Raw genomic sequence first — 144,179 nt, forward strand, 5'->3', positions numbered from 1 at the left:
CCCAAATTTTAGATAGTTTTTAACATTCCCTAAGGCAGCTCCTGTTACATGTAGTCCAATTTTTATCCTTGAAGTTGGAAATTCCTATCTTTTCAATGAAGATGATTTTTGCTTGTTTTATGTTGGCTCAGATATTTGGTTTCTCTCTTGATTCTTCCACTGCAATATGGGTAGCAGAAGTAATTTTCCAACCTGGGAAACAATGGCAGCTTTTTAAGACTAAGTAATGTCTTTCATACTCTCTCTTCATTACTTTTTATTCACCTTCAGACAGCTGTGAATACTTCCATGACTTAATTATTATGTGGCCATCAATATTCTGAAGTTTCTCTCTAATTTCTCCTTGGTAAAATTAGAACAATTTATACAAGTTTAAATTGATGTACTTCCACTAGAATTTTTGGCCTGTGGTTAGTATGTTGCTGTGTATTTTAAAATATTTTAAGAGTTGCAGCCACAACAGAATCTCCTAGATTAGCTAGTCTAAAGGATAATTGCTTGACATGATGCTTATTAGCAGAATTGCACAGATGGTCAAGCCTGAGTTTCATTAATTGCTCAAGTTAAGCCTGAATTTGTTCATAATTAACGATAGATACAGTAGTAAAAATTTTTCTCAGCTCAGAAGTTGAATAAACATGACCCTCTAGAAAGGAAGCCAAAACTGAGATGATGAATATTTATTGCTGGATTACTGGACATAAATTCAATACTAAATGGGTAAATAGTTTAATGAAAACTAGACCCTTGTGGGTCACATGCCACAAACAGCCTGAGCTGGAAAGTGGATCAAGGGCTAAAGTTAGGGTTCAGTAAAAGAGAACCCAGAGATGTGGTTGGGAATGGGGTTGGAAATGGACATCCAAAGGAAGGTCAGGGGAGCTGAGAGATTCGTGCTTAGAGAACATTTGCATTGTGGGTCAGAGGTGGGGTCTTAGTCCAGACTTAAGATGGGAAGTAAGATTCAGGTTTAGATTTGGATTGAATGAAAGAGAGAGCCTGGAGGTGTGGTTGGAGTGGTGCTTAAAGTAGTAGAAAATAAATATCATCTGAATGAAAGAGATTAATGGAAGATAAAGAGGTCTCAGGACCTTTTGTTTAAATGGAGGAATGGGCAGTATTTGAACAAGACAACAACAGAGATATTGGACAGAAACTATTTTAGAAAAGGTTCTATTAAATGTCAATGCTGTTAAAACATATAACCAAATCATATTGTGTTTTGACTGTTTATATACTGTGAAAATGATAGAGTACTTGCCTCATAAAAAGAATAAGAAAATTTGTTATGGTGAGTTTGTAGAAAAGAAGAAATATATACACTTTCTTTTATGAGATGGTAGGAGTAGTAAATCTGCTATAGGCAATACTTTTCCATCATATATATTTGGTCTCCTTTTCTGTTCTAACTTCCTATATTCTGATCACCTTTCAAGGGGCTGCCAGTTCAACAAAAATAACAAATTTTGTTACTATAAATTATGCTGCACCTGAAAGCACCAATTTCTCATACAGAAGTTTTTCAGATTGAATGCTTTATAATGAAAGAAAGGCTGGGAGGGAAGGAGTGAAAGGATTTTTGAAAAGCTGTTAGAACCATTACCTCAGCACAGGGTTCCCTTCTTTCGTGGAAGAGAATAAAACCATTTTGCCGGAAGAGATTTCCCCTTAACTCAGCACCTGAAAATTTTCAAGCTGACACTTCTCAGCCTTTAAAAAAACACTGCTTAGAGACAGTTACAATTATCTTCCAAACAGTTCTCAGCTATCCCAATAAGCCAGGGTGTGAAAATGGACAATGGAATTCCCTAAAAGCCTTTATTGATTTAGAGTACCACAGTCAAATACCAGCATTTCCTTTGCAGGTTTGGTAGGTGTAGCATAGACACAACTCTCCTTTGCACATGCAAGGGCTTTTCTTAAGCTTTTTGTGTTTTTCCATTCTTGGCTGATGCCAAGGCAGAGTAGCAGCTATGAGATGTTGTGATGGCCTGTTTGGCAGCTTCCTTACAGACCAATAGGGCAGCTTAGCTTAGGAGTCCTTGGAGGGAGATGAAGGCAATGAGTCCTCGGGTGGTCCTTGGGGCTGTAGCCTTGTACTGAGTAGAGCAGGAGCTGTTTCATTGTACTGTGCACTACAGGGACTTAGGTACCTGTTTCCCTGTGTAAGGAGTGAGTGAATGAACTAATTAATCATTAATTTCATGCCTCTCAAGCGTGAAGTTGTCTGACACTCACAAAGCCAAGGAATTGACTCTGCTCTCCTTTACACCTTGTTTAACCTAATAAAACAGGAATGCTTTTTTTCTTTTAACATAGGAGAGAGCTCAGAATGGGTCTTAATAACTTTCAGATCACCTTAAAGTGAAAGCAATCTTCCCCCAGAATTTACTCAGAAGACATTACAGAGAAACAAGAAAGCTCTGTGTTCTGCTTCAGATCCTGAAGCATGTTGATCCCCCAAACTGCCGTCATGATGTGATTTTAGTACTTATTTGCTCAAGTAAGGTGTCCATTCTGTCAGCCAGAGGAAATTTGATGTTTGGTTGCCACAATCAAGTAAGAAACAGCATTTTTGTTTGGAATATACATGAGTGGTGACTCAGAACTGTAATTTGACTTATGTTGTAGGAGTCTGCAGGTGGCCTAACCAAGATTTTCTACTTACTGTTTTTGGGGTTTGGTCACATGTGATTATTTCTGAGGCTCTGCCCAGCATGCAAGGGTCAGTTCTGCAGCTGGTGGCTGTTACAGCCTGCAAAAGCAGGTGAGTGAGGGCTGGTGGTGACATATCATGTGGGGTCTCACTTGGTCAGGGACTCCTGTCTGCTGCTCTGGTTTGTTGGATGTGTAGCCTGAGCACGTTTCAGCCAGGAAGAATTCATAAGCCAAATGCTGCCTAGACACTAAACTCATGCAAAGGAGGAGAACAGGGGCCAATACTGGGTTTATCACAGATTCACAGAATCATAGAATGGTTAGGGTTGCAAGGGATCTTAAAGTTCATCTGTTCCAACATCCCCCCTATGGGCAGGGATGCCATTCACTAGATCAGATTGCTCAGAGTCCATCCAGCCTGACCTTGAACACTTCCAGGGATGAGGAAGCCTCTCTGGGCAACCTGTGCCAGTGTCTCACCATCCTCTAAGTAAGGAATTCCTTCTTAACATCTAAACTAAACCTGTCCTTTTTCAGTTTAAAACCAGTGCCCATTGCTCATTAGCTGACCATTAAAAAAAACAAAAACCCTCTCCTTCCTTATTACAGAAAGGTTGCAGGTCTCCCTGAAGCCTTCTCTTTTCCAGGCTGAACAACCCCAGCTCTCTCAGCCTGTCTTTGGATGGAGAGTTTTTCCATCCCTCTGATGATCTTCACTGACTTTTTCTGGACCCATTCCAGCAGGTTTGGGTGATGTGTAACTAGATTAAAGCTTTCAAAAGCAAAGAGCAAAAAAATCTTGTCTCAGGTTTTCTCACTGTTTCATGGAAGAGAGTATGATGATGTACTGTAAAGCATGATTGAGTCACTCCTTGGTGAAGCCTGGATTCCTGGCTGGTACTACCTTGTTCCAGGCACCTTTCCAGTATTCCCCCTGAAGATGGGAAAGATGTTCATGAAAAGGGTGCAGAGAGTGCACGGGCTCCCCTTGTGCACTGGCCATGCTCCAGTCTGGTTGCAGTCCTTGAGATTTATGAGGATTTAGGTAGGCTTCATGTCCTTTGCTCTCAGTGTCTCAGATGGAAATGAGATTTCATACTCACAACTTCCTGGTTTCATTTCCGCATCAAATATTTGTTTGTTGTTTGTTTCTTTAGTCCCCTCCCTTGAAAATCTGCTTGTGTTTTGTACATTTATTCTTCCTAGCAGGTGCTTGAAAGACTGGTTGAGTAAATGACAAGACATAACTGAGCTTTTCTCTGACTGTCACAGTCCTCAGGACGTGCAAGGTCAGGCCTTTGCTGTACAAGAAGCCGACTTAACAAGGTACTAATTTACTTCAAGGAAAGAGATTACTGATCACAGTAGATTTCTACAGCAGTTGAATATGTAATTAAGAATGAATAATTTATTAAAAGTATTCAGCCTTACTATCTGATCACAGTAAGTCTGTGAGTATTTCAGAATGTACTTCTGTTTGTCATTAGATAACTTCTGCTATCTCCTTGTCTTAGATATCTTTTTCTGACCTGTTTCCTGAACTAAAATTTGGCCATATCATTCTAAGAGTGAACAGGTGTGCTCTCCTGGTTTAGGGCAAACTCTTCTTTTGCATGTATAGACTAAAAGTAAAATTTATAAAGCTTTTTGAAGCATAATTTTAAATATTTTTTCATTGTTGCTTAGCATTAGCCCATGAAAAGGGAAAGCAAATACCCAAAATGAGCCCTTTAAAAAGACCAACAGATAATAAACAGAGCACTTGTATTATGCTTTCTGGCCAGGATTTCTGAAAAATTGTATTTTATATGCGTGTGGTTTTCTTATTTTTATATTTTTAAATCTAAAAATCGGTGTAGGAATAGCCAACGAGAACTGTCAAACTTTCTGCTGTGGTTTAACATGCAGACAGTCAAATCCCACACAGCTGCTTGCTCACTTGTCTCCCCAGTGGAATGGGGGAGAGAACTGGGGGAAAAAAGTCCTGGGGTGAGATAAAGGAAGTTTAATAGCACAGAAAGACTTCTATTGCTCCTCTTTCTACTGATAAAATAAAGAAAGCACTTTGGTCAGTGGTAAGGTGTGTTTTTGGGGAGGAGAGATTAACTACTAGAACACAAACTACTATAAGACAATTTTTCTCATTTTTATGTATCTTTCTTTTACCTGGAAAATGTAGGACACTTTAAAATATAGAAAAAAACCCTATGATTGTTTTTCTCTGTGAGTTTCTTCTTTCTGTTATATCTTTCCCCATGATGTCATTTTTCTTGCAAACCTTCTATCAAGGATTCTTCTGCCCTACTCTACTCCTATAATTCTTTTAAGTGCATGAGCACCGTTCCTCTACTTCCTAAGGAAACAGCAGCAGTAACCTCCTTCAGCAGTAACCTCCATTTTCACCACTACTTTCTGCTTGCTGAATCTGTCCTTATCCAGATCTCAAACCCCTCGAGCTCTAGCTCAGGCCAGCCCAAACATTTGCTACCCAGAGGTGTCCTTGCCCTGCGTGCCCCAGATGTGGCTGTGCTTTCATCCCACTGTGTGGCAATTTCTAGTCACCACTCCCAATTGATAACACCAGGTTTTCATAATCTGCATAATTCATAATATAAATATAAATTTCATAATCTGTGCACAGCACATGTGAAATCCCTCACTGATGTGGATTCTAGCTTTAAAGCTTAGGGATACAATCAAAAGCTCTGAAAATGTCTCTTCTTTCCTCTTACATTGTCACTGGGTTCAGGAAACCACGCCTGCTGTATCCTGCAATATCCTGGGAGATGCCAAGCCCCCTGTTCTGTGGTTGCTCCCTTTTGTTGACAGCTGATCTGCTACCAAGACTCTGGAGAAGTGGGGGTTGAAAACATCGTGTCTCTTTCCTTTGCCACCTGTAGTCTACTAATTTGCTACAAGGCAGGGTTCCCTGTCACCACATCTGTGGTGGGGGCCTCTGGGTCTGTAGAGAGGATTGAAATGAAGGCACCATGTGGTGAAACTGCATGTGCCTCAGCCATAGCATGTAACAAATTGACCTAATTGGAAAGTTGCAAACTTTTTTTTCCAGCAGAACCTCCTTTCCTAATTTTCCATGCGAGGGAAAGGGTTTCCATTCCCTAACCAGCAGTAGGGAAGCTACTCCTTTGACTTTTCCATTTTAAATATATAGCTTCTGGGGCAAAAATCTGGCTGTGAATCAGTACTTGATGGGAGGATCACAAAGAGAGCCTTCTGATTCTGTCCTCTCCCTGCTGAAGCCTGACACAGCAGGAGAGACTTGCTGGGTGCTGTGTGCTGAGAGTGGAGCCACATTTCTGTGATTCTCCAGCCTTTTTTCACCACGCTTTTTCTTTTCTTTTTGCTATTTAATTTATGAATAGATGTTATTTATTATGAATAGATATATGAGTATTAATGTTACTTATAGTACAACATGTTCACAGCAAATTGAGGAAAACTTCTTGGCAGGGGTGGGGTGGAACAATGATTTGGTGACTAATATCTGGTTTTTAGCTTGTTTTTTAGAGAAAGACTAATATAATGTCTGTAAGAGTGTGTACAAGTGAGAAAGGGATGAAACACAGCAGAGTTTAAATGCTGTCACATTTTACTGCTAAGTTACCATTTTTTCTCTGACAAAAGCTGATAAAATACAAGTTCTATTTAGGCATGGGATTTATAGTTACTTTAACATATGCCCTGAAAAAATGTGTATCTACGGGGGATAGTAGTTCATGGAGAAAACAAGTTGGTGCTGAGAAGTTCAATTACTCTCCTGAAATATCAATAATGTAGCTGGAAGAAAGAAAAAACTACAGGCCATGTCCTATATTGGATGTATTCTCAAAACGTCTATAAAGGCTTGCTGCCAGCAGCAAGAAAGTAATAACTATAAATGTTGCTCAGTAGGAAGACTTGGTGATAGAGCCCCTCTGCTTGAAATTTTACCGAAGCCCTGTCAACACAGAATAACTTTCATGTTTTTGCATTTTTATTATCATTTGTATTATTCTTGGCAGATGCATGTGTTCGCAGGTGAACTCAGGGTCTCCCTCCTGGAAAGGCTCTCTATCTTTTCAAGTCATTCAGGGTAAGTCTGCAGTTTCTTGACTCTGAGATCTGCTGAAATACATTTTGAACATACTGTTCTAGATGGTCACTGTAGCACTTTCTAAGTCCCACTCTATTCTCATACAGAAAGCTTATGCAGCAGAGTGAGCAATGTAATTTTATTCCTTAAAGAGTTACCAAAATCTTCCTACAATTCCTTTTATTTGACAGCTGTGGTTGAATTTAATAATAACAATAACAACAGCAACAATGATGACAATGACAATGATGATGACGATGACGATGACAATGATGATGATGACGATGTTGATGATGATGATGATGATGATGATGAAACAACCCCCAACATTTCTAGGCTGCTTGAGGCAAAGTGTTATGTGTTTTTTTCCTCTTCTTGAGGTACTGGCACCCATGCCTGGTCTCAGCAGCACAAGATCTTATGTACCTGAAAACAACAGAGAACATTGTGTGGTAGCACTGTCACATGTGGGAGCTGACAGAACTTTGCCATTGCACAGGATAGCCCTTTATCAAAAGAGCTCCTGAGGGATCTTCTGAGCTTACTTCTGATGGAGAGAGATTGCTGACCTGAGGTGGTGAAACAAATAGACTGAAGACAGATTCAGGCAAATGAATTGATGTTTTTGTTTTCTAAGGAGCTTGAAATGAACAATAGACTCTTCCTCCCTTCTTTAATTTTTATAACCATTCTCAGCTGAAGGTTTTAAAATGTTTTTACAGTTGTTTTACATATTTCAAAATAACATTTATTAGCCTAATACCTCTAATTATGCATGATGGATGAGTCATATGTAGAGTGTGCTCCCACATTTCTTCATTTGAATTCATATACATACTTACCTAATTTGGCAGCAGTGGCATGGCTACATGTTAAATGAAATGATCCTGCTAAGATTAACTCTCGGAGACAGACCTATAGTGCAACAAGGACTTTAGGATTTGGATCGTTCTAGGTTTTCCCAATTTTTTCATTGCAGGGATCATTACTTAACTCAAGCTCAGAAAAAAAACGTGTGAAGGTGGATTGGTGTGAATCTGTCTTTTGGTTCAGACAGTGAAATTTGGTGTTCCGATTGAATAAATTTGTTCAGTAAAGAGCAGTTCAGTTACTTCGGGGATGAGCACTTTTAGGGAGAAGAGGAAAGAGCTTTAGAGTGGGCTTATGTTAGTATTTAATTTTGGAGAAGCAGAGTGTTTTTGAAGCAAATGTCCCAACTTCTGCCTTGCTGTGCTGCAGTTTATACCTGGGAGAAATTCCAGGACATGGATTCCTGGTTTCCACTGGCATAGAGATGGTCTCTGCTTGCTCAGGTTTGCTCAGTCCAGATGAACCCTCCTACAAACACCAGTAGTGTGGCTATCAGGCCCCCAGTACCACCAGTTTGCTACCCTCACACTGCAAGGCAAAGCAGACAGAGCTTCACTGGTGTGAAGGTGGTGTGACCCTTCATTTGGGTGATGGAACACATGAAAAATATGACAGAGCCTCTTACTATAGTTTATGGTTGTTGTCAAACATCTACAAAGTGGAGATGCTCCCTGTCCACAGAGTTTGTTTTTTTGTGTGGCAACTCTGTGTGATGGAGAATATGTTAAAACACCCAAATAATCCCTGAGGGGAAAAAAAAATAAAAAATCTGATTTTCAGTCTGGAAAGTAATGTATTGAAAGTCATTCATTCAAAGGCAGGTTTAACTCCTGTGGCACCTGTGGCTGGGAAGGTGCTGGAGGCCTGCATTTTGGTCTTCTGCACCTTGACTATGGACTTCTTGCTCCCCAGATGCTTTAAGTAAGTGATATACTTTCTGGCAAAGGAGAAGGTGCAGCTGCTTGAGCTGTATTTTTTTATTATGAATCCTTATTGCATTTTTGTGCTGTAATAAATACACTCACTCACACACACACACACACACACACACAAAGCCCTCTTTGACTGTATTAGAGTAGGAACTAGAAGAAGATCTGTTAAAGTTCTAATCATTTCCCCAAACCGGGAACAACAACAGCTTCCAGCAATGTCTGATATGTTATCTTTAAAGATGAAGGACCTGTATGGAGTTCCTTACATTTTCTATGAATAAGAGGAATATATATTCAGTAACCTTATTATTATTTTTTTTAATCTCTGGGAATACCTGGTTTCCTGGTTAGGTATTTGAAACATCTTACCTGATGTGTTTACTAAAATGTAAGCAGTCAGAATTTGGCAAAAAGAAATTTCAAAGCCAGAAAATGCACTTGAGACATATATTTATGCAAGAAAAATTAAACTTTGGACAATGGTCTGGTTAGGTTGTGTAGAGGGTTGCTTTAAGCAGTCACACAGGTTATCAGCTGAAATAACTTGCTTTATAAATGTTCTTTCATTCAAAGGTCAAATAAAATTGTGCTGGAAGCCTAGTGTGTGCTTTAAATGGCTAGTTACTCAAAATGGCCTTTTGGGGATGATATTAGAGTCTCAAATATAAGTTCAGTTGTATTTTGTCCCATACTTATTCTTAGAGTAAAAAAGCCATGATCAAAATCCAGATGGTGTTTTTTTAATGGTGCTGTCATGCTGAGCTCTTCCTGTTTTTTACAGTCTTTCAAGAAGATGGATACTTCTCCTCAGTAAAAATGCAGAGATGTGAGGCTGTGTCCCTATGTGTGATGCCTCACTATTACAAACAACCTTATTATATAACAGCTTTCAGAAACGGTTCAAGCTCTTTTTTCCGAAAAAAGGAAAGTTGTCATTTTCTATCCCACTGGAGGGCTTTGATCTGTGCTTTGACACTCTTGTATTTTGCTGGGTATTCAGCTTAAATTAATTCCTTATTAATTTTATAATCATTTATTAATCACTATGAACACCATCCTAGAGGCTGTATTCCCTTGGAGTATATATCCAAGAGGTGTTTGGAAAGAGGCATATTCTCACTCAGCCTTCATTTTGCCTAGTAGACAAGACAGATTCTTGTAGTTCCTTAGCCGAGTAACCTCCTTCTTGCTCATATAAAATTAAGAGCTTCACCAGACCTTTCTTACCTGCCTGGAGGTGGATGGACTATGTTAGATGAGGTATTCTCTGTACTCTGTACAATGTCATTAAAGTCTAGAGAATTCACCAATACTGATACATCATAGAAATGTCTTTGACTTTGTCCTGAAAGATAAACTGCTTTAGTTTCTTGCAGGCACTTGATCAGGAGATTAACAACCTTGGGTTCCTCTTTTCAGATATTTTGAATTAATGAGAACTGACTAAAATAACTCCAGCTGCTAAGTTAAAGCATGTTTCATGCTATTGTTATATTAATGCATGAGACATACTAAAATGTGCTGGATTTGAAATCTCCTGAATGTTTTCTTTTCACTCGTGTTTTCAGCCTATTCCAGTGGGTGGCACAAGAAGCACAAAAACCAGGTGAGTTTCCATCCCAGCATGTCCCATAGGATTGCTATTTAACTGTTGTAGTTCTTAGTTAAAAATAACAAAGGAGATGCAAGAGGGTAAGGAAGTGCATTCCTCAGTCTGAATGTTTGGTATCAGACATTGTGAATGTTTAATTCTTCAATATTGTTTTATATTCATCAGTGTCTACAAACACAGGCTTGAGGGGGTGAATCTGAGAGCTTCCCTTCCTGAGAGCACTATGGCTGAGAGCTGATGTGCTGGGCATCGTGTGGGAGCTGCAGATCTAACCTGGATTGTACCCACTGAGTGCCTTCGTGTTCCCAGTGCTGTGGGCTCTGCATTGCAGCATGTTCAGAACTCTGCATGTATGAGCAGTAGTTGGCTCTTTCAGTGACATTGAAATGATCTTTGTTATGCTCAGTTCCAATTTCACAGCTGGGATTGAAAAAAGAAAATGACAGATCTGAAATAAATACTGCAGCTAAGATACTGCCCTGGAGAACATCCTACTGTAATGTTTTGTGGGAGGATAACTGGGGTGTTACAGGAAAGCCTATGATGGTCATGCAGGTGCTCCATTCATGACACATCCATATGGTTGCTGTCTCAATGAGCGAAATTGAAAGGAACAACTTACATTTGCTTTGCAGAAGTACAGGCAAAACCAAACCTTGCTGTGACAAAAGTATGGATTTTGAGGAGCAAAATCACTGGGGATTTGAAGACATTGTGTATGGTTGGGATCATCAGTTGGTATTTCAGGTCAGTGGCAAGAGAAGTTGAAAATATCACGACAGATTTCAGAAGGCCTTTAGGAATCAGCTGGGTCTGAGAGGGCTGCACGTGGGAGAAGTCCCCGTAGTACTCTTGCTGACTGATGGACTCTGATCCTCCTCTACAGCAGGAAGACTGTGGATGCAGAAGAAATGCAAAGCAGAAGTTGTCTCTATGGACCATTTGCCTGATGAGATGTCCAGCAATCTGCTGGCCATTGAAAGCCTGCTTTGTCTACTGTTAGATGGGACCCTGGATGCATGAAAGAGTCAGAGGAGAAAGAAGTGAGAGCAAAACACAAGAGTCACTGGTTAGAAGAAGGTCTAGTAACAAATTTTCCAGTGTAGCATTTTTCCAAATGACCAAAGATAGCACATCTTAGGGGAATATGTGTTCCATCAGAAATTCTCATTTTGTTCATGGCTACTTCTAGTAGAAGCCTGTTGGATTTTGGCAAGTGGTGCTAGGAAATGCCTGAGTCCCTGGGCCACTGGTGCTTAGTGCCCTAGTGAAGCTGAGAACTGGGAACTCTTAACGTGCCTTGAGGGTTCTCTGGTCTTCTGTGCTTCACTGAGGAGGCTTCTGGGAGCCGGAAGATGCATCATTTCTGAGATCTGAAATGCTGGTTTGAGGGAGATATGTGTAAGACTCAGGTGGGCTAGGCAGAGGCCTGAATGTTTCACACCTGAAGTGCGCTGGCTCTAGACTGAGCTGTGCAGGTCTTGCAGGCTCTAGAGAACTTGACATTAAGGTACAGTAGTGTGTGGCTCTGGTGGTGCTTGCTCTTCACACTGTGCAGGGCTCCAATGCTGACTGATACAGGTTTCTCATGGATTTGGGAAACTGATGAATTCCTGAAATTGGGAAGGAAACAAAAGAAAACAGTGAAGAGGAAAAAACAATGGTGAAGAAGTGGAAGTTGAAAGCTTCTAGAAATAGAGGATTTAAGACTAGAGAAGATTAAACCACTGGCCTTTTCTGTGTCAAAGTCTTAACACAAGTGAGATAGCAAGGAGGTGGTTTTATTTCTGGCTGTCACTTATTTTGAAGAACAGGACAATTAATACTGTCTAGCTAAATGATGGAGAAGAATTATTCATCCGCATTATGGGAGTATCAATAAAACTTAACATGAAAAAATAAACACATTAAAATAAGAATAAAGGAAAAAGGGGGAAATATAGACTTTGAATCTGCAATCTTATACTGGTCACAAGCATGCAATTCTTGTAGACTGAAGCACTGATAGGGATCAGAATCTGACTGGGAGCTGAGCCAAGGGAAGGCCAGAGACAGACTCAGGGTTTAATCTTGCAATGCAATGACAATTTGCCAGCAGAGCAAGCCAGCTCTCCTGCAGTAGTTTTGTGAGCTGTGCTCTCGTGATGGCCAGGCTGGTACAGCATCCACAGGCAGCTCTAAGCCCCAGCAGAAGCAGAGGGCAGGTGCAGTTCAAGGTGGGTGCCCATTAGAAGTAGCAGCCGTGTCTCATCATCGCAGGTCCTTGTTACTCTGGCAAGAGATGTATAATTATTGGGAGCTCCCTGCTCTCTGCAAGGCAGTGCAGCAGCCAGGATACACCCACACTCTGTTCCTGGGTCTTGGGGACATTTGCTGGTCAGGGGAATATTTTAGTTGAAGGAAGGTGATGTGGTTTTACTCACTTCTCTGTGTTTCCCTGGCTGTGTCCAAATCTCTCCTACTTGCTTCCAGCCCCACTCTTTCTCTTGGCCTCAATTCTCCAGGTAGAGGCCGAATTTTCCCTGAGAGTGGGGAAATCCACCATTTTTTTTTGTTTTGATTCATCTTTCCCAAGGCAGTCAGCATGTGAAGCTGCAAATTCATTCATGTTCTTTTCCCTGGTGGGAGCAGGGTGCCAGGAAAGGAGAGGGGTGATGCTGATGGCAGGGAGACACAGTTGGTGTAATGGGAGAGGTGCCTCTTCTGTCTCCTGCATTCCCCGTGGGTAGCAGCTCCTTTTCCCTGAATGGTTAGGACTCAGCTTCCTCTGCTTCTCTCTTCCTGGGGGAAGAACTGCCCCAGCAGTTGGTGGAAAGCAAGGGGTTTGAGTCCTGCTCCCTCTGAGGGTCTGGATGTGTTCAGGAGACACTAAGAAGCTGGCAGGAGAGACCAAAAACCTGGAAGAAGTGCCCACATGAAGGAGGTGGTCAGGGCTGATTCAGCATGTGGTCCTTCCTACAAAACCATCATTTTACGTCTGAGTTGCCTTTCCACAGGAAAAAGCCCCAGAGTGGAAAGCCACAGCCTCTCTGGGAAACCCCAGAAGCAGGGGGCTGAGCGTTCAGGGGATGCAAGTCTGCAGGAAGACGAGCATCTTTTCCCTGTTTTCCTTTGGTTCAGTGCCTGGGATGACACGTCCTTGTGCAGGCTCAGAGCTCGGAGCGCTCCTGTGAGCAGAGCCTCACTCTCTGTGCCAGGGCCACTGCCGGGTGCCCGTGTTGGTGCTGCTTTGATGGCTGCGCTTCAAAGGCAGAAGGCAAGCAGAGGTGAAGTTGCTTTAGGCTGTGCTTTGCCTGTCTCAACTTTGGATTCTGATTCTGAGCCACTCAGTTGCTTTTATTCCCACTGCAGCAGGAGAGAATTGCAGAGATAAAAGTCCTCTGGATGGCCCAGAGATGTGAAGGGGTGTCACTTGGTGGTTTGTAAAAGCTGGCTGAGCAAAGCAGGTCGAATAGCTATGCAATATCCTCAGGGAACGAGGTGTGCTTTTCCCCTTGCTGTTCAGTAAATGACCCAGCTTGTGGAGGTTCTTAATATCACATTGCAACTGTTTTTTTACACAAGTAGGTGGAAGGAATCAGCATCTGGGTGGCAGTGATCCATAAGAAAAGGCAGGATGACCCAAAGCAAGACTGATATTTGTTTGCATTTTTAAATAGATGTAGAGGTTAATTCTCCCATTACATTTTTTGCTTTGTCACTCAGTATGTGCTGCTGCTGAGGATAAGAAGGAAACCATGACACTCCAGCTATTTCTTATTTTTTATGAACACTAACCACTTCGAGACCTTTCATACATATTTTTGTAGATGCAAGTTGTCTATTAAGCTAGACCAGAAGCATACTAAAATAAAATTTACAACTGCAGACAGAACAAGAGAATAAGGTTCAACATACCCTGCTTGGTAGATACTGTATTCATGATAACCAGACAGGGACCTCAGAAGGTTACCCAGTCAGCATTTTAAGTTTAGGGTATCTCATTAAAAGACATAACCTTCATGGGTTCAGTAAAATGTACATGAGTTCAGTACAAAATGTACTTTTTCCCAAAGCTTCTCTTCTGAAGCCTTCCATAACTCCTTTATTGCTTGCACTATCTGTTTCTGAGTGTTATGCTGCCAGGAAGCATTGGCTCAGTAGCAAACTTGCATGTGTGAGTCAAAACAAGGCTGGTGGGAAATATATTTTAGGGCAGAATTGTCTGAAATAGACCACAGGTGGGCTGTCATTGGGCATTAGTGTACCAGAGGAGCTATGCTCCTCTGAACAGCCAGGAGAGGCTTATCTGGGCTTCACAGGTAGGCTGTGACAAACCTGACCAGCCTTGCTCGAGGTGAGAGCCAGAGATTCCTGGGTAATCTGCTCCACACCATGTTCTCACAAATGTGGATGAAGCTGAAATGAAATTACCTCCACATGGGACAGGAGGGACTGATACATTGTCCCATGAATGTACAGTTGAGATGACATCCAAAATGGGAAAAAGTTTGCAAAAATGTGTGCAAGTTGGAATAAATAGAAAGATATAAATACAGAAAAGTGAGCTACAGTATGTCCTCTAGCAGTGTTTGCTGGATGGGACATACTTTGTTACAGGCTGTGCCATAATTCATCTCAAGGGTGAACAAAATAACTGGAGTGGGTCTTCAGGTGCATAACAGGAATTAAAAATGTTTGAATTTATTGACAGATTGCATAAAATCACTGTTACTTTAATACACTACTACATGTATTTCATTAGCAGCAAACCAGTGGTAAGTAATGATTCTCAGGTGTTATACAGGAGAAATACCCAATGTCCTTCTACTGAAATAGTTCTGGTAAAATTGGTTAAAGACAGATTGAACATTCTTCCTTCTTCTCCTTCAAATGGTTTCCTCTGAAGTCTGAATTAATTCTTTGCCACAGTTTTGCAGAAAAAAGTGTGATGAATGAACCCTGCACTGAGTGAGCAGAGAAGCGGCTTCAGTTCTAGTTAAATTAGTTCAAAATGGACCTAGTCCCAAAATTCTTCATTTCTGGATAAATCCCCATCCCCATTCTCAGAGTTTCTTGCTTCTCAGGATCTCATTTATCCTTCCATCTCTGACAAGCAAACCATTAAATAGAAATCTTTGCCATGACATCTATTTTTAAAGTAAGCAGAATAGCACTGAAGAGAATAGAAAGCAAAACTGAACAGCATTTCTTATTGTCTTTTGATTGAGCTCCTCCAGCTGTGAATAAGCAAATGTCATCAGCATTGGCTTCCCTTCATGTGTGCCTGAAAGGTGAGATGCAGCAGGTTTGTTTGCAAGGCTGGTTGCAGCCCTGGGCTGGACAGCCCCAGGTCACCTGAGCTCCCACAGGCCCCTTGCAGCAGCTGCTCTCACTTGGTCACGTCTGGCATGCCCTGAGTGCAGGGCTGGCTGGAGTGGCTGCCTCAGAGGTGAGACTGCAGGAAGGGCCACCCCAGCTCAGCAGCAGCCCATGTGTGGTGGCTCCTTCCCTCCATCCGTGATGTGGTTTCCTTTGACATGCTGGAAGCTGAAGTGTGCCCCTTCCCAGATCGTGTGCTTTGTGAGTTGGCTTGTGCACAGCTTAGCCCCCTTTGGTGACCTGTGACAGATGAAACAAGGAGCCATCACTTCTCTCAGCTGTTTCTCAACTCAGACACCCTTTGCAGACACACAAGAGACCCCCAGCTCTGCTAGAAACACCTGTACACTGTTTTTCAGGCACAAGCTTTCCAGGGACGGATTGTGTCTCTGCCTGGCACGGTCTTACAGAGTTTTCCTTTTCTCTGCAGCATTGATGGTGTGCACTTTCAAACCTCGGAAATGCACACTATCCTGTGCACTCCCCTGGAAGAGGCCGGGGAGAGCTGCAATAAGAACATCAGCAGACAGCTGCCTGTGCTGCATCCCCCACACTTCCTCATCCCCCCTCTTATTCTTATTTTCCTTTTTCCAGGCAGCATTATTTTAAGTGTGGTTGGTTAATCTTTGGTGTCTCAATACCTCAATGTCCTCATTGTTAGAGATCTGCTTCAGAAAGTTTTATCCCTGTTATGACTTCCCTTGCTTTTATCTGTTCCCCGGAGAACTGAGCTCTAGGAGATGACAAGGTGAGTACTAATAGGAATCAGAATAACTGGGACAGAAGTGTAGCTAAGAGGAACGGAAGAGATGAGTCTCCAATAATGTTTCATTCTCAGCTCACTGCCAATGCCCAGTGTTTGGCCAGGGTAGGGGTAAAACACACAGATGATTAACAAACCACCTTGCATTCAGAAAAGGTTCTGTGGCTTGATGTGAAACACATATAAGAAATCAACCTCAATTAACCATCTGTTAACATATTGGTTCCCCAAACTGGCTCAAGTGACAGTTGCATGGATTAAAGGAAGTACAGTGTTGTTGAAAGGATACCAGAAGGAGGTATGTTAATAGCATTTAAACATTGCTTGTCTGTTTTTGAAAGTGGAACAGTGATTTTTTCCTTTTAAAGCTCTTCTATCCAGTGACAGATAAAGGTTGTCTATAGGAATCTGTTAAAATCAAGTCTTAACCTTCTCTATTTTCCATGTCTGTTGGTAGCAGTGGGGGTAACAGTGACAGAGGAGATGTGAATAATTGATTTTACTCTGTCTCCCAGAGACAGTAATTTCCAGCAGCCAGCAGGTGAGTATGTACTTGCTGATTCAAACTGGGTCCAGCTCAGAGTATGTGACAGCAATATCTGGAGGGCTCATACTGCACTCTCTCTTAATTACAAACATTCACATGAGGCATTTCTCTTCCAAGACTCACCTGAATCCTGCGTGGCTCTGCAGGTTCAGCTTTATTCTACAGTGAAATTTTTCCTTCATTCTGGTTTCACAAAAAGTTTGTGTAAATCCCTGCCTCTCCAGATGGCACATACTCTACAGCTACTAGTTTACTACACATCACATATTACAATTATTCATATCCTGTTCAGTACAAAGCTCCCTTTGTTCCAGAGGTCTCAAACCAAGAGACTTGGTACCTGTGAATAATGGGATTCAGAAGATCTTGAAGTGCCAGAATTGCTAAATTGCTGGTTGAAAAGTAGACTGCTCCTTGCACTTCAGAGACTGGACATTCCAGTCCATATAATGAAGGATATTGTATAAATCTGAAGGTTAGGAAAAAATAATAAGAAAAATGAACACTTCATCCCTATCCCTGTATATGCCCTCAAGTCTTCATAGCATCTGATGATTGTTTGAATGCTCAGTTTAGACAGAAAATGCCATGTTTACTTTTGTTTTTTAAAGAAATTACTTTTAACTTGCTGATGTGTTAGCAGTTCTGATGCATCAGATGCTCCATGTGGCAAAACATTTAAGCAAGAACTATTTTCTCTTAAAAAAGGTTTCTTCTCTCCCCTCTGCCTAGTGTTTGGCTGGTAATCCAAGTGGGATGGGGAGAATTACAGACTGCTATTCTCCAGTTTGTGAATTTATGGCAGTGTCACTGGTTTGAAGTGAGTGGTTTCTGGCAATAACATCTGTGTGGAGAAATATTTGTCCCATGGCTCAGGTAAGTACCTCCACAGAGGGGTTTATCTCCAGGGCAGAGAGACTGTTGTAACCAGCTTCTGGTGGTGGTTTGGGCAGAGGGAGCAGGCAGGTACTGAGTGAAAGCACATAGAATGGAACTGGTGGTGTGGAGCAGGTGGAGTGAGTGCTGGGGAAGATGGTTGTTTTGGAGCCTAATTTATTAAGAAGGTGGCTGAAGGCCCAGAGCTAAGGTGCTGCTGGAGCAGTAAGGACCCAAATTCTCTCTGTTGTAGAGTAACTTGGCTAATAGGGCAGTGACCCAGCCAGGCAGTAACCTAGTTCAGTTCTGAACCAAGTTCAGTTCCTTCTCTGCTTGAGGGGGTTTGAAGTAGCATCTTCAGCCTCATGTCAGAAGTCATAACTATTTAGTGGCTGGAATAATAGGACATATAGTTCTAAATGTCTCTGCTCAAAGGAATAATAGAACTATTGCCCGTTGACACTGCCTTCCTGTAAATAATGCTCTGGGGATCCCAGCTTCTTTTTTCTAATTTTTTAGAGGCTAAAGTGCAATGTAAACAACATTACTTTTGAGAAATTAAATTTAGTGTCCAACTGAGCTGTGACTGCTCCCCAGGAGCCACAGAGTCCTGTTTGTTTGGTTTTATTTTGAAACCTTCTTTGAAAACAAACTTAAGTTTCTTGAAGATAAATACTCCCATGTGCTGGTAATTAATCATTGAATTGGTAATAGAAAAAGAAAGGTCCCAGTCCCTACTTTCTCCCCATTGCCTCTGGTCCCTAAGTGTGTAATCAAAGTTGTGCACTGATTATGATTGCCTAGGCTTTCTCTGCTCCCAGTAATGCAGCCTCTTTTGTGCAGAACTTGGTTTTCAGTGGTAAACACTGTGCTGCTCATCAGATCTGGTGTTAAACTACTTTAATTGCAAGTAAAGAATTTTGCTGGCTGATTCTATCCTCTTCTGATTTTCCATGTCCTTTGATCTTCTGGATCACTGATCACATCCCTTTCCTTTCTTGGCTAAATCTATCTTGCTCATAGATCTGACAAAATATTTGGTTGCCAGATGCATTCCTGATTAGAGCTGGCCAGGAATTTCCTGACAAAGCGTGCCTTTGTTGAAAAAGGCCAATTTATAAAATCTAAATGCCCTATAGATGTGTCTCTTCTTTGACGCATTTTCGGTGAATAATAGGAAGATTTGCGCTTTTGGGATTTGCTCCAGATTGAATTGCCATGAGTTTTAAAATCCAGAAAATCCAGAAAAACCAGTTTTAAAATCCTGAAAGGGGCTCTGGGGTCTGCTATACTACTTATTCTGTGGCAGTGCCCTCCCTGGGTGGCTCAGATAATGTGACAGCAGATTTTTGAGTCCTGCAGAGCCAGAGCTCACTGGTGTGATATTCAGCTTTTAAGTTCCATATCAAAATGTTTCAGAGTCCTGAAAACACTGACATTTTTTGTCAGCATTGAAAAAGTCACATTCCAATTAGAATCTCATGCCTTGGTAGGAGATGGAAGAATACCTACATTCAGTGCAGGTGTACTCCTAGGAGCTTTACCCAGTTCTGCAAAATCTGGAAATACAACTTTTAAAAACTAAATTACCCTGGTTGAAGAGGAAAATAAATCAAGGTATATTTTTGCTATTGAAAACAAGATCTTGGCTTGAGCTGCAGAGCCTTAGAGACTGAAAGCCTTTGTTTATCAAAAAGTCAGGCAAAACATAGGAAGCTTATTCAGACAGTGGTAATGCACAGCATGAGTGGTGGCCATTGGCTCTGTCCAGGAGGGTCTGAAAAGGACAGCAAGTTCAACCTCAACATCCATTAAATCTTTAACCTTTCTTGCTATTCTTAATGGAAACTGGTGGAAGAGGAACTGGGAATATTTTAATAGATTTGAAGTGCTCCCTTCATGAATTATTTTTCTGTGAGGAGATGAAATGCCTCACTGTATGGACACATTATGTTCTCATGGTCTGCCTTATTTAGAGAAACAGTCATAACAAGCACAGTCACAAAGCTTTATATGGCTTCTTTATTATTTTGCTCTTGTTATTGTGCCTCTGCGGGGTCTACACAGAAGAAAATCAGTAGATCAGCAGAATGCTGCTGCTATTGTAGAGCCTTTGTGTAGGTCGGTGTGGCAGTAAAAATATGAACAATATTTCACTGAATCCCATCCCTCATTATTTTGGGGCCATTTCCTCAGCAGGCTGTCACACAATACTAAGGACAAGTTGGGTTCACGACTACTTGAATGATGCAGAGAATAAAAGAATATATACCTCTTTGTGGAAAGAAAGCCTGCCTGGGCCCAAATAGAAGGAAATCACCACAAATGCATCTTGTATCTACTTGTCTAAACAGACCTATTCATTTCTGTACAATACACTTTCCAGTCCTCTGGTTGTCTTTCAACCCATTTTTAAAAATCAGTCCCTCATAATAAGCCCACCAGGGATAGATTTTGTTGACTCACTCTTTAAAGCTACCTTATAAATATGCAATAACTATATTTGTGAGACTTCAGAGCTCCACATTCCCAGCTTAAAAGCTCAGTCAGTTTTCAGTTGTATCTCCATCTAATGCCTGATAGTATCACAGAAGGACACAAAAAAATTTCCCATAATCTGATTACACTGGAAAAGTCCATTATTTGATTCCTTCCCCAGAAGGATCACCATAGATTCCTGTTTCAGTACAGATTGCCACTTGTCTCAGGAATAGCAGAGGAGCTGTGAGTGCCTGGCATCCCCCAGTCCTGGAGGAGGTAATCTAAATATAGAGGCCATTTTAGGAGCCCACAGACTTAATGGATCAAAAGAAGGATACTTGGCATTGCAAAGGGTTGCAAGGTGGCCCTAGGCCCAGTCAAAGGGGTATCACAGAGGTTCAAGCAATTGTTCCTGGAAAAGCAGGCAACAGACCCCAAAATGCCAATGCCTTTCCTTAATGCTCCTTATCACTTAGCATCCTACAGGAAATCCACACATTGGTGATTTAAAGCCCTTAGTGTGGCAGGGAAGCTGCAATACTGGGATCATATCTCTGTCATGACTGGGCTCCTAATGGCATTTTTAATTTTAATCTTGAAAATGCTGCCCCTGGAAACAGCGACTTAATCAGGCACTGAAAACAGATTGATTCCGCAATGACTTTTTTTCCCTCTAAATTGCCTTTGAACATCAGAAGGTTTTTTTTTGTATCTTATTTTTGGGATGTTTCAGTGTGAATATTAACTAGATACAACTGTTGCTTAGTTGCACCATCCATATTTTGTACAAATTAACTTTCTGTCACCTCCACTTAGGCCAGTAAGTGCTTAACTTTTTTCCTACTATAAGGATTATGAAATCAGGATCATTAATAAATTTACTTTAAGAAAATAAAGCATCTTTATCTAAATGTGTCTTTGTTATTTCCACAGCAGGCACAACAAATGCTACCATACAATTAAACAAAACCAAAAAACGGGTTTCAAATAACCTGTCCTACAGCTGCCCTACAAAGCCACCCCAGGAGCTGGAGACCTATAGATGGGATGGCAATAGGATCAGGCTGGGTTTTGCTACCCACACCCCTTGGTTTCAGGGCTTTCTTCAGAGACTGAAATAGAGAAGCCTGGGCTCTTGGCAGCCCCATGCACGGGACACAGGCACACGGCTGTGGCTGAGCTGACACATCTCTTGTGAGTTCCTTGCCTCTGCTGCTTCCTGCCCGTGCCTGCTCCCCATCCACTGTGGCTGGGCTCCAGCCTGCTCAGGTCACACGCTCCAGGAGCTAAATTCATCCTTGACAGCCTTTATAAAGGTGCAAGCTGCCACTCCTCTGGGGGAATTTGGAATGGCAGAATGTTGTATAAGACCCAGAAAATACAATCTATACCTAGAGGTGGGAGTGCACCATTCCTGTAAGGCAGGTTTATAAAACAGCATGAAAATGCTGTTTTTGAGCTTTTTTTGCTTTGTTGTTCTGAGAGGAGCTCGTGGGAGGAGGGTATATTTCAATGGTAGTTAATTAAAGACTGCTTTGTTTGTAATTCCATGTGGAATTGTCCACGACTACAAGTTTGAAGAAAAACAATGCACAGCATTTTGCCTTTGGTGCTGATGCTGGTTTAAATGTTATGTAGTTCTGTCATATCCAGTAACAGGAGAAAGGAGGCACCCAGGTGAATGTTGCTACAGCTGTTTGAAAATTAACTGCTTCCTGTTGAAGGGTGATGAAAGCAAATTTCCAGGGCAGAAACTTAGCAAAAGTAAAAAGCTGAAAAATGATAACATTTTTTATTTCTGTAGCATCACTAACAAGAAAAATCTTCAAGCCAGGAAATAAATAAATGCAACACTCAGCTATTCCTTTCATTTTTGGCAAACCATCAAAACCTGATTATTTTCTATTTAGAAAAAAGTTTTTATTTCCTGATGTATTTTAAATGAATTTTTTTTTAAAGTCTCTTTTGTGAAAAAGCTATTTTCTGTAGAACACCATTTCAGCTGCAGTTTCAACAAGCTCTTGTTGCTTCTGAACTCAGGCTTCCTGTGTAGTAACACATTGCACTCTTGGCACACTCCTCTAACTAACAGCCTATAGCATATTTGGTGTCATCTGTTCCTGTTTCCTTGGCTGAGACATGGGCATCATGCCACATATCTTTGTATCCTTGGATCGCTGACATTTTTATTGTTTTTAAAATAATCCCCAACTGCAACTTGAACATACCTCACAAAATTTCTGTTTTTATTAAATGCTACTCTGTGTTTAATGTAGTAATGTGATAAAAATGGTGTGAGTATTGCTGAGCTGATTGGCATCTGCTGCAAGGTGCTGAGCATTTTCTTTTTCACTGAAGGTCACAGAATGAGGGTGCTAAATACTTGGCTTCTTGGACAAATGCTACATATGACTGTGAACATTTGTTTACATAATCCTGGTTTAAAAAAAGTAAAAATAATTATTATTCTTTGATGTAGAAACAGAGGTACCTAAGTGCAAGCCAAATTTGCTATGACAGAGGAGCCGGGGTAGAATTTTTCATGCTTTCTTTTGGGAAAGATAAGCAGGAAATCAATATTCTTAAATAAAACCAGATATGGCTGGTGTAATTATTTGTTATAGGGGTGTTTTAGAATTACTATGCCTTCCCTGTGTTATTTTGTGCCAGTGACATTTGTACTGCCCTGGGCCTGGGGATAGTGTTTGAAGATAAATCTAAAAAAACAAACCTAGATGTCACAAGTCATGGGATTCATCGAATAAAACCCAACTTTTGAGACTACACATCTGTAGTAGTCTACACATCACCTCTCTTTGCAGGGCAGAAATGAAAAATAAGAACTGCTGTGATGTAGCTCAAATGTACGGTTCATGTGGTTGGAAGAGTCTTGTCCTGGAAGAGGAAAGGTAAGAGGGTCAGAGAGGGGACACAGATGAGATTGTTGACTCCCAGTAACTAAAGAGATATTTTATATCATGTGATGTCATGTTCAACATGTACAGCTGAAGGAGGAGGAAGAAGGAGGGAGTGGGGAGGGACATTCCGGGTGATGGTGTTTGTCTTCAGAAGCCACTCCTATGAGTGATGGAGCCCTATTTTCTTGAAGATATCTGAATATTTGCCTGCTCATGGGAAGTAGGGAGTGAAAACCTTGTTTTGCTTTACTTGCACATGTGTCTTTTGCTTATTTTAAATGTCTTTATTTTGACCCATGAATTTTCTCGCTTTTACTCTTGTGGTTCTCTCCCCCGTCCCACTGTGGAAGAGTGGTCAAGGAGATGTGTGGTTCTTAGTTGTCATCTGGGATTAAACCATGAGTAGGTTCTGCTTTTCTTACTCAAATGTGATTGCCAAGACTAGAAAGCACCACCTTGGCTGTTTAGCACACATCTCATTTCAATCTGTAATATACAAATGACCACATCTCATTATGAAGATAAACTGTTCTGATAATTACCTCTTGGTGCCAGCAAGTCAGATCTTACCTCATTTGTCTGACCTTGCCTCTAGTCAACATATTTGTTACCCTCTATCAGGTCTGTTCTTTTTTTGACCCTTCAGGCCTAGCTCTACTCTGTTTTATCTTTCATAATGTATATTTTGGGACATTCAGGCTTATAACACAAGATTTTCTCTCAAGCCTTTTGTTTTTTTTTTCATGTCTTCTTTGAATGTGTGAATATACCACCATGGATAACTCAATCATACTATTCCCAACTGGCCAACTCCCTATACAGCAGGAAAATCCTTGCTCTAGTGCTTGATTTACCTCTTTTTTTGATGCAGGGCCTGAAGCAACCCTTCACACTACTCAGTCTGGCAGCTCCCATGTACCATCCCTGAGTTCCTATCCAGTAGGTGGGATCTGCCAATGCACTTTGTCTTATTTCAAGAGTTTTTTCCAATGTATTGAGCCACTTTGACATGCAATTGAAAACCTTGTGTAAGGACATCTTCCTCGTTATTTTATCCTCCACTAATCTCTGTAATGTGCAGATATTATTGACAATAATTGTAAATCCTAGTTTGGAGTTATATTCAACACTTCACCTTAGAAGATGATAGGGGTAACAATTAATCTGTGATATATGGGCTCACTAATGCCATCTTTTTAAAGGCAGCCATAAAATTTCAAAAGCCCTTGTAGCTCTTTTAAAGTTGGCAAAAGTGTAAGTGACAAACATTTTTCTTTATATTTCTCTGAATAGGCGTTTGGAATACTTTCATCTGTTCTATTAAATGGTTATGACTGGAATAAAATTATTTTGATTTATTGAATTAACATCCAAATTATGTGTAAATAAGTATGGTTTCTAAGCAATTGTGTGGACAGCCCCAAGGGAGTAATAATGAAATGTTGAAGCAGGAAAATTTCAGAATAAGAAATTGTTCTTCATGTCTAACTTTCCTAAAAGCTTTCTCTTTAATTATATTTATTCTGTTACAGATTTATCTACTTAGTTTTCATTTATTCTTCTGTACTAGTTTCTCCTGTCAGGTGATGAATTCTTTCTCCTTTTTCCCTCATCACATTACTGGTCACAGGTATGTCATTACATGATTAAGCTTTTCTTGGAATAGTGCAGGGTAGAAAGTGTGATCAGAAAAGATTTGACTGTTCAGCCTAGTCTAACACTATTCAAGGCGTGAAATGTCTAAATGTTTTGATGAGAAACAAAAGAAGGTTAAATCTTGTGAGATTGTTGGTACTTTTAATTTTAAGTCATTAAAAAATAAAAATTACTCATTCTGAGTCTCTATAATATTGAGTTGGGGTGCAACACTTCAGGTTGCTTCTGAGAAAATCCCTAAAGTTAATTGGAATATTTTTCCATGTTTTTTTTTTTTGTAGATTAAATTATTTATTAAAAAGAAAGGAAATAAATTTTATTCAAAGACTTTGAAAGGTCTTCTTTAGACTTGAGATGGATAATTGACTACATGCAAAGATGAAACAGGTATGGAACTAGGGAAAAAGTAAAAATGAAAAAGAAAATTGCATTCACATTAGAAAAATGATGTCCTTTTAGGTCAGAAAGAAGTCTCAGCTCTGCTAGCTGGGCTCCAGTGTGTCTCATCTGTGGCTCAACCTGATATTTACTGTGCAGGGACAAAGCTTCATCCTCATCACAGCAGATGAACTGGGTAATTCCGACATGGGGAGTAGATATCTCCTTGACTATGCTGTAAAGTGACTTCTGGGGACAGCTGTGCTTAATATTGAAAAAAACTCAACTTGAGCAAGCACAGGGGAGAGCCTGGCTTACATACACTCTTCCACAAAGAGCTGCCTTTGTTTCTGAGTGGCTCTGTCCAGACTTTGACATCTCCCTAGGGAGAAAGCTGACATGTTTCTAACTGCACAGTTCTCTCTGGAACAGGAAAGATCCAAGGATATTCTGCAGATTTTTATTTCAATTGTGCCCCTTTAGATCACATTATGAACTCTGTGCATGATACTGCTGCATAATTCTGTAAACCTAGAGATTGAATTTTTAAATGGAATTGAAATATTTGATGAAAATTTTGTTGAAATTGTTGCTACATTGTATCAAGATATACTTTGCTTTCGTTTTATATGTTTGCTTTCTGGAAACATAAGCAGTAAGCTGAAGTATTCTGATAATGAATCCCACTGTTTCCTCTATGCTTTTTAAATGCTTCATTATGAAAAAGCAGATGCTTTCTACCTTTCTATCCAAAAAGTCTTGAAGATCAGAATTTTCAGGGTGCCAAATGTGAGTATTTTGAATTTGAATTTCAATATATAAAAATTGGAAAATATGTCCCAAAAAGAAAGAGGAAAGAGATACAGGGACATATTCCCTGACTCTGAACAAGAACAAGAGAAGAAAAGTGAGCTATCAGTAGAAATATATTTTATTGTTGCCTGTAATCTGTGTTTTCCATTCACACCAATTTCTGAGCAGACTGGGGCCTATTTTCCATTTGCTGTATGTGAGTAACTCCCATTGTTGAAAATAGAAGTTACTTGTTGTATCAAAGAGAAAAATGTGGTTCGAATGTGATTGTAACTGTTTTTTCCCCTAATTTTCTGTACTGTGTGTTATTATTTTGTGGAGTGCCATTTTTTTTTTTCTGTGGAGTTTCTCATATTCTGAATAAGGTCACCTTGCAGTAATTTCAAGAAGATAGGCATCTTTTGCTGCAGTGTGCTATAATTTTGGGGCTCTCTGCAGACAAACTTGCAGATCAGGATAGTTTTTTCCCCTTCACTTTGGTCAGTTTTACTTTGTTAAAGCCATGCTAATGGTCCAAATGATCTCTGCTCAGCTTCTGAGATTTAGTAAAAACAGGGAGCTCACAGCAGTCCTTCTGGTTCATATAATCAATTTGAGGTTCATAGTTTTTTTTACTGTAAAGAGCTTATCACATCACTAGGAGAAACTAGAATGAATTTCTCAGCTGGAGATTAGGGTAGGTGGGGAGCATCAGGGCAATGCTGCTAAAGATTAAAATATTTGTTTTTTCACTAAACAAATTAATTTTTTCCAAACAGCTGTGGAGATGAAGAATGATCAAATCCTGTGACCTTTATTGACAAAGGGAATGTTGCCCTTAAATTAATGTGAATGTTGGGCCTAATTGAGTAGCTTCAACTTGAAGGAGCTGAGTTGTGCCAAGCACTCATTACCATGCAGAAGAGCAACACAGATGCTGTACTATTGCTTCAGACTTTCCTAGCAGAGTCATATTTGTACTCTGGTTGTACAGAGAGTGGAGTTGCTATTGAACAGACGAAGTATCATTAGTGTCCTTGTGATCTAAGTTTTCTTATTGTTTTGTTTGTTTGTTTGTTTGTTTTTTGGCAGTGTGTTTTATATTTTGCAGATTTAGGTCTTGTAGGAGAACCAGGTGTCTTCAGCCTGAAGGATACCAGGATGGAATTTTTCTGTGTTGCTTTACCTCTCCCTTTAACACTGAGGTTCACATCTGAGCTTTCCATTGATTCCCTTTGATGGCGATTTGTGAGAAATGCATGCTTTTACATCTTCATTCTAAAAGCTCACCTGAAAGAGATCAAATGAACACATCCTCCCTAGAAGAAGTATGTTGCCTTGCAATTTCAGTGGTAGCCATATTTGCATGTGAAAATCCCCAGTATCGAAAAAATCTCTCTCAAAGGACAAAGAAAATCAATTGGCATGAAATGATCTGATGATCAAAGATCTCAGATAGCCTTTTTGTTCTCTTTATTTTTTTTTCTTGAAGTTGATGTGTCTGTGGTTTAAATCTCTGTTGGCTGATTCCTTGGCTGCTTCCTTCTGGACTATAACTGTGTACTGCAAATAAATCTGTCACCTGAACAGAGATCAGTGATCTTTTTTTATCCTGCTAACAAGTGGCCTTCCTGAACATCATTGTAGGAGAAAAGGATGAAGCATTTGAGCAACCAACTATAAGAATCACTTTCTCTAGTGTCTAGTCAGCTTTCCACTCATTGTTGAATGACTGATTGCAACCAGTCTAAGTGCTGAAATTTTGCTTTGCTGAATTCAGGTTTTAGGTAAACCACTCTGAAATATACTGAAAAATTGAGAGTCTTAATGTTCCTACCCAACCAAGATGAAGGAGAAGCTGTTGAATGTCAGAGAATGAGCCTGTGCAGCCTAAGGACGAGTGGTGAGTCACATTCTGTACTGCTGTGGTGCTATAAGAACTGCTGTTGAATACCAGGCCTTGCCAGCTGTGAAATTACTATTTCTGCCTGATAATGTTTTTTTTTTTTCTCAAACCGGATCTAGATAAAAGGCAATAATTGAACTTTTGAAACAATTTGGACTTTTTCCTTTGGTCTTCAACCAACACATTAGGGAAAGTTTTAGAATTGATGTAATCTCAACTATCACACAATTTTCATTTCCCCCCACTTCATTGCCTAATTTGGCTGAATTGATTGAAAATTAAAGTAATACAGTCACTATTATTTTGTTAAACTGGGATATAATACTCAAAAAAAATGCCTGCACATTGAAGTAATTTATATGGTAATAGTAACTCTTGTTTCCAAGACAATTGGAAAAGGGATTTTGGTGTTTGATTACAGACTTAGTCTAGCATCCCTGGAAACTGAAAAACTCAAGTTTTTGCTAACATGGTAGAGGAAGGAAAACTTCTTCCTTTAACAGTGAATGCATATCTGCATCTAGTTCAGGTATCATCTGGATTTTGAGGTCTGTTTGCTGAAAGCACAAAAGGGACATTGGCTATCATGGAATGCTGATTTCTCTTGGTTAGACTTGTCTAAGAACTTAACTGAGCAAGGTACTTAGGCCTGTGTGTAATGTGAAGCTTCTGAGCAGTATCTGTGAGTTTAACAAGTCTTTTCCAACAGTGGCCAAGCACTTTGGCTGAGGTGGGATCCAAGGGCATAAATTTTTGTAGGTTTCTATGCAGATATCTTTCTTATAGGTACATTTGTCCAGCTGTTTCCGACTGTCAGAAATCCACAATAAATTGGAGCTGTAAGAATATGCTTCCTATTTCTAATTGTCAGAATCATTAGGTTCCCTTGTATTCTCTTCTAGAGGGAATAATTATTCTCACCAACATTGTGGGGTTTTTTTATATAGGCAACTAGGATGTTCATCTTATGTGAAGTGGAATGAAATTTCAAAGAATAATTTAAAATAGTGATAGTGCCGGTGTGTCCTTAATAAAAAACAGATTGTGATAACTAAACTCCAAAATAATACTATTGGTTGGAACCATTTGTCCTGTACTTAAGAGAATGGATAACATTAATGTTAATATTTAAATATCTGTGTTTTCATCATGTTAGCTTTGCATGACTTCCTCAGTGATTCATAAACTCTGACTTATCTATGGATTGAGGCATATCTGCCTTATGAAAAGTTCACAAAATGCCTTTATACAGAATATCATATAGTTTTTGCAGGAAGTCAAACAGCCTATTTGCAAATCTCTTTGCAAATAGTCTCTATCAAGTCTATTTGCAGGAAGTTAAACAGCCCGGCTTTAGCAAACAGGACTGAAATCACCAGATTCACTATGATAAAGATGACCAAAACCCCAAGCCAAATCTAACAGACAGATGGGTTACTTGAAGATTACAAAGTGACAACTTAGTGAGGCTTTTGGAAGACTATTTCAGAGAGAAAGAACGTGGGTGAGACATTTCTTTAATCAGTATTTATCTAAAATGTTTTTTCTCATTCTGCTGGGACAAAAACTTATCAGGCAGCTTCTTGGCTGATATTTTTGGGCAGGAAACGTCTTCAGAAATGGTTTTCCTGCCCCCATCCAGAACGCCAGGCAGGGTGGGACGGAGGGAAAGGCTTCAGCACCACGGGCAGCGCCCGCGCCCGGGCAGGGGACGGGAGGGCGGGAGCGGCGGGAGAGGGCACGGAGGGAGAGGGCACGGAGGGAGCGGGCAGGAGGGAGCGGGCACGGAGGGAGAGGGCACGGAGGGAGAGGGCACGGAGGGAGAGGGCACGGAGGGAGCGGGCAGGAGGAAGAGGGCACGGAGGGAGAGGGCACGGAGGGAGAGGGCACGGAGGGAGCGGCGGGAGCGGGCACGGCGGGACTGCAGCCGCTCGTCGTTGGTCCGCCCAAGGGAGGCAAGCTGGCTGTGCTGACCAGGAAGGGTCTTTTTGTGCCTGGGCAGAGGTGGATGTGACGAGCCTTGGAGAAGGCACGGAACAGCAGAGCGTGGTGGAAAGCTGGCACTGCCTGATAGAGCCTGTGCTGTGGGCAAGAGACTCCCGGGATATGGCGAGACCAGAGGAGATGGAGCGAAGAGGCATCCAGCTGTGAGAGTGCAGCAGCAAGGCTTGAGGTATCTGACATCAGAATCTGGATTCAAACCTGATAAAGGGTCTTCTTCATCTCTCTCTTCTGCAGATCCCATTCCATGAGAAAAATTCACAGTAGAAAGACCCTATTACTTGAATTTCAAGAGATCTGTGCAGTGCAGCTAATAACAGAGCTTGCTATCACTGAGTGACTGCCTTCAGATTTCTGCAGAGATGGCTTTGCATTTCGCTTTTAAAATAAGTGTGGGAAATCACACACGCAGAGTCTGTGGAAAGAGCAGTAACTTAGCAAGGACTGGCAGTGAGGAGTTACCACAGGCTACAATAAATCTTTCTGAACCAGCTTAATTTCTCCTACTGTTCTTGTACATTATCATTCCTGAGGCTCTCTGCCCAAAGAATAGATATCATAGAGTTGTTGTGACAATGAATCAATTGTACTAAGGAAGTAGTTGTCTGTAGGACTTGTGAACATCAAATAAAGTATAGCAATGGAGGCAAAGGACTGCAAGAAGAGGTGGGACACTTCGAATGTGCAGCTTGTAATGTGCTGTTATGGAGAAATGGATTTTCAGTTTCTGTCGAACAATTCCTTTACAGTGATGGGGAAATTGTTAAACCATGTTTTTCCACATTTGGCTACTACTTGCACAATCTGTATTTTATCATCCTAAGTTTGAAGTGATTGTGATTCCTGATTTGCAGAGGTTTTGGCACAAACAGCACCTCCTGACCTCACTGGAACCTGTCCATAAAAAGATGATTCTTGAAACATATTAGATGATGAATAACTGTAGAGATTACAGAAGATCAGCTCATGTGAAACTCATAGAATTCCCATTTACAACTTCCGATTTCAATTTTAAAACTCCTTGTGCTTAAATCTCTGCCACTTCATCTTCTTGAAGTGTAGAGAAATGTAAATTTGTTCATATTTTCAAAGTTCTTATACTCAGTTGAAGAACATGAGATATACACCCACAGACATTATAGCTGTCACTACTCTTTGCAAACTTAAATGCTGTGGAATGTAAAGAAAGAGTGAAAGTCCAGGATAGAGCAATTAAGAAAGCAGAAAATGGCATTAATGTTATCTTACCTTTTGGCCTGTTGCAATACAGCCAATGCCAGCAGTGACTGCAAGTCATTACTTTTTGACAGCTGCTTCATGTGCTTTGGAAAATGACTGTGTAATTGTTCTCAGCCTCCTTTCTTGTGGACAGGTGTCCATTCCATGATTAGCACTAATTGGCAATGTTGTTGGCAGTCACAGAAGGGAAACTAATGAAAGAATGAGCGTGGAGGGGGAATAAATTTCCCAGCCGCCAAAGCAATATGCCCGTCTATATTCCCACCTGTTCTGGGAACAGAATGTCAGCTCTGTGCATCCCCTCTCCCCAGACATATTGTTTAGGAGAAGCCAAGTTGTTTTAAGGGAGAGAAACACTGGATAGTTCAAAAGGCATTTGAAGCTGAAAGTGGAAGAAAGACCTGCTTTAGGAATTTTTAAACTTGTGCTTGATCATGTTTGTTTGATTTTAACTTGTTTAGAAAGTAAGTTTTCAGGAAGGGGGAAAATGTGGAGAAAGAGCTTTAAAAATATAACATCCCAAGGAAAACTCAGTGGTTCCTTTTCACAAAAGAATAACATCTAATAAGGATATCATCACATCTGTCTCTGGAATGCTGTCATCATAGTCTTCATGACATGGTGATGTCCATCTCACAAACAACTCGCTTCCATCCACTGTCTGGATATGACTTTATATTGACATATCTGTTGTAATTGTAGAGGACTGTTGGTAGATATAATATTAAAGTTTGCTTCACGTCTGCCACATGAATGCTCAGACATCCGTACCATGATTGGGGAAGACCATATCTAGTAGATGCTATACAATTTTTACTCACTTAAATCAGCAATTCTCTGGTTGTCTCACTACGTGACCTAGTATCTGAATTTTTGGTGAAAGTAGATGTATGTATGGTCTCACTAGTAGGAAAGGGTCATGGTGACCAGGACATACTGACTTACTCAAGAAGTTACATCACTCTGAAAAAAAATCTGGATCCTGTTATCATCTTCTATCCTAGTTGTTATTCCTTCCCTAGACACTTTGAAATTCTTACCTGTTCTCTTGAGTTGCTAAGTCAAGACTGTTTCAGACCTACCAGTTCTGCAAAGCCTGAAAGGAATCACCTTTGCCATAAATGTTTATAATGATGTCTTTTCCTGAAGTAGAGGCTGGTAGGAGCAAGTTGATAGCATTAGATACAGTGCCAAATATACCATAAGCATGTCCAACTGTGTGCATGATTTTGCAGTACAAATGCAGTACAAAACGCAGTACACAACCCCCAAACCTCCTGGGGATCAGATAGGGGCAGTTAACACTGAGGAATAGTAGTGTACAGTTCTTAGCTCCCACATCAGGTCTAACTGAAGCATGTATCTTAAAAAGGGCATGGGAAAAGTAACAATAAAGAAAGATGAGGATTGTGCATGAGGAAAAATAGAATTCCTAGAAATTAAAGGTGGGTGGATGAAGGAGAGCTGAGTTGGTATGGGAAAGCCCAATATTGTTGTGCTATCATGCAGGAAAAAGAGAGAGGGGGTCTGCATTGATTCTTGTATATCATTGCCTTCTCCTCAATGACTTATCAGCATGGAGTCAACTGCATCTTGTATAATGGATGCACTTTCTGTGGGATCAATACCAGCTCATCTCACAGCCAGCAGCATTGAACATCTTTTCTGTCCCAGCCTGCAGCATTTATTCTCTCTTGTTGCTTATCCCATGTTATGTGTTCTGATGACATGGCAATTGGTTTTGTTGGGTAATGGTTAAAAAAAGCCTTGTGCCCACACAGACATGGCAGCACAGATGAACAATGGCAATGTGAAACGTTTTTAATACCTTTCTTACCCCTTCCCCAGCTTCCTTGGGACAGTGACCTGTCCTCTGCTCTGAAAGTGACACCCATCACAATACCTCAGAGGAAAGAGTCTGTGGATCACCTCTTGGATAGCCTTTGGGAATATGAAACTTATTATGAGACTCCAAGAAGCATATTTTGGGACTGCACAAGATTTCTATGGGATGTTTTGGAGAGGAATTAAAAGTGGGGAAAGGAATGTATCTAGCTGATTTAGAGAGGAAAAGAATTTGTGAAAAGGGAGGGGTAAAAGGCTGGTTCCATGTAAAAAGGTTGCTGCTGGCTCCTGGTCTTTTCACCAAATCCCACTGAGAGAATTTAGATATTTTCCCAAACATGATATTTTCTTCTGAGAATGAGGAAAATAACTCGTGGGAGGTAAAAGTTCTAAAACAAAGGAAACAAGGAGAAATAGGAAATATCATATTTGGGCTGGTCTTCCCTGTGGTATATTAATTCTTATTTTCTAGAGAAATTAAGTCTTTTTATACTTCTATTTCTCTTTAATCATTAAAGGAATGACAGAAAACAAAAATGTAAATGATGTACTGAGGTTAGCTTTTCTGGAAAATAGTTCTACTTCCCTTGCTAAAGTGCCTATAGGTATTACTCTTAGGATAATTGTAGCATTTTAGCATGTTGGCAGATCCTTTATAATAATTTTTGTTCCCATTAAGCAACAATAGCTGAAAGGAAGCCTTGACTCAGGACACCTGTTGGCAGCCTCACAGTTGCTACTGAATAAGAATTGCAGCTGTAGTTGTCACTGCAGACAGGATGTCACTGAAGAGAGAGATGGCATTTTAAGGACTGCTGTGTGTTTGTAAAAGCTTGGCCCAGTCTGAGAGCTGTGCTTCATCCTCCTTGCACAGCTCTTATTTTATTTCTTGCAGTGACAGGAAGCAGGTGAATTACAGGACTAAGAGAACAAAACCCACATAAATGGGACCAGGGATCTCAATTTCATTTTCATGATAAAAAATAAAGGGTTAGGATTGGTGATTTTCAAACCTGAGACACTTATTTTCTGTTTTTATTTAAATTTATTTTAAATGCAGGCATTTTAATAATTTTAGGATAAATGACAATATACCTAATAGTGAAGGTATTTACTTGGTGACTGTGGTAGTAATAACATTTTTAGAAAAAGGAAAAAAATATTTAAGTAAATCCCCACTGTATGGTGTTCATATGTTGCTGTGAGTGCTACTTCTTTGCCTATTTTTTTCTGTCCTAGAGGGGCAAAACTTTAAATTGAATCGCTATAGGGTCACACCCCTCACATAATTTTTAAATATACACTGTGAATGAGATTATGTTTTAGTAATGGCAAAAGCTGGTTAAAATGTTATGAATTCACATGAAATATCAGAGAAGCTTTGAAATGGGGGTCAAAGCAGCAGCCAGAAGGAAATAATACTCTCCCCAAATGCTACATCATGTCATGCTCAAAACTGTGTTACTGTAATTATAGGGCAATGCTAATTGTTTTTTTTTTAATATGAAATTGTATCAATAAACATTCTGTGCTTCTTAAGTACAATCTCTCTTGTAGCATTCCTCACACAGTATGACTGAAAGTCAAGATGTTACCTTCTTTTGCAGTGGACTCAGCTTTATGAATGTCTTCTAACTGAACAATTTTTTCTTAGAATGTTATGGCTCTGATAAGAGAACTTCTGTACCAGAACCTGAAGGGTAAAACTGAGCATCCCTGAATGCAGGAAGAGAAATAATATTATTGAACCTGATTTCTTAAAAACAAAATTAAAGGTAGCTAGTGGAAAGTCAGGGTAAAGTTGAGGAAGAATATACAGCTGCCCTGACCACTCTGCTCATCTTCAGGCTGGCACTATGGGTTACACAGATGCCCTCAACTCTAACTTACATTTTTTTGTATCAAGCATTATTGGTCTGGCACAGGGGCAATACACTTTCAGGTGACATACAGTTTAAATCTTACAACTTCTGTACTCTACTTTTTAACTCTGTTCAGCTTGATGCATTGATTGCCAAAAGCTTTTGCTTTTGAATAATTCAAGAAAGTCAGCTGTCAGTAGGTATATAATTTGGAGAATTGCCTTTGTACTTTTAAAAATCCTCGAGTGTGTGCCAGAAACTGACTGAAGCTCAATTTTAAGTTATGTACTAGAGCTCAACTTGTACTGAGTTGTATTTATATGAATAGACTCTATGGGTTTAGACTTCTCCTGTCAGTTTTTTACATAGACTCCAATAGGATACTGAAGAACAGTTTCATGTAGAGCTGTTGAACTCAGGGCTCATAGATCTGATGATTTCCATCAAGTTTTTCAATATGTCATGATACCTGAATGTCAATGATGCATTGCTGTAAAGCTGTGAGTATTGCCTGTCTAATTTTTTGTTATTGCAAGGCACTAGAGCCACTTGAATTCAATCATGGAATGAAAAGGTAAGAACTCTCTAAAAAAAGGAGAGAGAGAGAAATATTAAAAAACTCGCTTGGGAAACGTGGGCATCCTGGATTGCACACATCTGAAATATGGATGCAGAAATTAAAACAAAATAAATAAAATATAAGCTATTACATATAATTAATTTGTATAAACTAAAACATATGGCTCACAAGCACATGACAAGATTAAGCTGAAACCTAATACATGTAAAATGAATGCATATAAAAATAAGTCTGATGAACTCAAGGCACTTAACACACTGAGTAACTCTTGAACAACACTATGAGCCTTATGGTCTCCTTGTTACTGAGGTGCTGCATTTTTGTAGTATGACAGTGCTGCTTGGTAATCAAACCTCTGCTGTGTTCTGAAATCTGCAGGGATGTGATATTTAAACCTGCAGAGTCCACATTTGCCAAAAAGCTGGAAAAGGATTTTCATGCCTGCCAGAAATACATTTCAAATAGGACACATAGAATCTACATATACATCTATATAAAAACATAAATATAGATTTATTTGGATCTGGATTATATTTTTTCCTTGGAAATGGGATACATAATTTTAAATCTTTTAAAATGTGTGGATTAATATGTCTGTAATCATTACATGTATGATTAAACAGCAATTTCTCTTTACCAATGCATTGCAGTGTATTCAAAGCAGTAAAATACAATGCCTTTAGCAAGATGCCATTCCTCTCTTCTGCAATCCACCATGTGGAGGAAGAAATTAAGAGACACGAGGTGAGCAACAGTGCCAGTGCCACCAGGATGATTATGTTTCCTTTTATCTGAATCCATACAGCTCTCTTGGCTTGCTAGTCTGCAGTTAGGGGAGAGGAAGAACGAGATGCTCAAGAGTTAAATGAGTGTCGTGGTATCAGCTTTGAAGTATTGGCCTGAATTTTACTCCCTCAGTCATATGTCTCTTCCTAATCCTGTCAGAAAGAGAACTCTGTGCTTGTGACTTTTATCCCATTGTGGGGTCAGTTCTCATATGATCCTTAAGTTATTTTCCAGTTCTCTGGTCCAGTGTCCTGATTTGTTCCAGCACCAGGATGGTAGCTGAGTTTTTATGTAGGGCAATTACTTTTGAAAAAAAAAAAAAGAAAAATTTCCTTGAGTTTCTGTTAACATATGTTCTGCTGTGTACAGTCTCACTGAGGTAGATATCATAATTGTGGATGAGGTGGGAAAGTTAATTGTAAAGCTTTAGGCTTTTTTTTTTTTTTAGCTGTTAATTTTGTTAATTTTCTGCCCTTTGAACCATGAGAATTGCCCTAGATTTTTTTCTGTGAATGTTCAATTATTATGCCACTCACCTCATTCCAAGCTACTATTTTTCCATTTCCACTTTTATTTCCTACTGCTCCATTCCTGCTTCTCTTTCCTTTATTGCTCCACTCTGATTTCCTTCATAAAAATCTTGTTTTCTATTTCTCCCTTACACCTCTTCATGTTTTTATCTGTGCCACTTCTTCAGCTTCTCTCCCCCTTAATATTGTTACCTAGTCTAGAGTACAACCTTGCCCAATTGTGTAGTCTTCCTGCAAACCAGCCATGTAGCCATTGCTGAAGAAGTAATGCATAACCCATAATAATTGGCAGACTAAAAAGTTTTGAAACAATATTTTTTTCCCTGATGGTGGGCTGAGTTGTTGACTTGAGCTAAAATATCTTTTATTTAACTTTAAAACAATTGTCTTACCCAATCACAATAATTTTTCTTCAGTTTTGAACACCAACCTCTGGGCTAGGTCTAAGACTATGTTTTATATGGTCCTGTGCAGGGAGGTAAATCATAGCAAACACCTTTGGGCTTCTCTAGTTCCAACCCATTATTTTGTAGTGTAATGGAAGCAGAAGGTGTTTACTAAAACATAATTAAGACTGTGCAAGCCTCTCAGAACATTTTCTACTTGTCACATGAAAAAGGGAGATTTTCTAGACTCAGTACTTGTTTTGCCTGACAGTGGCCCAGGAAAGCTGCGACCCTTGTGCCTGACCAGCCTGTCAGTGTCCTCTAAGGGGGACCCTCCTCTGGGTAGTACTGCTGGGTCAGAGGCTGGTCTGACTCACTTTTCCAGGAGGACACATCAACAGCATAAGGGACAGCCCTCAGCAGGTTTTCCATATTTTTCAAGTATGTTCCCTGCTGCCAGTGACTGCCTGTAAAGGACTCACACTCACAGTTTACAGACTCTTTATTAATAGAAAACTGTGGTAGGTGAAGGTTTGATAGTATCTGTCAGTGGTAGTATCTGACTTCAAAAGTGTATTCAAAGCAATGCACAGACAAATTCAATACCCAATAAAAGCATTCAGCCACAGAGTGTGGCTCTTACCCAACAGGCATCCCTATGAGGGGAGGAGACAGGTTCAGCTCATTGATGGATCCCAGCAATTACATTGGAGTATTGCCTTACTTCTTCCCAGTCTCTACCGAGTTTTATACTATTTCTGCATGTTTAGGTAGAGCTTGAGTCACTCCAGTCATGCATAGCTTGGTTACTGATTGGTGTAATTCACTTTGCTGTTAAAGGAGCAGTCAATAAAACATAGAGCACGTGCACATTGAGGGGTGGTTGTACCTTGAGGGGGTACCTTTGGGATGTAGCTGTGTGCTAATATTACAATTAGGTTATAATGAACCAAGTTCATCTGAGGAGAGTGATTTCACCACAGCTGCTGCCTTGGCAGCAATACATCTCCTCCTCTCTCCCCTGGCTGACAGGTGTTGTGGGGTTTATCAGATACAAAGCACCTCTGAATTCTCCTCCCTATGAGGAATTCCAGCTGAGCCTGGCTGTGGTGTCTCCACTCTGCTCCATGCTCCATTCCATCCCTCTTAGCAGGTGCTATGGTCGCAGGTTGTGTGCACATGGAATCACCGTGGGATAGGTTTCCAGTCTGCCAACCACATTCCATCCGGGGGCAGCAGCTGTATTTTACCCTATAATTTCTGTACTTTTATAACTTTTGTTACAATGTGAATATAACCTCTCAGTTTCCTATAATTTTACCCCCAGCCATCTTTCCACTTTAATTAGTAAGGCTTTCTTAAAAAACAGCTGAATCTGGGAGCCCTGAGCTTCACAGTCCTTTCATACAGGGCTTGTACCAGGCAGACCTTATAAAAAGGCTTGACTAGGATGCAGCTTTGATATTTCAGTATGCCATAATATGTAACTTTCAGAGCTTCTATTATTACTTAACTTGTGAGAGTATTTACTGAGTCTTTATTAGAAATAGGTTTCCAGGTTTCTCTGCTTTTATCTTGCCACCTACAGTATTTAGTGAAGTCTAACTTGGAAGGAATTTTTTTGTTTTATTCTCTAAGTGATCCAGTCCTAACAATGAGTCCATGATGATCAATTTAATTTAATTTATGTTTTGTCATAAACTGTTACCTTCTTGACTTGTCTGTGTAATATGCAGCCTCACTCAAAAGAGCTGTTGGATACATTTTCAATTGCTTTATGTGAGTCATTGTTCTAGAGGGAGCTTTTATTATGGATTGAATACCAAGGATGATACATTTACATGTATAAGAACAGATACATGCTCTATTAGATTTATACCTGTTTCCAAGGTTTGCATATATTCACGAATACACATTTGCATTAGTATGCATACAGACACTCAGGGTCTTGGAGACAGAAGCATAAGAAGGAAACATTGGGATGCTGCCAAGAGGAACTACAGTATCTTTGGTCTGATTATTATTCATTATTTATTCCTGTTGCTGCATATGACAAGGTTGTTCATACACAGTTGTCCCTATCCTTGCATAGTCACTTAGGCTGCTTGTCTTTGTTCTGTGCTAAAGCTGCAACTTCAAGAACAACAGGATGTGAGAGAGGAGGAGGAAAGGTTGACTCTGGACATGCTGAAATGTCAAAAAAGTCCATATAAAATAAAAAGCTGAATACCTACCAGCAGAAGTAACTATGTTTAACCTCCTGCAAGTACATGAGCAACTAATCAGCAAATAACAAAGAACATGGTACAGGGAGAGCAGTTTATAAACAGGTGAGAGTGGACTATAATAATTAGAGAAGTAGACCAGATCTAATTAGAGACCTTCCCACTAGAGCAGTAGAATTTAGGATTAAGGTGTGTGTGTTTGCTTGTCTGTTTCTGGCAACTACTTTATGTTGTTGGGGGCAGGCAGGACAAGCTGCTCAAGCATAAGGTTTTTGTGCATCTCACCCCACCTTGCCATCTGCAGCATGTGTGGACATCTCTGCATCAGTCACACTGAGCTCTAGATGCATAGCCAAGGCATTTTGAGTTTAGTTTATCTGCTGGTTTTGGGTATCTGATTTAGGATGAATGGTGCTGTGGTCGTGCTCTCTCCTCTCCACTCCCCGCAGTGAGGACCCTGCTCCTGGGGACACCTGCAGCACATACTGAAGATATCTGTGTTTGATTAAATGACTCAAATGACTTTTAACTGAACCTTGGGAGCTGGCCGCGTTTCCTTTTGCCCTCAGTAAGCATGAGGCTAGCTGTACTGCCAGCACTATAGTGAAAGATTTGGATAAGGGTAATTTATCTTGCATTTGCAGTAGGATATGCCTGCAAATGTGGCTGGTCACTAGTGTTCCACTGAGAGAAACTGTCATGTGTGATGCAGTTATCCTGACAGGAAAAGTGCTTCTATTACTACTTTTTTCTGCTTTGTGAGTGAATATCAGCCAATGTGACAAAGCAGCTTAGATTTTTCGCTGGTATAAACTAAGCCACTGACAGGAGTTGGCCTTGTAGTTGTATCTGTGTGCAGGCTCAGATCTGGGACCCGTGGAAGCATCAATGCAGGAATCTGCTGGGCTGGTCCCAGAGGAATAAAGTAACATCAGAGATGAGATGGGTGAGGGATGAGGGGTGGAGTCCTTCAGAGAGCGAGTCACAACACACTGCGTAAACTTGCTCCCCAGCATTAACTCCACAGGAAATTTTGGATGTCTAAAGTTTGATCCTGGCAACCATGTACAACTGAGAGCAAATATAACTGATAAACACACTGAACTAAATGAAATTGTCATTATTTGATTTAAATTATAAAGTGAAAATAAAAATTAATTTCAAGTTGGTTTCTGATTGTTATATTTTGCTATGCTGAACTCTGCCAAAACATTTTTTTTCATTTTCAAGTTTATCTTTTTCTCCTGATTTGCTTGGCAAACTGTAACATTAAAACGGAACAAGGACAAACTTAATTTAAAAAACAAGCAGTGTTTCACATCTGCTATCAGAGACAATAGCCAGCTTTTGATGTGTGATTCTGATAGCATCAAAATGAGAAAGCCTGGCAGTGATGCCCTGTTTGGTAATTTTAGAAGGAGGTTTTGGAGCTTACTTTGGGCTTTCTGAACTATTTGAATTATTTACTGGCACCCACAGGCGAGTAGCATTTTACAGTGTGTTAAAACCAAGCTTTGATATCTGAAAATAGTCCTTTGGTAGAGCGCTTGTTCTTCCTTGATTCTCACATAAGCTGCATATTTATCATAGCTGAGTGATAAATGGTAAGATTCTGCTGTTTTATATGCAATGAAATGACAAGGTCAGTTTTAATTAAGCTGAGATCAAGCCCAGTCTGTATTGCATACTTCTGATTAGGTTACTTCAAATTAACATAAGTTTTTGGAGACTTCACTGAAGTCAGTGGTGTTAAACACCAGCTGTGCTGGCAGATAAGCGTGGGATATAAGAAGGAGATAGAATTCACATTGAAATTAGCACTTGGCACAATATAATTCTCTGATTGCAAACTATGCAAAGTTGCCTGCGCTAATTGGTTGATTTTATTTGAAGCAGATGTTGTTAGCTTTCCCACTAATGATCTGGAGAGAAATTTTTTTTGAAAGACATGCCATGTTAGGTTCTCTGCAGTATAATAAGCTAATTACAACTTTAAGTACTTGCAGTAATTAGCACAATGTGTATAAAGTGGTCCTGATCTTTTCACCCTGCTGTATTATTGTTAGGACATGTAAAAAACAAAAAAAGTGAGCTAGCTGGATTTAGTTCCCCCAATCTAGCTTTTTGTTTTCACAGACCTTTATATTAAAGAGATAATGAGCTAGACTTTTATCCTCACTTTTAAGCACACCAAAAAGTTTTAAACCTTTCTCCTGTTTAACTCTCTTCTCTAAATCAAATCTGTTTAGTTTTATCTATGTCAATTGAGGTAAAGTCTTCCAGCATCTTAAAAATCCCATTAGTAAACAGCTCTGTACAGTAACAGAGTATTTGTTCTCTATTAACTTATTTAATCACTTGCCCATGGATTACCGAGATCTAAAGTATATCTGATCTATAGAAAGAAAACAAACAAACCCACCCTGGAAACTTTCTCCTTTCAGGAGCAATTGTGGTCCTTGTGGTTTGTACTGTCAGTGATTATAAACTACTGCCAGTTTGCAAAATAGATACAAGAAGACCCAGCTAGTGATCCTGCCTGCAGAAAGAAGGAAAACCAAAATGAGTTATATGAAAATGGTGAATCAGATATTATCCTCGTAATCCCTTCTGAAATTCAGTGTGAACGTTGCAGATGGTGGGTACACTCTAGAAATGGCTGTTCTGAGAAAACAGCTTAATAAACACTGCAGTTTAGCTAGTGGTCTCCTGACGTGGTTTGGTGAATCTTGCTCTTCAGAAACCTCCACCACCTATTTACACTGAAGGTGCTTTCACTTCCTAGGAGAAGTGAACTGGAAGGACTGGAAGCCAGATAGAACCATTTGCACAAATATGGTCACATTTCCCAGTTCCCTGTTTTTGTGGGCTGAGGGATGACACACTCAACTGTCAACGTTATGTCATTTCAGGAATGCCTCTGTGGCCCCAGCCACTCGTGTCACACACATATGCTGCCAGAGACTGGTGCCATATGGCATCTCCTTGCCACCACCTGAGAGAAGGGTCAGGGGACTGTCTCCCTGTGTTTGTTTTCTGGGAAAATGATTTACTGCCTGGAACTTCAGGGGCAGACATTTGCAGGCAGCAGGAGCCTCCAACAGGTGTTTTGTGGGGCTGTGGACAGAAGCCTGCTTGGGTGGGCTGAGCTGTGCTGTTTGCAGCCCTTGCATGGTCCTGAACAGCTGCTTGCACAGACTGGCACAGCAACAAAGAGGGGACAAAGTCAAATCCCACAAAGTCTTGGGGCAGGCATGTACAGGGATGTCCATGACGCTTGAGGGGGTAGAGCAGGAGGGAGCTTTTGACACTGGGCAGTTGGGCTGGACCCTTGCTGTCTGAAAGATCCTCTCTGACAAAGTGCTTCAGGCCCAAATGTTTATTCTTTAGGTCCTTTTAACTGCGAGTCCTATCTGTGAACAGTGTTTCCTCTTGGTGTGGAACAGAAGAGTTTCAACCCATCATGTTTTCTCCTTTTTTTCCTTTTCCTTTTCTATACTGGTTCTCAAAAGAAATATGTCCTTTGCAGTTAGGGCATGGGTTGAGCATCCTTGTGCACCTCTCTGCAAAGTGCATCTAAAGATGGTATTCAAAAACAAATCTTGTATTTAGCATGGCATATTTCACTGAGATATTCCTGGGTTAGAAAAATGACACAAAGTTTAAAATACTAATTTTATAATAAATAAACTGGTAAGCCTACGTCTTGAGAATGTGAGTGAAAAAAGGAAATATTTGTCATTATGGCAGTGGTGAGCTTTAAGGAAAACCCTTGAGTTAGCACTAAATCATCACTCAAAATAAACCACAACTTGATTTCTGTAACTCCTTCAGACCAAATTAATAACTTTTATTGCCTTGGGCAAATCTTCTAGCTGTGGGTTTAAGCTAAAGCAAACATGTTACTTTCCTTCAGTCTGAAGAATTGACAAGTAAAGATTCCTTGTTATTTTAATCTCATGATTCAATCTCCTGCTGCATTAATTTGGTGATTTGACTAATTGGTGGTTTAACCTATTATTAATGTTCCTCCATTAATTTCCTGATGCAATTTTAATGACATCTTGATGTCACTATTGAATTAAAGTCTGTTTAGTCTAAGAACAAAAGAAAGTAAAGCAGTAGTTTTAGATGTTGTTATCTATTTGCTGAATTTGAATGTTTCTCTTCATTTTAATAAAAGTCTGCATGTTTTTAGTATAGCAGATTGGGCTTTAATCCTGAATAAAGCAATTCATTTTCCCAAGAATTTCTGTGGTTTTAACTAAAATAAACAGAGTCCATTACACTGTTCCTAGGTCCTACTCCAAGGACTGCATGCAATGCATGTAAAAGTCTCCATGTGAAAAAGCAATATCTGGGTCAAGTGGTGGTGACCATGAATATTCCCTCTGGACTATAGAGAAGTAATGAAGCAGAAACAGTTCTTGGCTATGCTACAGCTCATCCTAAGCTCTCCACACAAGTCTCTTCTTGTGGTTGTACCTCACTGCCTGCTCTTGATTAAATGAGGATCTCACTTTATTCCCTTCACTTTTTACATGTTTCATCTGTTTGTAATGTAAATGTATCAGAGCAGAGACACTTTTTCACCTGTATTTATGATCTCTACAATTTTGGTTGGGACCTTGAAGGGCTCTATGGAGCACATCAGTAATGGCAGCTGTGTAATTAAACCTAGGTAATACCGGATATGGTGGAACCATAGTTATTTATAAGCAGAAACTAACAGAAAGAGTGACTCTACTGCTTCTGCAGCCTTGCAACTGCTTTTCTGAATCATGCCTGCATCTCACCCAATCTGATGCAGAGAAGAAAAAGATGTGTTGACAGAGATTGTAAGAAATGCCATGAGGTGAACAGTCATCTTGTTTTCTAATTTATTTAGTGGTGTAGTGTGCAGCTTGCAGCGGGATGAGCTGTGCAGCTTGGCCAGCAACAGATGTGGTGACAATGTGTGTCTGGCACGCAGCACACACTGGAAACATCTCTACATCCCTGTCCCTCTTTGGCTGAAGAGACTCTAAGGTCAAGGCACTGTTACCTAGCAACTAATGAGAGCTGATTAATCCATTTGTGGGCGTCACAGGCTGCAGTGATGTATGGGAGCCTGTGCTTCTACTATTCGTGTAGTGGCAGGAAAAGCAAGTACCAATAACATCAGTCACGACATCAGTAATGCTGGCAATGACACCATCAGATGTGTAAATAATAACAGCCAAAACTGACTGTCCATTTTCAATGCTAGCATCAGATTTTGAATTTCTAACTTTCATTATTGCTTCTTTGAAGACTTGGTAGAAATGGGATTTATATGTGAAGGAAATTAGATTGTAGATATGGGGAAATTTGGTTTTTCCAGAAAAACAAATTGTTGACTTTCCAGTGGGCTCCCTGTGAAAGCAAAGCTTCCCCCATCTTCAATGTATGATTAAGCACAAATGCTTAATCAAACTAAAAGAAAGTGAAACTTTTCTGAAACCAATTCTTTTGCATTTTAAGGGCCCCTAAAGAGTTAAATAAAAATAGAACATTTTATAATGCATCTGCTTTCTGTCTGCACCACATGCTCCAGAAGGGCAGTGCTTCACCTTGTCAATGTCTAATGAACTGTGCAGTTCCATATGATTTATCATTGCTGGTGTTCCACCAGGAATGATCAATAATATATTCTATATAATTTCTTTTTTACTTCCAAATGCACCCAGCAGGGTAGATAAGCTTTCATTAAATTGTTGGAAAAAAGTAGAAACATTTTCCATATTTTTACAAAGAAAACTTTAGCAGACTTGGTTTGTGTTTTAAAGCCTTAAAGTCAAAAGCAAAACTATCTTTCTCATACAGTTTGCTTATTTTTAAATAAAAAATCTCTTGAAAAATATTAAGACCTTATATGTGAGAAAGAGACTTAAAAGTGAATAGTTTTAACTGAAGAGATAAAACTTTAAAGAATGCATTTTTCACAGTTCAGTTTAGACAAGAAAGCCAGAAAAGCAAACTCCCAGAGGCTCCAAGACCAGCAAATAAGCAGCAAAGTTTGGCTGACACTCAGCTGAAGTAAAATGCTAGTTTTTTTTATGCCCTTCATCTTCCCACTCCCTCAAATGCCTGTGACACCTTCCATTTTCAGGCATTAGTTTTACATTCTTTCACCAGCTTAATGGTGTAATGGAGGGCAAAATTATCTCCCCTTAAATGACCAAATTGTTTTGCAGACAGAAGTGAAGGAAGAAGGCCAATTCTCTTGCTGTAACCAGACCGATCTGAGGTATAAAACATATTTTGCCTCTCCCTATCATGATTGCTTACCCTTCTCAATCTTGTTTATTCTGAGAGAATTGTGCTGGAGAAATTTCTTTCTGATTAGTGATTAGACACAAAAGGAAATGTGGACTGTCTTACCCACTCATTCAATTTCCTTTGTGCTAGGCTGTTACCAACACTTAGGCTTTCTAACCAAACATTCCTGAGAAGCTATTTCTTGTGTGCTGTATTCAAACTCCCTAAATAACACAGGGATCACAAGCCTGCCCCTTGACCAAGGGTGCTTTGAAGCTGGAAATGTGTGTTCTGATTTGCCTTTCTAAATCTTTGTGAACTGTGTGGGAAATGGCTGATGCTGGCTGAGGAACATTTGATGATGCCTGCAGCACAGACCTTGCAAAGGAGCAAGGACCTCAGCCCACAAAGTCAGACATGACAGTCAGAGAATGGGGGCACACCAGGCTGTCTTCTGCAAGTGTATTTAAACCCTAACTTATCTCTGGAGCTTCAGAGGGGCAGCTGAATGGTCAAAAGTATGGGAATATACAGCTGGTTTTTCAAGCAAGCGAAGATGCCTTTTACATATTGTTTAAACACCCTTACCCTGCTCTCCTACCTCTCCATCACTGTCTCCATAACTCCCCACCACACAGATAGCAAACATGGCAGAATGGCCTTTAAAGTCTTTACAAGAAGGAAGAAGCACTTCCACTGTAAGTCTCACTAGATTTAATACGTGTTTGTTTTAATTTTTTATTTTTAAGTGTAGAAAAGAAGGGGAAAGGAGCTTCAGTTTTGTTCCTGATTTATCAAATGGCTTGTGTTGGAAGGGACTCTAAAGACCATCTAGTTCCAACATATAAGGGGACATTCATCTGAGAGGCAATTGTGTATATACAAAAATGTTTGCAGAAGGCACATAAAAGGTGTTTAAAAACCCAGCTCTAAAAGAAAACATGTTGGAGGGAGCAGGGAATGGATGACAAAAGAGACATGACAAGCCTGGACTGTGTTTTGCAATTAAATTTTTTTCTTCACAGGCTATTTATCTGCCCTTACTCACTTCTTTCCTAAGTCCAGGCCTGCCTCTCTTTGTGGTCCTCAGAGTTTAATCATCTCACCCAAGCTGCCCAGTTGTCCACCATGAACTGATGCTCCTCTCCAGCTTCAGAAGTGGGAAAGGGGTGAAGCAGTCCCACACTGTGAACATTCAGGAGCTGCTTGCAAAGAATTTGGCTTCCAATTTATGAAGATCCATGACCACATCAGCCTGTTTAAAGGTAGTTTAAACATACCTACAAAGACAAAGAAAAGTGTATTAAGAACTTCTTTTGGTGCTTTGGGAGCTGCAGGGCAGCAAATGGAGATCTGTGGACAGCACCTGGCTCTTCATGTTTCCAGCCTGGGAAGAGGTAAAAAGGTCAGGGCTGTGGAGGAGGAGAATGGGGAGTGATGTTGCTCCACAGTTAACACAGGGAATATATTTCTGTTAAAAGCAAAACTAGAACTCCAGATTTTCATCCTAATTTAATCATATAAAAAATTCTATAGTGTCAGCATCTGAGGCCCTGAGTTCTAGAAAAAGCAAAAGAATCAGAATTCAAAGGTTTTTGTAGCTCTTACTAACATGGTTTATGTGAACGAAATAGCTCCTAAAGCCTCAGATATCCGTAGAAGTAACTCGACAAAGTTTCTTCTACAACCTCTTTTCAGGACATACATCAATTTCATAGGTGGCTTGAGAGGGTTTAAAATTGAACTGAAGGATAGCAGCACTTTAGTTGTCCAACACGTGACTTGTACTAAGAGCCCTCTCTTGCCAAGCAAACTGGATTCTGTCTGTGCCTGTCTGGGGTATGTATTTGCTCTCTGAGGCTGCTTGGTCCTCCAGTTACACATTTAACAGCTTTCTTAAGTGTTCTCCAGCTATTTTTCCTCTGCTGTCAATATCTGCAAAGAATAATGCTCAGAATAGTTTACACAAGTGCAGAGCAGGCCCATTTCCTACTTAGAGGAGTGCACTGGTAAATGTCACTTTATTCTTCAAATGGCTTGGAGCTGGTCCTTAGCTTTACATTGCTGGAAGCAAAGTTTCAGGGCCATTTCACCAGGACTCTGAAGTGTCTACACTGAGCTGTTACAAGAGGTACACTTAGCAAAGGAAAGACTTGCATCTTTCTTGGGGAATAAGAAATACCCTGTCTTAACAGGCAGGAGAAGTCTTCACCATGGACTAGAAAGGGATCACCAAAGCCTGTCTCACCTCTGGTAAAGACAGAGTTTAAATTATGAGCATACAGTGCATTACTCCTTGTTTTGCCAGCAGAAACTTTGTGTTTGGAGAGCCATCAGCTTCTCCTGAGTCATCTCAGACCACCACAGCATGCACCTCCAGCTCCCCTCTAACACTCCCACATGCTGGGTACTTACCAAAACTTGGTAGGGACAACAGAGTCATATATTGCTTGGGATGATCCCTCTCACCACATGACAGGTGTGGTCTCTCTGTTGTGTTATTCTCCTTTCTTGTTTTCTCCTCTTTTGCTTTGTGTTTGTGCTATACATCTTCCTCAAAACCTGGATCTGTAAAACAAAAATAACAGCTTTGTTTTACTGTCAGGGTGTCTGGTAGGTTTTTAACCATAGTCTGTTTTTATTGAAAAACAAGTCAGTCAGTGGTATGAGTTCATCCAAATTTGTCTTCCTTCTCAGTGCTGCAATCTGTTTTTCTTTATACAATATTGATAATTTTTTAGAAAAGGGAGCCAAAATCAATTAAAACCAAACAATTTTTGACACTTTCGGCTTTCTGCAGTGGTATTGGTTAATCTCATGTTCATAAATACTCTAACATACAGGTCAAAAAGATGACATTAAAATTTAATGCACTTGAGAAAAATAAATTAAAAAGGTCTGCTGGAGAGGTTTTGCCATAGTTCTCTTCCTTCAGTCTGTCAGAGGATGCATAAACCTGTGACCTTTTTTGTACAAAATTACAATATATCTCCTCTATCTAAAGCTGGATAATTACAAGGTTACATAGTCCCTTGGCAGGCTGAAGAAAAGGTTACTCTCATTTTCTTCCAAAGGCTTTAGAGTAATGCTGTGTGCTGGAAAGGTGTACAGTCATTTAATCCAGTGTGAATGGAGAGGAGGGATGGTGTCTCTTGCCACTGCTGCTTAGTTACTAACAGAATGACAACCCTGAATTTATGTTTTAGTTAGCACTGTCATTCTCCTTACACACACAGCATCCTGTGTGCTGGTTTGTTCACAGGGATTAGCTGGAGCCAGTGCTCAGTGATTCCTACCAACATCTCTCGGGTGCACCCAGCAGTTTCTTCAAGATTAACATTATAATGTTTTTAATGGACTGCCTAAAACTGGTTGGGAAGATAAACTTCTGAAAGAGAAACTGTACAGTGCAGTCATGCTGGATGTCTGCCAGATGGCAGAAAAATGAATCAAAGTCTGAGTAATCAGTGGGATTGAGCCTGGGAATTTCCTTTGATCTGTATCTGGGAGGTGTACCCACTCCTTTTGCCTTCAGCATCAAAGCTGAAACCTGATGATGACTATACAAGGGATAACTTTACCCAGCGCAGTCACAGTCACTTCAAAGGGTGCCAGTCAGACTTGAGGAGACTCAAGCTGAGTCTGGTGCTTTGCTCCAGACCTGATCCTGACCAAAACAATAAGGTAAAAACTGGGCAGTGAGTTGGTCATGTTTGTCTCCAAGGAGAAATCTATCAGAGAACTGTGAGCAGACTCCAGTGTGCTGCTGAACAGCTGGCAAAGGCACAGGTATAGCAACTGTGGGCTTTGGGATGGGAAATGAATAGGAAGTGATGGATGTAGCAACAGCTGTAGATAGAAAAATGTGTATACATATTAAACGGTGCTGCAAATTACAAAAGCAGAAAGTTAAGGTTTAAAGGCCTTTACATTCATCAGCACACCCACAACCAGTTTAACTGATCCCTCTGTTCCAACAGAGCCAGCCACCATATATGATGGATCCCCCATTGTGATGTATGATGTCACCAAACTTTGCTGCCATCAAGAAGGTCTCTCTCTGTCCCAAGCCTGGAATCTCTGCTCCTCTTCTTTATCTTGCTCCTGCATGAAGACTGGTGAGCTCACAAAAGTAGTTTCGTGAAAGCCAAGAAATACCCCAAAGAGTCTGCAACTCCAGCTCACAGCAGACTAGAATATGATGGAGCACGTGTGACAGTCCTGTGAGGGCTGAATTCAGACCTGGGCAGACCTGGCTGCCCTTTACTCCGAGTTTGTGACAAAACTGCTGGTCTGTATGGATCAGCATGCCAGGCAGCATTCTGTGCTGTGCTGTGGTCTTGAGGTCTTGAAATACTGCTTAACACTTAATGCAATTAGCAAGAATAATAATTAGGAATGCTTGGAAAGCATTCAGAAAAAAAACAAAAAGCAAAAAATAATTAGAAAGAAAAAAAGAAATGAAAGCATTATTTCCCTGGAAATTTTCTTGGTATTTTGTTCTCATGACCCATCACCCTGTCCTGTAGTGAAGTCAAGGTACTGGTGCCCTGCAGTAAGGGGGATGCCCACTGGATGTCATGATTGCTCCACAAAAGTGCAAACACAATGTAATTTATCTAGCAGTCAAAATGTTATTCCTGAGAGGAAGTAATTTCAGGACATACGTTTTGTGTAGTTATTCTCTTTCTCTGTTTCAGCCTCTCATTTATACACACACATAAATCCTTGGATTTCTTGAACTGTGCAGAGGCAGTAAGCCATAGCTAAACCCCTGTATCTGATAGGTTTATATGCAAATCGTGTGGAAACAAAAACTGACTGAAAGTTATTCAAATAAATTACATAGGAAAAGACTCTTGTCACTGATTTCAGAAAAAGTCAGTCACCCACATAACTTTGAAAATCATGGCCTTATTGCCATGATTAATGAGAGAGAGGTAGAGTCTGTAATTGCAATCAAATAGATTCAATCACTTAATTCAGTGATTAATGAGATCAACAAATTGTATGTGGGTCATCTCAGCTTTAGACTCCTGCACTGCCTGTAAGTTCTTTACAGAGGGAAAGTAAATAAGAAATGAAACGAACCAAAAAATGTCCTGTTCCCTTGCCAAAAACTCTTCTCCAACACCTGAATTCATAGTACATGGAAAATATGACTGCAAATGCCTACATTCTGCAAATGTCAGTAGTGGCTAGCTCTTGTTTTAATTTACTATTTAAATATATTAAACACGAAAGGAATCTTGTTAAATGTCATAATCATAATGACAATTCAAATGAAATTAACTAGAAGAGTCAATTAGATTCAGAGGCCAAGCAGGAAGTAAAATGAGTCATGGGGAAAGGAGGATCCCCCAGACTCCTGCACAGCATGGATTAGTCTTAAATGTCATGTGGAAATGAATACAGTGCTAATGTTCTCATATTCAAGGGCAGATTATTTGCTCAGTCTCCAGAAGGCAAGCTTTTATTTTTTCTTGAAGGGTTAGGCAAACCTGTGGACTAAGTAAACCCAGAAACTGTGCAGCAGTATGGTGCTACCTGAATTGTAAGCACACAAAGATGTGTGGATGAACAAAGATTAATTTGTGGAAATGAGGCTGACCGATATGCAGAAATCATGATTCATGGAATCATGAAATCTTTTCATTTTGAAAAGACTTGTAGGGTCATCAAGTCCAACAGTTAACCCAGCACTGCCAAATCTACCACTAAACCATATCCCCAAGTGCCACATCCACATGTTTTTGAACACTTCCAGGGATAGTGATTCCATCAGTTCCCTGGGCAGCCTGTTTCAATGCTTGACAACCATTTTGGTGAAGAAATTTTTCCTAATTCCCTGTCTAAATCTCCTCTGGTGCAGCTTAAGGCTGGTTCCCCTTGTCCTATTGCTTGTTACTTGGGAGCAGGGATTGCCCCTTATCTGACTGCAACCTCCTTTCAGGCTGTTGTAGAGAGTGGTAAGGTCCCCCCTGAGCCTCCTTTTCTCCTGGCTAAACATCCCCAGCTCCCTCAGCTGCTGTTCATAAGACTCAGTCTCCAGACCCTTCACCAGTTCCATTGCTCTCCCCTGGACATGCTCCAGCACCTCAATGTCTTCCTTGTAGGGTGGGGCTGAAAACTGGACGCAGGATTGGAGGTACAGCCTCATAGGGGTACCTATGAGTATAGAGTATAGATGATCATGTCCCTCCTGGCCACACTGTTTCTGAAAGAGTCCTCTTATTTTCAGTATCAAAATAGTTGATACCCACATGTGACCAGAAGACATAAATGAAGTGAAAAGAAATGCATTTGTGAACAGGATAGATAAATTGTTATGTAGCAGAGACAATTTAGTCCTCTTCCTCTCTGTCTGGCCTTATTTTTCTGAAACATTGATGGAGGCAGTTCCATGGTGCTCCTCTGTGCATAGATTTACCATGCCTACCAACACTGCCATCTCCAGTAACAGTACTTGGAGAGTTCAACAACAGATATTTTCCTTACTGGTCCATCTCATGTAGTAGTACATGTTGCAATTTTTATGGATTGTCCAGGTACTTATTTTTTGATCAAAGATATTTCTCAAGATCAGCTTTCTGGTTTGTATTCTACTGTCACATATATTTAGCAAAGAACAATTTCAGATTATGTGTGTCTTTTCTGTCACTCAGTCAACTAATATCTTGTGAATATTTGTAGTAGGAGGAGGTCAGAGCAAAGGTATGAGATGAACTCATAGTTTGCAGATAACTTCAGAACTACTTCAAGGCTGTCAAAATATAATTTAAGGATTATGTTAGTTAAAATAAGGAAAGGCCTTACAGTTTCGAAGGTATGCATCATACAAATGTTATTCCTCTCTTATCCTCCTGTCCCATTAATTTGCAATTCATGTTGCATCTTCTCTGATCTTTGTCCCTTTTTTCTTCCACTTCAACATGAAAGATTTTGAAAGACTAAATGAGAATAGCAGGTTCATCAAGTGAAAGTGACTCTTAAATGCTTTCATTTTTGGTGGATGATTTATATTTTACAACACAGCTCCAGAGGGCACTAAAACCAGGAGCAATTGCTGTGCAGTTTAATGATTTGACTATGTTGCCCTTGCTTTGAACACAGCAGATGAGTTTCTTTGTCACAGCAAGCAGAAAAAAGGAGCTCAGCTGGGATTGCCCAGGCATGAAGCAAAGACCTGCTGTCCTTCAAGATGCTGCTGATGGTCTGTAGTGTCTGTGCCTCTCAACAGCTCTGTCCCCTCATGGGTCTGCCCCATTTGATTTGGGATGGAGTGGTTGGGAAAGCTGTGGGTGAACAGTGGTTTTGTGCTATGCTGCAGTGATGTTTTCTGCTTGCTTTCATTCTCTTCCTCCTATTCCTTACTGTCTTTTTTGCCTTTCTGACTACGGAAAATTGAGCTGACATTTCAGGAAATTATCCAGAGTTATTCTGAGACCTCTTTCATGAATTGTTAATGTAGAGCCCATCATTGCATATGTATAGTTAGGATCGTTATTTTGCCATGTGCATTACTTTGCATTTATTGACATTGAATCTCTTCTGCCATTTATTGCTCCATCATGAGAGATTTCTGCAGTATTTGAGGTCAGTCTTATGTTTGATTTTTCTGAATGCTTTTTTAGCAGCTGAATATTTGCCACCTCACTGAAAGAGATTAATTGCATTAATAGTGACAGACTTCTAAAGTTCATTTATGAATAAAGGGTGAACAGAGCTGGCTGTAGCCCTGAAACTTAATCCCTGTGGGAGAACATCTCTCCAATCTAAGAACTGACCAGCCACAAATTTTTGACTGCTCAGCTTTTAAAGTAACAATTATTAATTAGTAGACTCTCTCTCTCTTCTTCCATGACAGCTTAATATCTTTAAGAGTGATAAGTGTCCAAACTTTTCAAAAGCTTTTGGGAAATTCAGGTGAGTGATATAACCATGTTACTCCTCTCCACATGCTCATTGATTTCTTAATAGAGCCTCTCTAGCTTTTTGAAATACTTCTTTCCCATAAAAAGCCATGTTGTATCTGACTTCTGTCCAATATATCTATGTGCTATTTATGACAAAACTACCACTATTCAGTTCACTGTGCCATTCAGGCTCAGTGCACAGCAGCTGTCACCATCAGCACAGCTCTTAGAAATCACAGTCCCATGCTGTGCCTTTTCTTTCTCCTCTACCTTTAGAAGATAACCTTCTAAACCAGAGATTAAATACCAAGCTTCATATTTTAGCAGTGTTGTACCTCTACTCCACCCTGGAGACCATCTGATCCTCTCTATTTCTTATGATTCTTTCAATTTCTTTATCACACTGTGGGTTGGATTGTTCCCTGGTCTCATCCTCATGAGGAAAGGCTTTGGTGTCAGTGAGTCCCATAGCTCCTACAAGAGGGACACCCTGGGCAAGAATTAATTAGGCTTTTTTACTTCAAATTCATCTTCTCTGCATGCTTCTTTTAGATATAAGTAGGACTTTTCAGCCTGGCTTCTTTACTGCCAGATTTCCAGGTGAAGTTATTTGAAAAAGCTAGTATTTTTTATTTTTTTACTTATTAAAAAAGAAAAATCTGTCTTCCTAGTAATTAGATACATATAAGGTTTTACAGATAACTTTTTCACATTCAAGCTGATTTCAAATTTTTCTCATTTAGGCCTTTTTATTTAAGGTTGCTTTTTACCTCTAATGGCAGAATTTTACTCTGCCATTAAACACTCTTGCATTTTACTGTAGTCAGATGGTAATCTTTTATCTTTTCTCATTGCAGTGCATTTTGAGTCTCTAATGGGCAACCTGTAAAGAATTCCTACCTATGTTTTGTGCCTCTGCCAGTCCACTGAACTACCTGCTGTGTAGCTTTCTCATTCTTCCCTCTTTGAAAGGAAACACTCCTAGGAGGTTGAATGAAATACTCCTAGGAGATTTCTGTACTTTGAGTATCTTTTATGTACCTTGCAGTTAACTACCCTAGGGTGTTTGTTTGATTGATGTCATGGGACAGCTACTGTGCCTTGGGTTAAAATATTGACAAGAGACAATTGCCTTGTCTGACCACTTGGTTCAAGAAGTCAGGATTCATGCTGCTTAATAATCTGTCTGCAGCATCTTCCCCATATATGAATTTTCCTATGTCATAAGACTCAACAATTTTTGACAGACTCAACATTTTTTACTACTCTTCTAGGGGGGGATTGACCCTGGCCAGCAGAATAATACCTACCCAACATGTCTCTTAATCTCCTGTCTCATGGGATTGGGATGGGGGAAAGGGGAAACACAAGGAAGGTCAGAAGACTCATGGGTCAAGATAATGACAGTTTTACTGGGAGAGGAAAAGCCAAATGCACAAGCAAAGCAAAAGGAGGAATTCATTCAGTATTTTCCATAGGCACACAGATATCCAGTCTTTCTGAGAAGAGCAGGTCCTCAGCATATGCAATAGTTTGTTTAGTGAGATAAACAATGTAACAACAAATGCCTCCTCTTTGTCCTTTCTTTCTGGAGCTTTTATTGCTGGGAATGCAGCCATATGGTGGGAAATACTTCTTTAGTCATTTCATGCCAGCTGTCCTGCCTGTGCCCTCTCTCAGCCTCTTGCCCACTCCCAGCCTACTCACTTTGGGGAGGAGAAGAGAGCCCTGACACTGTGCAAGCACTGTTTCAGCAGCATCCCAAACACTGGTGTGTTATCAGGACTGCTTTAGCTACAAATTCAAAGCACAGCATCATACTGACTGCTGTGAACAAAGTTAAATCCATCCCAGCCAGACCCAGTTCAGTCTCTGCCCCTCACTGCAGATCATTTCCATCATACCTAGGAGCCGTGCTGTGTTGGCACCTGCCCATGTGGGTTAATCTCTGTGCTGCAGGTTGGTTTGTTTCCATTGCCACCCTCACAGGGCCTTTGCCCATGGGGCCACTATGGGAGTAGAGCACTGACCACTCTTCTGGAAGTCCAGCTGGAGGTCCCTCACTTCTGCAAATTTGCTTTTCTTTTTCTCCTCTCTTTTTACTTTCTCCTTTGGCAGCTTTGATAACTTGTCATGTTAGATTCCACACAGCTTTCCCCTTCCCATGGTTTCCCATAACATGACAGGATCTGTTGGTAAACAGAGCACAGAGCCTTTCACCTTTAGGTGTTTCCAGGACTGGTGGGTAGAAATGTGTTCCAGTGTGTCTTCATGTGAGGAAACTTTCCCAACATGAAGAGTAATGGGAATGAAACTGAAGAACTGAACTAATACCTTTACATGCATCTCCTTCTTGGGGAGAAAGTGAAGACTTTGATAGATGGGAAAGTCCCTGAGAAAGGGAAACACTTGTGCCATCAATATAAAGCCCAAGGAGTTCTGTATTCTCTGCAGCAAATTCTTGAATGTTGGTAGCAATTCATGAGGCAAAACAGAACTGATCAGCCAGAAAACACAGCAGGGATATAATGTGGGGATATAGGTTGTAGCTGTGTGTTTTGCATGACTCTACCAAGATCTACAATATCAGGCAGTGTGACTGTGGATGTAAAGACACACTGCAAATACTGAGGTAGATGCTCTGCCTTGTCTGAATGGGAATGGGTGCCCTGCAGCCTGCCATATATGAAGTGCTGACACCTGGAAATTAATTAATATTTGGCAGTTCTTCTTTATCAGGGGGTTATTTGTATATATACATGTTTTTAAAGGATTGGAACATTTTGTACTTTTTCAGAGACAATCACTTGAACAGGAACTTATTTGTCCAGGCTGTGAGATCTGACTGCAGCCTGGAGTCAGCAGGCAGCCTTTCAGGTTTAGGAAAATCACAATGTAGAGGTCATGTCTCTATTTTTTGCCCTTTATAGTTACAAAAGCACTTGATTTCTTTCACCCACCAAAATGGCTTCTGGCTGAAAAAGGCTGGTTATTACATGCTAAAGAATTGCTTTGGCTTTGGAAATAGAAAATTTAGTAATACTTAGTATAAATCCACTCATCCGGACCACCAGAAGTTATTTAAGGGTATGTCCAGTGAAGGCAACATAGGCAAGTAAATTTACCTTTTAAACATTATCCTTTAAGCAGTCCAATTTATGTAGATATTTGCTATTTATATCGTTGACAGAGGAGGGAAGGGAAAGGAAAAAATACATTAAAAGTATACATGAAAAGCAGGTCCTGGTGCAGTCTAAACTTCTTCCACCTAAATTAAAGACTAATTTCTTCTGACATAAGTACTCATACAAATGTGGCATGACTGTTAGGCAAGTAGATCACAAGTTTTGTGTGCTAGCAAGTGGGCATCTGGAGTATTCAGTGGTTAGGTGATATCAAGAGAAGTGAGTGGCAAATAGGCAGTGTCAGAACAGTGTACTGACAGGCATAGAAGTAAACAAGAGTGTTGCCCTGTTGTACACCCAAGTGTTGGAATTGAACTAACAGGAGCAGGCATGGGCTGAGACTCTGAGAGACATTATCCTCACTGATACATGGTTGGCTTTGCTTTAGCATCTGGGTTTTTCTCTCCTTGCATACACTTTATTGGCAAACAAAAAGCCTCTCTTGGAGCTGAAGACTCAGGTGAGACATTTGAAGTCTGGGCACTGCACTGCTGAGCTGAGCAACACATTTTGAAAAGCAAGACCCTGGCACATCTTCCATCCTCAAAAACACATCAACATCACAAATGAGTGTAGAGAATTGCTGTACCTCTGTAATATGGGAAAGTAAAACACAGAGAAGACACAGACATTTTATCCAAAACAAATGGGCTGAAGAACAAAATTGCTCATCAGAGTAATCAACTTTAAAGAGTCCTTTTCTCGATCTCAATCTTTGTTCACTTAGGTAATTTTAAAGACATCAGTGTAACTATTTTATGCCTGCTCTTGTTAATTTTCTTTAAGTACAGTAAAATAACATTTTATTGCTTGCACAATTCCCTGATCAATTGCGTTTTCTTTGTCACACTTGCTTGGCAAGTAAAACTGCCTGAGCTGTGATGGTTGAGTAAATTAGTATCATTCACAAGCTCATTTTGCACTTTGGAGTGTCAAATGTTGTTTGACTATGAAAACTTCTTCCCTGTTGTTGTTGTTGGATGTGGGAGAAAGGGAGAAGATAGGTAAATTTTTGTAATGGAAGACTGAGACACTCTTTTGAATGTCAGTTTTATATATGTTGATAAAACCTGCAGACACAAATCAGCTTCTGGCTGTGCTTTCACTAGTGTGCCATAACTTCCCACATGGCCTAATGAGTAAGCACAAAGGGAATAATATGCCTATTGATTTATATTTTATTTAACAAAACAAAAAAATATTGGTGACAGTGTGCAATTCCAGAGGGAATGTTAGGAAAGAAAAAAACTACAAGCAAGAAGGAGGGTGGGCTTCTCAAACACTTGTGTTGCACAATGCCAAGGATTTAAATTTGAGGTGTCTCAGATTAACCTGTGAGGCAAGCTCTGTCTGGAGGTTCGATGCCCTCTTGCCAAGGTTTTGGGGTGTGCAGGGGAGGCTGGCAGTTCCCCTGCTGCCTGCCTGAGCTTCTCCCTGCAGAGCCAGGGCATGGACGGTGAGGGACACTGACTTGCTCCGGAGCCTCCAGCACTGTGACCACAATTCAGCTCAATGTGGCTGTGAGATCACCCCAGCAGGTGCTCCAGGGTCCTGTGGCCTGCAGGGATCAGGTTCAGACACTTAAATTCTCTCATTAGCCTATGGAAGGAGAGAGACTAAACCTCTGTGAGTTTAACTGGCAAACTCAGGTTAGATATTTACCTTAGATGGAGTGATGATTTCCACAGAAGCAGAACAGATTTATCTTCCTACAAAGCCCATTTTTGGACAACTTTAAGTTTATATGCTGACATCTGATATAAAGGCATTCTGTCTGGTGTCACATAGAGACACAAAACTCAGAATATGGAAAATAAGATCCAAAACACTGGCCTGGGACTCTTCCAGCTGATGAACTGGTGACACTTCCAACACTGTGAGCACAGAGATGGGGGAGGCAGCTTTATGAGTGTAGGATTATGATTGTGAAAACTCATATTTTCTATGCCATTGGCACCATTCCTGACAAAAATATTTGTTTTTAAAGCAAACTAACAGAGACAAAGCACATGCAACTGAAAAATTGCCAGTTAACTGTGGTGTGTAGGTTAGGTTCAGTTGCATTTCCTTCTGTGCAGTCAAGGGTAATATTGGTGTGATGGAAAAAGGCAGAAAGATGTGCTTATTAATGATTATTAAAGGGCAGAATTTTAGATCTTACGACTGACATGGGCTCCTGAAGTCTGCTAATTATACCATCTGAAGATTTGATCAAAGGCATTTAATGTGGAGATTGCTTAGCAAGATACAGATAATTAGATGAAGACCACTAATTATTTACTTCTGCAAAGTGTAACCTAGCATTGCTGTCTGAAAAGTGACATTTCCTGCAAATCGTGTGTTTCTTGTTCCTTGGTGTAACAGCCTAATGGTTAAATACCAAGTACAGATCAGGCCAAGAACATGCCTCGTGTTCTACTTCACAGTAAATATAGACAGTTTAAGCTGGAGAACAGTGATGATATAGGTTAAGAAGGGATATACATCCTTTCAAAGAGACACAGTTCTTCAGTGGCTGAAGAGATGCCTCAGTCTGTGTGCCTGGAGCTAAGTGAGATGATTCCTACAGCTAGCAAGGGATTTAGCTGTGCCTGCAGCTCTGTCACTGCCTTCTGTGGCTGCCACCTTCATACCAAGCTCTGGGTCTTGCTTTTCCTTTTGCAGTGCCATGTGCTCCCCCAAGCCTTAGAGCTGAACGCCCTCTCCCAGGTGCTCCTGTCCTCTGGAGAAGACTGATCACCTCTGCACCCCCAGAGTTCTCCTTCTGGGGCAGAGGGCAGCTCTTCCTCCACCAGGGGCTCTTAGGGATGGATCTGTGGGTTAGTTTTACTTCCCCCAGGAGCAGGAGGTCAAGCTGTCTGCTTGTTTCCTAAACAAGTACTCTGCTGACTGGATTGCGAGGTAAGGCTCTACTCTTTAAGAGGCTTAGAAGGAGCTTGAGGGCATTTTCCAGTTGAGCTGCTGCTGCTGCTGTTGCTGAAATCTGGCAGACTGTCACTGCTGCTCATACACAGACCTGAGCTCTGCTGAGATGATTGTTTCTGTCAAGGTGTACGTGACACTCAGCATTCCTACTGGCAGAAATCCTGTGCTGAGGGAATTCTGCGAGTAGGAATGCAGGCATCCTTAGAAATTCAAATAAAAGTTAATTTGGGTAGAAGGTGGCCTGAGGTTTCAGACCTACACATCATGTAAATCTAACTTCTATTGGCCTATTGGTTTAAACATTCCCTTCCAAAATGCCTTAGTAAGTAACTGTAATATGAGGTGTGATTAAGCTTTGTCCATTTTTCTCCAAAAAACAACTCCATGCAAAAAATTCCCATAAATTATCTAAAGCAGCAGCAGTCCTCAGCCTTAATTGCAACATTCATTACACACTTACACTATCATACAAGCTCCTCGGATTTAGTGAAACTCAAGAATTCTTTTTTTGTTCATAATTTTAACATGCATTCTGAGGGAAGCCTCTGTGGAGAGGCAGCAGGCTCTGAAATGAGCAATGGCTGTTGCTGAACATTACAAAACAGCTGAGACCTCCTCCAGTTCAGACCCTGCTCTTGCTCCCAGCTGTCCTTGCTTGCTCTCAGAGCTCACCTTACCAACACCACTGCAGTTCTCCAAGCTCTGAACTCACCTCTCAGGCTACTGCCAAACAGGCAGACCAGAAAATTCTGCTGTAATCTAGAAACTGGGTGAACCTTTTGTCAGCTGCAGGAGGCTGGATCTTGCATGGTTCCCCATGGGTCAGACCCTGATACTGAGGTGAGCAAGGAGAGAGGAGCATGAGAGCATCACCAAAAACCTCAGGGCAACCGAGCTTGGTGGCTGCATTTTGGTGGTGTCTACAGCCCCCCTGCCTGCCACACATCACCTGGGTGTGGCATCTGGTCCAGAAACCAACATGTTAGGAATTGGCATAATGGCTTTGTCTGTCAGTAATCCCTGTGGTTTCCTGGTTACAGACTGGGGAAGGACCCGGGTTCTCAGCACCTCCATGGCTTTACTGGGAGCAAACGTGGGTGAGGACAGAGCTGGGCTGAACAGGGGTGGGCTAAGCAGGAGGAGCCTGGGGAGGATCCCACAGCTCTGCTATAGCCTGAGGATTCTGTATGACAGTGCAGCTACAGGATAAGCAGGTAGGATAAGACTGTGTCTTAAATGTTCAAAGAAACAAAATCACATTTGGTGGACTGAGGTGGAAGTAAGATGAGAGATAGGTCACAATGGATAGAAAAGAAATGAAGGAAGTCCAAGCTGGATTTATTAGTAATAAAAATTAGAAGGGAAGGAGAAATAATAATAATAAAAAAAAGAATAAGAAGCTGACAAGCCAGAAATGGAGTAGAACATGAACTCTAGATAAGAGAAACCCAAAAAATGCAATGTTTTAAAAACAAAACAGTGATAGTAGAAGACCTGCTGAAGACCCTAAATAATCCCCATTTTAGGGGGATCCTAGTAGTTTCTGATGGGTTATTTAGACCTGGCTAGTTCTAAATCAGAATGTCTTGCTTCCAATTTTGTGATTGATATTCATCTTCCATTCTGAAATAGGAGAGAGATGACAAATTTTAAGTTTCTGTGGAATGCTACAGTGTACAATATTTGTTTCCCCTAGATAATATGTTTCAGGTGAATGTTTATGTCATGGTATATGCTTATGTTAATTTTTACTGTACCCCAGGATGTAAGAAAACCTTCAACTATGTTAAAAATGAAATTAAGTGAAAAATCAATTTTCAAACAAACCCCACAATGTTCCCTTTAAAAATGATCTATTTTCCCAGCCCAAGCAAATGTTCACAGAAGAACCATGTTTCTACAAAATACTTAATTTCATCTTGCCAGCAGTGGAAATTTGCTTCATCAGGAGCTGACCAGTTTTGTTATTGATTCAATCAAGGAAAGAGTGCAGAGGGAAAACCCAGTGACTGATTTACTACCGACTTTTGCTTTTATGCATTCATTTACACTTATGGGCAGGAAGTGTAAAACACATACATACACAAAACCAGGCCTGTGCAATTCATAATGCTGTTTAGATCCATGCAGTATAGGTATAATTACATAGAGAACAAGACAATAGGGAAGCAGGTACAATATTTGTGTTATCCCTGAATATGTAGACTTCATATAATTTGGGTTTAATTGTCCATGAACTATATCTGGTATTCATCTGATTTGAGACTTCATCTGCTTTCACCTTGATTGCTAAAGAGACATTACATCTCAGCAAGGATAAAGACCATTTTCGTTGTATGTTGTTAATAAGGAATAAAGTGCAAAAAAACCCAAAAAGAAAATGCAATCCCTTTGTGAATAAAACCCCTCAACAACTGAAAACCTCTCTATGATTGGGGATGATGATATGTCAAAAGGGTAGAAAACTTCCTCCAACATTAGAGAATGAGCAAGCTCTGCAATTGAATGTTCATGCATTCGAGCAAATACATGGTTCTCTGGATAAAAACAAAACAAGTAATTAATTGTAAATTATATGGTGATAGCAATTCCTGTTGAGAACTCTGCTGAATTTTCTAGTCTTCGGTAGCTCTCCATCCCACAGTGCCCTCTTCTGAGATACAGGAAAGCCTGAAAATGATGGGAAGAGACAAGCTCTCGAAGCTTTGCCAGTACATCACTTCTCAGGGCTCTCTTGCTGCTTTAACCCAGGAGTGCAGATACAGAAACAGTTTCACTAGGCATCCCTACAGAACCTATATTTGCTTTTCTTCCATTTGCTTTTCCTGTCCTATATTCCATATCAGAGAGCTGTACTTTGCATTTTTAACTCTGATTGACCTAATTTCTGCTCACTGCTCCCTTTATTGTTAGGTCAGCTATCTCCATCGATATCCAAACTTTACTTTCACTGTCCCTTCCAGATCTCCAGCTTTATCTCTTCAAGCTGTGTAACACAGTCACTGCAGCCACTTCAAATTTGTGAACTGACTGACAACTTGCTAAACTGTTTCATATGCCATCCAAAAAAAGCCACACCTCTATCTTGGTTCTGGAAGCAGTAAAATGGCTTAAGTTAGAGGGCAGATCTGCTGGGGAAGGCTGCTGTTAACGTGCTAAACATGATATTCATGCAAATTGCAGGTATGGTGTTAGTATCAGTGCAATTCCCAGGCTGTCTCCAGGAATAAAAACGTGTGGCATCAGTTTGAGGTGATGCTTCTTATTGGGGGCTGAGTACACACAATTGTGGAAGCTGAAGCACAGACGTGGATGTTGTGTTTTACTGCCTTCTCAGACATGCAACCATGGCTCCTCTGAGGTCACCCTTGCTCTTGTATGAATTTGATGAGAATATGGTAGCTGCTCTCCAGACTTCCCTTTGTCCTCACCATCATGCATTTCTGCCTGACAGTTCTCTGTCTATTCTGCCTATTTCTCCTCCTGGTTCTGTAGTTCAGGTCCTCATTCATGCCTTCTTAGCCTTTCTCTGGCCAAATTCTTATAGTTGCCCACTAATATCTCTATTAACCATACTATCTTTTTTTCATTGTTGTCTTTCCTAACTCCCATCTTAATGTTACCCACTCTTGGCATACAGACTGTCAAATGGACTGTCTGCCCTTCTATACACTTGGATAAAATCATGAGTGAATAAAATATACTTTTATAAGTACTTTTATACTGGTAGAGGATCCTGATTGCTCCATTTTCCCCAGCAATGTAGATTCTCCAGCCATTGCCTAGGAATAATAATTTTGGGGTGGGTGGCATTAAGGGCTCCCTGTGAAGTGGGTCAGCAGATGGCTGGCATGAGAAGGAGAGGTCAGCTGAGGATTCAGTGGACAAATGATAAGACCTATCATCTGCAAGATTGATAGTTTATAGATGTGTATGTTGGGGTGTCTTCTCAATTTGGATGTTAAACAGGAGGTATTAATGATGCTTCAGTTTGAGCTGTGAATCTTGGCTGACTAAAGTCACCTTGAATTTGAAGGTATTTTTACATTTAGTCTTCTGTTCAGAAAGCTGTTTCAAGTTCCAAGGCTTTTCACAGTAGTCATCTTTAAATACAAATAAATGTATTCTCTAGTAAAAGCAGAAGGCCAGCATTCCACAGTTAGTCAAATATAACTTCATCTTGCAGAAGTCAAAGGGATGCTGTGCAATGACACTGAAGATCATGTGATAGCCATTAGTCAATATTTGTTATACAGTAATTTTCAGGTCCTTGTTCTTTTGGTGCTGGTCTGAAATGATTGAAACAGTTTTAAAAGTATTTCTTGTTATTTTTCCATATATCATTAATCTATTCAGACTAGTTTACAAATTTAAGTAAATTCTATTGTTTAAAGAGAAAAAAATGTCAAAATAGCTTCAAATATATTCCATTATGTTCTTTGTTGCTCTGCTGTGTTTCTGTCTCTATCTAAATTTTATTATTAAGAAGATCTGATTTTACTTTTATGATGTGAAGTCTGTCAAAACAATGCATTAAATAATTCTGAATCATTATTATTCAATACTACATCTGTTGCTTTCTTTCTTAGTTTTTTCCCCTTCCCTTAGACGGTCCAAGACTGAAACCCGCTATTTTCTTAATATTATTCAGCTGTGGCTGAAATATTATTTTGTCCTCCTACTTAGAATCCTTCAAACTACTGTGTTCATCATTCAAAGACTTTGAAGGGTCTGCCTGTGACTGTTCCACGTGTCTGAACACCACAGAAATGTCCTTACACTGGGACTTTCAGTCACTGTTGAGAAGTTGGTCTGCAGCAGCTCTCGAGAGGCATGGACAGAAAGGTGGAGAAGGCCAAGTATTATGGGATGATTTTAGAAAGCATGCTATCCAGAGCCTCAGAATTTCGTGGCCTGCACAATTTTTTTGGAGGAATCGAAATAGTTGAGGTGAGGTGCAGCCTGCAGTGGTTGCTTGAAGCCTTAGGAAGCCTGAGGATAGCCTTGCTTGTAGGCTGTGGGATGCTGATGGGAGATCTACCAATCCGGCACCAAGGAGTAGAAAGAACAAACAGTACATATGAGACTTCCTAACTTTTAAACTCAGTTCCAAGAAATTGTAGAGAATCATGAACAAATATCTAATTTTAAAATATCTATTCAATCAACAAAAGGCTGCAAAATGTTTCCCCAAATTTTTACAAGCTTATGAGCTGGTCTAACATATAAAAAAATGCCCAGCCAAGCTGTGCTTCAGGAAAAGGTCAAGGGCAAAGCCCCAAGGTTCCTTCAGAGACAGGAACTGCCTGGATGAAATATTAGGTGATCTTAGCAAGTGGATTTTCCTCATCTTGCAGATGAGGGCAAAAATCTTCGTCCAGTGCACTCATAATGCTAGGGAAAAATTACCCATCTCTCTCTGAATGAGCTGTGAGTACATAGACAGGGAACACAAATCCAAGCGATCAGTGCCACCAGACTTAATGCAATCAAGACATGACTGCACCAGTGCACCCACTGCAACAACTTGGGAGCAATGGGGTTTTAGAATGATGCAAACTACATCTCTCTCCAAAGCTGCTTACATCATTCATTGGAGAAACTATGTTGGCTATGCCTGTTCCTTCTTCAGACTCTTTTCTAGTTTGTCTAAATATGGTTTTCCTTAGGGTTTTTATAAGGTTTTGTCCTCTTTCTCCCTTCTATATGTAGTCACTTGTTTTGCCTTGAACAGCTTATGCATGCAAAGTGGCACTTAATACAGAAAAATCTAAAGCAAATGTGGAGAATAAGTCAGTAACATCTGTGTTGGAAGACAGCATTAGAACTCAGACTTATTTAATCATGGCTTTACTTTGCTATTCTTTTCTCCTGGGTAGTCCAGGAGTAGAGTAATTGCTTCATGAGATCTCAGTTTAGAGACAGGCTGAACTTTGTCCTTTGAAATGCCAGTGTAGCTTGCAAACTAGTGGTCACTGTACAGCTGTGTGAAAATGTATTCATGTGTGTATATGTGGTCTTATGCATTTCAAATTCAATTATTAAAATATTCTCCTTTGTGTGATTTATTAATGATGTTCCAACCAAGATCACATCATTCTGGAATGCGATGGAGCAGCAGAGACAGACTGTTTGTATAATCGCCTCTGCTAAGAGCTGGGAGCTGGCTGTGTCTTAGCACAAGTTCCAGGGTGATGCCTTAGCCAGTGAACTCTTCACTACATTGCAAAGAGTATTCCTGATGCCTTCTGTTCACTTTGTGCTGCTGTGTGCTTAAAGGAGCAAACACTTCAGAACCCAAGCAAACTTGGGACCTGAAAGGGAATAGCCAGCTTGCCTTTAATGAGCACACTTAGGTGGGCAGAAAGAGACACAGAGCCTATTCTGTGAAATGCACAGGCATTTTATGGTAAAGCAGCATCAGTTTGGGGGTTTTTTAAAAATAACTGTACAGAGCTTTAAAAGTAATTTTAGGAGCTCTAGGAGCTTCCTTTCTGCCCACCACAGGTGAGAGTCCAGCTCCATTTGATCTGTTCACCTTCTGACTCATAGCTCTTACATTCCTGGATCCAGCTTTCATAGGAGTTGGACACAGGTGACTAGTTTGTATGCCTTCCTCAGAGAGTAGAAACAACACAAACCTTTTCAGCCTGAGGAAAGGCCCGAGCAGCAGGCAGCCCTCCTGCCTGAGCCGTGCAGGGTGTGCTCAGTGGCTCTGGGGGAGCCATCAGCCTGCCCTACTGCCCTGCCCCACAGGTCGCCTTGCCGGGAGCAGGGCTGGATTCCAGGCAGCATCCAGTGCTGCTCCCTAGTTCCCTGTGCTGGAGGAGTGAGGCAGACATCTGACACTGATATCTGACAGCCTTGCCTCTAGAGGTGTTATTGGAATTCACTCCACAGAATAAGAAAATTAGCTACTTATTTCTAACAGGTTGAAAATCCCTCAGACTAAGTGGTTGCATTTTGATGCTCTTGCAGGCGAAATGAAATGAGATGGACTGGAGCCAGTATGATACTGCTTGCAGTGCTGTAGTCAGAATCACAAAGGAGAAACTTCTGTGTTGTGTTCTACTGAAACCACATCACTGGCATCAGTTACTGCTGTTTCTAATCAATATAAATGTGCAAAACATTGTGTTATCTCTTTAGATTTTGCAGATACTTCCACAATGCCATTAATTCTTTCTGACTATCTGGGCAAGCACCTATTTACCTGGCAACATGATAAAGCATTAACCTTCTCCTGTAAACTGATGGGAAAGGGAAAAAATAGAGGGGAATGCAGATCTTTTTCCTTCTGAAAGCTGTGGACATGGAAGACATTTGATATTTTTTATGCTAGACAGAAAACAGGATTTCCATCTTGAAAAACATTTTTTCACTCTATTTCTGAAACTTTGGGTATTTTTAGATCAAAAAACATAGAACTCACATTACTAGAAAATGCCTTGGCCTATGGAGTACTGAAGATGAAGCATTTCAGCTAGAGGTATTTATTCATAAAGTTGGCATCTCTGTTGCCAGCTTGATTTGCATTTGCAAACTGCACCAGATCTTCAGACCTTTACACGTTTGCAAGCTTCCAGAAAGCTATTTCTTTTCTAAAGGGATGTGGAGTTTTAAGTATTTCCACTAATGTTACTGTAGAGTTATTGTTTCTTATTGTAAACTTTCCTGTGTAGTCTGAGGAATTTGGCCTTACAGAAAACTGTCCTCAGAAAGGCAGAGTTTGGGAAAAGAATCTGTTGTGAAACTCAAGCTTGTTAACAATCTTGGGCATAACTCATGAAGATTGAAGAGTATGTCTTTCTAAAAGCTACTCTAATGTTATGAATCTCTTTGAATCCAAGGGAAGCTGGAAATTCACTTTTAAGTTGACTGAAATGCTCCTTAGTACTCTTTACTATACAGCCATAGAAACTGGGCAGGTACCCAGATAAGGAATAGAAATTTCATTCTGATATCTGAAAATATTGTGTAATTCAGTCTTGATGATCTTTTGGCCTTTAATTTCCTGAACTGTCCATAAACCACAGAATTTTGCAGAAGCCTTGGAAGTTACTTTTGCAAAATATTAACCTATAAAGCTACCTTGAAATTCCTAGTCTTCTAAATACATTCATCCTCCTGGTGAAAGAGAGGCCGGTGGCTGTTAGTATTTGATAAATGCTGTGTTTGCAGAGAGCATGGCCTTACACATGTAAAATTTACCATTGGCCTTATGACATTCCTTAGAAATAGTAGCAATATTCATATCTCTTTTCTTACCAACTGAAAACTGATACCAGGCTAATGATAAATTTATCTTTGATGGATCACTGTGGGGTGAGAATATAATGCCCAGACACATTAAATGGAGGGTCCCATGTGATCCCAATAAGGTAGGGCTGGGAAATATGCACAATACAGACAGACCCAAGAGTGTTTCTACTTTGCTAACAGCTAAGTACCTGTGGCTGTTAAAAATAATCTTTCCTGGATACAAATAATAGCACCACAGAAACAATTTAGATTTTTCTGAAAATTGGAAGAAGTGTATGAAATATACGAACAAGGTCCTGTAGGTATTCCAGGCTAAAAAGCTGTATAGACCCCTCCTAAATTATGCATGCTGTGCACATGATTGTAGAAGCCACAACTCAGTGATGCACCTGGTTCCTTCCCTGTCTTTGTCCCTGTCAAGGGAACTGATGAAATGTCAGTTTTGGAATTGTTTTCTTCAGACACAGAGAGCTTTGACATGATAATATAATCACATATTAGCAACAAGAAAATCATGGTTAAGCATCTTCGTATGAGATTAGCACCTGGCCTCCACATCCTTCAATGTGTCACTATTGGATTTGTATACAATAATAAAGCATTGGCTTGTGCCAGAGTAAAAGTAATGTACTGGAATAAATCTGGCCAGAGTCTATAGAAATCAGGCAGGTATATAGTTTTTCAAATTATTTTCCTTGGGAAGTTTAGTTATCTTGATAAGTACAACTGGCCTTTCAGCAGTACAGAAATGACTGGAGTTGGAAAGCTGCTATTCCTGCCTTTTCCAACAGTCTGTGTCACAGGCAAAGCCTTATGCCTTTTCTGCAGCAATGTATGTGGTAGCTACAGTGGTAGCTGGGTGCACCAGAAAGAAGACCTTGACATTTCTGTTAGTGAAAAATGGATTGAATTGTACTTACTTTATCTCTGGCAAGAGCAAAGTGACTTGAAGCGTGCTGTATTTTGGAAAGGAAGAGAAGCACAATGAGTTTATTTAAAAGCAAGTGCATATGCACACATATTTAAGCATATATCTTTCTATCCAGGGTAGGCTACACTTTCCTGCCACACAGTAATATCAAAAACTATTATAAGAGTAAAGTATATTAAAGTCACTTGGGTTTTAGGCATTGTATCTTAGAACTAGAATTTTGCACCACAGGTATAAGAAAAATACTGCCTTGGCTTTACTATTGCTCAGAGATAACTGCTAGCAAATGCTGGTGACCTTTCAGACAAAGGACAGTGTTTTTCAAGTAAAGGGAGGATGAAAAATAATACTTTAATATATTGAGCATTCCATTGCTAAAGCAAAGAAGAAGCAAAAGTTGGAGATGTGTGTCCAGGTCAGAGTGCTGACCTAGAATGAGATGAAGGTATACTTCCCAAAGTGTGGAAGTTTTCTTTTTTTCCCCCACCTTTTAAAAAATTGCTTTATTTCCAAGTGTTACAGAAGCTTAGCAGAGACTCTAACCTGAAATAGCTAAGAACAAATCTCACCCTGTGAAGAAACAGTTTTCCTTTGCTGGAGCAGGAGTGTTGAGAACCCTGTCAGATGCTCACACATCAGGAAATGTGAGGGGACTGAGACAAAGGGTTTCCAAGATTGCAAGGAGACAGTCAAAAGGAATGAGCTTTGTATAAATGTCTCAGAGGGAACTTTAATAAAAAAGGGAAGGAAAAATGGACTTTCCCCAAAATCTGCAAGTCACTGACACTGATTTTTCTGGGCCCAATATATGATCATACATTTGCTTCTATCTTGCATGCAAGGGTATTTGCAAAAAGCTGTTTAAAGAGAACTTATTAACAGGCTTTATAGAGGTTGTGAGCTGCATTCAGGAATACTGTGGCAGGTCTGTGGCATTCCCTGCTTGTGCACTACAGGAAACTTTTGTCTTGTGCTGGATATATGGCAGAAGGAGTCACAGAGAGAGGAAAAAGATATTAAGAGCAGGTGCACCCAAGAAATTATTTTGAGGCTGCATAAGTAATGGTAGTAATATTTCAAAGGAAAGCAGTAAAACAATAAAAAAAAAGAAAGGAAAAGAGTTGGGGAGGGAGTCATGCAAGTTCTCTAGCTGAAGTAAAGTGATCTTAGATGCAGGAGGAGCTTTATTCCCTGACACATCCTCTTTCTGTACAAAGTCTTACATAATTAAAGTGAATTTTCTTATGAAAAGTTTGTTTTTACAATTTAAAATAGAAAAACGGGAAGAAAATGAAAAGCAGCAAGCCATTGTGAGAGTTAACAGATGTGACTTGTGCCACTGAATCACCAATTTGAGGTACGTGCCATGGAAGAATTTTATTTTTGTCTATCTCAAATCAGCCTCACAGCACATCCTCATGTTGGCAGAAGAAGGAATGTGATGTTAGTGGCACATCCCTGCAGGGAGCATCAGAAACAGCTGAGGACTCCCATAGGACTTTCCAATATCACATGCAATACACTGGGGAGAAAAGCCTTTCCAGAACATTTACTTTTACATAGACACGTGACAAATACCTTCATTAGGACTTGAGGAAAAGCCACAACTGAGTCTTGATGTATTAGAAGGCTAGTAGGGAGCAAAATGAAAAACCAAAAGGTGAAGCTGCTCCTTTACACGTAGGGAAACCTCTGCCTTGTGGTAATTATGTCGAGATGGACACAGCTGGCACTAACACCAGTCTTTTACTAAAAACTTCTTATGCCTTCTCTCAGGCAGCTCTGAGTCCTTCCCTCATAGGCAGCTTCACATGGCACTGACTCCTTCTCTCCTCTCTGCAAGTTTCCTTTTGCATGACTGGCTAAACCCCAACTTATCCCTTACCCAGCCACCTAACCCGGCCTGTCCCTCACACAGCATCTTCTTATCTTATTTGTCCCTTGCACAGCCACATGTCCCTTCCTCCTCACAGCACAGCCAGCAGACTCCATCCTAGACTGCAGCAGACTCTGCAACTCACTACAACTCGTGGCCAGCTGACCCACTCTTTTATAACCCACATCCTCATTGGGCAGGCAGGGCTGTTTCCACTCCTTGGTAATCAGTACAGCTGTAATTCATTGGGAAAGATTGCCTCCTGCACTATTCTTACAACCTATTCTACTACACTTACAAACTATTCTACTACACTACCTCTCTTGCACAGACTGGTGGCCTTTCTGACTACTGCTGTGTTACTGAAGCTTGAACAATCAAGCCTCCTCTGAGCACACAAAATGCTTGCCCAGGCTATACAGTTGATGTGACTGTCAGATGTGTTGGGTGATTGATGACTGTTCAAGGTCTTTTTGTAAATTGGCCTTGTATCCTGGATGGTAGAAGGAATAAGTTTGACAGTTACTGTAATTTTTTAAACAGCATTCCTTGTCAGAAGTCAGACCTCTGCAGATTGCTTTCTGATCCTACAGAACAGCATGTCAAATATATTGCTGTTTTATGAGCATATTTCCACCTTCCCAATTCCAAAAGTTTCTGGGGAGAGTAAGGCTCATGAGCAGAGTGATAATCTAGCCCATAAATCGTGTTGATGGCAGTACAGTGCCTGAACATTCCCAGGGGAGAAGGTTTTACAGCCCTTACCAAAATAATTTGCTCTACATCAGGCATGATACCTGCCATAACGACCATGATTCCATGTGGCAGTTTATAGTTAGCTGCCATTCCCTTTTATTTAATTTGTAGCAAGACTCAGAGGCTAACAGGGCAGGCTTAGGAAGGCAGCATGCATCTCAGCAGACTGACACTCACCAGCTTGTGTAGCCTGGACAAGCTCCTGCAGCTGCAACTCGGGGTGTGCTGATCCCAAGCTGCACGGAGTACAAATTTCATCCTTCTGTAGATTCTTCCTACCATCTGAACAAAAAATATCCAAGATTAAAGGGTTAAGCACACTAGTGCTTAGTACTGTGTGCCAAAACAGTTGTCTTCTACATGCCCAGCTCAGAGAAAGAGTCCAAAATCCTCTGAGTGCTGAGTAAGAGCATGATGAAACCAAAGTTCCACACATCTCGTTCTCATTTAGCATGGCACTCCAGCAAACCTCAGAGAATGAGTTTGAGGGACCACTGAACAGACCTGGTATATCTCTCCTTATGTAATACATGCAATTAATATAAATTTCTAAGCTTTGTCTACCTGCCAGGGCACAGTTAAGGATTAGTTCCAAAAGAGGCAACATGCATAATCATTGATATGTTTAATGATTGCTGATGCCTTAAGCTTTTAGCTTGTATATTTTTCAGATCCTGTACATTATTGCATAACTCTGAACTCCATATAGAGTCTTAGTAATCTCTCTTCATATTTTGGTGAGACTAAACAATCCTTCTAAGTGTGAGAACCAAGGACATCCTTGGCCTCAGGCCCTGAAAAATATAAACAAAAGTGAACTGGGGGGAAGAGCAAACTGGGGAAATATGACTTCATTACCTGAAGCTGTAATTGGACAATTAACCCCTGATATGCAAATAGACCAAACTTAGTCTGTCTGAAAGACTCGTGGCCATTGTCCATCTTGGGTGTAACCTCTGCAAGGCTCCTGCACTGCCCAGAGTGTATCTATTGAAAGCCTTAATAAATATCTACTTTATTCTCTAGCTCTGTCTAGCCTCTGTTCTAGGTAGCCATTCCAAGGCATCAATGCTATGGATAATGTAAAGCAGGACTGATGGAAGAGGCCATAACCCAGAACTACCACACAGCTGGGTGTATAGTGTCAAACTCAATTTGACTCTTCATTTAATTTATTTACCAATATTTTCTTCCAGTGGAAATGAAAGATATAAATGGGACAGAAGTGATTCTTGCTCTGAAGTCAAAGAAACATTCCCACATTTCACAGTCTGTAATGTCTTAAATACTTGAGAAAACTTAGCTCACACAGAAAGGAAATTATATGAGGTGCTTGAAGACTGAATTAATGGGAATCTTGAAAGATGATCCCTTTAGGCAGAGATGGTAGCATTCATCACACCAGGGCTGGTGTGCTGGGTACCATGCAAAGGTAGGGAATGACACTTTGTCCCCCAAGTCCCAGTTATTGTCCTCCTATAGTAATGTTAAGTGCAAGCCCAGTAGCCTGTTTGCATACTCTTTGATTGGTATCAATGTTTGTATTAGTATTCAAAAAACAACAAAGGGTGTGTTAAAAATAGCAGAGATGACAGAAAGAGGGCAATTACTTGGTTGTGTGAATAAGAAGGATAATATTAAGTTACTGTGTAATTAAGGTTAGACCAAGGTGAAATAAAGATAGCAAACAAGGAAAGTAAGGAAAGGTTACTCATTCTGGACCCAAACCTATCCCTGCTGAATTTAATGACAGGTTTACACCGACCTCTGTGAAGGCGAGTAGGAGTAGGCTTGAGATTAATTTAGAGACATATTCATAAGGCAGTTTAGTGAAACTTGATAATGTATAATAGAAGAAAAAAGCACAGACAAATGCGAGGGAATTTATTGAACTGAGCTCTCATCTTGGAAGCAGTTTGATAGCTGTTCTCACACATCATGCTGTGGCTTATTATGGGAGATTAAATGCATGGTTTTGTTTCATATTAGATTATTTATGGGATTTCTTCAGGGCAAATTGTTTTCAAAAGGCCTGAACCTGGATGTGTTCTGCCACTGGTCACTCTCAGGCTGCATGACTGCTTACCAGCAGGGTACCAGTGTTGTTTTCATGCTTGACTGGGAAACATTTTAGGCCTAAATCCCATCTTGTTTGCAGCTATCAGAGAATGCTGTGTTCTTTTACTGAACAGGCATGGAAGTTATTGATTTCTCCTCTGTGTTCTTGGGGACATTTCTTAGGGGTTGCTGGGTCTGCCTGAAACAATTCAGGAAAATTGTATGTGAGACAGAGAGGAAACTAATTAAATCTTCAGAGAGGAAAAGGACTTAAATGATGAAAGATGGTGGAAAATTACTTAGCTAACAAATAGGTGCCTTGGAAATTGAACTACAAATTAGGTTATCTAATTTTTCAACACTAACCTAAGCAGTTCCATTAATATGATTTCCATCTTGTGATAATATTTCATGGCTCATCAGGAGCTTCCTGAGACATCTTAATGTCAGCTAGAAACAGTGGTTATACAAAGCTTTTGTAAGGTAAGCTGATGGCACTTTTCCAAAGAAAAGGAGAATAAAAATGTTGATGTTTTCATGTGTTGTCATGCTCATATAACCAAAGAAGACACTGTTTTTTGTGGCCAGATGAATAGAGCATTACGTCAATTTAGACAAACAAATCTGATCCCTTTACCATCACGCATGTTGTCAACATTGCCTGGTGGGGCTGCACTGTGGGGTTGTTGTGATGCACAATGGCAATGCTCCAGGCAGGCTTCCTCTGAGGCAGAATCCACAGCTTCTGTTTCTTGACTGGTGCCTTCTGGCCTTTACCATCATCTTTTTAAATGTTGGATCAGCTTTTCCAGATTTCCCAGTAATTGTCTTTGTGTCCACTAACACCACGTAAAATCACTCACTTGGAGCATATGCTGCAATTATTAGCGATTTGATTTTCTCATACATATATTGTACTATGTTTCAGCATTAATTCTGCAGTGAGAAAAAATGCATATTGCACAGTATGTTATCTCATTCCACCTGCCTGCACACTGATATTCAGCGACCTCATTTTCTAACATACAGTCTATTTTTCCCTTCTTTAAAGCATGATTTTAAATCAAGTTGTAGATGGGAGAGCTGTTGTGAATTTATGGGAGACTTTTGTTTCTGTCTGTTCCCAGAGCACCTTGCTACATCTCATTTTGTGGTTAGTGCAAAGTGTCTAAGTGGCAGAGACAGATGAACAAACAAACATGGGTCTGTCTAGCAATAACAATATAGATTGCATGTTTGACAAAGGAGGAGGGAAATATAAATTTTCCTTTTGAGGGGTAGCTTCAACCTTTACATGATTGCAACATGATTTTGGATTTCATCCTCCTTCCCCTCCCTGCTTTCTTTCCAAGTGATTAGTCATCCAGTTGTTATTTTGCACTATCAGATGTGGTGGTGTTTATTGTGGCAAATGACAGCATGTCTAATGTGTGGCGTTTTAAAGAATTACTGCAATTTATATCAAGTTGAGCAGGTTGTATGGCCTCATCGTAGGAACAGTTACAGGCAGCAAATCTGATCCAAATCCTGTGACAACTTCTTTGCCAATTTCAGACAAGGAATGTACATTTGTTTGTTTCTAGTAGTTGCTGTCTTGTCAGATGACATTTTGAAGCTCAGGAATAGCAGATCAGTTTAAATGAGATCAGGAACAGCAGATCAGCTGAAGAAAAATAGTTCAGCAACATTGCAGAAGCAGCTCATCCTTTCCTTTCCTATCAGCCCACCAGTGCTTCCTACCAAGCCACTCATTTGGACAGGACCCTGCAGAGGCTTGGCAGGGGAGCTGCAAAGGCAGACTGGCTTTTTACCAGTGATGTTCCTTCAAGCTGTGGAAATAAAATTTTTCCCCTTTTGATTCTAACTCTATATGAACTATGTGTCATCCATAAGGTGACATATGATGTCTAATTGCAGATCCAGTTTCTTCATTGTCATGACAATTTTTTCCCCTGTGGATAAAGAAAGGTGATAATGTTAGGTTTCTTAAATTCTAGATCATCCTTAAGATAACTGAAACCCACATAACTGATTTAGGAGCTTGTATCTCATTAAGTCTATAGGGTATAATATCAGGATACTCAGAGGTAATAAGCTTTGAATCCTAGTGACTTGGACAAGAGGACTCACAGTTAAACTACTTAGAGGTGATTTTAAGATGAGGTTTAGATACCTAAATATGCAGATGGTTTCTCACTGCCTTTTGCAACAAGCACAATGAAAACGTATCCTGCAGGATTTAATTCTCCTAGAGGTGTGCATCTGAAAGTTTACTTTTAAAAATCTGCTTTGAGGCCTTTTGAAAATATTACCCCATGAGAGGGCTGTATCTTGAGAGCTTTAAATGCAATAGGGACTTCAGGCTCCTTCTGTAAAAGTTCTGGTTTTGGCCTTTGTCACAGATGTGCAGGGGATCTGATTGAGTCTATCTTAGTCTTCCTGAGGTGTGCATGCTTTTGGAGAAGGAGATGGAAAATTGGTAACACAGTGAAAGTGCATTTGTTCATACATGCGAATGATTATTCATGGAATATTTTTGCTTCGTTGGCTGGCTCCCTCAAGTGTCCACCCACCTACAATAAGTGGACTCAGAATGTCACAAAAATAAAGGCTCTAATGCTTAACACACTGAAGGCTGGATTCAGATGAAGATCTGAATAACATTGAAGATCTTTAATAACATTGCCTTCAAAGTCAGTCAGCAAGAACATCTCAGGATTGGATCTGATTGTCTATATGGACACAAGAACTAAAAATTCCCACCATACTGAGTAGAAAACCCACTAGAAATGTGAAAAAAGAAAATGTGATATGCACCACATGTGGTATAAATAGTGATTATTGTTGGGTACTTGAAGGCACATACATTTGGGTAGATAAAACATTTGTAGGAGTGAGAGTCTTCCTTTTAAGAGCAGCTCTGGCCTTACAATTCAATGGCAAAAATCATTATTTTCTTCCTACTTCTTTTTAAGAAAAGAAAATCTTCGCCTCATCTCCTACTACAAGATATTCTTACTGCTATGCCTTCTAAATATCAGTCTTCATTTACTTTTCTGTACAGAAAAATTAGCCTAGTAGAAGGGCACTTTAAAAAAAGTGCACTGTAATTCCTTAGTGCATTAACACTTGTTGAACTCTTGGTGGTTATATCGGGTGAAAAATGCTGATGGTGTCTGTACTTCATCTCAATGAGAGTATGATGATCAATTTATTTTTTTGTCAAATACATTCATTAATACATTGCATTTGTGTGGCTGACTATTCCGATAAAATCAATTTAATTAACTATCAAGATGTGACAGAACATATTCAGGCAGTGTCATTCATTTCTAAAGAATAATAAATTCAATTAAAGACAAATTACCAACCATTCTAATGAGGTGTATCAACATCAGCAGGATTTCATGCTACTGATCCAAATGAGATATTTCAGGGCTTCTAAATAATCATGATTATAGGCCAAGATATTGCATTAATACCAGGATACACTGTCACTATTTAGTCACCAAATCATCAGTATTTTAAACATATTCTTATTAGTTCCTGTGTGTGCAAGTTGGAAAAGGGAAACAAATTACCCTGTGCTCAGCTTGTTATTCAGGAAAGTTTCTGTGGGGAGGCAGGTGGTGTCCTTACAGCACATCTCAGACTTTGTGGGGTGCAGGTTTCCCATGAACAAATAAGCAGTGGTGTATGCAGCTTACTGGAGTTTACATTGATGTACTGTGCTATCACTCCATATTATTATAGTGTGAGGCTGAATATCAGCAGGGTCTATTACAACACTGGATGATTAAAGTGCTTCTTGACTTCCCACAAGATTTTAAATTCAGGATGAAGGAAGGGGAGGCATAGTTTGTGAGAGAAACACAGAATGAAAGTGAGAGGATTATGCTTCAGCAGCCTTTGTGATAAAATAGTAGTAATTAGTTTCAGTAAAATCCCATAATAGTTTTTTTGTGCTTTGCAGGAAACCATGTGGCAGACAGATAAAACAAATTACTTTACTCAGGGCAATTAGCATGCTATTTCAAGGCTCTGACTATGTTTCCTCACGACTGCAAAGATCATGCCCTATTTTTCCAAGAACTTTATGTTCCTGAAAATCTCATCCATTTTAAACCTATCATCGTGTACATGGAGCTGCCACATCTGTGAGCACAGCCTGCATTGCAGAGACAGCCCAGGAGATAATGAGTTCTGGGACCACACTGAGGGGAGGGGGAATTTGTAAGACACCCCCAGTGTCACTGTTGTGTGCCTGGCTCTCTGCTACGTAACACAAGGAAAACATTTGGGCTTTATAGTCCTGCACTCCTGTGCTGCATCACTGGATCTAAGAGAAATTGTGCACTGCAGTTTTAAGCATTCACAATTTTGTGGCTGTTTCTTGATTGTGACCCCGTCAGAAAGGAAAAATTATTTCTTGGCAAATTAGTGCAAAGATTTCAAACTAACCAGAAATGGCAGTGAAAAATGTGTTTTCAAATTGTTTTCTTTTGATTTAAAAGACTTCAAGTTTGTGTTTCAAGAAGGCACTCGTCTTGTTAAATTAAAAAGTAGCTTAATACATGACTAATTCAGGCATTAAAAAAAAATAAAAAAGAAAATCGGAACCTATATGGCACAGAAAAATTACACATTTGAAATTATTATTGAGAACATATCTTAATGCATGGTCATCATTACTTCAGGCTAAGTTTAAATAAAGTTATGCAAAACATGAAGATCATCACATTTACAAATGGGAAGTTTAATTTCCTTTTTTGAAGAGAAAGCCTTTGTTACTGCATTGAGGCCAAGGGAACTATACTGGTATAAAATGTAGGAATGGCATAGAAAGAAGTAGCATGTTGTTTGGCCAGACTTTGTCCAAGGACACCAGCTCTCCTCACTTAATCTGCCTGGCCATGAGAAAAGGGAAGAATGTGAGTTTCATGCCAATTTCTGCAAAAACCTAAACTCCATTCTTGAGCTGTATTTCAATTAGACTTGGTGGTGTTTATCAGGTCTTTTTACTCTTTACATGAATATTGGTTAATAAATTCTGGTTTTCATTTATAGACTGCTTCAGCCTCTTCTTGTCTCACTTCTGGACCTTCAATCCAGCTATTTAATTTTAGTTTTGGCCATCCAGCTGTTTTAAATCACAAATTATAGCTTGTGCAGCTTGGATGAAACCTACTGCTGATATCCCAAAGAAGAAATTTCATTGATATGAACATACAATTTTAGTAACTTATTTTATTAGTATCATTACTTTTAGGTTGCATCAATTGTATTGATATTGAATATTGAATGAGACCTTGTACATCAATTAATTTATTCACTCTGCAAGCCAGAGTGAAGGAGACTTACTAGTCTAAGGTAGAGATACCAATAATTGAATTGTAAAATATTCAGATTTATCAGCAGCAATCAAAAGAAGAATTGAATTGTTTTAATCATGATCTCTTCCCATTACTCACCTTCTCTTCCTACCACTGACTAATGGTGGTAATGAAAGTAAAGAAACTAGTGAGGATATCTTGGAACAGGGTAAGTTGGAGAAGGCTAATGACATGTTTGTGATTCTGACAAGACAATAACAATACTCAGCCTGCTTGGATAATGGGATTGGGGGGAATCTATGGGCTGCAGGTGATGACTAGTAAATAGACTTCAAGAAGAAAGATATTTTATCTGAAAGTTTTGCTTGAAAAGCTTGGAAATATCTACAGTATAGAATCAAATTTAGCTATAAAAATTCAGCTTTGCTGTTACCCCCTTGGTGAGTCATTGATTACCTAAGAAAATGTGCTTAAAGGAAATGTGGGTGCTATAACTGCCACTCTAATTTTTTAACATTGTCTTCCAGTGAATCAGATTTAATTATTAATTTTATAGGGAAATGTTTTTACAGTGATGCCAGGATTTAATTGTGCACTTATTAAAGAAAGAGGGGGGGTAGGACTTGAATGTAGATCACCCTGTTAATATATCTGTTTCTCATAAAGCTGCTACTTATGTACCAGAATTATCATGCGACAATACATGCTGCTTCTCAGCAATTATTACATGGTTAGCATTCTGTCACTATTATGAAAAAATTTACTGTTGTTTTATCTGTTTTGTTAAAGAAAAGGTCAGCAATCGTGCTCCTTGAGAGTGTGATGACAGATCTAATATAACCCCGAGACTTCTCAGTTGTCTCTTTCCATGGCAAAGTAATTCTGTCTCAAAATGGAAGAATTTGTGCTCTAAGTCCTGGAACTACAGGCTGCAGGAATTCACAAGGGAAACAAAAAAAAGAACAGCAGCTAAATCCCAGGCCTTTGGGACTGAAAGCATCTCTATCCTCCTTTTTTTTTTTTTTTTTTAGTGTCCTACATTATTCAACTTCAGTGCAGAATAGAAACACTATTAAAAGGTGGTGCAAGGTTCTTTGCAAACTATGCACATCAAACCTCTGCTTTGGGTTTGATTGGGGGAGTTGCTGGAAAGAGACATGAGGCTTACAACTTTTCCATGCCTTATCTTACAAGGTCAGAAAATCCCACAGGTTATGGTTGGTAGTTCCCTCAAAGGCCTGGTGTTCTCTCCCTCAGGACCATGGCAGGTGTTGGAAAGCTGGAGGCACCACTTGCTGACACACACCTCCAGTCTGGGTCTGAATATGGTGCTATTATCCTCATTAGCAACTGTTCCATATGCGGGCAAATGGCTACAATAAAGGCTTTAAAATGTTTGTAAATGACTTTTAGCAAGGGAAAAACAGGATAGAAAACAGTTCATTACAATTTACATAATTACTTTCCTGTGTGGTAGTCAAACTTGGATCCCATCTACACCCCTGATAATATCAAACTTCTGGAATTGGAAGGATGCACCTAGAATGAACTCAGGTTCCTTAACAGCCCAGATGATTGACAAGTTTGTCATCAGAAAAAAAAAAAAAGAGAAAAAGAAATGTGAGTAGAAATGATTTCTCTTTGATGCAGGAATGCACTTGGAGTTTGTGTAACATGTCCAGGAATCCTTTTGGGCTTAAATGTATTCAAATGGCCAGGGACAGCTGATAAGTGCTTGAGAATCTCTGACCAAAATAATTTCCTGAGGTAAAGTCACTGTGATCCAATTTATACCTTTAATGTGGACATAATGTGAATATAGAATTCCTCAGTAGGAAGGCAGAATTCCTCAGTAACACTGAGGCTGCATGTTCTGTGGGACAGCTGACCACACACAGTTTGACACGGACACGTGAATTCATTGAGGGGCGTGTTTGAAAATGATTCATTAGACTTTTCTTGGTGATGACACCTTCACTGCCTATTGATCAGCTTGCTCTGCCAGACGGAAAGTGGTGCTACAAATGCACTGCCACATTATAAATTTACGTCTACTTAAAAATGCAGGCAGAGAGAATGTTTTGTCTTTTTATTCCTGCCCAAGTACACATGTAATAATTTTGATATAAATTATTTTGATATAAATGTTTAGATACATGTCTGGTGAAAGTAATTAATATCCATCTTTTTAGTTCTGTCAAGTTTCCAGCCAGCCTGGTGGTCAACACTGCTGTTGTCACATATATGTTTTTCTATTCATGAACAGGAGTTATAGAAAGGCTACCTAAAGACTTCTGTTACTTCCTCAATTTAAAAAAAAAAAAGAAAAAAGTTTATGACAGGAAGAAAAAAAGAAGCACTTTTTGTCTGAGAGTAATAATGGAGACTGACATGCTAAACAAACCTCTTGTGGGCAGACAGAAGCTCCCAGAAACAGTTTCTCAACATTTGAGCCCCTGAGTCTCACTTTCAAATTGAAAAGATCATCCTTTAGTAACAGTGAACTATTTACCCTTTAAAGTTCAACTCTAAATAAATGATTGCAAAAATGATATCATGGGTATTGTGATTATTTTCAGTAATGAGGAACCTCATGTGCTCAATTCCTAAATAAAATGGTCTCTTTCTCTTCTCTCAGCCAGCCTTACACACATAGCTTGAGAAGATGAAAGTCATCTTCTCAAGAGGATGGTTCCCTTCATGTTCCCAGTTTACTAACAATAATGTACTTATCTGGGCCTTGACAATTCTGTTTGTGATGTGCAAGATGGATTAAAACCCATATCACTCCCCTGTACCATAATAGACTCTGCAGTGCTAACAAGAAGTAGTAAAGGTAATAAAAGTATATTTCAGGCAATAAAGCAAACAGATACTACTACTGAGTACACACTAGGAGCAGATGGCTGTAATAAGACAAACAGTTTGCACAGACACTTTCAGAGAAAAAAAATAAAATTCCTTTTTGGATCTGATTTCCCCCCTCTATTGAAACACCATTAGTCACACAAAAGTGGCTGTGACTTCCCCACAGAGGCTCAAGCTAAGGGTGCTGGACTATTTTCCATTAAAGTTTTGTTTTTTTAAAGGGAAACAAAATATTAAATGAAAGCATACTTGGTACGAAAAGCATCTGCCTAGCTCATAAATTTGTTATTAAAAAAAAGAGTCCCAAAGCTAACATGTTATAGATGAAAAGATGAAGTCTTTGTGTTGATGCACTTTTCTGGGATCTTGTGGGATTTAATTTTGCTTCATCTTGTACTCTTTTTTCCCCATGCATTTAAAATCTCAGCCAAGCCACATCTCTCCTGCAGACCAGGAGCTCTCCTGGGAGACGTCGTGCATCACAGAAGAGGTAGTCTGGCTGGAAAGCCAGGCATGTAGGGGAAAAATGGAAATTGGAGAAGTCTGAATCAAAGTTGCAGTGAAGCATTGCAACTGGATTTTCAAATTGTATTATTTCAGCTTTGACTATATTTTTTTCCTAAGGTTCTTTTTGCTACACATGGGCAGTCAGTTTTGGGATGCAAGGAAAGCTATAGCAGATGATAATGAAAAATGACTTCTAAATTTTTTTGGGGGTGAGAAAAAGAGAAAGGGAAAATAACTTCTACTGAGCTCTAACTATGATTAGATTAGATTCCTCCTCTGGAGAGTTCAGACCATTGCCCAGTTCTGCTCTGATGGTCTCATGCCCTGGCATCCCTGGCATTCCTCTTTCGTCCGGCTATTCTGAGCAGTAGCGTGAACATGTGACCATGAAGATTTGAAAGAGGAGAAATTAATTTCTTCCTCTGTCTCTTGACATTTCTACCAATTGACTGAAATTGTCAACACTTTGGGAATTCAGCTTTCTTGAGCCCGAGGTTCCCAGGCAATGAAGGAGAAGGAAAGTTCTGTATAAAATAAAGTTTCAAACTTTTAAATTGGTTTTGTCTGGCTGTAAAAGAGCACTTAATGTTTGTATCTGTTAAATCTTTTTAATTATTAAGTAGTCCTGAGGGCACCTGTAAATTAAAGGATGATTGTAAGAAATAATAACATGATGAGGAAATTGGGGATACAGAGTGTTAAACTATCCTTCAAAGTGTCAGTAATTAAAATTAATTACAGTTCATGACTTGCAGTGATTGTAGAAGGGGTGTGATGCTATAGGGAATTAATATTAAATAATAGGGTAGGAACTATAGGAAATAATACCAGAGGTTATTACTTTTTTTTTTAACCTCACTGGCTATTTGAATATTACCAAAGGAACTTTGAAAAGTTTTTTATAAGTGGTTAAACTTTTGAATCAGTAAGTTTGTTTTAGGTGGTTTTCTTCTTCCAATAAAAAACCAAGCTCAGTAAAAGGTAGAATAATTTTTATTTCTAGAAAAGGAAAAAGGAATATCTTATATTACTTTCTAATGCTCTTAATGCCCAGAAGACCTGTCCCCTGGATGTTTGTGTTCTATGAAAGATCTATCAGTAGCATCTGATTTTACAAATATCCGTGTTTACTTGCCTTTTAGAAGGAAATATCATGTGTATTATATGGTCAGTTTAGAAGGTAATTATGAAGACTGGACTTCCAGGAGAGAAAGAGACAGCTGCTGAAAACAGAGATGCATATGTGCAAAACTAGGAGCAAAAAAAATTAAATTAAAAGAGCAATAAGTTCTCTTAGGCTGTGGCACCAATGCAGCACCTTCAGCAATCTGAGTCCTGGGTACTCATTAAAATTAAATTAATTAATTAAAATGGCATCTTCCCAGTGCAGGTGTGAAACATCAGTATACCTTGTTTAAACATTTTGCCTTTTTATACAGTATAGTCACTAAGTCAGGTCTTGGGTATGAAAAGAACATGTCTAGCTGGTGTATCACAACAATTGGGATGGATACCTGTTCCATAGATAATTTTGGAATGAGTGATTTCTGGTGTCAGAAGGATGTAGCTCTCCTCCTTCCTCAGCAAGAACCAGGCTGACAGGACTGGAGTGACTTTTGGCCTCTTTCTCTGGAGGAATCAATATTTAATTACTTTATAAAAGATAGAAGATTCTTTTCAGTGGAAGAAATAAGAATTCTCCTGGAAATCCTCTAATGTAATGGTGAGTAGGTTCCCTCTGGCATGTGGTGTTGGAATCTGGAGGTGTGAGGTAGATCCACGTCTCCCAGGCAGTGGTGTAACCAGTGCCAGGGATTGGAGGGTTCAGTAATTTACTATTTTGGCTTGAGATATGGGAATAAACTCTTCTTGATTTTTAGGAAAGCCTTCTATTCCTCAGACCTACATCTGTGTCTTATTTCTCATGTCACCAGAGGCCCTTCAGAATCGAGTGTCATTTCATTGCCATGGCTGAAGCTGTGACTCTGGAAGGAGAGAGGGAAGAACTGGGCCAGAAACAGAGAGACTAAACTGGGCTGATTCTTGTTTAGAGTAGCACTTGGCACTGTAACCACTGCATAAAATATGCAGGCAGGGTTACCTGGTGGCCTCAGTCCAGGTGAGTGCCCCACTGCTCAGTCTCGTTCCAGCTTGTGATTCTCCAGCAGTGGGAAGGATGAAGCAGCTCCCCTGGAGGCAGGTCCTGAGCATTCCCTGCTATGAAACCACAAACCTGGGAGTTACAAAGTGCTCTTCCTGGCCATGCTGTGTGCCTGTGGTGTGTTACCCAGAGTGCAGGCTGGGGCAGCCAGCAGAGCTTTCCTCTCAGCTGCAGCCCGAGGGAATCCCATAGCTCTGATCACCTGGAGCTGCTGATGGGGAAAGGAGGATGGAGGACATGCTCGTGTTGTGCTGGTCTGAAGTAAGAAAGCATTACCCTTTACTTTGAGGCAATCAAACAAGAGTTATCTCAGGGTTCACTCAGGCTTAGCAACATTTGCTTCAAACCCAGAATGCTTGAAATCTGAAATACTTGGATATCCATGGACTGCTGGCTGTCAGCCCCAGAGAGGGGTGGAGTGGTGAGGGACGGGAAAATAAGGATTAATGCCTTCTGAGCAGCTCCTTTGCCCTGGTATCAGAAAGGTGTTGTGTAGGTAAAAAGATAAATATTTGTGTTTTGTGAGTCAGCTGCACCAGTGGTGGATAAAGGCCCCGATAAATCCTCCTGGCTGTCCAATAAATAAAACAGTGTTTCATGCTTGTGTGACATCACAAATATTTGCCAGGTCCACCTGGAGGCCATCAGTATGCACTTGTGCCCTTCAGCCTCTCTTTCTAGCTAGGATTTAGCTAGTGCCTTTGCTCTGCCTTATCAATGCTGATTTCATCGTGCATAGAATGAATATTAACTGGTGGCTGGAAAGCTGCCTCCCTTCACTTAAACAGCTTCCCTGTCTCCTTCATTACACATAGCTCTACCGTGCTATGGGTTAACAAATAACACAGGAAAGAAAAGGAGGCAACGTGTTTAAACAAACGTTTACTATCTTAGAAAAGCTGGGATGAAAGCCTTTTCTTGAAGGACAAATTTAGGCAAAATATTAAGATGTTTTCTCTGCACATTCGATTGTGCCAACACACACATTGTAAATAAAGGTCACCCACTGTTCTTTGATATTTACTTGGAGAGGTGATGGCTCTCCTCATGTATGAGGTAGTGACCTCAGGTCAGGAGACACTATGAATGTAAAGGGCAATATCTCTGTAGTAAATAATATTTCTTTTATCAGGAATTGTTTATCCAGAGTAACAGGAATATTTCTGAATTGTTATCCTGACTTGATGTTCTGTGTCATCTGGTTGCTGTCCAGCAATGATAGGCCTTTACCAGTAATAAGAAATATGATTCCTTATTACCCATGCAGATATGCCTGCATGTCATGAGAACCCTCTGTAGTTTTTGTCACTTGTAGAGTAACAATATCTTACATAAAAAATGTATATTTTTGTCCATTTTTAACTCATTGCATCCTGTTTTTCTGCTACAGGAAGTAGTAAATTGAAGCAATGGATTTGTTTTCTGGTACATCTATCCCTCCCTAATCTAGTCATTCAGGTGACCAGTAACTTCAGGTGCCTTTTGTGTCTCTAAACATTTGTACTACATGGTGTGGATTTCTTCTATTTCTGAGTTTAAAACAGAAAGGGAAAAAGAAAAAAGAAAAAAAAAGAAAAAAAAAAGAAAGAAGGACAAGCGATATCTCTATGTCACACATTAGTTAAAAGTTTCAAATAGAATTCTTTAAATCCCATTTTTTCCTTTCTGTACGGATTTCCCATTGTTGCCAGCTCCTTCAACATTGTTGCCAGCTCATTATCCTGGAGATTTCTTAAATCTCCAGTCAGAAGATTAGCTTGATTTTCCAGAGAAGTCTAACTTTTACTAACAGCAATAATAACAACAATTTAAAAGAAAGAAGAAAAGGGAATTTTTGGTCTCTGTTACTAACTAAAAAACCTCAGGCACTAAATGCACAAATGGAATGAAAAGGGAAAAATTAAAAAATCCTTCTGCATCTCTTTTGCTTGCAAGTTTATAAGCAAAAGGAATATTTTATTTTATCTCTTTTTGATCTTGATGTCTGCTTTTTGAATGTTCCAGATTGCCAGAATTGCATCCTGACTTCCCTGAAAGCTTATATATTTATCAATTCTAAAAGCTGAGGGTGCATTTTTCTAGGCAACACACAGTTTCAGCTAGGTAAGGAAAAGGGAGATGTTGATCCTGGATCCAGTGTTGCATGGAAGTATTTTTGGAATATCTTAACACTGGGCAAGAGGAATAAAAGCCAGATTTGAAGCTGCCATTGAACTGTTACTTGTAGCAGTACATCTGAGTGATGCTCACAGGATTCATTTTCTTGGGAAATGAGTCATTTACAAGCATTAAGGTGCACATGCTGATTATACATGCTGGTTCACACAGTTTAATATATATTGAAATCAATGGGCATTGGAACAGATAGCCTGTAAAAACTTGGCATAAACTTAATGAGTCGAGTGGTTTAAAAACGGGATAAATTTATTAAACCTTCAGAACAATTAAGTTCAGCTCCTTATTGGTTAAGCGTCAGCTCTCATCATGCTAAAGTGGGCCAAGAAGTTACTGTATGCCTGAATTCTTGCAGCTTTCCTTGGAAGGAAGATATTTTGATTGGCAGCTGCTGGCACACTGGGTTCTGAAGCTCTCACATCTGGTCTGGGCAGTCCCTCAGGGCACTCCCTCCCTCGGCAGACCCGGTTATCCACCTCTGCCCCCGGCTGCAGGTACAGGTGTGGCACTGACAGTCACAGCCTGAACTTGGCTGCATTTCCTTCATTTGGGCATCAGTTCAAAGGACAGCAAGACCTTTCAAAAGCTGAGCAAATCAGAGTGCCAGTGGAGCAGTAACTAAGCACATATGCAGGCACTTCAATATCAGTGACCTGCTTTAGAGCACCTGCAGTGCCCACTGAATTCAGCAAGACTAATCTTCAGATGTTAGCCAACTAATTCTTGGGAAAAAGCAAAATTCCATTCTTTTAGGACTCTAAGAAACAGCCCAAGTCTAACAAAACCTTGGAGATCTCACTCAGGGGACAGAGGGTTCAAATATTACTGAGGTGATGCCCTTACTACTGCACAGCCACCCAGACACCCTTATTATTTATTCACTGCTGCCTTAAACTTGATTTCCCTAAATTAGATTGGGGTGTCTTCTTTCCTGCTATACCTTTTTGTTCCTTTGTGATTTATTTTTGTTTGTTCATACAAAACATTAGGGTGGTGTTTTTATTTTTTTAAATTTTATTTCATTTTATTTCTTCATAGTTTGGTTACAGTTTTTCTCAGGATTTCCTCAGTTACATATACATTTCCTTCCTTGAACTGCCTCACAGATTTGATTTCCCCTCATACTGACAGCAGTGTTTGCCTTTTTTCATAAATGAGATACTGGAGCCATCATTCCTTAAAGTCACTGGCTTGAACTACTGGGAAAGTCCTTTTAACATTGCCACCCAGAAGGACTGGTTAAGTGATTTTGTATGTTGGCATTTGACCACCACAATACATTAATTAGAAATGCAGTTCTCTTTAATGTCGAGACCTACTTTTCCCTTTCCTTTTCTCTTTAAATTAATTGCTTGCAGCAAGAATTTAATGACTTGTTAATGAGATGTGTTGTTATTGTCATTGTTTAGATAACTAATGCCACAGTAGGGTGAATGAAAGGGCCCAGATTTTGGTTGCTTTCAAATTTTTTTTTCATTTGATAAACATCAGAATACTGTACATTCATAGAATGAGAAAAAAAACAACCCAGAAACAAAAGACACTGAAGATGATTAATGCTTTTCACTGAGAGCTAACAGTGACTTCTGCACAGGACAAGAACTGGAAACAACCACTTTGTAACACACACAAACATGCATTGTGTGCAGGGGTTGAATGAAAAGGGGAAAGAATGTCGTATGGAACTGAGGTTCTGAGCTCCCTAAGTCAGAGCTGCCAAAATACACCCCTTGGACCAAATGCTCATCAGGGAAACAAAATTCCTATTGGCATCAGCATTTTCAACTGCCAAAAGGTTGAAAGTTTATAATGATATTTTTTTTTAAAGTCCTGTTAGCTCCCAGACGCTTGAGATTGTCAGACTGCTCAGTTGTGACATGGCCAGTGAGACAGAGCCAGAAGTTGGTCACAGCAGAGCAGTGACAAACAGTGCCTGACTGTACCATACAACGGCGCTGCACAGGATGTTTGGAGAGCCACTGGGTTTAAAATGCTGCTGAATGTTACTGTGACCCTTGCAAAACAGGCCTGAAATCTACAGTTGATCAAAGATGGCATTTTAGGGACAACAAGCTCTTCCAGCCTGGAAGAGAATTAGCAGAGATTCAATATCCATGAATATAATTCTACTGTATTATCCCTTGGTGGACTATTCAAATCGTGGCAAAGCCACAGGAGTATGTAGGGCTTTTTCTTGTCCCAAATCCTCTCCACCACTTCACTTCCCCTTCTCCTGTCTTACCTGATACTGACACTGCTGTTCCTGGAGTAAAACACTACCCTGCAGCATTTTCTTGAACGGGACCAGCGAGAGATAATGACACCAATAAAGTGCTGCCAAAGTGGAACCCTACGTGTGATCTTAGGACCTGCAGGGTTTTCAGGGGCTGTTACAAGATCAGGGAAGGAAGAAGCTTCCGAAGAACTGTTCAGGTTTATATGTTTAAAATACATTTCAAAAGAAATAAGTTTTACAATGTTTCTCACAGCCCCCTTATCCTGATCTATGAACAGGGGGCCCAGGGTGGAGCAGTCTATCACCAGCACCAGCAGTTCCCTCCCAAGTGGTTGTGGGACTCAGCTTCATGACCGATGAAATCTGTGAAGCACCAAGGAAAGACTGTCCACAGAGGATTTCAGCTGATCCAGAAACTGTTTATCAACTTTATTCATCCTCTTGGATTTACACAGACATAGGAATGAAGGATGTCTCAAATAAAAAGTACTGCAAAAGAGTTATAATGTTATTGATCTGAATTATCCCTAAAATGAATAAATATTTAAATGTGACCAACCATATTGCAGCCACACATATTAGATGTTTATCGTCCAGTGCTCACTGGTTTTCACACCATTTTTCTACTTTTATTGTCCTTTGTAGGCTGTTTGGTGATGTTATTTTCACTTCACTTCATATGGTTCTTTTCTGCTGTCCACAAATTGCCAGAGACTAATGGGACTATTCTTCAGGAATTACACTGAAATGAGTGCAACAATTCCCTGCTTGTGTTGCATATTTCAGTACATGCAAGCACTGCATGCCATCTTTTCCCTTGAATTGTCAATATATTAAACTTTAATGAAGATATTATTCAATGTTAGGTAAGACTACTGACACCAATGAATTATTTGTAAATTTTTCAGTTTATAGTCCAGATGTGGCATCCATGTGTTATCCAGTCAGGTCAGATAAGATCGAAAGCACAGAGGGGTTAGGGTGCTGACAACTCACTACTCAGGCCATTCCTCCTGTATTTTTAATTCTGTGACCATGTAGTGACAAAGCTGTTAAGTAGAAATGACCATCCAAGACTTGCACTTCTTGCTAAGTGCCCTGAAATGCAGTGAATTCCTGTTCCACTGGCATTTTTCTACAGCTATAATTTGCAGTGCACAGCACCCATCACTGTTTTTCTGAGGTGACAGAAGCAAATTTTGTAACTGTACTTTGCTTAAAAATCAGATATTTTTAAAAAAATTCCTATACATAAAAAATAAAGCCTTCTGGGCTTATATGTTTTAGTTCTTGTAAGACCCTAGGCAAATTGTTGGGGTCTAGCAGCCAAGAACACACAAAAAAGTGTTTCTTATGGGTATGTAACACAAAGGAGATGCAATCATTCCTTTAGAAATGAGTGGATTTGGATATCCAAATTTCCTTTACAGTTCAGTAGTCTTCCACAAAGTGTACATTTTGTGCTCAGAAGAACTATCTCACTACATATTCTGTGGAAATAACTAAAAGAAAGCAGTATCTTTTATTAAGAGACAAAATCTTGAAAGCATTAGTCACATTGAGGGCAGCTCTGATTTCTTTTTCTTGAAATATTTGGTTCCATTCCTTGCCTTCCAGCAAGTGTTTATCACAGAGCTAGAAGTGGAGGATGGAATCAAATGAGCAGAGGAAATAACTGAGTAGGAATGATTTTCTGCCAGTGTTGTATAAAATCTGTTGATTTATCATGTCAACTGTTTGTGATAAGAACAGAAACCCCCCCTTGACAATGCCTCTTGTTAAACACTGAATAAACTGTTTGGAGTCATCTATAAATAAAGGTATAATCACTTGGTGCAGCCTCACTGGCCTGACCAATGTATTTCTGTTTGTGGACATTTATGTTGGTTTTCCCAGGTAAATTACTGAGGACTCTGGAGTGAAGAGTTGTTTCCTCAGGGAGACAAAACCTCTCAGTGACCACAGTTAATGTTTTATTTCATCTTCTGGTTTCACCCTTCTCAGAGTCAGATCTGTTGAGGAATACTTGTGCCTTTGACTTGAGCACGTGTAGAGGTTATTACTTGATGCAAAGGTCAAAATGCCTGGGAGGCTCCCACTTTTGGATGCAGTCTCCTAACTCAATTAGATACTTATTTAATCATTAGCATAAATTATTTGAATTTTCTTTTGGTCTGCACAATGACATTTTGATGTCTTAGTCAATGAAATGATAAAAAACCCAAACCAAACCAAAACTATTATTTCTTCCAAATTTTTTTTTCATTTCCATTGTCAAGCATGTTTCATGAGCTATTTGGGATGTTTCTCTGCCATGAAGAATTGTCCAGGAATTTGTGTAGATACTGTATTTTTGGTGTCTAGATATCAAATAACAAACTGAGGAAGCAGAGAGAAGTCCTGCTCTTATGTCATCTGATATGGGCATCTGAACTGCCTACTTCAAAAACTCTTGAGTTGACAAGTCTGTAGAGAGCTTTTAAATTTAAATCTTCTACATATGAAGCATTTAAGTGTGAGGCTTTAATTTTCCAAGCTGTTATTTATTATATTGCATTATTTAATTATCATGAATAGTGCATATGAACATATCTATTTCATAATAATAATAATGGGTTGGTCTGCTGGATAGGGCATTAAATGTGGATCAAGAAAATTGGGTTCTGTAGGTCTCTTTGTGTCTTAGCCCTTCCTTTTTGGGGCCACTGCAATGGGGAATGGGTGAAATTCATAAAATCACAGAGTGGTTTGGGTCAGAAAGGATCTTTAAAAGATTATGTAATTAAACCTGCCTGCAATGATCAGGGCATCTTCAAACAGAACAGGTTGCTCAAAGTCCATCTAACCTGGCCTTGAACACTTCCAGGGATGGGATAAACACAACATCTCTGGGAAACCTTTTCCAGCACCGCATCATAAAAAAATCCTTCCTTATATCTATTCTGAATTTACCCTATTTCAGTTTAAAATTCCTGCCTTTCTCTTGAAAGTGAGTGAGATTCCTGGACTGTAAATTCCTTGCTAAGTAGACTCTAATTTATTGGATAAGGTAGTGAATGTTAAGAAGCACCCAACTCAGAGGGACCATTTATATTTGATGTAAACAGGGGAAAAAAAAGCACAACACTAAAAAAACCCTGTAAAATGTGAAATGCCAGTGCAAATACAGGTAATTCCTAAGTATTTCTTCCTATCTTGATTTTATATTTTCCCCCCAGTTACTCATGTTTACTGTTGAAAAAATAATATTGAAATAGGGAAAATATCCATGTTCTCCAGCAGCCAGTTCTTCAATGCTCTTGCACTGCCATTGATTCGTATTATTTCAGACCAATTACTCATATAACAATATGGTTTTCCTGTCAGAAGAATATCTTGCTAGATAAGCATTCTGCTGGTTCCTGGTTTTTTGGGTGTTGGTTTATTTTGTATATGTGTGTGTGTGTTTTATAAGAAGAAACTATGTCATGGGTTAGGTTTATTTTGCAGGGCAAACTTTTAAACCTCCACAATATCTTCTGACTTGTCAAAAGAGAAAACCTCTTCAGCTGGGACAGATGTGCACTGATTAGATTTGTCATGTTATTTTCAGCTGAAGTTTGACTGTGCAGGAGTTAAATAAAAACCAGGGAAATTCTCAGATGTGGATTCATAGACTATTCCCTTGACTGTAGCTGTTAAAAATCCCCATGGATACTGTTAGACTTGCTTCTAGCACAGTAGTTACACTGCCATTCTCTGTGTGTGCTTAGTGAGAGTGAGTCAAGCTATAAAATAGCTGTAAAGATGCCTGAGATTCAAAAAGGTCCCTGGGTTATTTCATACTATGAAGCATTCATTTTTTGAATAAGATTTGTCAGTACCAGAGGTACAGACAATCAGCATATGCACCAACAGCACTGCAGAGCCATATTTTCGTTAGACCACAGTACTTTTCTGAGAGATCAAACTCTGATGGATACACTGAGCAGGGTCAAACCCTTCTCTCTGAGTTAGTGGAAACAGTGGGGAGCATGAAGTAACAAGACAATTCTAAATGCCCCTGAAAATTAATCACTTCATGTGCTTCATCTTAGCAAGTCAGTGTCCATGGAGACTGTGAATAGAGCAACAACAGACAGACCTTAAAGACCTTGGTGTTTCTGATAGCAAATGCAGCTGTTGCCAACGCTTGACAGAATTACAGACTTCGAGTTACAGTTGGTGTTTCCTTCCAGAAAGACTTGGCTTGTTAGATTCGCATCCTAGGTCACAGCAGGAAGGGAAAATGGTCTAAAAAGTTGCAGTCAAAAAGAGGGTTTGTATGTTTTTAACTACAGCAGATCCAGTTCCTAGTCAGTTTGTTGCTTGATTAAACTACATAAGCATTATATGAGGCAATAAACTGAGATATTATAAAGGTGAGTTCATTCAGAAGCAAGTCGGGTGTCTCCAGCTTTAAATCTGGAAGGTTTAGAATTCACAGAAAAGCTTGTTGCCCTTCCTCCTCTCCCTCTCAAAAATGTTAGCTCTCTGAAAGCAGAACTTATGGATGGTATATATAATGTAATGCCTTAGCAATTCATTTGGGACATCTGGACATTAATCCAGTATTGATTAAACTGAGAGTCTCTTCCCACTCTTGCAGTCCCCTCAGATCTTTCTCCTGTCAACATTTTTTCTCCAATAGGAGGCCCATCTCTTTGGCCAGTGTGAATAGTGCAGTCTAATATTAGTAGCTTTGTCTGAGGTGAGCCCCAGTTTGGGACTGATCCAGCTTCCAATTGCTCTGCCATAAATCAGTATCTGTTAGAAGGACATCAGACTGGATCCAAACTGGTGAAGCATAAGGAAATCAGGGTCTCTATGTCCTGTTTCTGGTGGGCATTTGCCCTGCTGCTTCTGAACCCTTCATTGCTCATATTTGGCAATGTCTTAAGCTTGTGAATATGATGGTTCAATTTACTGTCATTGACAATTTTCTCTAGAAAGAAGGGTGCTTAGTAGTCTCTGGCCTTTCTTTTCTCTTTGTTTCTGTTTTTGGTATAGCTTTCACAGGTTCAGCTTTCTTGAAAGTAAAGGAATTAGACTGTTGGCTAGACTTTGCTTTTTTTGGGTTGAGTTAGTGCTTTAGATCTGCAGCTTTTCTTTTTGAAAATTCATTCTTCTGAAATGCTCTGTGATTTTTCTGGAAGCTCTTTGCAGCAAAAGAAGTTGGACATGGAGAACTGTTTGGCATAGTATTTTTTTATATTGTTTTTGGGTTTTTCCAGAAAAAATGCCCTACCTGGATAAAGAAGCAGAAATATTTGCTCCAGAATGAACAGTGTCAGGTGCTGTTCTAGCAGTGGCAGCTAAGCTTTGAAGCTGTGATCTTGACAGAAGGCACTTGTAAACACTGCACAGTTTTGAGAACACGACCCTATGGTGCCTGCTTTTGCCATTGTCCATCATTAAAAGGTAAATGAGGGGAGAAAAGAGAGTAAAAGTCTGGCCTCACAAGGATCTTAGTGTGTCTTCCACACCAGAGATATTAGATGCAGTATGGACTGCAGAGGATTAGCACCAATTCTTGTTAAGCAGCTTCATGTACGTGTTATACTAAATAAAAAGGGCATGTACATGCAATGAGGAAATGCTGAAGCAGATAAAGCTGTGAATCTCCTGGAAATTTAAGCTAACCTTATTTAGCTAATTTCTAAAGTCTGGCCTAACCCAAGCTTTTAGACACATAATTAAGTGAACATATGAGGATATTTCCTCTACCGAAAAGAGATTAGAATATCCCTTCTATTCAGTGCCAAAATTCCCTGATGTTAATAGCCCAATATTTTTCACTTAAATTAAGAATTCAGGGCTGTTATGGATCCATGTGCTGGGTCCTGTCAAACACTTCATTCTCTCATCTGTCATCCACAGACTTCAGAGCCACACCATCTATTTATAATACCTTTCCTTCTTTTTTTTTTTTTTTATATTAGAGAAAGTTACTCAAGTGTCCAGTTTCCCATGTGTTGTGACATACTGACACAAGTCATGGTCAGTATTGTTGTCCTTGGCTGCCACAGGACAAGGAAAAAGAGAGATGAAGAGAACTGCTTTCCATTGCTGAAAAAGGAATGCTACCAGAATTCAGTGAAGTTAATAAAGAATGTAATGGAGCTGTGAAATTTTAGTTTTTCAAACCAGTCAGAAACTTCATGTGTTAAGGTTGTTGGTGAACTTTTAAAAATAGTTAATATATGACAATATTTTTTCCTATTCTGCCAGTCATTTTATGCTCTTTTATGAGCTTGGTGGTACCAACACTGATGATGACAGTCTGCAAGGATTATTTCTATTTATCATTCTGATAGAAAGTTTTTTGGGTAATGATAGCCATTAACACAGGGACAAGACATTTGTACAGATTTTTACCTTGTGAGGGTTATAAAAATCCCTCATCATAAAAATGAAGGATATCCCAACACTTCTGACTCCTGTATGACCCAGGAGTGGTGGAAAAAAATGATGTTTCAGAGGTATTGTATGCTATGTCTGACCCTGAAAACTGCAGCTCCTTCCCAAAGTTGTTTTTACAGTGGCATTATTGAATGCTGTGTTTCCATGAATTGTCAATTGAACTGTCAGTCTACGGCTGTGAAATACCAGGGTTAGCAAACTCTGTTATCTTAGAAATGCAAAATGCTTAAATCCTACTTGGAGCATCATCACTTAAGCACCATTCCAGAAAGGGTAGTGACATTTCCCTCTAACCAGTGGTAGGATGCTCAGGCAGGACAGGAGAGGCTCACAGCCAGTCACCCTCTCTTCCCTGAGGCAGTTCAGGATCTACCTGCATCTCCTAATGGGAAGGTCCATGTGGATTACTTCCACTGTCCTTTGCCATTGGTGTCATTGGTGTAGGCTGCCAGCTGAAATACATACTCACGAAAGAGGTAATTCTTTGATGATCTGTATGTTCCAAAATCAATCCCAAGCATTATTTTTATAATTTTTTTTGTTTTGTTTTGACTGATGAACAAACACACATAGTTACATTTCCTGTTTTCAGTGTGAATCACTCTCCTTTTGTGTTTTACTCCCAAAAGATTTTCTTACAGAATCAGGTGATAAGAAGCAGAGATGTAGAAAGACTCAGGCCGTGCTTATTCCCTGATGCACTGCTACTTAGTTTGTTTTTAATGATAAATGTCAGGTATCTGCCATTTAAGAACACAATGTGAAAAATTATAATTCTCCATATCAGAAAGGGAAATACTTTGCATCTTTTAGGAGTGTGGTTCTTCAGTTTTTAAAAAATTAAAAGATTGACCTTTAATAAAGGCATCTTTTTTTTGAGTCCCTCAGCTTGCCTTGAGTTTATTCTAGTAACAGTGCACTCAGCATTGAGATATCCTCTGTTAAATGAACACGGAAAACTCTCATTTGAGCAGAAATACTGTAAAGCAAATACTGTTGAGGGCCATTTGCTACGGAAAAAAAGGTTATTACTAAGTGCTCTGTAACAGCTTAGCTTGTTTCTCCCCTTTTCATGCTTTCGTCTGAATTCTTTCCACTGAGCCCTGGCTGAAGCTGGAAAACTTGTATGGCACAGACAATCTCACTTAAATTATGCCTTGTAACTACCTCAGCCTAGCGTATCTCAAATCTCCACTAAAATAGCTCCCAGGAGTTTCAAAAGTTTGTATGATTTAAAGAATGTTATTATGTCTTGCCCTTTAAGGAAGGCAACGTAAAGTACATGTCAACTATGTTCCTTCTGAGTTATTCCTCCTAAATATTCCAAGGATGCTGTTCCTTGACTCTTCTCTTTCCTTCTCTTGTACTACTTAGTTATCTCAGAGTTTTTTCAGTGACAAATTCCTGCATGCATGGAATTGGTGTTTTTTTTTTTTTTTTTTTTTTTGTGTGTTTTTTTTTTTTGGTGTTTTTTTTTTTTTTTTGTTTTTTTTTTTTTTTTTTTGTTTGTTTTTTGTTTTTTTTTTCTATTTTCCATTTAAATTTCAATTTCTTAGATGAGATGAAGGGTAATAGTGCACTTTATATGTTTCTTCATTAATATATGGTGTAATAGTAGTAATTATGGAAAAAAAGGATAAACAGTATTCCAGCTGAACTTGAAACCAAATCTTAAATTTTTTGAAATGAATACATTTTTCTTTTTGGCCTCATAACCTTGTAGTTGGAATCTTATCTTTGTCTTTTGAAAGTGAGATAATAAGAGGTGGTGCAGTGAGCTGCAAAAAGAGTGAATATCAGTTTGTATAAGAAGTATAGTTTCTGAAACCAAGTGACTGCAAATACTGATGTTTCTGTACCTGTATTGAGTCAATTGTAGGGTGAAAATCTGAAAGTAAAGAGGGAGTGAGAAACACAAACTGAAAGAAAATGTGCTCAGATTCACTGACCATGTCAGCAGTTCTTCAGAAATAAAATCTTCTATGAAAACATCAATTTGCTTATTGGGGAAAATAAACATATGCTTAGGAGCTGAAGCTTAGCCATCAGTTTTTGAGAAGTGTCCCCCATGGTCCATGCAGCTCTGTTCAGAGAACTATGGCCTTCAGCATGCACTTTGAAGTATGGACAGCTCTACTCTGCTACAGACAGGAGAAGCTCAGTTGCAGTGGTACCCTGCCATTCCCCTCTGTGATATTTCCTTAAGCAATTCAGAATTCACAAGAAGTCTGAGTCTCAATAGGATGAGTTTGACATATATTTTTGTGGATAATGCTAACTTCTGTATTCTCGAGGGTTAGAGGGGAAAACAGCGGGCTTATGATTCAGGGTTCAAAGCACTGGAGAGTTTGCCTCTCTCTCCTGCTTGGTGGTATGATGCATTTTTGGAAGGCAGTGGTTGCTGATCTGCTGAACACCCAGATTTTCTATAAAGCAAAACTGCAGCATCTTACCCCGAAGGACTGCACAGAATAACAAGTGCTGGTATGCTGTATATCTTACACTGCTTCACCTAAAATTTGGTACATTTCTCAAGCTGGCAAAGAAGTGGAACAAGATTTTTAGTAGGTCACATATCTTTTACTACATTGGCTCTTTGGATTTTTATCCCATTATTTGCAACAGCTAAGAGCTCAGACATCTCATTGAACAAGACTTTAAATGTCTTACAATTCAGTTTTAATACCACATTAACAGCTTTGATAAATGTTCCAAATCAGGTTATTTCTTCCTTCATGACACTGACAGTCAAGTTACCTTGTCCTGCATAACTCTACCTGCATAGCTGCTGAGATTAGTGGTGGCCACAACCCTGTAGCAGAAAATTAGCCTGGATAGGCTTATAGGATATTGCTGCTTTTTGCAAAGTGACACTATGTCCATTCCCTTCCTTATGGTGCTGAGGAAATAACAACCCCCCAGCACTATCAGGTTTACATGAGCAGCATTTTGAGTCTGGAAGTAGAGGAAAGGTCTTAGGCCTAATGTTCTACTTCCCTTCTGCAGCAGAACTATCAATAGCAATAGGCTCAGAAATCTCAGAATTTTTTATCCAGCAAGGAATCTGGGAAGTGCTTAGGGGCCCATTTGGAGATCAGCACCTGCCAAGTAAAGAGTGGAGCATTTGCCTTCTGGAAAAGAGTTTGAAAAGGTCACAGAAAAGCTCCATTCTTCCTGCCCACTCCCATTTATTTCTTAGTGTATTTGATCCAGCTGTGCATGAAGCCTCAAATCTATAAACAAAATTGAATGCTCTTAGACTCTCACTTTTCCTAGCAGTAAGCTTTGGGTGGATTGAATTGACAGAAAGGTTTATTCAGAATAGCTCAGTATGAGATTCAGTTCTCAGATTAATGATTTAATTTCACTGAGGGACATGGAAGTTCTTTTAAAATGTGTATTCAGGCTCATGGGTAGCAGTAGGTCAGAGTATACTCAGGACAGTTTCTAAACAACCCCTCCATGATTTAAATTCAGCCATTTTGTTGTGAATTGGAGGTACTATTACAAACCCTCATATTCAGGTAAAGAACCTTCAGACCTGCTCCCTAGTGAAAAAATTGACTTCAGAAAACCTGAAGAATCATGAAAGGACATCAGAGTGGGAGCACTGGGTGGAGGCAGTGTCAAAGAGAAAGAAAAGTAAGAACGAGCATTATACTTTGATTAAACTTTTCTCCCCTGCAGTGTGGAGGGCATATTGTGAAAAGAACATCTTTGTAGGTGGTTTTTTTTTCGTCCTGCAGGCTCTCACAGCCTGTGTTTAAAAATACCAGCTTTTACTTTAGGCAAAAGAAGAAGTATTTGTGCTATTAAAAAGATGAGTAAAAATTGTTGCTAACAGATCTGAGCCATATCCCAGCAATGCAGCATCTGGTTTAAGTACAATAGTTAATCTGCTGGCTGTGCTAGTGGAGCTGCCTTCTGTACTGAAATGCTTGAGCACTTGCTTTAAATCTCAAGAGATCCCAGGGTGGTTTGAGCAGCAACATCTTCCATAATTAATTGTATGTGTAATGCAGCCCATTTGAGAGGTCTGTGATTACCTGACTGTATGTTCTTGAACACATTACAATACCAATAACTACTAATTTTAATTAAAACTTTGAAATGTCTGCTGGTTGAAATATTCATTAATATCACTTGATTATGTTGTTTTGTAATCTTCTTCACTCTCTTCATTAATGATTATCAAGACTATGCAAAAGTATGACACTTCAAAGCACATTCCTCCCCTATAAGGGCAACAGTCTTCAGACGTGTATTTTAATTTTGTTTTTGTTAAGAGAGAAAATAATCTCCTCCTCCTCCAAATACTAAGAGTCTGTAACACACAGACAAACCCACCATCTGTCATGGCCTCAATCCTGCAGTTCAAATGATCTTCAAAAAGCTAGCAGAAGTGTAATGTTCATGCAGTGGTTTGCTCATTTATCCTTTATCTCTAGATTTTTAAAAATTTAGATCTACCTGATAGAGATGGGACTGAAATGCTCATACAAGCCAAGCACTAATGTAAATATGTGAAATCTGAAATTCCACTTTCTCACTCTTAAACAAAGAGTCTTTGACTTCAAGCCAGTACTTAGGCATTCACTTTTGTTTCTTATCTGTGGCTCAAAGTCTAATTTTGTGAAAACTTTCCGACTCCTCTTGGATTTCTTTTTTTGCCTTGAAGAAACTTTCAAACTTTTAGGATGGACAAGGAAGTTTCAGTGAGTTCTTTCATCAGAAATTATTTAGAAATAATCAGAAATTATTTGGAACACTCACCACTCATTCAACTATAGTCATGAGAAGTTTTCAAAGAAGCTTGTAGTCTATGACTACCCACAATATAGCATTCCATGGACATTGTCTAACAGATCCTGGGCATCTAGAAAGCCTCAAAAAAGTAAAACTCCAATATAAATGGAGTGAGAAAAATGTTTTGAATAACTGTTGCCAATAAATAGCAGCTCCTCTGGAAGGAAGAATGACCTCAAAGATAGAAATAAAATGTGCTGATGCTCTCACACCACAGAAGGTAAGAATCAGCTTGTCAGCACTACAGAAAATTCTGTAGCAGCTGATATTTTTATATGCCTTATAAAAATAACTGCCATGGTTTCTTTGTCTCATCAGTAATTTTATTGCTTTAATTGTGATCAATTTGATAGCGGTTATTTCCTTAGTGACCTGTGCAACAAAATATTAGGAAGATGGTTTTTCAGACTACTAAAGAGATAATTTAATAAGAATTGTCCACTGCCACCATATCATTGATACATAATACTCATAGACTCAGCAACTATCAGATCTTAAGAGATGATCCAGGGTCATCTGCAGCACATCACACTGCCCTCAACTTCTCTGAAGGGAGGAATCTTCCTTGCAAGTAGTGTGCATATGCTCAGTCTGATGATATGCCTCATTTTTGGGCAATTTGGGATAAGCTGTAAGGTGTATTGACTATCCCAGAAAGCCAAGAACTTTTCTGACTTGCCACAGTGCTCAAGGCTTCATGATGTGGGCAGCAGCTCACTGAAAGCCTGTGACAATTGGGACGCTGGTGCTCCTCTGGAGGCAGTGCATGCTCTGTCAGGTCCCTGCTTGAAACAGAGACAAAAACAGGGCTGTGATTCTGAAGGCAATAGCCTGTAACGATCCCACTTAGATTTAGAATTGTCCAAAGTCAACATATTCCCTGCAACAGTATATTTCTGTATACAGCTCAGAAATTTTGCTGCGATGTATGGTTAACTTTAATTTCCAACTATTGCATCTTGTCCTATCATTGCCAGGTAGACAGGAAAACCAGATATTGTCAAATTCCTCTTAAGCACTTATATATTTCAGATTGCCAAGTAATTTCTATTTCAGATTGTCAAGTAATTTCCAAAGAGATGAATTCCAGGTATTTATTTGGGTATTTAGACAGAGTTTGAATGCTTTCATGTATCTTGCCAGGCCTCCAGCTGCCCATTGAGAAAAGCACTGCTCTCCTGTAAGTACTGGGTCACACCTGCCATCTCCTTCCAGGTGTTTTGCATGGTAGCCTGGCCAGAAACTCTCGTTTAGGACAGGTGTCACTGCATGGCTGAGATTCTCCTCTCCACCCCAGCCAAGCCTATTGGGCCTCTTCCAGATTCAGCAAGTCAAAATAAAGTGCTCATGATAATTTATCAATTTTGAACATCAGATGATGAATGAGAAAATTATAATTTATATAATAATGACTGTTATTGAAAATGGAAGTAACCTGTTAAAAGGAGATTAAAAGCTACAGGCAAAAGGTTAAAATACTTGCAGTTGGTATGGTGACTGCTAAAAGAGTATCAAAAAGTATTTAAAAAGGCCAAAAATACAATTGAACAGCAAAGGTGGCTAGAAAATAGCAGGAATTAGACCAGATTAAAAACAAAAGCAAAAAAAGCAAACATAGAATAAGGAAGAAGATGTAGAATGAGCTTCCCAGGGTAAAATATACAGTTCTTTTTTCCCCCCTTCAAATTGATCAATATGAAGCTTATCAGAGCACTTGTATGGCCAGACAGATTCTCAGGGTCACCCTGTAGCAGAAGAGCCAAATTAGTTATTTGCCTTTATGCTTTCTACAAGAATACACAGGGAATTTCTTGCCAAGAAAGAGTATGAAAAACCTTCTCAAAATGAAATGTCAAGTTGAATTTCTCAAACTGAAAAGGTTTTAGACAAATAGTAAAATGATCAGGAATGAATAAAAAACCCAAATGATTTTCTTTCAAGCATTTGAACAGAAATTTAAAATGAAATAGAGAATCAATCACAATAGTAGACAACAGTAGTATATTTGACTAAATAATTTCCTACCTTAGAGAACTATAAAGTAGCAAATGACAAAGGCAATGTAGAGGACTACAGACTAGACTTTGATATAAAAGCCATAATAAACAGCCTACTTCAGTAAATAGAATTCAAGAATGTAGCCTTTCTTGTATAGTTACAAGAATGTGACACATGACAAAGAATTAGCAAAGTTTCATACAGAGAAAAAATGCCTCACAAATAACCCAGAGCTCTTTGAAGGAATCAGTGATATATGAATATAATTACCAAGCTGGTCTACTTGGATTTCCAAATAGCTTTTGACATGATCCTTCATCAAAAAGGTTTAAGAAAAATAAGCTGTCTTGAGATTAAAGATAATTTTTTCTTCTGGCTTAATAAAAGCAAAATTGATAGAAAAGGCAGAGATGGGAAAATGTGGTTATATGATTACGTCAAGGGAAACAAAAGGTACAGATAAGGAGAGGAATTACAATGGATGCTGCATTTCAGGAAGTTTAGCTGTTTCATATATTCATAAATGACCTAGAAAAGAAGGTAAACACAGGGTGACAAAATTTGCTGCTGATGAGATATTATTCAAGGCATTCAACTCTCAAATTGACTGCGAAGAACTACAGGAGGATTTCATGATATTGAATGACTGGACAGTAAAACAGCAGATGAAATTCAAGGTCAATATATGCAAAGAGATGCACATGGAGAAACACATCCTTAATTGTACATACAGAATGATGGTTTCTAAATTAGCTATTGCCTCTCAGGAGAGAGATATTGAAATTACTGTAGCTGGTGCTATTAAAACATCAGTTAAATTCTCAATAGTGGTCAAAGGAACATAAAGTTTGATAAGAATGGTTAGGAAATGAAATGAGAACAAAATACAAAATTTGATTAAGTTATTTGATAAATGTGTGGTGTACCACATCTTAAGCACTGTGTATAGTTTGTGTTTATGTTTCTTGAAAAAGGGAAAGAGTAACAAAAAAGGTCAAGGGAATGTTATCACAGTGGTAAAATGGTTTCTTTCTAGGAAAAACTTGAACATGTTGGGAAGGAGATGACTCAGGATGATATGAAATATATATATTTTAATGTTAAATAATAAATGTAATGGGAAAGAATGGAGAAAGTTTATTTCTTTGCCTTCATAGTGCAAACTATATAGTTTACCTTCGTATGATGGACATGAATTAAAAATAGCAGCTAGAGACAGAAAATAAGCAAATGGAAGTACCTTTTTACATTGTGTGTAATTAAATTGCAGCACTCCTTGCAGAGGAAGTTATGAAGACCACATATAAAACTGGATTCTAAACCCGTTGAGAATGTGAGCTATTAAACACCAGGATGCATCTCACGAATTCCATCAACTTCTCTTGGGTGAGGCAGAGGCAGAGAGACCACACAGTCCTAGCCTGGTGTTTTCATACTTGCTTAACCAGCTGTCCTTGAAGGATGGTGAGGAAGGTGTAGTTTACTTTTTGTTTGTTCCCTAACCCTTACCATTTATCTTCTGACAGTACCAAGAAAATCCCTTCTTACTAAGCACTATGCATGTAAAGAGTGAGTGCCTCTCCTTGCCCCTCAGTGCTTACTTGAAGACCTTCTTAAAAAAAAAGATAAAGAGGTTTGTCTCAGCAAGATTCTATACCTTGTCCAAGGTCACACTGCTGCAGTGTGTGGCTGGAAAGATCATCCTTGCACTCCAAATGTGGTTAGGAAATATGTCACAGATTTTAGTAATGAACATTTTTAATTATCTGAGCCTTGCTTGGATTCATTATTTGGAGTCATTTAGGACCATGGTCTTATTAATTATACGGCAGCTTTCTGCATTAAGTGATTTAATTATAGAATACTACCTCATTAAAGACAACAAAACTGACCAAAATAAAGAATTCTTTAATAAACATAATTGAATCCTTAAGCTTTTAATCAAATTAAACATTGATTATTCATTAAGCGAAATGGAAAGCATTGTCACCTTAACTGGAAAAAGTGGAGACAAATGAACTAAGGCTTTTCTTAGGCTGTCTGAAGGTGGGGGTATTGGAAAACTCATAGGTGTACACTAGTGGGGATAGAGTTCTGATGCTGTTGAGGCAGGCACATGTCCAAAATGGACATGACAGGCATGGCAACTCTTTCCAGGTCCTCCTTTGCACAACCCAGTCCCAAACTGAAAAGCAGGATCAAAATTTCCAGTCATTTCATCTGTGTAGTGTGTTTGAGGGCTTCCAACTTCCAACTCTGGGAGAAATTATTTCATGGATATCAGCATTTAAATTTTAAATAATTCAGTAGGCAGGCTGTGCTGTTAAAAATGTATCTTCAGTCTCTTTTACGTTCCTTTTTTTTCCTACTTTAGTTAGCACAGCATGGTTGGGATCCTATAATATCCCACAGTTTCTTCAATAAACAAATTAATTGCATGAATTTTTGACCTTTTCCTTTCTACAGTTTCCAGGCTTTTCTAGGATAGTGTTATATTCTTGAAATTTCCTGAAGATGTTTCTCTTGATGAAATAATGCAAAAGCTTTTTTCTGCCTTTATCTCCTTTCTAGTCCTTTTCCTTGAATATGCCATTGTCAAATTCAGTCTAACTCACATTTTTTCCCTTCTTTCTTGCCTTTTTCCTTTTTCTGTGGCACACACACTGTGAGGTTCTTTCTCATTCCTGCTGTCTCCTATCATTTTTACCTTTGTCCTGATGCTATGGGAGCAGAACGTTCAGTCATTCCATGCTGCCACAGTCTTTTTTTCTCTCCTCTCAGCTTTATTGCCTTTGAGTGATGCAGCAACCACTGCATGGTACCTTTGCCCCATGAACCTCAGGGACACAAAACAGGCAGGAGAACTTTACTAAAGGGAGCAGATAGCACTGTATACCATTTAATTAAACAATTGATGTGTATAGTATGACTGCACATACGGTTCCCCTGCAATTAATGGTGCAGATCAACAGTATGTCGAAACACTCCTGAGGAAGGTTTTGAAGTCAAATGTTTCTCTCCCCAAAAAAATCCTGACAGAAGCCCTGCATGAAATTATAGTAATTCCAATCACAAACCATATTTTACTTCCTTTGGTTCCTGAATATAGAGTGTTGCCCTTGGCTGGGTGGCAGGCTGCTGCCAAAGCTGCTCTTTCACTCCCTTCCTCAGCAGGACACATGACAGAAAATATAATGAAAGGCTTGTGGATTGAAATAAAGATGGGGAGAGATCAGTCACCAGTTACTGTCATGGGCAGAGCAGACTTGACTTGGGGAAGTTAATTTAATTTATTGTCAGTTCAATAAGATATCAAGAACTAAAACCGAATCCTTAAAACACCTTCTTTCACCTTTTCTCTTCTTCCCAGACCTCACTTCCAATTCTGCATGCCTCCTGCTTTCCAGTGGCACTGGGGGATGGGGAATGGGGGCTGTGGTCAGTACATTACCTGTTGTTTCTGCTGCTGCTTCCCCCTCAGGAGGAGGACTCCTCACACTTCTGCTTCAGTGTGGAGCCTCCTAGAGGAGAGGCTTCATGAGTGGGGGCTGAACACCAGGTTCAGATCTTAGGAGTGAACTTTTCCTGTGTAAGGGGTCCCACTGTAAGAGCTATCTCTGCTGTGCTGGTTAATGTTTGTAAAGAATGTCCTCAAGTTTTGGTCCTGGTTCAGGATTCAGCAGCAGTGCCGAGCTCATCTATTTTTCATGCTCAGAAAAGCACTATCCAATTTCAAATTAGTTATAACTTAAGGGTGAGTTTTGATCGGTAACTATGAAGTTTTACAGTAGTCAAGTTGAAAAGTCAGAAGCCACCATGATACAGTGTAAATTTTACCCATTTTTGATGGGTTATGGAAACTGAGAAAAGTGTATATTTAAATGCACTAAGAAATATAGGAGAGCAGTCAAAGATTGACTCAAAAAAGATCACAAAAGAGCTCTCTGTAATCCAACCCACATTCACTCAATGGACAATAAGGAGTTGTGACAAATCCCATGCTCCAGAGGTGAATGGTGCTCTCTGAAACAGTTGTCTCCCATCCTCCGTCATTCCTCAGTTTTTTTGCTAATGTCACTTTTGAGCTTTGGCTGCAAAATTCTGCAGGCTCACATTGTTTTTTATAGGCTCTGTAGTGATTTGAGGCAGTTCTGCTGACAGGCCATCAGCACAATCAAAAGGGGTTGCTGAGCTCCAAGGGCAACCTCCTTGGTCTGGCTTCCTTGACAAGGTGACAGGTTTGAGGGAGATAAGGTAAGAAAACCCTGACAGCTCTTCTGTGCTTAGTCCCAGGTCTGGTTCTTAGGCTGATCCCTACAAATTGCCTCATAAGAGTTAATTTTACTGCTCTAAGCACATCTACTGAAGTCTTATGTGAACTGACTTTTGTCTTTCAAAAAAGTGAAGTTGCAGAAGGAAGTCAGAGATTCTCTTCACTGCAAGTCAATCAAACTGTAAATAGGAATACTCTTCTTTTCACCAACCCTAATTCAACAAAACAATTCTACCCTTGTTTGAGAATCCACTGAAGGGCACAACTGCACAGGAAAGGGGGAGTTATTCCCATACTACAGTCTGAAACCACAATTTATTTTAAGCATTAAAAATAATGAAGCACAGATACCTCTCTTCACATGGAATAATTGTTAATAGCAATGAAAATGTGAAATTGACGCTTTTTACAGGAGTTCTGAGTGACCTAAATTTGAAATATGCATTTAAATAAAATATGTTGTATTAATTTGATTACATTAATATAACATTATTTCATGAATTATGCTATTATTCTAGTATGATTTTATTAAACTTATTTTTATACATACATATAAACATGATGCTGCTTTCCTGGCATAAATCATATTTTTGCATGCAATTTGTTCCATCCTTGTCTCTTATTTGTATTGATCTTAAAATTTTGATGTGATAATTTCTCAAGTTTAAAGAGGGCAGCTAATGTGCCTACACAATGAACTAAACTAGAAATAAATTAAATCCTCCACTGCTTGTCCTTCTCTCCCACTTCCTACCATATTGTAGTGGCAGCATGAAACTTACTTATCACTGTAAGTAAACATAAGCAGCTATTCAGAATGAAGGAGACACCCTCCTTACCTTTGTGCAAACACAATTGTTATGCAGGGTAGAATTGAGCTTTCTGCTCTGCAGAGGGGTGAGTGAAATGATAATCCTTTCAAGGCTTCTGCAGAAAAGCAATGGAGGCACAAAGAAAAGGAACATATGCATATTATTTCCTTAGTTAATTTTGAATGTTTTGTGGTAAACTATTTTCTCTGTATGAGTACAAGGGATGTAGTGTTAGCACTGCTTGGAGCTGTCTTTCACTAAAACCATCTAGCACAGTTTCTGGTCATTTAGGCAGAGGAGAAATTAAAGGGCAGTTGTACTATTTTGGAAAGAATTGTATCCTAGATTGAAAAAAAATCCAGCCATGAAAAGACAAAATCTAAACATTTTCTGATGCTGTCTTCTTGTGTCATATCATGTAAGAAAATTACCAGGTGTTAGTGGCTGGTGACAATGGAGGAAAAGTAAGCATGTCCTCCTTGAGGTAGCCTCTGTGAATGAGATCTAGATTTAAAAATGCTAGCATCTCTTCTTCAAGTTGCTCCAAAAATTTAAAGTTAGGAAACATTTCTGAAAGTCACATCCACTATCTCTTATTTAGTTCCAGTAGGTACATTTAAAAATTGTTTGTTGTTAAAAAACCCCGAAAACATTTGAGTTGAAAACATTAGTGGATTGATCTTTATTTCTGTGAATGGGAATTATTTATTTACCAGTCTTCACAAAATAACTTTCAGGCTGCAAGTTGTTTACAGATTCCTCTTTAATCTGAATCTGGTTTTGCAACTTGCTGTCTGGAGAAATGACAGGTGATGACACAAGTCCCCTATTCCCTAAGCATACACAGGTGACCTTTCCTCATATTATATGTCAGTATGAGGTTTTACACATTCTCAGTCCACTATATAAATTAAACAAAAATACCAAGAATTAACAGTATGTAAACACAAGGCTGAACCAAGAATTCATAATCTAAAAGAGTGAAAACTAATGTGATATTTAACCTGTTATAAAACACTCTAATGCAACAAGGATGCAATTTCTTTTATTGCATTCTTGGTACATTTGCAGATCTTTTGCAATGTCATTGAAACATCTTTTTATAAAATGGCATCTAGGCTACCTATACTAAACGCAAAACAAAACAAGATGATCTCAACCTATCAAATTTTATGAACTGAAATACAGAACAGTTCTGAGGAATAGCTAGGAAATGTATTGTACTTTGCTGAAGGCCATATGTAAAAAATAGCAAATGGAATGATGAAAAGATTTTCAGAAGGATTATCAAAACACGTTTTCTCGCCTGAAGATCCTGTGCAAAACTATTTCAAAAGTATGCTTAACCTGTTGAGTGGAAAACCAAAACGTTGAGTAAAGCACTTTTGGAACCTTGTTCTCAGTCAGCCACGTGTGAGACGGGATATCCCTGAGCAGAGGAGTGTTGGGCAGGGGGTCACAGCACCATGGCTGGGAGTGAGAGACAGGCATGAGCTGGGAAGGAGAAATGGGGCAGGTGGGTGGAGGGGACAGTACTGGGAACATGGTTGGAGACACCACTGGAAAGAGGAGAGTTCCCTGAGGAACCCTTGCTGGAGCTGGGACACACTGGGACCTGTGGCTGTGAGCTACCCACACAGGTCAGGGACATCCCTGGGGGACTGCATCCCAGTGGCACCCATGGAGCAGAAGAGCAGTGAGAAACCAGAGCAGGGGATTGGGGGTTGGTCGACCTGGAGAAGAGAAAGCTCAGGGGAGATTTTATTGAGGCCTTTCAGCAGCTGAAGGCTTTACAAAAAGGAGAGGGACTTTTTACAAGGGTATGTAGGGATAGGACAAGGAGAAATGTCTTTAAACTGAAAGAGGGCAGGTTTAGATTAGATATTGGGAGGAAATTCTTTATTGTAAGGGTGGTATGGCATTGGAACAGGATGCCCAGAGCACTTGTAGATACCCCATCCCTGGGTTCTCAAAACCAGGCTGGATGGATCTCTGAGCAAGCTGATCCAGTGGAAGTGCCCATGGAACTAGATGATCTTTAAGGTCCCTTCCAATCCAAACCATTCTGTGGTTTTAGGAGGGAGGAAGGAGGAGCAGCAGGAAATGTCTGTGTAGGGACAGCAGCTTCCTGGGCAGCCCATTGTCTCTCCAAAGGCAGCAATGGGGCCAGCACCATGGGCTGGGAGAACAAGGGAAGGCAGGAAAAGAGCCACTGGTCTGAAACTGAAAGCAGAGAAGGGAATGAGAGATTTTTTTCCCTTGGTGTTTGTTTAATTGTTTTTCTTGGTACTCGAATCAGTAATTAAAAATTGATGTTAATTGGCGATAAATTACGTTAAGTGCAATTCCCCAAGCTGAAGCTGCTTTGCCCAGGTCCTTATCCTGAAACATTTATTTCTCATGGTGCTACTGAGGAGAGGTTCCAGTGATGCACAGAGCAGACATGCAAGGAGGAGGAAGCTTCTTCAGAAATGATAGGGTGGAAGTCCTCAAAGCGTTGGAGGAACATGCCCTTGCAACTTTTACAGTACATGGGGTAACCTTTGAGGAGGGCTGCCTGCTGCCAGTGTAATTTAGAGTTTTACATCTTTATTTAAACTACATTATCAAAATGAATGTAAAATAAACTACTATAATGCCTTGTCCTTTTCTGCACTGAGTGCGTTTGACAGGGGAAAAGGAATCTACTTATTATCTGCCTGATGAATAAATGCAAAAATAAATCCTTATTATGAAGCTTCCTTATATAGATCTGTTCCAGATATTAAGCCACTATATCTTGCCTCTAAACTGCATTATTCCCCAATGCAAACTGAAATTTTCACGAGGTGGCATTTCCTACTACACATTTGAATTTATGTATATAGTAAAGCACACGGCGTTCAACATACATCAGTAAAAGCCTTTGATTTATTTTTCCTAGAACTAGGTCACATAAAGCATTCATTTTAGGACGAGGATATATATATACCTACTTTTATTGGCATCTTTGGCTCTGAATTAGAATATAGAGCTGTGTTAAAGAGATATTTGTCAAGCAAAATAATGGCTTATTGTTTTTCTCTGAGTTAAAGGTGACAATTACTCATGGCTTATATGAAGCCATCAGTAATACAGAGCTTCTCTGATATTACTATCTACCCTGTAGGCATCCCTGTAAGTTCACCCCCAATGTCTGTTAATATTTTAAAAATGGTTGATTGTCCAGAGAAAAAATGACTTATGGTGGGAAACAACCTCCTGTGTCTCAGAGTTCAGAACTTTACAACTGTAGTAGCCACACTGTGTAACATCTTTCCTCCATCTCATCATTCCCCAGCTGAAAACTCCAGTTTTGCTGGAACTCTTTATTCTTCAAGAAATTCTCTCACTTTGCTGAAGAATAGAGCCTTATCTGTATGGAGTTGCTGGATAAATGTTAATGCTCAGTTTATGCTCATTAATTAATGCACCTACAGAGACTTTTGTTTTAAAGAGCTCCACTTACAGTTTAACTTAAATCATGTACTTAAAAAGCACAAAACAAATATACTTCCAAACTTTATAAAATTGTCTAAAACACCACATTTTTTTTTCAAATTCTCATCTAATAAAGTAGGTTTTTAATTCCCCCAAAAAACTTTGTAGCCTTTATATTAGTAATTTGCAGCCTGTGTTCATCTTCGTTGAACATAAATATTCATAGTGTTGCAAATGAAGCCAAGGCAGAGCCCTGTTGCTGAAGTATGTCACCTAACCCTCATCAGAGGTTCACTTTTGCCTTTCTTTTTGCCAGCGTTACAGAAGTAGTAATTTTATGACCGATTAAACCAGCAAATGCAAATGTTGGTAAATTTGCGACATTGGGGAGGCAATGCATTTTTAAGAGGCTAGATTTAATAAAGATTTAATTCAGCTGGACTGATTTTTTTTTGGTCGTTTTGGTGTCAGATACAGACGGCATTAGGTGCAGACAACACTTGGTAGCAAAGCTTACACTGATTATAACTTATTGGCTGATCTCTGTAAGTTAAAAATCTGGAGCTTTGCTCTTTGAGTTACTGTGAGGCACAGAGAAAATAATGAATGGAAGGTAGAGAAGGTGCAAGAGAGGGAATTCATAGGTTTACCTACACTGCATGCTTCAGAAGAGGCACTTTCTCAGAGAAATGCAAACTCAATCACGTTCCTTAATTGACCCTTCAGCTGTGAAATAACTTATTTCTAGTCTGTTTCTAGCTGTGTTTGGCTCCCTATCTTGCACTGAGGATGGAGGCAGGCCTGTTCCTGAGGGCTGGACTACTTGGTTTTGGGCTCTGCAGTGGGAATGTGGCAGTGAGATATAGTAGGTATGAGTGGATAATGCAGTGAGGCAGGGCTGCCTTTAAATTGGGACTGAACTGAATAAATTAGAGAGAATACTTTTAAAACTGTGGCTTGTGACCTATTTTTCTCTTGCATTTCACCAAGCAAGAGAGTCTATATGTCTTCTTCAAGCTTTAATGAGACCCTGCTTGCCACTAGTTGAACTCTAGGAGGAAAGAAACATCTCAGTGAATAAATGCCAGGAACCAAGCTTAACTAGATTGTGTGAATGTTAAACTCTTTTTGCTAGAAGGATTGATATTAAAGCTCTATCGGGCTGTAAGGCTATTCCCACTGGCACAGAGAAGTCCAAGCAATTTTTTTTTATCTCAGAAGAGACTGCAGTACCTTACAGGCATTAATCTCATGATCTCAGGAATGTGTTTGGGGTCTGCCCTATAGATAGGTCTGGGTAGATACAGATAGCCTGAAGGATTCTGTAAAGCAGAGGTGGAGCTTGGGTGTCCCATTGGCAAGGACTACTAAAACTTTTCATGTCTGAAGACTCAGGATGGACCTCTTGTCATCAAGTGTTATAGTGCAGGCTGCTTCAGTGACAGCAAACAATGAACACAATAAAGAGTGCTTTTAAAAAGATATTTACTGCCATTTAGGCTTGTGGTTTTTGGAGGGGGATTGGGAGAGAGAGAGGTTTGGAGATGATCATGTGTCAAGGTTCCTTTGTAGATGACATATCAGATCTTGGAGCAGAGACTCCAGAACAATATATATTGTTTTTTCCTTGTGAACACAGGAGGTTTGACAGTTTTGGCCTCCTTGTTCTCTTCAGTGAAAGGCAAAAGTGATACTGAACATAACAACTAGTGAGCAGCAGAATCCAGAGGGAATGAGCCCAAGGTTCCTTTCCAGGCCTCACTAGATCACATGCAGCATCATTGCTTGGTCTCTGATGTACAGCTACAGGGAGTGGGACTTTCCAGCAACTGGATGAATGTGGCTTCTCTTAAAATTTAAAAGTTTGTATTTTTCCTTGTTTATTTTTCGTGTTATGTGCTCAGGCTGACATCACAGCTGAGCAAACATCCTTCTGTCAATAGGCACATTCTTTCCTTTTCCTTGCAAGGTCTCAGCTGGGAAAAGTAGATCCATCTCGTTTGGGGACTCAAGGGAAACTAAGGGAGCAGACAGGCAGCTTGCTGAGCTGCTCTATGTCTTGGCTGCAACAAAGAGCCTTTCCTTTGCAAATGAATGCAAAATTCATTATAAAGGAGGTATTATGGTTGGAGATGGATCAGCTCAGTGAGGGGACTGCAAGCTATAAATAGAAAATGCAGTGATTATAGGTGGGCAGCTCAGTACAAGTTGTAAGTTTTGACAATGGATTTTCACATTTTACTTGGCTCAAACAAGAACTGTAAAACTTTGTTGCTGTCTTTTGTTATTTTTGCATTTTCTTTATGGCTTAATTACCCTTCATGTCAGAAATAAGATATGCAAGCTGACAACAGAAAAGTTTGAAGTTCTAGAAAGATTTAAGTGTAGTTTGATTTGAATTCAAAATGATGATTGTTCTGAGAAAATGGTACTGTTCTGGATTGAGATCTCTCCTAGTCATGTTCAGTCCTATGGCAGCATCAAAAATTTGCTTTCATTTTTTTTTCAGGGTTGCAATATATGACTTAAACAAGCTCTTGAGACCCATCAAGAAGGGCCTCATTATTAAAGTGCTCATTATTAAACTCCATTAATATAATACATCCTTTTTAAAGGTCCTTAAGTTTGGAGCTTTGTCTGCAATCACTCTATTAAAATACCAGTCTGGTGATTAAACCAAATAAAACTAAGCAAACGATTGTTTGTGTCTTCCTCTGATGCCCACACATATGCCTGTACTGCTCAAAATTAGAATATTTCTCTCTTCCTTCCCTTTGAAAGGTAATTCCTTTACAAAGAATGTGTTTCTCAGTTACTGACAAACAAAAATCTAAAGTAGCTCCAAATACATTTAAAAGTTACACACATAAAACCCCCCAAATCTCACCTTAGAAAGACTTTCCATATTAGAAAAGTACAAATCATAAGATTTTGAGGGGTAGAATAGGTCAGAGCAATTGCAGATGAAATTCGAAGCACTGCAGAGGAATTGTGAAAGAAGTCAGGAGTTGTAACTTAGAAATAATCTTCTACCTCTTCCTTTCCTGTCTCATAATTGTGCTCCTTGAATCACCTGTTCCTTGAATTGCTATATATCCTCACATTGTTGTCTTCTTCACTAGAATTTTAAAGCTTACATTTCATTGCACTTAGTGCTTGTGCTTCTCTCCTCTGATATTTTTATTGTAATTGTTATGGTGTCAGCTGTGCTGATCACTTCAGAGAGCTGAGGTCTTAAAAGTGTGGGTACATACATTCAATATTTATATAGCCTTTTATCAGGATACTGCATTTTTTCATTCACTTTCTGTATCAGCCTAGAAATGAAAGGAATATTATTGCAGGAGCCTTGGCTTTCCTCTTGTGTTGAGATTTTTCAAATGGAAAAGAGAGTTAGCTTTTAAAACATACCCTTGATAAGAAATGAACTCCAGATCTGTGCCACTTGAATTATTTAGCCTGACACGCAACAAATAGAGCAGCTTAAGTTCTCCATGAAAGCAGTTTGTTTAAGAAAGAGGACACAAATCAAGCCACTTGCATATTTAAGTGTGACTGCACCAGTGTGTAAACCTCACCACACTATCATGTCAACTTTTGATAGCCATTAAAGGAAGAGGATATATTTTCTTTCAGCTTTGGTCATTTCGAAGGTGTATGGAAGATTTCCTTCCCTCTGCAAGCCCACATTATGCAGTCTCTCTTTTTTTTTTTTTAATCCAATCTGTCTATGTCAGAAACACAGCAGTAAGTCTGCTTCTCTGTATGAGGGAAATTGTTTTCTACTAACTGATGACCTCAGCATAGCAGTTTCTTTTCCAGCACATCAAAGCTCACAGTCAGACTTGCTGCAGCAAGTGCACTTTTGAGTGGCTTTATGACATATAAAGACCCTCTTTGGCATTCATACTGTGCTTTTCTATTGTTTACAAGCTAGCAGTGAATTATTTATGGAAGTTGCTGGAGATACGACTCTCCTTTTGCCCAAAAGCTGTATTTTATCTTATGATGAGATTTTATGTGAAAGCTATTTTGGGGGTTTATGTCCTTTCTACATTTATTTGACAGGTTTTATGGTACCAATCCCTTGATTCCATTTTTTGTTACTGATAAAATCATTCTCAGAAAATGATTATAAGGAGCAGCATAGCTTTAACTCAGCTTTCTTTGCTTTTCTGTTTTTGAGTGATTTCAGATGTGATCATACTGAACAAACACATGAATATTCTTAGCAAAGGAGCAGCCATTTTGTTTCTTCAGAGAAACTTTATATCTTGAATCCCTTTATAGTCTATGGTGAAAAATAGCCATTGAAATTAATCTCACTCCAAGATACTCTGTTCTCAGCAGCACTGGAACGTTCATAGTGAAATAGTGAAAAATGTGACATGATTGCATGGTTATGATCATGGCAGATTGGATCAAAGTTTTTTTGGGGTTGGCATGACTTTTCTGCTTATAGATGTAAAATTTTGTGCAGGAGGTGTTTTGAATATATATAACATGGGATTTTCAGAAGTGGGTAGAACCATTAAAAATCTGTTCAATTTCATTATAAGAGAGCTGGATTGGCACTAAATGGTATAGGAGATGCTATTTTTAGTGTGAGCAACTCCTCTTAAGGGTTAAGTATTTATGTTGGCTGCTTCTCATTTCTCTTCTTTGAGAAAATATGTGATCTTTTGAAATACATCATGGGTGCCAAATTTTAATCTGAAGGACTCAGCTGAGTTGCCTAAACATTGGCATGTAGTTTAATCTGAGATGCCAGAGGGCATCCCTGACATCTGAACAGGGCTGACAGATTACTTGAGAAAGAAGGGAAATAGATGTACTGCTGGTTTAGCAGCTGAAGGCCAGCCAGAATACCCTAGAACACCTCAAGTGGCATTAGCAGTCTGTGCTTAGGATGTGAATCATGCCTTAATTTCATTTGTGGTTTCCTTCAAATATCTAGGTATGATACTGAGGGAAAAGAAATTAGAATCAGCTTTTTAATTACTTTTACTGTAACAGAGGCTTAGTGAAGACACAACATTTCCCATTTATTGTCATAATAGTTGCAGTTTCCTGTTTGACTGATGTCTTGTCTTGTGTTTACATGTAGCTTTAAAGATCTCCATGTGCAGGGACCTGCTCTATGGAAAGGCATTGGCACAGGTCTTGGCAACAATGCAGATATTCCAAAGCCAGGACATGCTCAACCTGTGCATTTGTCTCCAGAAGTGGAGACCCCCACTCCTGCTTGTTTATTCCTTTTCTACTTACATAGCCCGGGAAACAGAACTCAGTCTTTATCTCAGTAGCTGGGGGCCTGGAATTTTATAAAGACCTAGTGCTTAGTTGACTGGCATTTTTAAATTTGCTTCAAAATCAAGGCCTCCCCACTCAGTCAACCACCCACAGAATGACATTTCAGAAATAAAAGTGTAACATCTCTGCAGATATGTCCCTGGTTACTGAAGCATCTCTCAGTCTCCAAGATAATTACAGCCTTACCTGTGAGCTATGGTTCTATAAGTGAAGCAGGACCTTGTATCTCAAAATACCAAAGGCTTTGGAACCTCAAAAAATCAGATAAATTGTAGTCAGTGACTTTAAGACCTATTTTCTGCCTGAGTTAGGAGTCAATGTAGATACATGATGGAGCTAAAACCAGTAAGGGATAAGGCTTACTGGCCCTCAAGGGAAGTTTTCATGGTTGCTTATACCAAAGTTCTGCATACAGAGCTTCCATCACATTCAGCTACAGCTGTATGTGAGGCAGGTACTGAACAGGAATTGATCCAGTCAAATATTGCAATCAAAAGTAAAAAATGACCAACCAGTAAAAAAAAAACTCAAAGTGAAGACAAAAATGCTGGGTAGTTAATTAATTCAAAAGAACTTTGACATTCCAAAAGAGTTAAAAAATATCCTTAGGAAAGTTATTTATTCTTTCCATAATGGGCAAAATTATTCTTTAATTTCAGCCAGTATTTGTCAGTACTATCAGTACTGCTACTATTACTATATACTACCACAAGTATTACACCAGCATACTAACTAGAAATATACTTGGTTTAACTCACTTGATTTTAGTACCTGTATTTTTTCTTAAAAGCAAAAGGCCACAGTCAAACCTGTTGTCTTAGAAAATTCCCTTAAGGTTTATCAGTAAAAAGTAGCCCTGTGCTATTCACTGGAAATCTGATTGTTTTGTTCAAACTGCAGTCTATTCTTTCCCCTTCCAGAACTCCACTGAAGAGCAGCGATGTTTTATTCTTAGTTCTTTAAATTCAGCAGACAAGCTTCTCACATCTGGTCAATTACCTGTGTCCTACTTGCCCTTTCTGTCTAATCCCTCTCTTATATACAAGTCCTTTATGATGTGACAGTTGAACATTAAAAACAATGTGAGGTTAGATCAGAGGCAAGCTGAAAGTAACCCCTGTCTGAATGACAGATGCCTGTGCTGTACTTACACTTTGCTTCTCCAGCACAAATGCCCATGAAGATAATCTTTCATATATGACTTTACAGAAATTTAAGTTAGAGTGAAATTTGTTAAGAGACCTTTTAAAAATTAAAACATTGAAAAATGAATTCTGCGTAAATGAGTTTGGTATTTATTGGCAATGTGTGTTTAAAGCTATAAGATCTTGTAAAATTCTTGTTAGAAATGACTGAACAAACCCTGGATTTGATTCTTGGGCAGTGAAGTAAAAATAAAGCACCTTAAATGCCTCTTGCTGATGGATGACACCTCTGCGTTCTGTTTATGAGTGACTTTAATGCTATAGTTTAGTGACATTTCAATGTGGGACATTTTTAACCCCATCTGGAGATCAGTTAATTTCTCTTTTTTCCATTGGTCTTTGCTTTCTCTCGTACCTCAGCCTTTCATACTCAAAAGTGAAAAAGACTGTATTCTAGCATTTTAGTTATGACCAAATTGTGCTTGGGCTGGGCATAACAGAAGTGACCAAGAACATGTGTCCGTGGAATAAATATTTCTGAATAACTATAAGGTTTTCTGAGGACCATGGCATAGACAAAGGCAGTGTCCTGGTTCTGGCCAGGACAGGGTTAATTTTTGTAGTAGGGGGAGGGGTACGGCCGAGACTTGGAGGTTATTTTATACCACCTCACTCATTGCCTGTGTCAGGGGAAAGGGAGTCTCTTCTGGGGAGAGATTATGTCTCATATGTCCCATGAATATGTCTCATATTTATTTTCATTGTATTTACTCAGGAAATGTGCTCCTGTGCCTAAGTCACAGATCTTCAGAGATTAGTTTTATTCTTCTCTTTACTATTTAGTTAATCATAAATGATTTAAATAAGATTTTTCCAAATAAGGGCCTGAGGATGACTAGTGGATTAAAAAGCTGTGGAAATTGTTTTCTGGGTTTATTAAACAGTGTTTTCAATAACAGTTAGAATTTGAAGTATAAAGGACACATGATTATCTACAAAAAATGAAAAGAGCAAGCAATGGCCCACTCCTCATTACCACAATGGAGTGTGATATATTCTATCATTAGTGCAGACAGGGTGAATGAAGATTGCAGGTGCTGATTCCCAGTCCCAATAATTTTCATTCTGGATATTCCAGTTTGCTTGGCTTGCTCATTCTTTCAGAAGCAGTAGTTTTTCAGGCACACTGCATAATACTCAAGACTAATCTAGCATAGCATTAACTGAAAATGTTAAAAATGTATTTTAATTTTTTGCCAACACTAAGTATAAACCTTATGATAAATGAAGAAAGGATATTTATATCTGTGTTTTCAGAGCTCTCAGAGAACAGAGAAAATCTATACATTCACTCTACAGTCCCCCACCCACTGCCATTTCCATGCCCTTAACATGATATTTATTCATTGCAAATTAAAGTCTTATCACTTCTGCCTTCAATTCCTCTATAATAGCGGAAGCAGTAATCTAAACAGGCTGCTAGATTCCAATGACATATTCATTAGGACTGAATTATTAGTTTAGCACATCCTGAAAATAGGGACTGCTTAGTACATTTGTGCAGATGTCACTTTGCTGTGGGCACAAACCAGGAAAGGAACGACTACAAAACAAACTGCTACAGTTCTGTGCATACCAGTTGTTTTGGAAACCATTCCATTCTTTCCTCCTCCAAATAGTATTCCTCTGACAGGGCTTGACTGGCACAGCAAAGGCATAAGTTGATATTTGTAAATCAAACTAAAAGAAATAAGGGAATTCAAAACTGTTGGGTGAAATGTTCTCTGAACCTAAGAAACATCAGAGAATAAAAACCACTTTCTGCAATAGAACTGCTGTTTTAAAATGGTAAAAAACCGCATAAGTTCACATCACACCATATGGTGTTGAGTTAAATCTGCTTCATAGTTTTGAATCAAGAACATATGCACCCAATGAAGTGGCAGTTGTTAGAGAAAATATGACTGTTTTGTTAGTAAATAACATTCGAAAGCTACAAACAGCCCCTAATTTTTTTCTTCTGCCGTAGATTATTATGCAGAACAGCTACTACCATGAATGAGCTTTTAAAGTCTATCGACTCCTAATCACTTTAGAGGGCGAAGGAGCTGGCTCGGTGTGCAGGAGAGTCTGCACAAACTTGCTTGTCAGAGGAGATCACAGAAATACATTTGTTATACTGCAGGTGGCATGTTAATGTTTCAGTTCCACCTTTTTGAATGAGGAGTGATCAGGGTGTCAATCAGAGTGGAGCAAGAGAAGCAGCCCCTTTTCTGTCAGATGCATTTTCCCATTTCATCCTACATATCTCACATGTGTAAATCAAGAGATGAATCGTGCTAAGTGCAGGCTAAGCCAGGCTGCTCAGCCTTTCATGTTTACTCATTCCACTGGGGCAAAATTGTAGCTGTTTTAGCTCTGAACCTGTGGACAGATGTTGATGCTCTGTACTGGGTGCTGGTGATCCAGCGTGCCCCAGGCACCTGGCAAACTGGTGACTTTGTACACTGTGTCAAGACTTGGTGACAGCTCTGTGGAGGAGTGGGAGAGGGACAGAGAGCTGTAGAGGAAAAGACATACATAGAAAGAGATTCTGAGGATATAGCAAGGACTCACACAAGTCTCTGCCTTCTTGTTAACTAGCTTTTACTGTGTCTAGTCCATTCTAAGTTTGGGAGCAGTAAGAGGATATTTTGGGTCCCTGCCAGGATTTTCACAAGGAACTGTCCACACTCAAATACTTCACTGGCTTCAGTGCTAGTGCTATCTAAAATAGCAACTGCAGTTTGTGAAGCACAGCATGTCTGTGTGCTGTCAGGGATGTGATTAAGCTTAAGAGAGAAAATCGGTGGGGGGAACCAAATAGCACCCTGCTATTTGGGTGCTTTTGGCTATCTGCTCAGCCCAGGAGCCATCAGCCCACCTTAGGCCACTTGCACAAACCCAGAGGAGCACAAGGGCATAATGGCATGTAAGAGTGGACTTGAATTGAGGATTTCTTAGGAACCACCACCTGTCTGGGCCTCACCCAGGACTACCCCAGCAAAGCTCAGCCCCAGTGTCCAGGTGTGAGGTCTGTTACCACGGGAGCAGCACTCTGAATCACCTTTTGGACTAACAGGGCTACTGCCTCGGGGCAGGACCCCTCGAGTGATGCAGGGATAATGCAATTTGGCATCTCACAAGATTTGGGGGAAGGAATCAAAGGTGGAAAAGGGGAAATGTTTGGATGATTTGGGGCGGAACAAGAATGGGAAATTTGAGGGGTATGTAACACAAAAGGGCTTGTTGTATGTAGATTGTGGGCTGGTCAGCATGTCTGTCTTCTCATTAAATTCCTTTCTAACTGTTTCCTGGGTCGGTGACTCTTTGTTCTGTGCATACACATGTGTGCACAGAGGTGTAAGTGCAGTGACTGGAGTCAGAGCATGGGCTGGAGCAGCTGTGTGTCCCTGGTGCCCTGTCTGTGCTGAGTTTGGGTGTGTGTCACCAGTAGTGATGGCCAAGCTGGTGACCAGGTGAAGAGGCCTGGGAGCAAGGGGGTCTCTAAGGGCCAGCTATGAGTACAAGAGTGCCTGTGTATCTCTAAAAGCTAAGGCTTAGGGCGCAGGAGGATGGCTGCTGGGACCTGGGAAATGCCAGCTCTGTGTGTGTGTGTGTTTATATGTGTGCATGACGATTTGCACTAGGAGCTGGAGTGGGATCACAGCTTTGGGGTTTCTTATGTCCAGGTTCCAGTAGCTGAGGAAGCTGAGATCAAGGAGGAGCTACTTGGAAGGCTGTCTAAGACCAGCCACTGACACACAGAAACACACGGGTATATGTGTATATAACTGCATGTAGGTACATATGTGGTGTGTGTGTGCTCAGTGTGTGCATGTCCCTGCTGGGAATACATCTTCAGCCTCACTTTGAATTAAGCCACGGGACATGGAGCAGCCTTACCTCTATCAGGGTTCTGGATCTAACATGATATATTTCACTCTAACATATTAATTCTGTATTATGCTTATTTTGTTTCCTCACTCGTCATTCATGTTAAAAGCCCAGTGTCAAGGACAGCTTTCAAGTGCAGCAAGCGTCTTACAGTAGTGCTAGACCTGTATTTTAGTAACATGTACATCTTTCTGAACACATGCCATTAAAAACAATTATTTAAAGCCCATCCTGCTGGAGCACATGGATGCTGGGATAGACCCATGTGGTACCAAGAAAATTAAACTTTTTCTTATCTCATGAGCCACTGACCAAGAACAGAGTGAATGGAAATAAGCTCATGACAGCTGAGAGTTTCCACAACTTTTGCTCAGCTCTCCATGGGGAAGAATGACTGCCTTTTCTCAATTAATCCTGACAGCAGAAAGATTGGACATGTGACAGCTGCCTTGACAAATATCTTGATCATAGTGGTTAATCCTTCTTTGACAGTCTTCACAACCAATGAAACATAGCTCCTATCTTTAAACTTGACAAGATCCTGGAGAGCTCAAACTAATTGGTAATGCTGAAGTCTAAAATCTTTGAAAAAGTGTTTACAGGTTATAGTGGCATATATCTAAGTAAAAATTCTTTAACACCTCTAAGACACTGTAAGTGTTATTCTGTTCTCTGCTGAGGGCAGTTGCTTTACCACTGCTTTTGCTGACCTTCCTTTCTCTCATTTTTTGCAGTGCTTGCTCAGGTCTAGTTTTTATAATTCCCCTCCTGTACACCATTCCCCTCCTCCACAGCATGACGGTGTTTGAATTTACAAGATGATATTTGGTGAGTAGCTGATCTCTAACGAACTGGGGTGCTCATCCTAGTCAGCATTTTAGCTTTCAGATGAATAAAGCATGAATTTGCCTTCAAGGTTCTGTGAAATAGTGACTGCAATATTTGAGAAAACATCTTTGGCTTTTTTCACGTCCTTTCGCTCTTTTGCCCAAAAGAGGGCACTCTATACCTGACTTTCTTTCAATTCTTTTTTTTTTTTTTCCTTTTTTTTTTCTTTTTCCCCCTTACGTTCAGTCATTAATTGCACAAAAGACGGTGCCACTTTTTATTTACGGTTCAAAATATGTGGGTCTCCCTTGTTCATCTCTAATGAGAATCATTCACAAGGTAAGGAAAAGGAAAAAATTCAATGTAATGTGTAAATAATGATGTATTATTCCTTTTCAGTTCCCCACAAGTAAAAAACCAGGAACTGGCTCACGATCTGACCTACAGTGCTAACTAGGAAGCAGTTTCATTGGGGAAGTAGAATTTGGGCTTTCTCATGAAGGAAACATAAAATAATCCAGTCTTACACTTTTGTGTGGCACCATGTTGGGCTTCCTTCTTTTGATCTTAGTGCTTCTTGGGACAAATGTATCATAGAATCATGGAATCATAGAGTACCAAACTGGAAAATACCTCAGGGATCCTCTGGTCCAACATTTCTCAGCAAAGGAATGGTCTAGAAAGATGGGTAGGCTCCCTATCTAGCTGAATATTGAAAGAATACACTGCTGGGGAATCCTCCACTTTCCTTGGGGAGATTGTTCCTTGGGCTGATTGCTTTCATTGGGAAAATTTTTTCCTCTTGTGTCCAGTAAAAATCACCCCAGGAGTGACTGGTGCCCATTACCCTTTGCCTTTTCCCTGGACCCCGTGTGAAAGGGGAAGTTTCCACCTCTGTAGCCACCCTGTGAGTACGAGAGCTCAGGGCTGAGCAAACCCAGGTCTCTCAGCCTCTGCTCATACAGGCTTGCCTGCCCTTTGGTTGTCTTTGTGACCTTCCTCTGGACTCTCTCTGCTCTGTCCACATACTTTTGTATAGCAGGGACCAAAACTGAACATGTTATTAAGGTCGTGATCTGATCATTAGAGTGGGATAAGGATTTCTTTGCCTCTGCTGGTGATGCCATTTATCTATCTATCCCTAAACCTCTCTCTGTCTTTCTAACACATCATCTGTATCTGCCACATTATCTGTATCTTTATCCATATTCATATCAATATATTTTTTCTTTGATTCAGTTTCAAGACTTGCAGATCTTAATTCTTAGAAAGTCAATTTAAAGAAAAAAAAAAAGAGCACAACTATTTTTATACACAAAAAGGGAAAGATCTTTTTACTTATTGCTTAAAAAATATCAGACCAAAAGTTTAATTCCACATGTTTAATCTGCTGACTTTGCTGCTTCTGCACACAAATGCTGTCTTAATAGCTACTATTGCTCAGTTCTCAGTGTCAGGTTTAACCCACCTCTGCATCTCTTCTAGTCTTCTGGATTTCCATTTAATTGTATTGTTTTAAATCAACTCTGAACAGGTCTGCCTGTTTTCCCATTTGATATTCTGATAGTCAAATCTCTCCTATGACGAGTGCAGGTGAAGCAAACCCAATTCATGTCTTCATGAAAAAAACTTTTGACTTCAGAAATAATATTTGTCAGTAAGACACTCACACATATTTATAGATGAAGTTATATATATTTTTAAAGAATATTTAAAGAGCTGCAAAACGTATTTTTAGAACTGCAGACTCCTATCTCTTGCTGCTCAGCTACCTTTAAAAATTGACTGCTGATGCTTCAGTTAAAGAATCTTTACTTGGGTCTCAGTTGAAGCACTTGAGTCTTGGCCATGTCTTCAAAGAGGCTTTATTTATGCCAAAAGGATGTTACTTCCTCAGCCCAATATGATTTCAGCTAAATGGAATAATATACAAATCCATCACTCAGTATTACCACTCACCATATGTGCAGAGATTCTGCCTTTCTCTGTGGTCATGGGCATCTCCAGATTCCCTCATGGAATGTCAGCCTTGGGACAGGAGTTAATTTTTAATCTAAACTTTCTGCTCCAAAGTTATACATCCAGAGAGTGGTTGGGCACAGCCCAAGAAGTGTTTGGGCAATGCTCACAGGGTGACTCTGGGGAATGGTCTGTGCATGGCCGGGATTTGGACTTGATTCTCATGGGTCCTTTTCAACTCGGTTTATTCTGTGATTCTGTGACCATATTTACTTGAATAGCCCTGAAACAAAGTACCTTATACTAGGAAAAGTTCAGAAACTGATTGAGTTGAAGTATTTTATGTGCACATGCATACACACACACATATACACAGAGATAAACACAAATACATATATATGTATATTTGTGCATATACATACATCTCCCTAGAAAGAAAAATAATCTCAGAAATTGTTCAAGTTTGATTTTTTTTCAAGAAAGGACATTTTCTATGAGAAGTAAGTGCTGATTAGATAAGAAAGTACTTTTTTAAAATGGAAGACAAGAAACACACATAATCTGTTCCATGGTGTAGCATAGGACTTTGAAATTCTTTATGATGAGCAAAGCTTTATAAAGCATGGAGAAAATGAGTTAGTGATTAAACAAGGTTGTTTGCTCCATTTAAAAAGTTTTGAGAAAATTTGTTATATTCAAATTAGGATATTTAAAATGTAAATGGAAGTATATTCTTAACATAGTTAAAGATAAGGAAAGATATATCAGTGAAAGTGATATCAGGTCAAGTAAACACTAATTTAATTCTAAAAAATGCATTGGTTTATATCCATTTAAATACATATATATATGGACTGTCATATGTTGATGTAGAAAAAAGAGGCAGGATCAAACAGATAAAGGAATCATCTTGACACAGCTGTGTGTAACATTCAGGAGTTCTGGAATTACAGTATTTAATAAAAACATCAAAAGAAATCTTCTCTACAGAAGTTTTCAGAAGTTAAAAAATGGATTATATCAGGCTTTTTGTAATAAAGAACACTAAATTCCTTCACCTTGGAGAATGATTCAAACCATAAGAATCAGGCTTCAACAGGGCACATTTTTCTCAAAATTAGGCACGTGATAAGTGTGACTGGTTTTCTGAAATGGATCCCTGTAGGAAAATCAGCTAGAATTACAACCTGTTAGTAATATTAACCCTGTGGGATATATTATTGGGAAAAGTGGTTTTAATAAATAATACATTTTTCTTCAAGAGACACAACACTGAAGATAAATGTTCTGAAACAAGGTATTGTGCATGTGAAAATCTTGGAAACCAGGATACTGCTAGAATAATGTAAAAAATTCATTAACTTTTGATCCAGCTGTCTTTTCCTGCTCTTAATGCTGCTTATGGTTTAATACCATCTTACTACCACTGCCATTAGAAAAAGTTGCTTTCCTCTAGATATGCCATTGCATGCAGTGTTCAAACATAGTCCTCTCACAAGTTTTCAGTTAAAATATAATAAACAGAAATAGATGTGCCTCTATTTTGTTCAATCTAATTATATATTGTGACTAAATGTGTAAGAAACAAGAAATCAGGAATACTGTACCACATTTTCACTGTGGGTGATCAAATATTATTTAGGGGTTCTATAATTATGATGTATTAGGAAAATTCACATTCAAACTAGCAACATCCACCTGAGTGGTTAGACTAGTTAGAGTACACTGAGCTATAATAGAAACCATAAAAAAGAACAGTTTAATACATGCTAGCAGGCTTTACATTGATAATGTATTCAACTAAGTTTGTTGTTAAAAACCCACAGGTGTAAAGCACATTAAAATGTAATTGCTCTGACAGTTCAAGGCAATTGTTACATATTACATATTAAGGCATATTTTTACTATTTACTTTTAAGATATTTATGCACCTGAGAAACCACATCTAAAACAGAGGAAATGGTAAAAAAGGAGCCATAAACCCAAATGACAAAGAGAACAAGAGTGATGAGCACAGCTGGAGAGAATTGTAGTAAGTGTATAAATGGACAATGAACTGCTGAATGTTCTCACAGACACATTTTCTACCATAGAAAGAATTCAAAATGCACTTATCCACAGAATGCTGAACACTACTGAGCTTTCACTAATCTCCTGGAACATTAATCACTTGCAAACTTTAAATTGTTAGTATGAATAGAAATGAAAGAAACAATCTGTTTCTCACAACACAATTTATTTACTTTTCTCAGAAATTATTCATCAGTCTGCAATTGTTTATCTAGTTCTTAAGAAACCTTCACTCAGCCTTAATGACATCTCCATCCCCAATTTGAGTCAAATGAATTAGAAACTGCAAAAAATAACTGGATTGTGAAGCTAGAAAATTACTACCATACAATTACAGGAAAAAAAAATCCCCATGCTTGTACCCTTAAAAAGAGAAGAAGCAGAGACTTTAGAAAGCTTATTAGTGACTGGATTGTGGTTATTGATTTTACATAGAAAGCAATCAAATTCACTGGTAAATCCCCTTCAGAGATAATTCTGTTTGAAGAGCAGACAAGTCTAATTGTTAAAACACGCTTCTCTTGTCTTCCTTTAGCATGTAGCAAAACCACATCAGCTGTTTAATTAATGAAGGCTGGCTTAGAGCAAAGTCCAAGGAATTCAGACTTCAGTTTTGGTGTGAATCACAAACTGCACACAGGTTCAGAGAAAAAAAAAGAAGCAGTACCATGATCATTCACAAACTCACTGGAAGATTTCAGCCTGCTAGATTGGGATTTACACATTAAAACACACCGAATTTTAGACATAGAAAACACAGAAGTTCCCAGAGAAATCTGTCTTTTCTGTCTTCTCTTCAGGCATGGAGATGTTCTCTTGAAAACCTTGGTGGCAATCATGTTTAGACAATGCACATACAGAAATGCCCATGCTGGGGAAGAGCATACCTGATATATGGATTTTTTTGCAATTGAATCTCAAAAGGTGGAATGGTGTAAATGGACATTTTTCCTTCTGAGGACAAGTGAACTGGAATCCAATTCTGCCAAAATACATGCATGTGCCCTTAAGACTCAGATGAAGAGCAGTAGGAGTAAAACCAACTCTCCATCTAGCAGCTGGAATTGGGCCTTCTTTACATAAGCTGGAAATGAGAGAAGAAGAAGTTAAAGGAGGTTGTCTGTTGCTCAGAAGAAAGACACCCAAGCATGGTCCCACAGAACAAGCTGTCCTTGCCTATTTCCCACGGCTAGTGTCACAAAAAAAGCCTACAGACTCCAGGCAGCAAGACTGAAAATCCCAGTTCTCATCACTTCTTGATATAAATGAGACCCACTCTTACTTCTGGCCAGGACTTACCCCCAGCCATGACTTACCTCATTGGGAATGCACTTCTGTGAATCCATTACTGTGTTACCTCTGCTCATACTTCTGTAGCTGAGAATATCTAAACCCCATATCTGGGTGAATATCACTTTCTGTAGCCTGTCACTTTCTCACAATTCACAACCATATATGCAGTTCTGAAGATTCAAGGGTACACTGGACAAATTGCAAATGTAATTTAAGTCTAAACATTTTCTGCTAGCCCTGCTCTCTAATGATGCCAGTTAGTTTTCTGTTCAGTGCCTTTTAGTATAGCCATACACCAAGTGCTTCATTGTACAAAGCACTGAAATGAAAAAAATCTGTCTTGTAAAATCAGCAAAGAAGACATTACCAATATAGGGGGAAATGAAGTATTGTTTCTGGACCACAGCAATTTTTGAAAACTGCTCTTGGCCTGCTGATTACCAATTGCTTGCTGACTTCAAAAATGCTGCAGCGAACTTGTACATCATATTGGGAAGCTTTTTTTGTTTCCTTTAAAAAAATATCTTCTTGATTTTACTTTGGCATTTATTGTGAATCAGAATCTCATTGATCTGCTCATGACTTGCATCAGTTTATTCATTGGCTCGTTACACAACTGGATTTGGAGATGCAACTTCATCTTTATCAGAGGAAAAGGGGACTTGTTTGAATTGATCCAAATGGTAGTAAAAAGCAAGATGGGAAAATAAGACTTCTTTTGTTTTATTAGAAAAGTGTAATGTTCCCTTACTGATAATAAAAATTTAATGAAAAGCAATTAGCAAAAGAAATAATTTTCAATAAAGGCAGTAATGTTCTATTAAGTCATACTTGATAGCTGAACAGAACTGTGTTTTATATTCAGTATTAAACTCTATGACAACGAAATTACAGAAGTTCTGCCAGGCATAATATGATTTATTCACCATGAACATGTAACAGTGACTGGTACTATCTTTTCTGTGACAAGACTAAAATTAAACTCAAGACTTTAAGCTGATAAAAATACCAAGGCACTATCAGCCATGAAGATCTCTGCTGGATCTTAACTCTGGTGGTGATTAACATCCTGTGATGGAAGTCATGCTTTATTTCAAGGTTTCATTTGTAAGTGCTGTACAAATTAATAATAAATAAACCTTTTGATTCGTGGTTTATCAGTTTCTAATGCCTTCTGGGCTGATAGACTCTCTATAATCATGTTTTATAGGCCTCTGTTGATGTGCAGTCACTATCCATGAAATATTACCGTCTGAAATAAGGAAATAATACCTATTAATCACATATTACCCATTGAGACTACATCCAATACAAAGACATTTGGGGTGATAACTCCTGCTGCTCTGTACTCTCCTTCAGCAAAATGCCTTTGCCAAGCTGGCAGCAGTTTCCCTAAATCTCCTGCTGCAGGCACCCTCAATGCAGTGGAAATCTCTTCTCATTTCAAAAAGTTCATGAAGGAATGAAATAACGAATTGGTGTCTGTCTGATTAAAGGCGCTTATGTATGTAGTTATGATATTAACCCTCCTGACAACCAAAACCCAGTCCCAAACCTCTATATGCTTTATCAGTCTTAGCAATAAAGATTGAGGGGAGGACTGGGATTGTAAATGTCTTTAATTTGGCTCACCCCCTGCCAAGAGTTTTTTTGATTGAGCTCTATGATCAGAGCAATGAAGGAATATTGCCTTCTCTGTTGCTATTTCCATGGTTTGAGTAGTGCAAGTTTGGAGGGAAGATTTTACTTATAAACAGCTGATGCCATCCAGGCTTGTCCACTGAAGTTTTTACACATGAACAGATAAAATAAAGCACAACCAACTATTCTTATATGTTTCCAGAATGGTTTTAGGTTATGGAGCACTAAATCACTTAATGTTTATGTGATTTTAGGTATCTTTATTTTCTCAGAAATTCTGAGCATAGTGTTACCCTACTTCCAAAGTTTTAATTCCTCTCCTGTTTGGGAAATATTTCAAGTGTTATTTGGACTTGCTAATTCTATGTTTAATGTCTTGAAGAAGGAAAGAAGAATGTTAAATGTTAGCTGGCATGAAAGATAACAGTTATTTATCTTGTGTTACTTTGTAAAAATAGGTTAGGAAAATAAGTACTAGTTGGAAAGGTCAGAGAGAGCTGGGAAAGAAGTGCCCAGATGTTGGAACCCTGAAAACTGGGAGTTTTGAACTTTCTGTGCTGCCAAGCACTGATCCTCAGAGGAGCACTGCTTTTGACTTGAGGCCTTGGAAAAGGCTTCCGAAATGGAATGACAGAACCAGAATCATTGGTGTGTAATTCGAATAGAAGTGTGTAATGTCACATGGTGAAGAGTTTGGAATTTGGGGTTTTGGAATATAGTAATAGGTATCAGACAAGATAGAGGTTTTAGAGCATGGGTTTTTCTTCCTTCTTGTCCTTCTTCTTGAGTTTAGGTACTACTTGTTAATTGAATAAAAAATGCCGCACTGCAGATCACGGGTCAATCATTGGGTCAAAAGTAAAAATAATGTGTTAGTTTTTAATTAGACTGTTTAGCTTTAAAAGACCTTGTAATGAGTGAGATACATCTCCATTTCTTCATTTTTAGCTTGTTAGCTAGAAGTGCTGTAGCACTGACTTATTAATAAGAATTAATAAACACCTAAGTCCAAACACAAAACTCTGTTTCTCATGCTTTTAATCCCAACTCTGACTAAAAATGAAAAAAGAAGATAAAAACGAATACCCAGGCTGGCAGAAGAGCAGTGGCAGTGCTGGGAAGGCAGGAGCACATCACTGAGTGTGGTGACATTTTGGCAGTGGAAGGGATGCTGGTGATGGGGATGCTCCTGAGAGCTGGGGTGAGGAGGAGCCCGTGGTGCCAGCCTGTGTTACAGTCACTGTGTGCTTCTGCTCAGCCAGAGGGAGCCAGGGACCACTGCATGGGAGACTGGCAGTGCAGCTGCAGAGAGCAAATCTTCCATGTCTTCTGATATGACAGAGCAGGATTCTGCTCCTGGTGTCTGAGGAAGTGTTAATTCCTATCCTATGTCTTCACTGAAAGCCCAGGCTCTGGAAAAAGGAGTAATGAGTTCCTGGCTGTGGTGAGAGAAGGAGGCAATAGATTCTGACAGGAGCTTGGTGAGTGCCAGGCAGTGCTGTGGACCTTGACAGCCTTAAGAAGGATTCTGCTTTCCACCAGTACCAGGTGCTTCTATCACTTGGCTCTTCTAATGATTAGAAAAACTGGAGCCAAAACCCACATTTTCTTAGGTCTTCTTGGATATATTGCCTCATTTTAAAATGTCCTGGTGGGTGAGGGAATGCCTTATCTAATGGAATGGGACTGTCAGTAAAAATCTAAATTAAATGAGGATCTATGACAGGAAAGGTGAAATGAGAGCTTCTCTAATTGCAAAATAATTTCATTTTGCCACACTAATTATTGAAGTATGAGCTTCATGTAATTATACATGACTGGAAACAGCTCCAGCTAACGCTCACTATGTTTGCCCAATTAAATTTTACAGCATTGTGTTTGAATACAGCCAGTTACACTCATTAATAAAACTGCAGGTGACAATAGACATGAAGAAGGACTTCGGAAAAGAAGGCTAGCGTTTAGTCTTTTTTTTTCTCTTTTTTGTGGTGCTGTGTCTTGCTCATCTGTTCAGAGGAAGGACTGTACAGCACAGTTCTGTACAAGACTGGCATCCTCATGTAAGCACAGCCCTCGTGTGTGCTGTCCACTGGGAAGGCCTTGCTGTCAGACAATTGTGCTTAAGTTTGTAAAGAGAAGAGGACAGAGACTTTTGGAAAAAGAAAATTCCAACCATTCTGTAAGACAAACAGAACAAAATAGTAAGCAGAATGACCTGAGAAAATCTCAGATTGAATTATTCCTAAATCCTTTTCTCTCCTTTCTCTTTGCCTCTATCACTTTTCCACTTATTTGAGAGGTCTGGAATAACTCCTTTCTACTTTTGAAACTTTTTAAAATTAATTTGATGCTAACCTGTTTTGACATTATCCTATTTTTCTTCAGTATTTATTCATTCTCCCAGGTCATTTATGTCTGTTTCTGGCTTATATCCCAGTCGTCTTGGATAGTTTTAATGCCATTTTTTGGTGTGTTTTATCTTTCTGTCCACTCTGTCATTGGACTCATCCCATGGTCTCAAAAGTGTCAGTGGCTTTCTCACAAGTATTTCGGTAGATAGGTACGCACATAGAGACCACACACAGAGGTTGCAGAATAAAAGGAAAAATCTGTGACTCTTTTAGCCTTGTTCTTTCCTTCTCTTTTCAGTTATGAACTCCTTTCTTTCCCCCACCTTTCTCTTTTAATATAGTTTTTTTTTTATATTTAGCAAGAAAGTTACTTTCTTGACCTTCATTCTTTATTATTGAGGCTGACTGCATAGCATACATGGCCCTCAGAAATACAGTGTTAAATATTAAAGTGATTAAAATAGTTTTGCAAAGAGAAAGCCTGCATTGCACATTTCTTTAGCCCTCAGACCAAGGACCCAAGTGTATGCCTGATATCCACTTAGCTATAAATGCAGTAAAAGAAACGAAAAATTCTGATTCTGTGACTTCTTTGACTGGATGGTTTTGGTTTTTTAGATTTCCTATGACGTGAAATATTCATGTTAAGAATTTTTACAGGTTTCAACCATCAACATGTATTTACACAACTTGCTATCAGTTTGATATTGTTTGGAGAACCTGTAACGATGGGAAATTTTGTCTTGGGAAAGGAGCTGGAGGTGGTTGAATCAAGTTAATAAAAGATATAATAAAAGCAATCTGTTCTGTATCATCTTGTCCTTTCAGTGAGGTCTGTGACTTCTGTACTGACCCTGCACCTCTTCAACCACACAGCATTTCAGGTGGTGATTAGAGGCTCAGACTGTGTCAGAGCTGTAATCATGATCCTTCAGTGTTACAACAAAAAGCTTAAGGCTAGAAGAGAGAACTTGAGAAGAACAGAGTAAAAGGGTCCTCCAGCTGCTAACCCCAACAAATAAACTAGTTTTAAGCTTGATATTCTAGAAATTGTTATATTTCAGTCCCATCCTATTAAAATCTCTCACTCACTGCACTCTCTGTGCTGGATACATTGGACACTGAGGTGCTCAGCACTTCTAATCATGTACAGCTTCCCATCCACAGAGATAATATGTGCTCTCTAATTCTGGTTACCACTGGGATGGTTTGCACAGAGATACCTGTGCTAGCAAGAACTGTAGGAATTCAGCTATGGCTGAGAGTGCTGGAGAGGTGTGGGAGTCACCCACCCCAGGAGATAAGACATAAGCCAGTGCTGCTCCCAAAAAAGCCTCACTGTGCTTGCAGGAAGATGTGCTCCAAGGAAGGAGCTCTGCTTCAAGCACAACACCCTGCAAAGAGCATCTTTTGCCCTGACAGGCAAGTGCAGCCAGTGCTACACTGCACTCCCTGATCCCTGACCTGTATTCCCTCAACATCTTCCACTTGGCCCTGTTGAACTTCAGGACGTTTGCACAGAGCCACCTCTCCAGGCTGCCAAGGTCCCTCTGGCTGGCATCCCTGCCCTCCAGCACATCAACCAAACCACACAGCTTGGTGTCATTGGCAAACTTGCTGAGGGTGCCCTTGGTCCCACTCTCCATGTCACTGACAAAAATATTAAAAATTGCTGACCCTAATACTGGTCTCTGGGAACACCACTTGCCATTGGTTTCTATTTGGACATCAGACCACTGTCACAACTCTTTGAGTGTGACCATCCATCCATTCTTCATTCACTGAGTGCTCCACCCAGTGCTCCATCAGATTTATGTCTCTCCAGTTTAGAGACAAGGATGATGTGTGGGACAGTGTCAAATGATTTGCACAAGTCCAGGTAGATGATGTCAGCTGTTCTTCCCTCATCCACCACCCCTCTAACCCTGTCATACAGGTTCACCAACTTTTTCAGGCAAGATTTGCCCTTAGTGAAGCCGTGTTTGCTGTCATCAATTACCTCTTTATTTTCCGTGTGCCTCAACATAGCTTCCAGGAGAATCTGCTCTATGACCTTGCCAGGCTCTGAGGAGAGTTATGATTTCATACTTGACATGAAAACAAGGCAGCATGGTTTAATTTCTACTTATGTCCCTGAGTAAGAAAATAAAGACATCAATGCTGTAGGTGTTGGGAATTTAAAAAAACCAAACCCAAATACTTTTGCCTACCAATGTGCTCAGAAACACAGAACTTCCCTTACAGCATTTAAAATAGATCCAGAATGTAAGCTTAGCCCCACCAATTTAATGGTATGCTTGCAGAGTACTCCTTATCTATGCTTGCAGAGTACCAAATGTATGTATAAATAAATACATATTACTATAAAAATTCATATCAACCTTGTTTTTTAAAAAATTGGCATATATATTATCTGAAAATTGAAAAAAAGTTATTAAGCAAAAAAGGCCATGCTTAAAGAAGTTTGTGTTACCTTCATGATATCTGAAGTCCCAAGACAGGTTTGCTCAGAATGTCCTTTAACTACTCATTTATATGATGTCTGTGACAGTAAATGGACAAGAGGAGGACCAGAATCTTTCATCATACCTGAGTAAAGCAATATTTTACTGAGCATGTTTTGTGCCATCTACAGTTGAAAAAGCACTGAGATTGCTTTGTAACATTTTGTAGAAATAAATTGAGAGCCTAAAAGATATCTTCCTCCCAGAAATGTGAGTTTGTATCCAAAATTAAGTGTGGAACAAGAGCGCTAGTTAGATTTCTATTCCAGAAGGACAGAAACAACAGAATTGTAGGTGACTTCAAGGAGCAGATCTCCATGGCTCTCACCTGGAGTGATGTGGAAGGAGTGGCAAGCACAGAAAAAGTCAGGGAAGAGCTCTGCTGCTGAGCAGAGAGCAGGACTATAGTTTGCAGTTACTGCTTTTGTTTTTTCTACTCTGTTTGCCAGATGTTTGCACAGTAAGTTTCCTAAACAAGCCTTCACTTTTAGGACCAGGGATCAGTTTCCTCAAAGGAAACAGACACTGAGAATCTTGTGGCCTACTGAGTCAAGAATTCAGTACTTAAAAAATGGGCCAAAACCTTAGAGGTTATATTTCAAGCATGGCAGCTGGATAATTTGGGGAATGTATTTGTGCTACTGTGTTACAAAAGCAGAGGAAAAACATTTAAAATTCTGACTGCGTTGCTTCACACTGCTTTCAGTTTCCCGAAAATGAAAGGAGTCATCTGAATATGTTTGACCACCTGAGGAACTAAGTTCTCCCTTTACTTTGGTTCTTGGTGTGCCCTCCTTTGGACATAGCTGACTGTGGCTTTGGAGAGAATTTCACAGGTCCCAGCTGACTCATCCACTGTTTGGCTGAGGCTGATCAGCTTTTTCTGCCACTGTTTTTTATTTCTTCTTGTGCTAGTTCTGTCTCTAAATGTTCAAAGAACATGGCCCATTACACTTGATTACTAAGAACATCTTGCAGTCTCCTTTCAGAAGAAAGCAATGAAAGTTTTACCTTACCGAGCAAGAGCAGGAAATAAAAGGCTGTTAAAAATTAGAGAAAGAAAAAAGACAGGAAAAACTGACTCAGTAACATAAGTGCTGCATAAAATAGCAAGAACACTGCAATGTCATTTGAAGTTATGATTTAGACAAACATGAAGCATTTGCATTTTCAGTCTCAAACATGCAATTTCTTAATCACAGTTTTTTATGTGATTACAGCTGCAAAACCCCCAGAGGCTCTTTTTTTTTAGTTTTAATTTTTTTCTTTGCATTTTTTCAGCTGGCTGCAAATAGATTTGGGGGGAATTTTAAAGATGAGAATTTGTGTTTGGCTTTGATTACTAAAATTTTAAATTTGATGCTTTTCAGGGGTTTGTTAGATAAGAATGCAAAGTTTCCTGATGAAATGGATTTTCAGTCAGTTTTTTTTACTTGGAAGAAATTAATCCAATTTTTTTAGTCAGTTTTATCAAGAGGAGAGATTGTTTATGATTTCCTGTTCAGCAGTGGAATCTACGTAAATATTATACATTTTCATTTTCTCTGTACGTTCCTAATTGTGCTTTCCACTACTAGTTTCTTTGCATCTCGTTCCTCCTCATAAAGTACTAGATAGGTACTGATATACTTTTTTCCCCAAGTCAAATTGCTAAATCCCTCAGCAATTAAATAAGATTTCACTCATTTCAGTGTGGAGACTGTGCTGAGTGGAGGGGTGATAAATGAAATAAGTGGAGCAGCCATGGAGTATGTATGACTGACTGCTGGCTAGAAAACAAGAGGGACAGCATTTGCATTCTGCCCAGCTCCCCAAACCCAATGACATCTTGGTTGCAAAGTCTGTGTCTACATTATCATTTTAACTTGGATCTGGAGTCTGCTTCTGAAACAAATCTGATCAAGTCTATTTAGTGCACAAATTTAAAAGCAGGTTCAGAGAAATGGGTTCCTCTCAGACAAAACAGGCCAGATGGTGAACTTGTGTGCTCCTTCTACTAACAACACCCAGTCTGTGGGCATTGGTTACAGATATTCTGAAGCAGAAGTCCCAGAACAACTATAGTGTGGATGTTGGATCCTCAGCATTGTGTCTCTTACTGTGGTTATTTCTTGCATCTTACAACTGCAGATTCAGCCAAAGTCAATACTCAGTGTTCAACAACTTGGTGGAAATCAGAAAGATAGAAATCCTCAATTATGTACATACACACACACAGACACAGACACAGACACACTTTTTATTATTAAAGTAGGCTTATATTTTAAACCTGGAATTTGGCTAATGGGCATCATTTTGCCACAGAAATGAAACCAGATGAATGAGAGGGAGTAAAAGAAGTTCCACTGTTGGATCCCAGAAACCTGGGGATTTTGAGCTTTCTGTGCTTTCTGACACTGACCCCCTGGAGAACACTGCTTTTGACCTGAGGCCTTGGAGAAGGCTTCTAAATATGAGTGATGAAGTAAAAATCACGAGTGGGTAGTGAATTAAAAGTGCGTTCTTTCACATGGTGATGGATTTTAAATTTGAGGTTTTTATAGTATAATAATAGCTATAGGACAATATTGAGAATTTTGAGTGTTGTCTCTTGTTCATCTTCTTCTACTTCCTTCTTCTTCGTGGTTTTCAGGTAATAGTTTTTGGTTGGTCAGTTAGTGTCACTCTAAGGGTCATGTCAATCTAGTTATTGGGTCAAAAGTATAAATAATATCGATGTTAACTCTTTATTGGATTGTTTAGCTTTAAAAGATCTTGTAGCAGTTGCATCTCAGGCCATTTTCCTCGCTTCTAGCAGGTAGCTGGAAGTGCTGTTGTACACTCTGTACTTTCTGATAAGATACAATAAACATCCAAGCCCAAACACGAGAAAAACTGTTTCAATTGTGTTTTTGTTAATCCTGGGTCTCTGAGTGAAGGCAGACGAGACTGAGACAAATCACTAATTAGGGGGTGCAAAGCCCCTGCACCGCTGCCACATTCCACCTGAAAGACTGGTGCTGCAGAAACAGGAATATAATCCAGATAAAGGATAATTTGAGCTCTTACTAATTTAAAGTCAATGATGGTGAATGCTGTCCAAATTGTGCTCGTACAAAATCACCACATTGTACAAGCACAATTTCACTTCCTGAGAAAATTTTATTCTATTTGACTGTTTTCTAACCTTCTACAGATGAATTTTTCTAGTATTACACTGTTAGAAACCTTGCTCCAAAGGTTAATTCTAGCTTCACTTTCCATATTTACATCTCATGTTCAAATGAATTATAATTCAAGTTCCTTGATTTAAACAAATCCTTTCAGTAGCTCTTCATCTCTTGAAATGTATTCTACCTGTAGAGAACAGACATAGTGTTGCAATTTTAAGGACAGGGCTGGGATAATTGTACCCAGAGTAAAGTTTGGACAGCTCCTCATGGCTTAGCCATGAAAGCATCCAAGATATTTTCTGGGCTGTCCTGCCACAGCCAAAGACAGAAGCCCCACCACTGGGGTTGCTGGTGGTTTGAACTGTAAAAAAAGTATGTCAGCATTTTACTCAGGATAAAGCAAACGTGCTAAAAGCTTGCACTAATAAACAGGAAACATATGTTTGCCTAAAGCAAACACAATTTTTGCTCATGCAAAAGTCATGAGTATGTGCAAGGAGTCTCTGAGATTTTTGAACAGTTTTTAATATGAGATGAAGCAGCTAGTAATAGACTTTGACAATGCTGAGAAGAGCAAATGAGAAGAGAGTCCATAATCTTTAGAACTATCACTCTTCAAGTACCTTAAAAGAGAAGAAATGGGAATTGGCTATAACCTGGTCTTGTGTGTTAGCACAGGTACAATTGCAGGCAATATTATTAGCATACAAATTGATACTGTGCAAAAGCACTCTTTTGTTTGAAGGTAATGGCCACAACACTGCAAAAAAGGGGAAGCTTATGTTCTAATGTAGCAGAAGAAGCAAATAAGCAATTTACACTGTACAAACTTGCTGTTCCAGAAATGTGACTGGAAAAATAATCAATTTGCAAGCAATCTTTATGTTGATTTGGGAAATTTTGGAATACAATTGCTTTGTTCATCAGTCCAATGCTCTTTTCTGTTAAGGCACTTGTTCCTTTTGAAGGGTCAGATTTTGACACACTGGCAGAAATGAGAGTATAAGAGGATCAGGATCTAAATTCTGTAATTAAAATTTAGTTTTTATTATTTTCAATGGCAAAACATTAAGATGTATATCCGTGTCATAAGGAACATATGCAGGTTCTCATTTCACTGTTGTATAACCAAAGAAACACCCTCACCCAACAACATGTAACATTACTCATCCAAAAGGCAGAACCTTAAGAAAACAAAGTCCTAATTCAGCAGTTGAGAGCTCTGAGTGTATCTCTGAGCACTGAGTTAATCTTTATTAACCCACTAGGGGAGGATCTGTAGGACTTTTCAAAGGCTTAAACATTGGGCATGAGTCTAAATGTCTTGCTGAACACAACCTAAATGTGTGCCTAAATGAGGCAGTGCTTCTTGATCAAAATAATTTTGGTGTGAGATAGATGTTTCCACAGTTAAGCAAAGCATGGCACTGTGCCTCTGCTGGAACTTTACAGTGCAAAGAGAGTACTGCTTTGGGGTGTTTATGAAAAACAGTAGTGCAAGCTCTATTAGGCATCCAGTTAGAGGTAAAAACATAAACTCTGTGTGAAGATTATCTGGGTAATTAAACTACTAAGTAAGGATTATGTCAGATGGGGGGGAGGATATTGTTATTAATAATTATATTGAATTTTGACAGCAGAAGGCAGACAAGTGTCTTTATTTCCCTCCAGATGATTATCTCTTGATAAATAGAATTCCCCTCAGTGGTCTTATTGCAATTTCAGAACAGGCATATTATGAACAATACTGTGATGTTCCATATTGGAAAAGATAGACTTTAGCAGGCTGAACAGGAACACCAGCAGAGCTGCACAAATCCCGTGGATCAGTGTTACCATTTGGACTGTTAACCAGGACTTTCCCATTGCCTTTTTGCTTTTGAAATGTGAACTTCCAGTGTTCGTTTTCAATGTATATTCTGGTGAGTAAGCTTTCCTGAAAATTTAGCTAAGTTCAGGAAACTAAAATTACTGTGAAGCTAAGAATAGCCACCTTTTCCTCATGATCACGAACCTCTGGTGGTCCACACTGCTCTTTCTTTAAAAAGAGCAGTAAATTGGGCTCCCCAGGACAACCAGGAGGTCCATGAAGCAGTGTGCAGCTGTGTAGGGTACAGATTCCAGCGAAAAGAGTCTGTCCCATTACCTACATCTGAGGAGGCAGAACAGACTTTTCTAGCCTGACCAGGAGCACATCTCCACAGCCCTCTCCTCCTGTTGGACACCTGACCTTGTAGCTGGGAAGATCCTGGAGAATGGAGAAATATTGCAGGGGGTAGAGACAGGAGGAGGTTTCTTGCAGGACACAGGAGTGTTCAGAGAAAGGCACCTGCTCCTCCCAAAGCCATGCTGTAGCTTCAGAGAGGCAGCACAGATTCTATGGCACAGACATTTCTCACTCCCCATCCTGGCTGCAGGGAGCTAGTTGAATTTTGTGTGGGTCTGGGTCTTCAAAGAGACAAGAGCAGTTGTTGGTTGCTGTAAAGTTGTTTATTGAATGAATGCATCAGTCTTGAAGGCAAAGAGTGCAGAGTATTAAAATCCATGCTAAAGCTTTATGGCATAGAGTCCTGAGCTGCCTTCCTCTTCTTCTTCTTCTTCTTCTTCTTCTTCTTCTTCTTCTTCTTCTTCTTCTTCTTCTTCCACCTCAGTACAGGGGATTTTATTAATAAATTATCCAATCAGCTAAAAACACAATTCTAAAACATTCTTCCTACACTTATCAGAGCTCAATTCTAAAGTACAAAAGTAGTGTCAGTCCTTACACATAATTTACACATATAGTTCTGTCTATTCATGTAAATGGTTCTATCTATTTTATCTAGAAATGCAAGCAATGTTCTGCTATGTTTTCATTATGTCTGGAGCTAAGTTACTGAACTTTAAACTAGGCTTTAGGGCTTTTTACTGTCTTAAGGCACTTAAAGTATATTCCTACTTAAAACTAAAATTTACACTTCTACGTCATATCTGTGTGGCTTGATATATTTTAATTTCTCTAAAGGCTTTAATTAAATCCCTGCATTCTTTTCTCTCTCTGAGGGATGCAGAGAGGCTTCTATTTTATACACTACAAGAGGACCTACTCTGGGAAGTCTCCTTTCTGACTGAGCACTAGAACTGCCAAGTTGTAGCAGTACAGATGCCAGCAGGTACATTGCTGGGCAGAGCTTGGGGTGTGACATGTTCTGCTCTGCTGGGCATTCAATCCTGATATAAAGGACACATTGTTTGCTTGTTTGTTTGTTTGTTTGTAAGAATATTGCAGACATCAATTTTTCTCTCTTTCCGCTAAACAGAGAAAAGCAACCGCCAAAACATTATAATGACATAGATGAATCTGCTCTTGTGTTATTGGCATGATGTATCAATACAGGGATCTGGACTACTTTCTTCCATGTTTAGTTAGTATGGGTATGCAGCTTTACATATACAAAACATAAATCCGAAAAAATTTGTTACTATTTTAGTTTTATTTTATACAGAAAGACAAGAGGTATGCTTTCTCTGCAATAGTTACATTTCAGCCACTTGAAGCCAGCTGAGCGCCAGCTGTGTGCCCACAGCCTCTCAAGGGTGTGATTATTTAATGATAAAACTAATTTTCCTCAGTGCTCATGATTAACATTGCAAAAATTATTTTAACATAAACTGAAGTGGTGAATTTTTGAGCTGTCAGAAGGCAGGGCTGGTTACTCAGAATATTGAGCAGCCTTTTCAGAGGAACTGTGGAAAGTCCCATAAAATAACACTACCTGTCAAAATCTAGGCTGAAGTCTAGAGTCCAATTTATCTTAGAGTGGCAAATAGTCTGCCCAGCTGAAAAAGAAAAAATTCTACTATGCCACTAGCATCATAATGTTTAGTTGTATTTTCTTTAGACAACAACTGTTCCAGGTCGAATGGGATTTATAAGCAGTATATTTGGCATCCTCTGACGCCAAGACACTGCAAAGGGGAAAACTTTCTCTTCAGTCATGTTCAGAATGAGCCAGACATGGTCCTTTGGATCAAAGAATCATAGAATCATTTGTGTTGGAAGAGACCTGTAAGCTCATGGAGTCCAACTGTGCATGAAGATGAAGGCTGAGGGATGTGGTGGACCCTGAATAGGACCTCAGAAAATGAAACAAAATTTTGAGGCACACAAAAAAGCCATTGTGATGATTCTTATGAGATATAAGGTACCTCATTTTAAGGAAAGCATTTGCATAAATCACGAACTTTATACTTTCCCTCCTTTTCCAAGTGGATGCATTGCCACCATTAAAAAGGCTACCATTCTCTCTTCAGTATTTTGAAAGGCAAAGGAATGGATGACATCTAATTTCTTATTCTTCTCCTGTCAAACTACGTGTTATACACTAAAAAGGAGCAAAAAGATACATTTTTAACTTTGTGAGATAAATTGTTTTTAAAGTAGACCCAAAAAGTGCTTTTAGGTGGGACCTTTCCAAAAATGGAAAACTAAAAAACTTTCATTTTTGTTGCATCCAGTATTTTTAGATCTTGATACATTATTGTTTTTTGCATTTCTCTACATTTTAAAAAATATTCTTAATTTCCCTTTTAGTTTTAATTTCTGACAGCAGTTGCCAAATTTAAAAAGAGGAAATCTAGTTTAAAGCATATTTTGGTTTACAAATGAAATATTTTTGTCTTATTAAAGTAAAACATTTGGTTTTGAAACATTTACATTTTTCATATTAAAATACATTTTTTATTTATGCCTCTCTAAAAGTTTAATATTTGGATGAGATTATTAGTGGTTAGAAAAAGAACCCAAACCCTCTAATTTTTGTGTTCATTAGCAGAATCTACCACAGACCAATAGTTCCAATTGATGAAGATAACATAAGCCTGGAAAAACCACCATTAGTCATAAGCATGGGTTTTCTCTGAAGGATTTTAACCACCCTCTGTTTGGGAGACCTTGCCAGATGGCAGCTGATAACAGTGCAAATTTTTGACAAAGTGGTATCAGCATTTGCTGTCTGATAGTTACCCAAAAAATGCAAAATTTATATATTTTTAGGTGTACTGCACTGAAAGAAGAAGCCATCTTAAAATTAAAACCAGGGGATAGAGTATGGATTATAAAGACTATATCTGAGGGTTATTATTACCATGAGTTATTATGTAAATGATTCCCCTTGCTCACAAATACACACATGCTTTTTTTCATCCTGATTTAAAACTTAATTGCAGTCCTTGACAGATTGCCATTGAATTTTTTCTCATAGAATGAATTAAAATATTGAAAGTAGAAAAGGATAGAATGGAACATTATGTCCTATTATACTAATCAAATGTACTAAAACTAACCCCTCCACCCCAAAACCACCTCCTGCTGCCATCCACTGCATCAAGATGGGTTATGAATGAATAAATCCATTTGGCACTTTACAAAATGAGGTCATGATAAGTGCATGAAAAAAATGAAATCAAAGCCCTTTATAGCTGGCAGGGTTTTGTCTTTGTAGCAATGAGTTTAAATCAGGGCAGCAAGATCATCAAAGTGCTTACAATTCCTTGCAAGAGAAAATTATAATTTTCTGTTTCCTGACTGTCCTTTGTAGCTGTTGTGCGTTTGTTAAAAATACTTCACCTTTTTCCACAGAATGTTGCAGAGCCAACAGCAGGAGTTGACTGGAAAAAGAGACCTATCGTTTTTCAGGAGGGTAGGTCCAAGGAAAGCTGCAGAAGAGGATGCACTGCATGTCATTGCAAAGGCAGGAAATCCCTCTGTGCCCCATGGTCAAAGGACAGGGCAGCAGGAGACAAAATGGAGCAGCATCCACCCCTGACATGGAGCACCCGTGATCAGGACCTCTGTAAGACTTGCTTCCCCTCCACAGCCTTTCTTATGGGCTCCCTTCTGCAGTTCTATTTAACTCAGGCTGTAACAAGAGGATGCTGGCAAAGGTCCTTTACTACTGTGAAATAACCAGGCAGTGGTAATACAACTCACCCTCTTCAGAGGGGCTGTTTTTATGTACTGTAGCAATTTAATTACTGTGACAGTTAGTCAATGCAATAGAGCCCTTGTGTAAATGAGGAGGAGCTCTTTTTCCTTTACAAATTAACTTTGAAGTATTTATCCTCATTTAGGGATGAATGAACTTGAACAACCTCAAGCTGTTCGTGCACTGAGTTTTTCGGGAGATGAGTTCCAATCCAGTTCTGAGTACTGTCTTGGTTTAGTAGACATATTAAACCAACAAATCTAAATAAATTAATAATTGACTTTGGCTTTGAATTGGTTGGAAAAGATTCCCCTACACACATCTGGGTATGCTTCACATTTATACTGCTTGTGATATACACTACTCAATAACATTTGGTACATTTTGTAGACAGTGGCTTCCTGTACAATTCCCCTCCTAAATGTTTATACTTTAAACAGTTCCAGATTTCTGAAAGGTCTACCAGGATCTCATCTCTATTTCCTTTCACTTTCCTTTGCACAATAATAGAAGGACATATTTAGCACACTGATCTTTGCATCATACAGCATTTGCTTAGGTCAGTGGTTTCTTATGGTATCATATCCTGGAGCTGCTCCTCTGTGCTCAGTACAGTTTAGTGCTCTGTCAACTTTCAAACGATTTGAAAATGCTCTTCAGATGTGATAACTAATTTTGCATAAAGAAAAGACATGATCTAATGTACCAACCTGAAAGGATCTTGTGAAGAATAATTTCAGACGTTTGCATATATTGAAGCGTTAAGAAAGATGTTCTTCAGTCATTTAATATGCATACACATTTTCAAGACTGGTTTCTAAAAATGTGACTACTCAACACATTATATCCTCTCAACTTGTAGTCTGAGTAATTCAGGTATGATTCTATTTCAGGTAGCAATGAAAGGAAGAAAAATGTTAATAGAGGTAAAGAGAACAGAGGTAACTCTCTCCTCATAGTGATGCACTTTTGACTGTGGTAAGAAAAGTGCTGGCCTGGCATTTAAATATTAAAATTTAACTTTGTATTTAGAATTTCCCAAGAGAATTTTAATTATGGCAAAGATTGATTTTTTCTTACTAATGATTTGAGAAGCTGGAATTTTTTTTGCCACTGCTTGTCATCTAAGATGATGGAATGGGGTTCAGTTGCCTTAACACAGAACATTTTTACTAATTTAGATCTTCAAGAGGTGTTCCCACTTGCCTCTACCAAAAGGATGCAAGTTCCTCCTGGGTCCCAGGTTATATCTGCCAACATTCATGGATGCCTCAGATAGCTGGGGGGATCCAGAATGGCACTGGGTCTTTGTGCTGAGGCAGTTGAAACCCATTTTAGCTGCCTTTAAAATTCTAATTTGGAGTTACTTTTACATATTTGCAAAAGTTATTGATTTTTCCTGAGTGGTTCAATATGGGCATTCAGTTTATTGCTTTATATCTGGAAACTGTTACTTGTGACTTGTAA

General features: G+C 39.4%; 1 long non-coding RNA gene across 3 annotated transcripts; it reads left to right on the plus strand.

The window, feature by feature from the left end:
• The first annotated feature begins 21,437 nt into the window (after positions 1-21,437).
• LOC148224951 (uncharacterized) lies at positions 21,438-120,817 on the plus strand. Of its 3 annotated transcripts, none has more exons than XR_015801795.1 (4): positions 21,438-27,840; positions 29,178-29,347; positions 29,846-30,016; positions 120,744-120,817. It is a non-coding gene; the product is annotated as an uncharacterized LOC148224951 (long non-coding RNA). The 3 variants fall into 3 exon arrangements; XR_015801794.1 differs by lacking the exon at positions 120,744-120,817 and adding an exon at positions 32,932-34,467 and having other exon boundaries at positions 21,440-27,840; XR_015801793.1 differs by lacking the exon at positions 120,744-120,817 and having other exon boundaries at positions 21,443-27,840; positions 29,846-34,467.
• The last annotated feature ends 23,362 nt before the right edge of the window (positions 120,818-144,179 follow it).

The sequence above is a fragment of the Sturnus vulgaris genome, chromosome 2, assembly GCF_052056855.1.
Source record: "Sturnus vulgaris isolate bStuVul1 chromosome 2, bStuVul1.hap1, whole genome shotgun sequence".
NCBI lineage: Eukaryota > Metazoa > Chordata > Aves > Passeriformes > Sturnidae > Sturnus > Sturnus vulgaris.